Source organism: Falco peregrinus, chromosome 5 (assembly GCF_023634155.1).
Source record: "Falco peregrinus isolate bFalPer1 chromosome 5, bFalPer1.pri, whole genome shotgun sequence".
Classification (NCBI taxonomy): domain Eukaryota; kingdom Metazoa; phylum Chordata; class Aves; order Falconiformes; family Falconidae; genus Falco; species Falco peregrinus.
The window spans coordinates 19,656,234-19,800,412 of NC_073725.1; the positions used below are offsets into that span (position 1 = coordinate 19,656,234).

Below are 144,179 nucleotides of genomic sequence, written 5' to 3' on the forward strand. Positions count from 1 at the left end.
AGTGCAAAAATAGTGAGGTTGGCCTGCAAGGTGGGGTGAATCTCTAATTTGTCACTGGGGGGGCAAGACTTTAGCATAAGCAATCCCCAAGGTACAGGACTAGATTTGCACTTGGAATCGCAGGCCAGAACGGTGCTGGCAGTTGGCTACAAGCCTAAGGAAAAGCTGTACAAGTTTTGATGCTGTCTGGAAATGGCGATTCACTTCTTTCCAAGCATGATGCACCACAGTCCACTGTAGTTGTGGAGGATTTCCTGAGAGTGCCCTTGATCACAGATTTCCTTTATAGACTCAACTCATCTACTGCTCATGCATCATCACATAGGTATGGCGCCATCCTTAAAATAAAAATTAACAGTGGCTCTTCAACTCCACATACAGAAGGAGAAGGTTTCAGTTTTATATTGAGGAACTGTGTTGTTTCCACAAAGTGATGGCATTAAGGAACAGTCTCCATCAAGCCACTAAAAAGTCCTGTGTGCAGCTGGGAGGAAGAGTGAGGACTGGGGAGGAAGTGTAGAAAATTGAATCAGAAGACTATAAGACCAGAACTGAGCACAGTTTATTCCCCTTTTTGATAATTTAAAGAGAGAATTCTGAAGTCCCTCTCTCTTTTCCCTTTCCCCCTTTCCCCTTAACAAGAATCAGTTCTTCTCACATGCTCTGCTAGAGACTTTGTTCTGTTTCTTTGTAGTTTCTGGCACATTCAAGATCCTTGCCTTCAGTTCTTACAGCTGGTACTAACAGCCATTTTTTCAGGAAACTTTCCATACAGACATCCTCACAGAAACGCTCTACTAAGTCTGCTGCTCAGGAGAGAATTATCAAGCAGCGAGAGGAGCACAGCAGGCAAGCATCTCAAAATGGAGTCAAAGTTGTAGTGAAACATTTGCCTCAAGCTAAAATAAGGCAGGTAGACTAGAACTAAAGTGACTGCGTGGTGCGGACACATGCTGAGTAGATGTAGCATTGCTATTTTATCACAAAATCTCCCATACTTCATTGTAGAATGTAAAGAGGCATCAGCTACTCAGCACTATCATTCTCTACTCTCTCATGGCAGATTAGCACCAGGTACTGGCCCAGGGCTCCCCAGTTATCACCCAGGTATATAAAGCTTCTCAGAGTGAACCCAATGCATGCTGGATTTATCAGACATACTATTCATAGGGATGTTGATTCTACAGTGAATACGTTCATGTTTCTGTCTTGGACTTTAATTTAGTCTATTAGATGTACATTTAGGTCATATACAGTTGTCTAGGGGAAAGTTTGTTCCACCCAGAGCATCTAGGCTCTGTACATGTGTGGTGTACCTGTGGCTGGTACCTGCAGAAGAGCTGTCTAGACCTCCAGATTTTGGGTAGTCCACTCAGACTTAGTGTTCCAAGTGGAAGTCTGCCTATGTTGAAATCCCAGGGGAGCAGCTAAATGCTTTGTCTCTTCCTGAAAAAATTGTATGAGGGACAAGAGGTCAAGCCAGGAAAATTCAGACTTATGGTAACATCCTGGAAGAAACAGGTTCATCTTTTATTATACCTACATTCTGTATATTCACTATCTTTCTCATTTCAGAAGGATTTAAAATGTAATATTTTATTAATTATTATTATTGTTATTACATTCTGCTGCCTTCTTTTTCTCCCCTATTTGTTTTTAACTAAAACTATTGCTGTAGGAATTTCAGCCAGAGCACCCAGCAGGGCAGCACGGGTGAAACATGCTGAGCTTTGGCTGAAATGACTAAAAGGGCTTTCCATAGCAGCAGGAATCCTGGCACACGTGTACAGCGCTGTTTAGGAGCCTGTGAACTGGATGGTGGCTTTTAAGCCAGAGCGCTGGTGTCTAGCTCCTTGCAGGCAGTGCAAGTGCAATCTTTTTCTCTCTATTAAAAGTGCTTTCCTTGTCCTGTGAGTGGACCTGTTGTGTGGGTGGTGGAAAGGGAAGAAAGCCCTGTCACTTCTCCAGACTTCCCTAAGCATCCTCCTTCCCCTCACGAGAGTAAGAGTGAAGGAATAGTTTCTGAATGACCTAAAATATGGGGATTGCTCTTGTTGGCTGACCCCCTCAACTGGCTGCTTGCAGGGAGGAATAGTCTGCAACTGAGAGAGGTCAGAAGGGTAGTTGAAGTGGTTTTTCAGTTTTTCGTTGGCAGTGTAGAAGCATAATAGCACTTGAGCATGTATCTTTCTGACGATCTTTAAAAACATCATCACCAGTTAGCCCCAGAGAGACACTTGCACTGTTTTACTGTAATGCATACATACATTCTTTATATTCGGCAGATGAAAACAACTGTTTGTTTTAATTGTGCAGCAAAGGAGGGAGAAGCATGTATACTTACTTTTACCACCTTGAATCCTCCTGATCATATATAAGGAGATGCTAGCATTTGAGAGCAATTGAACTTGTTCTAGTCATAGTCTAGATAGATGAGAGTAGTAGTTGTTTCTAAGATTTCCATTCTTAAATGTTACAACAGTACTTGAAATGACTCAAAGTTCAGTGTAAATGTTAAGTGCTGGCTGCTCTATGTTGATATTACTGTGACATATTTCCCAGTAGCAAAGTAAATAATTGGCACATGGGAAGAGGTTATTTTGTTAATAAAACAACATACAGTGCCAGTTCGTCCAATATAAACCTATTGTATATGTCTATCTAGACAGCACATATACTCCATAGGGCCATGGCCTCATAAATTCTAATAATCTGGCCAGGGTAAGGGTGGCTGCTAAGTGGCTGGAAACCTGGAACAATGCAGGAAGAGATGATTCAATAGTTGTGCTTCTTCCTCAAATTCACCAATGAACCAAAGTAGCTGTAGGGGATACCCTGCCTTTGGACATGCTGCCAGAATAATAATATTTAAAACAAAGACCCTGATGAACAGCAGGCATAACATAGTCTCATATGCCTTGCCATGAGAGTGGAGTTTCCTATCCATTGTAGTGAGGATAACTGTATTAATGCTTGTCTCAAGCTCTCCTTCCAGTCAAACTGAACACGGTGCAGTATAACTGCTGGTGGGACCTGTAGCAGACCTGCTCAGGTCACATGGGAAAGGGCAGCTGAATTCAGCAGAGGACACAGTGCAACACCCTTAGAAGAAGCTTCCTAGTGAACTCTGTAGTACAGGTGGATTTGGCTGAACAGTTGGTCTCTAATCCTCCTCCGACCTCCTTGAGAAGAGGTGAGGATCTGGCTTTTCATATAGGTGTCCACAGAGAGGAGGAGCTGGAGACTGAAGCCCATCTGCCTGATGGGCCACCAGGCAAGTTCACTCTGTGGGCGCTACGAGGGAGACCTGATTATCAAGGGAAGGGTGATGAGCCTTTTAAAATCAATTCACAGTGATCCAGTCAACATTTACAGAGATGTTTCAGTCCCTGAACTTCTTGCTACTTAATGAGGAAAGGAACAAAAGCACCAGCAAATTTGGAAAGCATCCAGAGCCCACAGAGACACACGTTTTGAGTTGGCATTTGCCCAAATCTGAGACAAGAGGAAGGAGGGAGGGTGTAATGGGATAGCAGTGAGGTTCAAAAGAAATATGTAAATTATCCCTAATAGCACCAATGGGGATGCTTGTTTCCCTTTTCTTGAAGACACAACTTCCTAAAATCTGTGACTCTGTCTTAGGCTGTGGCTTCTTAGGGCTCTTTCTTTTTTCCTTCCATCTGTCATGCAGTCATCAGATGAAAGTGTAGTTGCCACATACTTAAAAGCAAAGCTTCCTTTACTTTAAAAGTACTATTTCTCACTCCCCTTTGTCACGTTTTGAATCACTGTGACAAGTAAAACTGCTAACCTTAGCTCTCCTCCTTCTAATTAGGCAGCAGCATTAAAACTCTTTATTAATGCCACCCCTCCCAGGTGGTTGCAGATATATATACTTTCACAGAGTAATTGCTTTCTGGCCCTCATTTTAATTGGAGTCAGTGGGGGGCCTGTGGAATTCCACTGCCTTCATCTCCCACCGGCTCATTGTGCCTGTGACACAAATTCAGGAACAGGGAACTACTTTCCAGATCTGCAGCTGAAAGAATGTGTAAGTGAGGGAGGAAAAACCCCAACATCACTGAGGTGTAAGAGGAATTAGACTGGGAGAAAACAAAGTCTTCACTTGGGTTCTTCCTTCACGAGGAGGAAAAAAATAAAAAGGAAAAAATTGGCGAAAAAGCTTTCCAACGGTTGTTTTCTGGCTTTTGTCTAGTGTGGTACAGCTTGTAACTAGGTTAACCGGATCTTGAAGGAACTTAAAGACCGTTTGAGGCTAAGCTTAAATCTTAGTTAAGGTTATACCTATTCTGTAGAAATGACCCTCAGTTTTCTGGGTCCTTGGAGTCTCAGACAAAGTGAGAGAGAACACACAGCACAAGGGAAACGTAATACACAATGTTACACACCTGAATATGAAAGGAACTGCTTCTCCCAATTCACGTTTTGTCAACTTTAGCTTCAGAAAAATGTTTTAGCATTATTGAACATTCATATTTCATTGTAAAATGACCCTTTCTGAGGAGCAGAAAGAAACCATTTGCCAGAAGGCGGCATTTCTGTTGGAGAAACTCCAACAAACCAAGAGGTTGAAAGGAAAATATCTTTTCATGCTTGATTATACAAAATACAGTCAAGGCTTTTTTTTATACTTAAGAGAAAATACAAGTTTTTGAGATATGTGCTGTAGCTAGATTTTTCAAATGAAATGAATAGTAGTGAAATGGTAACAGTGTTGTTAATACCAGTTTTCAGAGTTAATATTCGCTGAGGTGGATGAAGTAATTCATATCCATCCAAGCTTTTGTTTCAGAGAGTGATTGCAGGCACTTCCACTCTGTATAGCGTTCCAATTAATGTTTTCTAAATTATAGTCATAATCATAAGGACTAGAAACTATAATTTTTCAAAAAAGTGTGCAGATACGACAGCATGAGGAGAAATTCTGTCTCTTATTTTAACAATTTTAAATAAGAAGTTTGTTACTTTTTTTATATTTATTAAAGCAGAAATAACTTCACAAAACTTCAGGAGTATAATTGCCTCTTTTGGAGCTTTTTTTTTTTTTCCCCAGCATCTCAGTTTTGACAGTTTTCCATTAATTCAGCTAGAACTTACATCTATCCTTCATTCTTTTTCTCCTTTCTCCGTAAGCCTAGTTACTGGAGCAGTTTCATGACAACCTAAAAATTCCCCAGTTCCGGGCACAGATACACAAGGCTCTGCACCCAAGTATCATTCCATGGTAATTGTGGTACTAATGTTTTGCTTCTTGTCTCTGATAGAAGACTGATTACTCTTGCCAGCCCTACACACAGTTGGGCGTTTCTAGAGAGGACAGTAACTCCTCATCACATCTGTCTAATTAGGCTGATTGGTTCATAGCTGTGAGCCAACCTGATTGAGAGGTGTGCTTGGCTCATTGTCTTTATTTCTAACTGCTTTTGCCTTGCATGAAATGAACCTTCACTGAGGCTCTTTTTGAGCTGCTTTTCCATTTAGAAGCAAAGTGCATGACCAGTGTAATGCTGAAGAAGTAAAACCTGTCCTGCTGACATGATGTGGGTAAGCCACGCCACTAACACGCTGGGGTCTGAGTTCTAAGTTGTAGCTTGCGTTGAGAGAAAAAATGGTTGGGGGTTTCACAGATTAAGAATTTGAAAGGACCTTCACATAACGGTGATCTGTACATAGGGATTAGTGCACATTGATTAATCTGATTTTCCATTTAGTTTGGCCATCCCAGATTACCTTCTACAGTGCAGACTTAAAGCATAAACAAAAGACCTGAGAGGACTGTGCTTGTTTCAGAGGCTGTGAGGCTACAGCAATGTGGTTCTGGGTCCCAGATCTTGCAGCCCTTTTATAATTCAGTGATCCCATTCAATTCTCCTCTGGAACTGAGACATTTGCTTAGCACTGTTGACCTCAGAAATGCAGCTTCCAGTGTTGCATAAGACAGATTTTGTACGAGCAGCAGCATGAAGACACGTGAGGAGGGTGCACTGGATAAGTTACATTGGAGCAACAAGAAGGGTTGTTGGAATGAGCTGTCTGACTCCTGGACTGTGAAATCAAGAGGGAACTAGGGAAAAGGAGGAGGCTGCATGGTGTAAAGCAAAATTCAGATGTTGGTTTGTCTTTCAAATCCCAAACTTTGAGATGTTTAGATTAACAAGATTTATTCACTCCATAGTGGTGGTCCAGGAGCTAATTCTCTGCTAGCTATAATTCTTGTAATCAAAACAATTAGTACAACACATCATGCCCAGAAAAGCATTTGCAGCATTCACATATATATCTATATAAATGGATTTTGAACTCTGCTGGACATATGATTACTCTACTCACAAAGAAAATTTAGCTCTTACATTACAGCCTTAAAATTATCCATTGACTTTGATAAGCAGTCAGAGGAATGCTGTGATAACATTGAATTTAATGTGGGAAAATTGTTTTTTTCATTGATCCTTGTAAGGAAAATGGCTCTAAGTTTCTGGAAGCATAAAGCTATCAAGTGCTCTACTGAATTCAAGTTGTTCCGGTTAAGGCGCAGTTAATGTAAAGCCCATCAAAATTTGCAGAAATCCTGTTCCTCTAAAAGAGGTGAACCACCTGACAGATTTACATCAAAATCACAGGCATCCATTTTGTGGGTTTCATTTGATTGCATGTGAGAGTGTTTCATAATTCGACACTCTGCTGTGCAAATTTAGAGTGCTGCATTAGCTTTGAAAGCACTGCAGTGAATTCCACCATCCATGTATCTGACCCAGCAAAACCAAACCCCAAGCCACGTTCCTTGTCAAGATCTGAGTTCTTAATATTCTGCTCTTTTACCTTTATTTATTCTTAAGGGACAAAAAAATAAAAATATCAAATTGTTCCATTTTGGAAGACAAGGAAGCTGTTACAGCTGCAGCACTGTGCAACATTTGATCCATTTCCCATTTCAAATATGCATCGGAATGTACAGCTGACTTCCAAGAAGAATTTTACATTCAGAATTAAAAGCTCATTTGAACACAGTATGACCAGTACATTCCCTCCTTTTGTAGAAAGACCGTTGCTGATGAGCTGTTGCCTGGTAAAAGGCTTACTTCAGACACACAACAGGTAAGAAAGCAGAGCATTTCCACAAGCACAGTCCTTCCTCCTTTCATGAGCTTGCATGGCTTGATCAAGCTCTGATGATTCACAGATTTGAAAGGCTTTGTCCATGTCATAACTGGTAAACACTGGAGAGATCTGTCTGAAGAAACAAGTTAAATTATGCACAACTATTCCAATCAAAGGCCACAGTAGAGTGTGGGTGGGAGAGAGCAGTTTGCACTGGTCTACGAGTGAGGGAATGTAGAGATACGCTTGGTGGTTCAGTGAGTAGATAACCTTCGGAGTGTATTACCTAGCATCTTCATGCCAGCACGATTAAGGCATTACAGCTGCAAAGCTGGGCTTAGGAAAGGTTCAACAGTCATAGACAGGATATTTTACATTGATTTAGAATTTCAAAGAGAAAAAACACACCTATTCTTCTTCAGGTTGAACGACAGAGCTTCACTCTAGCATCAAGCCCAAATGGCCGAGGAGTCTGTGGTGGATAGGGATTCATTTCTAATAAGTAGGAAGCAGTTATTCCTCTCGCGGCCACCTAAGGCAGCAGCTAACCAGTCACCAAACCCTAGCTTTCTCCTAAACATGTTCTGAAACCTGCCTGCAGTCCATTCCTGACTCCACGTGGTGTGAACACAGTCACACAGGTTGTGTGTAGACAAATCACGCTATAACTCCGTGCTCTTTCCTTCCCCACCTGGGGAAGAAGCAAAGATTTTCTGGCCACAGCTCAAAGCGGCATGCTCATACACCCTCAGAGCCTGTCACCCCAGAAGCTTTACTGTTGGTGGCTCTACCAGGTGTGTGACGAGTCTTTACTAAAGGCCAAGACACCGGCAGTGCTCTCACTGAGCAGCAATTTGCATCCTCCACCTTGGGAAAACCTATCCAGCTGGTTACAATGCTTCCTCACCTTACAGCCATGTTTCTCTGTGTCTACCAGTAAATCCCAATAGAGGTTATAGCGTAGTGGAGTAGAAAATAGTAGGTTAAATTTGTTGGAGAGCCCTGACAAACTGTTTGTTAGATAAGATCCCCAGCACCAAAGCTAGCCTTATGGGGAATATATAAATCACTTACATGTCAAGGACTGATAGTGGAATATGAGCTGGTAACTAAGGTGGCTAATTAAAGTAGAAAATCCTTGTTTCCTGAACTAACATTTAATGTTTGAAGGGAATTAATTGGAATCCCTGAGGCTGAAATAAGGACATGGCTTTTAAACTGTGCTGAAATGCATTGGAATAGTTACACTTCTTTGTGAGACAGACTCTACAGAACAATACAGAAAATAGGAATGTGTGCGCTAAAAACAGGGATTGTCCTTTCTGACTAGGAATGTCTGACAGCTAAGACAAATTGGTTCAGCTTCATAGTTTAAAATGGTGACTGATATTTTGTCAAGTTGCTGCCTCATGGGTAGACTCTTGCAAAATGAGAGCAATGATTCCATTAATTTGTGTCTCTTCTGTGGTCCCAGGTGATATACTTAATATAGTTTCTGTAATTTCACGTTAATACTTATTCCTCCTTTTGGTGCATTCTATAAATTTGCCCTCAGCTCATATTATACCCTCTGGTAGTAAAGAAGTTGCAAGCTGACAATGGAGACTTTAGGCTTGATCTAAAAAAAACTATAAGAGCTACAGAAATGAAACTTCAACAAGGATCTTCAGGTGCAACTTAGTTTCTGACTTACCTGCTTTCCAGTGCTGCTTTGTGCTTCTAAATCCATTTGTGTAAATTAACACAGCTCCATAAAGTCAGTTGAGCTATGGCTGCTGAACCCAGCTGAATGTCAACCCAGCACCTGGACGTTTCAAAGAATTTTCCCTCTTCTTCCATTCACATTTGTCTCTGCTTACTTGACTTTTTTTTTTTTTTTTTTTAAAGTACTAGATTTTTAAAGGAAAAAGGTATGAAGCGCAGAGCCCCATGGCATCTTGACCTGTGAGAATGACAAGGTATTCCAGCAAGAAATCTGCTCTTGGCTTGGATAATGCTTCCCAAGAAGCCTGCAGAAAGGTTGGTCCGGTCCTCAGGCTGGGCAACCTCTAGGTGAAAGGTGGAAAGGAGCCTAGTAACACTGTTCATGAGAAGATTTCCTAACTCAGCCGTTTCATTGCTTGAATTAGGTGAAACAAGCCAAACACCTATGTGGCGAAAACTTAAGTTTTCAGGAAGGAATTTCACCTAAACTCTAATTTCTGGGTTATATAACAATCACAATTGATGAGCTTAAATAGTTAACAGAGCAGTTACCGACATTCTTCATGTCTCTACAGCTGTGTGAGCGGTCTTCTCAGAGGTGAAATGAATACTGGTGTAAAACTATTTCACAAAGTAATTTTATGTGTTTACAGGCATGCTACTGTCACAGTGAGCAGAAAAGAATGAAAGAAATATCAAAGAAAAAAGTGAACAGGGTAATTTGGTACAGTCAGGTGGTACAAGAGATGTAGGAAAGAGGTAAGCCTTTGAAAGTAATATACCCCAGGAAAAAAAAAAAGCCCACGGTTAAGACCTAGTCAAAGTTGATGCTGATCTCTCAAGTTAATGTTGTCAGGAGTGAAAACTTTGGGGAAGATTGGCTGTATTCCATTTTTTCAGTTCTGTGCTCTTTTAGGAATGTTAATTTTTTTTCTTGGATAATTAGATGTCTGATATTTGATGCATATAAGTAACAGGGGAAATGGTTTGCATGCTGACAGTAATAACACTGTCTGATCTGTTTGCCAGATAACTGTTCTGGCCTGTTTTTTCAGAATCATTTTATTCCCACAAACAACAGCAGGCACACCTGACAACAACCACCTGGATTTCTCTGCAGGGGTGAAATCCTGGGACCTTTTACTGATTTCAGCGGTCCCAGGATTTTGGATGCATCCTCAAAATTTCCCTTTAAGATAATCCTCTTCCAAAATATTTTTTTCTTTTGATAGCTGATTGGGAATGACGCCCCCTTGCCAATAGAATAATAGAACTGAAACTTCATGTGCAAAGCTGTGTTGCTCAGGGAAGTCGCTTTTCAGAATTGGCACAGAAGCTGTTACTGTAATTTTCAAAATGTGCCTCTCTAGGTGGGAGGGAGGTGTGTTCTCCTTAGACTAAAAATCAGGTTTATCTGTCTTCTGTTAACCAAAGTTCAGGACTCTGGTGTCATTCATGTCTTTTAGAAAATTGTTCCTGTCTTTTTTGATAGTCTGTTTACCAGCTGCTCAGCAAACAACACCTAACAACAAAGGACTGGGGGAAAACTGGTGGCAGCTGCTTGTTATCATGTACCTTATGCTACTTACAACTTATTTTTTTGCATTGAGATCAGATAAAGTTCTGGTTCAATAGAATAAAGTTTTCAGTCCTGGCTTTTTAAGGAGTAAAAATATGGACGTGAGGTGAGTGAAGCCAGCATCAGATTACTTTTGGTTTTGTTTCTGAGCACAGGATCCAGGAGTAATTTTTAGATGCCTAATAATAACAAGGAAAATAGACCTAAACTGTTTGGGACCAAAGTGGTATTAGGATTTTCAGCTAAGTGCTCAATTATGATACAACATTTCTGTTCAGGTCAAAGGGAGGCAGCTTTCACATCTGTGGAAGAAGAGAAAGGTCCCTGAAATATTTTTGAAAAATCCGATGATGATCTGAGCACAGTGCATTTCAGTTCATGAAGAAATGGGTTTTAACATACACTACAAGCATCCTTATAACTAACTCTATGGGGTGCAATGGGATTAAAAAAAAATATCCCAAAGAAGTCAAAACCTTTACCAACTGTCTGCAGGTACGGAACATCATTCATAGCCCTGCACATTCTTTTCTTTTGAATGTGGAAGATAAAAATAGATTTCCTACACAAAGTTCTCATTAGGGGGTCACACAAATACACAGCAGACATTTTGTTCTGAATCAGAGCATTCTCTACACTACTTCTTTTGATGTATGGAATCCTTACTGCAGGGATCTTTCCTTTTACTGCCTATTATTGTCTATTATTCAACATGGCAACAATATATGAAGCTATTACTGAGCTAAGCATGCAGCATATTAACATATCTGTATATATTTATAAAACTACTGTTTAGCTTTTTTCTTTTTTTTTATTTCAGTGTCATTTTTTAAGCTTTCAGTCTTGAAATTATCATGGTGGATGTTTTTTTTAATTTTTAAAAATATTTTTATACGTCTTCCTCTAGTTTCTAATGATCAATGCAGAAAAACAGAACTTTTTTTTTTTATCATAACAGAGTGGGGAGTGGGGGGCAGAGTGGAAAACAAAGAGAAAATTTTGATGATAATATCTTTGAATACAGCTAAAAAACCCACAAGTTAGGTTTACAGTGTCATTGGGATTGAGGCAGGCACATATCCACTTCTAAAAATGATTGCTTGTTTCACTGTGATACCTAAAACAGAAAGCAAAACTAGCTGCTAGATGATGTATAAACTCAAACTAGGACAATACCAAGCCTGAAGAGCTCACAGTTTAGATATAAACTTGCTGTGCTTGCAAGTGTGTGTATGTGAGGGCTGGTCACATCCCCTTGGAAAGACAATCTAATCCATTGCATTCCAGCTTGATTATTAGGACCTTCTTTTCCATATTTTTTTATGTATAAGAATTTTTTTTCTGACTGATTCTCTCAAATGTTCTGATCATGTGGACTGCCAAATCTGCTGGATTTCCTTGTATGTGGGATCCCAGAAGAATGTCCCTGTTTGAAACAAACCCTGACATTATGAGATGATTACTATCCCTTCTGCCATAAACTGTTACTTTCTTTAATTGTTGGTCCACTGGATTTACACGCTTAGTTCTGTTAGTTTTGCTTTTGGCTAAATTAAAGCATCCCAGATCTTAGTCCTCCCTACGAATATGTAGTGACTTGCTTTCCTCCCTATTTTCAGCCATCCTGGTGCTCATTGCTCAGCAGTCCTGTCTTTCCTCAGGGTCCGGTAAAAGAGACTAATATGACACAGAAATATTATTGACTACAAAAAGAAAACAGAATTTTAAAATCGTATAGAGTTCTATTAACCGAAATCATCATTCATATAACTTCAAGTGTCTCGGTTATCTCATCAAAATCTATTTGAACAATTATATGGAAAAATCTACAACATACTTCAGCACCCTGCTTACTCAGAGTCTGAAACCATAGAGTTCAATTGTTAGGCATCTGAATTTGAGATCACCCATTCCATCGAAGGTGCAGGAGAGGTCCAGTTCTTATTCTGTCCAGTGTGCAGTCCCTTTCTGCCTGAACACTTCAGGCACTCTGAGGCACCAGAAAGAAATTATAGAGTAGTATTATTGCAGGTGGTATGACTAAGTGATTTTTAATATTTTTTTTCTTAAATCTAATGGAGAATAGAAATACTTACGAACGTAGAAGGTAAAAGCATTCATACTATGGACAATTTTCCCCTAGTTTTTCTTTTATTTTTCTTCTTTTCTGAAATGTACTTCTAAAAATCTTGACTATCTTTGCTAGTGAAATTGTTTCCTCTTACAGCTGAGCTTGACCCTGTTGAATAAGAGGCAGTGATATGCAGTTACCGAAAGAAGCAGTGACTCCAGAATGCTCTGCGCTGAGATTTCAAATGGAAGTAAGCAATCATATTCTTTGCCATCGCTTTAAGCAACAAAATATAACAACTGCATGCACTTGAGCACTTTAAAAAATGGATGTTATTTCTATGCAGTACTCTGGTTGGAAAGGTTCTCAACTACAATGCTTAGTGGTTTTATCGCTGCTTGTAGATGTAATAGTGAGATCTGGGGTTTTTTCTATGTACATTGACCTGAATCCTTTTTAAAAAGTATTGATTATATTTGATAGGTGCATAGGATAGTGATAGTCTTGTCTTTACCAAGAAGATAAACTTATCTTCCTATTATCATTCTGCACTGGACTCTAAGACTTTTTATTTCTTTAAATAAAATAATACAACTCATTATAGTTAACCTCCTGCAGTGTTTTTAAGGTTTACCTTTCTTTTTTGCTCTGTGAAATTTTACTTCCCATTTTGAACTAGTAACTATGTAGAGAGATAACAACCCAGCTACCATCAATTTCTTTCAAATTTTGCACCTTATTCAAGGAACAAAACCAGTATATTTGCGCTGTAAGATATTCACTTTCCCATCAGATTTATAAAAGGCTGAACATTTATTTTCTTTATTCTTGTTTGAGAGCTGTAATAGATCATTATAATAAGTTACGTAATTTTGGGCAACCCTCATCAGACACACTTCTATTCCAGTTGACACATGCACTAATCTGACAGAGTGGAATGTTAATCTTGATAATGATAATTTCTGATATTTCTGCAAAGCTTTTCATCCTATAGAGTTTGAAGGCATTTGAAAGATCTGCTGCGCATAACTGAGTTCTACCACACCCTGTAGAAAAGCCCCTCTTTACTGACGAAGGTCATTGGCATACTGAGAAATCTTTTTTTCTTCCAAAGCAAAATACAATAGCACAACTGTTGCAGGTCTGTAGTTGACAGTGAGGCTCATTCTGCATTCAGCATGTATGTTTGTACCTAAATACTACAGTGACAGGCAGGCTGTAACTACCTAAGACAGGAAATACTGTGCATGCACAGCCTGTTAAAAATTGGTGCATAGCCATAAGATAAGTGTATGGGAAAAAAAAAAAAAAAATGCATATACATATCCTTGTGTTCACCACCAGTTACACTGGGAATGTGTGCCAGGTCTTATTTTGGATTCTATTTACAGTCTAAGCAAAACTCTGCTCTCGATGCATTTTCATTGACATTAGTTAAGAACAGGCTCATGATGACAGTATTCAATGCCAGAGTGAATGGAGAAGATTGGAATGCGAGACAAATCCAGTAAAGCCCTGTGAGCTGTAATATGTAGCTCACTCGTCAAAAGGCTATCAACCAAAAAAAGGAATTTAAGGGGTAATTTGGGTCAAGGAAGGTCTAGCAAAGAAAGAGATGACTGAAAGCTCCCTCTTATCAAAAGCTTTTCAGAAAAAAAAGCCCAAGATCTAGTGTGGTGACCCTGTGTGGGACTCTTCCCACCCTGCTCTGGAAAAGGCTGAGGAAAAGAGGTAGGTAGAGCTGGCTGAGATGGTGTGGTTGTATGAGACTTCTGAGTGGTACTGAGAGTCATCAGGAGGAGTCTTAATGACTATCCAGGGAAACAGAAGTGAGGTTAAAGCAGAGTCCAGAAAGCAGAGGAGATGATGTTATTTATCATATTCTTGTTATCTCTTTAAATATTTGGAGTATGGATGCCCTGAAAGGGTTTAGTACATGGCTAAATCACCACTGTGGCAACCCATTGAACAGGTTCAGGGCATTCCTGTTACAGTCATGTTGGACCATGACAGTAAATGGTTATTAAATGGCAGGAATTTATAGGAGCATCTGTGAGTTGCAGGAAATTATGCTCCTGATTCCACAAGCCCCTTCTTTTTATATCGCATTTCTATAAAAAGTGAGAAGGAATCACATTGCCAGCAGAGATGTAAAATCAGGTCAGGACTGTCGCTGGTTATTTAAAGGTATTGCAATGCTTTTGTAAGACTGAACATCATATTACATGCTGTATCTTGGCTAAATTCCATCTTTTATAATTGCATCCCCTTCTCCCCTTATCAAACATTTCTTGCTGTAGCAAGAGGATGCAGCATTCTTCTTTCTCCTAGTCTAGATGTCTGAGTAGTGGTGTTTCAATCTCATCATGATCTCTCTGAAAGACAGATCCAAGGTGCAGTATGATCTTTGCATCACTCCCTGTGGCATTGTTGTGTATGGAGAGAAAAAGAGGGTTTTGAAATTAATGCTCAGGCACAGGTTCCATTTTTCTCCCCACTTAAGAGCAAGTACAAATCTGTTAGTTTGGCTTCCTCCACTGTTACTCTTTTGCTACAGTATAATCACTCCCTGGAGCAGTGGGAGGCTTAACACTTTAAAAACTACTTTGAGATCATTTTAGTCAAAATGCAAACCACCAGTATCCCATTAGTACTGGGAGTACCTTCAGTGCATTGACTTGCTTGTGATTCCAGCTTGATGAGCTCGTGATTTTAGCCCTTAGATGGCATCTTGATAAGCAGAATCCAGGGGGGGTTCATTACTATGTTAGCTGCTCAATGAACTGCCAGATTGGACTGAAAACAAGCAAGGGGTGGGTGACTATAGACAAAAAAACTCCGCCACCTGATACTATTTTAATATAGTTTTCTCTGTGGGTACAGTGTTCGCTGGCGAGAAGTGCCCACAAGCTCGTCCCTTGGAAACACAGGCAGATACTCCACTAAAGCAACGGTCTGGTCTTTGCTGCCTGATAGCCAGCTGTGGGCAATAGTGCGTATTTGATAGGAGAGCCTAGTGAAGATGTCCACCAGTACAGCTGGCCAAATCCACCATGCCAAAAGTAAAATTCCCATCATAAAAGGTACTAGAGGGGTATCCTGTCGCCTGTTTCCACAAAGACAAAATTGGACTGACTAACAAATGAAGCTCTTTCTCACCTGTAACACTCACAAGTTGTACTGAGGGACCTGGGGGAGGCTGATCAAGTTGCACTGCAAGTGCCAGCACTACAACTTTTTTTTCTGTGTCTAATAGTTTTCAGTGGCCCTCAGTCTGCACTCTCTCGGAAATTGGGCTGTCAATGGACTTAACTCCTCTTTCCTTTGAGAGCTCTGTTTTAGTGGCAACCAGCCAGATTCCTCATAGCTTTGTACATTTCTAGAGAGAGGTAGCTGTGGTTTAAACCAGTGCTGTTTATCAGTAGTATCATCTCTATATGCACCCTTAATATCCTTTTTACTCAGGACTCTGGGATGATTTATACACCAGGTAGTGAATAATGATACCTATAGCTCCCTCTTTCCTTTTCACTCCTTATTTTTCTCTAGTAAATACATGGGAGTCTAAACAGGAATAACGCCTTTTGATAAGCATTGATTTCATATCTTTCCTTTGGCGAAGTCCAGCTCTACTCATATACCTCTTTTGCAGAAAGGTGCTCAAATATTGCAGAGGAACGTCTGTACCAGGAAAAGAAGGCAAAAGTGTTGCATGGGCCAAAAGCCCTACAGCATCTTGCCACTGGGGAGCTCTACAGCAGGTAGGACTTGGCAGTACAGCAATGTGTATATAGTGCTGGTGTCAGGAACCTCTGGGATGCTCTTATCATGCTGGCTGCAGCCAGAGCTTAGGAAAACCTGCTGGAGCCCCGAAGCAGAGGAATGCTCTGCATCACACCCTGGTCACCTTTGTGTGTGGGGCTAGAGGGCGGGAGAGAGGGCGGACGGACAAAGTGTACCACCCATGCAGTCAGCCTTGGACCACCCAGCAGGAGAATGCTTGGCAGCGACTCCAGGCAATATTCAAGTGCCTTTATATGATGCAACAACTTCAGCTGGGGGCTGAGAATCAGCTCTCATGTTTTATTCATCCAAATTGCCTTTCCCCACTCCAGAAATCTACACTCATCTCTTCACTAGAGAATGTGTTCAATTTCCTCTTGTTTAGCACTGCGCTGCAGTGCTCGGGTTTCCGCCGAGCGCCTTCACTTAGAGACTGAGTGGCGCTAGTCACAAGTCCAACTTCTCAGGAGCGAAGTGTGGGAAAGAGAGGGAGAAGTGGGTTCGTCTAATTCGATGTGTTTGTTTTGTTAAACTGAATATTTGATTTTCAGTAGCCAGCTCCTGTGGAAGGAAAGAAAAAAAATAAGAAATGCAGCTTCTTTTCCTTTTTGCTTTTTTTGGTAAGATTTTAGGTTTGACTCATCTTTCCCAGGCTAATTGTCAAGAAACTGACAAATCAGTCATGGTTGACAAGTGAGTAATTGGGAGAAGAGAGGGAGTGCAGCAGGTGTCGGTACTAATTTGGTAAAACAACAACAACAACAAGAAAAAAAGTGTAGAGAGTGGTATGATAGTCACTTACACAGTCATGACGTTACAAGCTCTCCATACAGAATGTGTGCAGGATTTTACAGCGCTCAGAGCATTAACTATTAACTGGCCGCTCTGGGTCCATTTCAAAGGTCACCTACAAGTTCACCGGAAGAGAACGTTTTTGAGCCTCTTAGCAGGGAAGACCAGTTCACAATGCTGCTGGGGAACTGGACAAAAAATAGTTTCCTGATTCTCACCTGTCACATTGCTGGGCACACAGAACAGTCCTTGCAGGGGTACACCCCATGCCCTGGCCCTGACTTTCCTGTGCTAGGCTGGACTGTCAGGGACAGGTACCTCTGCCAGAGCTGGAGCATTCAGTCGCTGTCACCCTGCCAAGATCTCTGTTGCCCACAGCTGCCCAAACTGTGACTCTGCCCAGTCCCTGCTCATTGCTAAGAGGCTGATTTTACAGTAAAGCCCAAATCTCACTTGCTGAGTAGCAGAAATAAGCTTTGCACCTGGAAAATTCCTCAGGCACTGAAGAGAACAGTCTAAGATGCTGCTGTATTTTAGAAATCAAAGCCTTGGAAATAAATTCTTTACTTACTAGCCCAATCTGCCCCTCTGACCTCTATATTTCCTTACTTCAATCTCAGTTGTTCACTGACGCTGCCTCAACAGCAACCAGTGTTCCCATTTTGATCTCTGTAACGGTGCTAGTGACTGCAGGCCAAATAATAGGTTCTACTGGCAAACTCCTAAGGTGCACTTTTGCTCTGAAGTAGCTGTGCAAATAGCATTACAGCATTGCATGTTTATTGTCTGCTAAAGATTTCAGTATCTTATATACTCTATTTCAAAGAAATAAAGCTTCCCCCCCCCCACCCCCAATCTAACTGCCAGTCCTGAAAATTCACCAGGGACTCAAGAAAAGTGGATTTTTTTTTCCTGGCTTCTGCATGGTTACTAAGAATACAGAGGCTGCAGGGCAATTTCTGCTCTGGCTTTCATCTGTATAACCCCTACTATTTTGAAAACTTGCCTTCACTTTCACAAATGAATTATTTGAGGTATAGGGGACCTGCAAGGCAGGTCCAGGTGGTGGTACCCACTCCCAGAGCTACAAGGTACTGAAGCTCCTCTCTGACTCAGAGGTCTGCAAATCATCTCCGAACACCTGTATCTCCAGTATAGATCAACTAAGAGACAATTCTTTTCTTCTCACTTTCCAGGATGTAAGTATTGCTCATTGGAAACATGTTTGGGTTGCTTTTCTCTGTTTTCTTTAAATGAAAGAGGCATCTCCACCAGCCATATGGAATGGCTCCTGCTCTGCAAAGCGTGTATCTGGTGGGGAGTGCATCCATTCAACCTTTCACAATACAGATCTTAATTCAGCAGGGAAGTGAGCTGACAGGTGCCTTTGCAGCAGATTTAAATCGGAGGCAAAAACTGGAGCAATATAAAGCAGTCTGAGCCAGCCAGCCAAGTCGTGCTGACCTTCTGCCAGTACTACCGCAGCCCCAAGCGTGACTTTGGGTGCCACATCCTCAGGAATGATGGCGCTGGGAGAAGCCAGCAGGTCCTTCCCAACAGCTGCCTCCGCTCTGTTGCTGTCCATTGGAGTGTTATCACTATGACAACCTACAGGTATAATGATGTGTGTGCTAGCAGGAGCTCCAGCTGACCCTGATTGCATGTGCATGGCTCAGAGCTGGGCTTCCCTGCCTGGGAGGGGAGCAAAGAACACGTGGATCCACAGATGACTCTCCCCTGACTCTGTCCTGCCACTTGCTAGCATGTTTGGGATGTAAGGCAAGGTGGGAGCTTTAGAGACACTGGGTAGCTAGGATTCTAAATAACCTTCTCTAGGACAAGGGAAGGGAAGGCTTGGTTTTCTCCTCTGTTTCTAGATTCCTCCAGGAAAAGGCTTGTAAGAATACAAAGCTGCCTTTCAAACTCTGCCTTCTCTACGCCTGTTAAAAGGTAAAATGCTTCCAAACCTCATGTACACTGCCTGCCTCCCTGTGTGCTATGAGCGTGCGTGCATGCGCGCGTTACTTTCTCTCACTACTATGACAGCACATGCTCCTCCAAGGCTATTCACAGCATTAGAAATACAACTCCTCCCTCCAGTGCCCCGTGTGTGCGTGTGTGTGTGGCTCAGGCTTTCTGCTTCGGCTCACTCCCCTCTGATCGCGGGACTGACGGTCACGACTCTGCTCCACACCTCCGAGCTTCACGCGGAGGGGAGGAAGGTCAGGGGAAACACAGAAGCAGGCGCACAACTGACCTACAGAGCCATCAATAACTTACTTCTCTCGCAGCAGAATTGCACAGGGGAGGGGAGGAAGGAAAGAGGGAGAGGAGAAAGGGGGAGGAGGAGGGGAAGAAAAAAAGAAAATCCAGAGAATTCTAGTCTTACAAATGTAGTGAAACCAAGTGGTTGGAGTTCATTTGCTATAGAAGAGCAGAGAAGAAAGAGGACATTAAATGAAAAAAAGCAAGACGGGTCTGTAGCTTTTTTTCCTGATAGCAGCATTTTAGAGGTAAAATGATTCCTCCGAGCAGCACGACTGAAGTCAGCGTGGATAGTGTGGAGAAAGAGAATGAAGTGGAGAGCACAGAGCAGCCCCCTTCTCCAGCATCAACTACCAGCCAGGAATCAAAGGTACTCAGAGAATGAGATTTTTATTATTACTTTTTTTTACTCTTTGTTTTGAAAAGAGATGTATTGCTTTGATTTTTATTTGGAGACCTGTGCCAGGATCAGTGGTAGAGTGCTATGAGCCACCTCTGATTGCGGTGCCTGTTGTGACACTCCTGCTTCTGAATTCTCCCCATCACTTGGGCAGCTCAAGAGTCTGAACTGGGAAAATACCTGCCTTACCTGTCTGGGTTTGGGGATTTTTGCTTGTGTTTTGTCCTCCTTATTAAAGTAAAGGTCCTGGGGGAGTGGTGGGGCTCAGGGAGGGGATCAGTGCCAATAGATGGTGTTAGCTGTTTTCACACCAAGCATCAGATCACTTAAAAGATTTTGTTCATGGTTGGAAAGATTGATTTTTCTTGCAGGTTCAGAGAACAGAATATTGCCTGGGGGCTTGGGGTGTTTCACCTGCCTTGCCTTCTCTGGCAGACCCACCAGTGAACTTTCATTGCTTAATGAGCCAGCAGTTGAAACAAGATGTAAGTGACAGTTTTGGCACAGTAATCCTTATGTACACCACCCAGAAAAGGATTTTTTTTTCACAACCTTTTATTTATTTATTAATTTTAAAGCGTGGTTTAATTTACCTTACTGAAAACCAACTTCCAGTTAAAATGGCATGGCCTCTGACTTTTTAATTGACTCGCATATGAAAAGTTTTTCCGCCTGCCAGTATGTTACATGGAAGATAGAGAGATAAAGGGAGAAAAGTAGTAACCTTAGAGAGGTAAAGAGAGAAAAGTAGTAACCTTACATAATGAATATTCTTTGCAGCTTACCTCAATAATGTGCTTTTAGTGATTCCCTATTAATTTCATATGATTAATATCCTGATAGCACATGACAGATCTTCTCGTGAACTTCACAGTGATGCTATATGCTATGTAGAAATAGGGAGGTCCTTGTCGCTAGGAGCTTACAGCTGGCTAGAGCCTTAGGAGGTACCGTACGAGCAAAACAGCTACTTGACAGGGAAGGTTTGTGCTGGCCTGAGTTTAAAGGCAGTGGCTGCCTGGGTCTAACGTAGGGAAGACTGCTACGTTATTCCACAGTTATACCTAGGTTTCTGGAGAGTGAGTCAAAATTATCTGTCTGTGTGGGTAGAGTTCTGACGTGGGCTTTGGGATTTTTTTTTTCTTTTTTAATTAAATGTTATACTCCAAGGAGGAGAGCTAAGGTATTCCCTATGTAAAAGAGACTCTTTAAAGAAAAAAGAGCTCTCCCAGCAGCAATAGCATACACTATTCACTATACACATCCAGCCCTGCTGGGACACTGCTGCAGTCTTCCTGGTTAATGGCAAATAAAAAGTAAACAGGTTATTGGTTGAAGCCCGTGTTCTAAAAAGATCTGGTGAGCCAGCTGATGGGTACCTAAATTCCTCCCTCCCGAGACCACTTCTCTGGAATTGCTGAATTGTTATTTGGCCAGCGGGAAGCTCAGAGCCCCCAGAGAGGTCCCAAGAGCAACCGGAGCCTTCACTGCACTGCCAGCACCAGCTTCTCATGCATGCTAGCAGTGCACAGGGCCTGCTGGGCTGTGTGCTTGCTCCCTGTCCTCACCCAGCCCTGGGCAAGTGGTTACGGAGCTCAGGGTGCTGCTCACATGGTCAGTCACTTCATTACGATGGTGCTCGAGGGGCTTCCCCGCTGGGGCAGAGCGCGCTGTGCCCACAGCCAACTGAGCAGCATGAATCCAAACCTGAGAGGCAGTGAAGTGCTGCGTGTAGGGCTCCTTCTTGCTGTTTGTGCATCCGTGAACTTGCAAAGATGACAACAGGAATTAGGCACATCTGGCCAGAGAATAAATAGGCTACAAACTGGTTTATAATCAAATGTTATTATCATCAATTTTTTCCAGTCTTGTGAGCATTTGAAGTGATACTTTGGAATACACAAAAGCTATGACTGTGCAGTTGATGCCATTACTTGCATACAGATATTCTTAGCAAACATATAATCTCTCTGTTTGTATTTCAGAACTGCAAATATGATCAGAAAGCTTGTTGTATTGTCATTTCAGTAGATGGAGTCAAAAGAACCTTCTGATCACTGGAGTAATGAGATAAGCTTTCTTTTTGTGGTCCTAGTAAACAGCAGGATGGAAAAATTCTCAGTGATTTCATGAAGATGTTGATCGTGTTTGCATTTTTTTTCTGAGAGAACTGATGTACTTCAAAAGCTAAAGACTTTGACAAAGGTATAAGTCAATGCTGCCAAGGGCCTGTGTGCAAGCTTTTATCTTGCTGTGTCCCCTGCTGAGGGAGCTATCCTGTCATTCACGGAGTGCTAAGCTTTCTTCAGGTACTCTCTGTTGCTTAGGTTAACAAGTTCGTGTCTGCTGCTGCTACCGCAGAACAGTTTGTGCAGTATCTCATTACCCCACAATGACTTGTTTCTGTGGCAAAACACTATTATGACTCCAAATATAGGAACAGAAACAACATGGATAATAGCAACCTTCAAAATGCATTTGAAAACATTCAGCAGAAAAACAATTTTGAAAAACTAATGTAGAGAGCTTGCTTCCAGTCCTGTGTAACCATAAACTGTGACACATAGTCCCTTCTAGTACCAAAGTCCAGAAAAAGAATTTTATCTAGCACACTCCAGACTGCACTCACAAGATGACAGGGAGGAGGTATTGCAGTTCCTGACTAGCTGAGCTGGAGAGGCAGAAATTCACACTGCTATCAAGTAGCTGAAATTTGGAATAATGACTCTCATGTGTTAGTCATATAACCCTGACACAGAAAAGCAGCTCAAATAAATGCTAAAGCCTCCCACCACCTTTTCCGGTAGATTAGCAGCATATTTACAGGTGAGCACATGTGCATGCTGAAAGCTGGAAGACTAGACCCTCACGCGTGTCCTCCTCACCATGAGCACCTTCCCACCTGGACTTCAGTACAACAGCTCAGAGTAAGAAAATTCAAATACACTTTCAATTCACCACATTCTCTGCACCCTAAGAACAAACCCATTTACGAATTCTAAGTATATTTTTGACTTATGGCATGGTATATATATTGCTATATAATGTGGCTGTGTCTTTTGGGTTATGCGTCCTTGAGTACTTTACATACGGTACCTTTGGTTTACTGTCTCATTCATGTAACTTCAAATGGGTGTCTAAAGGGTAGCAAACATGCTGTAACTGAGCCATCCTGTAGCACTATATATGCTGCTACTGTGCTAAAAACCCTAGAGCTTGAATGGTTAAGAATGTTGCAAAACTAATGATTAATTTATTAGATTAATTTATTGGCTCTTGAAAAGTTACTTCACACATAAGTATGACTTTGAGTGGATACTTAAAGTTTACTAGGAGACTAACTTTATGAAGGTACCTTACAAATACATGTAATTGCTAATTTTATTACATTCGTATCTTTGTAATTATGGCTCCCACCTGTTTGGGTCCTTCACATCTGGCTTCCAAGAAGGCAAATTACCAGCTTGTCAAAAACTTTTGCAGATTTACAACTCAGCGAGGGAGGACGTTATTAGCTAATGAAACCTAAGGCAAATTTTCCTCCTGGTGGTGGCTATTAAAGACACACTGCACACTTGTACAATCACTAACTTAGCAAAATAAGCAGAAATCTAGTGACAGCAATAAGAGATCATATTTCTGATGCCTTTTATGTAAAAGTACCTTTGAATCTGGTAAACTAAAATTCAAAGGAACATGTGTCTAAAGAAAAGATTCCTACACCTGGTAATATTTATTTATGTTTTGACATACTTGGCACATAACTCTGTTAGCTTTATGCTTCTTATATTTAACTGACATTTCTTCTACATGAAATGGAAAAAGCCCATCTGCTGATTTCTTTAGGTGTGAGTCATTATCACTGTATTGTGAAAAATGGCTGGGGGTATTCATAGACCATAGGGTATATCTTAGAAAATTCCCTTACCATTTTTAAGTTCTAAGGGGGGCCTGAGCATCTACAATGTTTGAGCTAGTACCAGCAGAGAGATACCTGTGAAGACCCAGTGGCTTTTTTTGCAGCTTTGCCCATTTTCATCCACTTTTTATAAAGTCTAGCTACAAGTGTGATGTACTGCAGTCATGCATCTTTGGTGTGATAGCTTCAAAATCTTTCTGTGAACCACAAATTCATGTGCCTAACAAATTGCTTACACTCAAGTCAGTTAGGTAAGTTGAATAGCTGAAAAATAAAAGGGGGGGGGGGGGGGGGGGAGAGAAACTAGACCTCCAAATAAATACGGCATCTGGACTACATATGTTTTACAAAATAAATGAGTCTGTCTCAGTCTGACAGTTCTACACAGTTCTATCTAGTGGCCAGTATTCAGGCGAATGCAGACCATTACCTTAAAATTTAGTTATGGCAATTCAGGAGATGTAGCCTAACTTTTTGAACACTAGCTAACCTGATAATGTAGTAGATAAAATGGAAGTTTCTGAAGAGTAGCCAGCCAAGAAAAGGATTAAGCATTAAAGTTCAAGATGTAGACTCCATTTATGTATATCCCCACATGGGGCAAGAGGATTGAACTTATTTTTCCCTGCTGGTCCTGCTGGTCCAACCAAGAAATACTGCTTATGTGAGGTTTCAAAACTAGTTAATACTAGATACTGAACTACCATAAACAGCTTGAAACTCTTTGGATTTGGATAGGATTGCATGGGATTTAAATCATGTGGGATTTGTACTATACTGTTAAGCTGAGATCTTCCCCACTTAAAGAGTTAATACTTTATGAGGCTCCATATATGGTTACTCATCAATTAATATTTTAAAAGGGCAGGGAGTATGGTGTACAGTTAGTGTTTCACCCTCCACACCAGTGACAAACATCCAGTATGTAAACTGCTGCTGTAGTCTTCAAAGGAATAAGGGACAACTTTAAAAAAATCCTGTTGAAAAGGGAAGAAAAAAACGGTTCTCCTTACATTCCTCTGCGTAAAATGGTGAGTACATACTGTGAAGGTAAGACTAAGGGAACGAAACACGCTGAAGTATTTTTATGTGTTTTGATGAAGCATTAGAACAAATTATGTACAGGAATATTTTGTTAAGAGCAGGAAAGTAATACTCTACCCTGTCAATAATTTCTTGAGCAGACTTGTTCTTGTATTTAAATTCATTTTGACTCTCTTTCTTACTTTTTTTTTTCTGATGAAAACACTCTAGTATTGTTTTCGCTTTGATTTATATATCAGATCAGTTCCTAGGCACGTTGAAATATCTGAGGCAAAATAGAAATGTGATCAGTTCATTCCCTTCTATCCACACTTCTGACATTGCCAAAATGAAGAAAATGTCTATTACCATTCAGCAACTAAAGATGACTTGACTGAAATCTGGTGTGGTAAATGTATTTACTAAAAAATGCAAATTTTCAGTAAAACAAAACAAGTTGCTTTCAAAACTGGAAAACAGTTCAGTCCTAACATCTCAGTCTCTTATGCTGTATTCTTTTTCATAAAGTATTACTGTCAAATTAAGGTTTTACCACTCCTTTTACCAACACCTGGATGCTCTAATGGCTAAGGGATGCCCTCTGCCCCTCGCTCCCTTCCAATTCCAGTCTAAGTTTATTTCTGGCCAGTTTGTGTGGCATCGTAATTTTGATGATGTTGCTTTAGCTTAAACATCTCTTTTCCATTCTTGGTGCAGGTTTCCATCGTGTAAGAATAGACTTTTATATCCCTTCCCAGCCTTTCATTTTCTATACTAACCAAGCCAGGCTGACATAAACTCTCCATTCTTCATCTCATTCTAGTGGCAGATTCATATATCAGTTTTGAACAATCTTTCTTGAAAAAGGGTGACTGAATTTGTGCATGGTATTCTGCACGAGATCTACAGTATCACTAATGCTTCACTAGCTTTTCTAGAAACCTTGCGTCTGATGTTTGTGTCTCCTAGTCACCCCTTGGTCAGCAAGGTGTCACCATTCTATTTCTCTGTAATTTCCAGTGGATCCAGGATACCTTTTTCTGCATTCAACTAGAGTGCTTTGGATCATGTCTCAGGTGCACAAGCTTGCATTTCCACAACTGAACTTCATCACGTTTCCATGACTTCATCCTTCAAGCCCCAGTTTTGGCAATGCCTCCAGCCTCATGTCAGAGGGAAATGGCCTTATGACATGCCTACTCTTTGCATCAAAATCAATAATAAGAATACAGAGCAAGACTGACCCTGAAATTAGGCCAGTGTTCTTTGAAGAACTCCACCAATGACCTTCCTTCAGCCTAGTACTTCTTTCAGCAGTAGCCATCTCCCGTTGAATACAATTTCTTCGTTGAATACATTTCCTTACAATTTCTTCACTAATTCCCTTCTTTTCAATTTATGCTAATAGATTCCCTTTTGGCAGCATACTCATAATTTTCATGAAATCCAAATAGACAGAAGCTACCTTTGACTCAGAACATTTCTTTGTCTAGAAAGTTGTTCATCTTATCCAAGACAACTGGTCTAGGAGGATTTTTTTCTTTTCTTTTTTTTTTTCTTTTTTGTCAAGGAGAGTTGAGGTCAGATCTACAAATCTATATTTGGTGGGGTCACTTTTCCTGCTTCTTGAAACAGACTTCTGTTTTACTTTGTATCATTTCTGGCTTGATAAAGTTTGTGAAGAAAACTTGTTCTTAGACTTCCAAAGTAAAATTTCATGATGGAGGTTGAATGGTTTCTTTTCTCCCTTTCACTTCAGCAGACACATTGAACTGCTTTTTTAATGTCATACTATCAATTTCTGCAACCTCTATCTTATTATTTTGCCCCAGGATCATTGTTCTGGGCAGAAAGTAAGAAGAGTGTTTGCTGAAGTTCTGAGCCAGCCTTTTATCCTATCCTTACTGTACTACATCCTGTTTCGTCTTTTTCTTTCCCCAGCCTGAATCAATCCACTGACATTTCCTTAAACACCTTTTTCAAGGACTCACTCAGCTTTGCCTGACAATTAACATGCTTAGACCTAAGGAACTCTGCTTGAAAGCTCCAGTTATATTTGCACACCAGGGTTTTTTTCCCCCCTTCTCTTTCTCTTGTTCCCCTCCCCACCATTCTTCGTGGGCTCTGTTTATTCCAGACTTCCTTTCTGAGGTAACTATTTTCATGCAGTTTGTCAGGAGCACACGTTCACAGAATCATTATTTTTTTTCATTTCATATTCCAGCTAGTATTAAAAGATTTGCTTTGAATAAATTCTATGCCTTTTACACATCCAAGCACATCCAAGTTTCTGATGGTTGTGTTTATCAATGAAGCACATCTCTAACCTGATACCTGAAGGCTAGCAAAGGCCAAGGTTCTTCAACAACCTATGGTCATCTGGGTTCATCAGCACTCAGTACCTGCTGAGAGCCAGCATTCGTTAGCAGATGCAGTGACCTGCTCACCCAGCTGTGCTGCTTTCCAGACCACTGCTGAGACCTTCAGACAGGCACTTAGCTTGGGTCCTTCTGTGTCACACTCCAAAGTGTGATGTGGTCTCAAATATTTCACTAGGGAGACGAGAGTGCTGAAGGCTTGGAATTTTTTCAAGGGAACATAGCACATCAAAGACTTTCCTCTTGCAATCCAAAACATCACTGAGAGGTTATTTTTTCCCTTACACTTTATTTAATTTAAATGGAATTAAATCATAATCACCTGATAGAAAACTGTAATTCCTTGTATGACAAGCATTTCTCCTACTGGCTGCCTGAGCCACTGCTGTATAGTCTTGATAGGTAGAAGATTTCATATTTGATAAATTTGTTTGTCAAGCAGAGGACTAATCTTTCAGATATGAGCAGGAGTTGAAGATTCTTGGCAGTGTTCAGTCCCACAAAACTTCCAGCTGCACTGGCAAATGGTCATTTAATATTAAATGAGCACTGCCTTTTCCAGGCAAGTGAATGTATATTCTAGCTGAAGCATAAGCAAACTTTGCATGTTCATCATAGCAAAGAGGGACAGCTGTGAAAATGAGAAATGTATGTGTGAATGATGGAAATAACTTGACCTTCTTTTCCTTTTGATATATGCCTCTGCTTGAGGAAAATCCCTTGATTCGTTAGACCAACAGATATAATATATGCACGTTGTCAGGGAATTCAACTCGGGAACACTGTAAAATATATTTACGGTAGATGTCTAAAAAACAGACTTCTTGTGTCTTTGACACCAGCAGTTAAATACGACAAATGGCTTGCATATCTTATTTTAAAAAATGAGTCTCATATCTGTAGTCTTGTATAAACATGCTAGACACTCATAGAAGATTTCCCATTGACAAGTCAGCATTTCTTAGCTGACCTGCTTTTAACTGATGAGAGTAGTTTGTTTAGCACTGTCAAATGGACGTGATACAGGATAGGGGCTGCAGTGGTGGGACTTAAAAATACCATGGAATCATAGAATGAATAATTGTGACAGAAGTGTTTCCCAGCCACAGGAGGCTGCACATTCAATATGGAATTGAAGACAGAGTCCTTTAGGTGAGTAACAGTGACAACTTGAATGGTTTCCTTTCCTGTAGACATAATGTGTTCCATTTCTGAGTGCCATTTAAAAGCTTTATTAAAATGCCACACATGCACTGCTTCATTAATAAAGATAATTTTAGCAGTCTAGTGTTCTGAATAGAAAAGCGAAGTGTGGCTAACCTATAGTAACTAATGAATAGGTTTAATTCAGAAAGGAGTAAAATACTATAAAATAGTATTCACAAAGCTATTAAAATCAGCATTTAGAATTTTTTTATCTCAGTTTATTCATTAGAGTAAGACAAAGAAATGTACACTACAGAGGCACAGCTCAGGTGAGAAAGCCAAGTCAACTTGACAGTTTGTTATAGAAAATACCGTTGAATATGATCTTAGAGACAGACTTACAGCTCCATCACCTCAATATTTAACTTCATTTGCTTTTTACAAAAATTGTTCTTGCATACTGAAGGGAGGCATTAGCTTTTGTTGGCCAAGAGTCAGATTTCTAGCGTGATACACCTCCTCAAATATCACATGTATATGCGTACTCTTCATTATTGATTTGCCAACATTCTCCCTGCCGGTTTAAATGCTGTGGTAGCAATTCTAAAATCCAAAATGTCTTGGGATTGAACTGAGAGGCTAAAAACCTTGATTCAGTCTCACCTGCCTTTGTGTCTACACAGAAAGAAATTATCTTGAACTGGGTATCTCTGTCCTCGCAAGTAAACAAAATATACTAGGCAAAATTCAACATGGCAAACTTGGTAGAGTGCCACTGACTTTGTGCAGTTAAACTGAGGATCCAGTTGTTGAGATATTCAGGTCCATATGCATTTTTTAAAGGCAGCCACTGTGAGGTTATCAATGAGTATCAATCAGCTTAAGGATCCAGCATATACAATTTCTGTTATACCTTTTAGTGTACTTATTTATAAGTGTGCATAGCTTATTTCTCACTTATGTTCACACATCCTTTTTTAATTCAAATTATCTAATTAAGGAATTAAACAAATAAACATAAGGTGACTTGTGAGGAATTGCCAGACATTTCTGGTAAAGAACATTGCAGTGAAATGTATGTTTGCAGAGTGCTTTTTTTTTTGCTATTTTTTTTTCATTTTTAAATGTCAAAACATCTGGCTGTGAGGAAATGTTCAGTTCTCTTGATTGTACAAACTTTTGCCAGGAAGCTTTCTCTCTTTGCAGGTGAAATTTCTATTTAAAAGAGGAGAAAAATGCATCCTAGGTTAGATTGTACAGCCCCACCTGTAATTAGAGACCGACTTTTGGCAGTTAACTTAGTAGTTCAGTCTCCCTGTGTTATAAAAGGAACACTGACTGAAATTGTTTTATGAAAGGTGATTTAGAGGAAAGCCTGCCTTATGTGTTCTAGATTAGGCTCTCTGAGGGGAAATCTTTTCCCAGTGGCCGTAGTAGATAGCTACAGCAAAGTTAAAACCTTGAATTTTGGTAGGGTAAACCCCACTGTGAATCTGTCGGAGCAAGGTCTTGAACCTTGCCTACAAAAGCTGGCAGCTCATCTGTTCCCCTGGTTGGGTTGGTCTGTCTGACTTCTCCCCTCTCCTGCCCACAGCACTCTCAAAGGCATTTTGAAAGGCTGCATTTGTTTTTTTATGTCAACGTGGAACAAAATCATTCAAACTTTGAACATTTTTGCTAAGTGGAACTGCTGTTTTCCAGCCAGCCCTATAATGGAAAGTTATGCACCTATGACAAAAATTGAGAAAAATGTGAGCCTCTCCAGGCTGCAAAATGTGAAGTGCTGCTATTAGATTGTAGCCACGAGATGAATCATGTACCAGTTTCATGAAGTATGGGCACACAGCATTTGGCAGGTTTACAGCTGTTAGATCTATCTCCTGTAGTTAGTTGTAATGACAAATGGACTTCATTCTCCTGGCTGCTAAAGATCCAGGCAAACAATTAACTTTTTTTGCTAGCTCATCTGATCACTCTCTGCCTTTCAATGTTTCTCTCTTTCTATTCTTTCTGTTCCTATTCACTCAAATGTTTTAATCCAGGACCAGGTTCTGATACAGTGAGCCAGTGCAAGGTCTGTCTTTACAGGAAAAAACTTTCAGGTTTCCAAGCTTAGCCAAGATTCCTGTTAAGAAAATGGATGGTGGTTTTCCTGTTAGGGAGAGAGGCCTTATATAAACACCGTGTGGATGCTGGTGCTCATGCCATAAGTACATTTGGAAAAAAGCGAACCCTACAGTTTGCACTTTTCCCTTCACCTATACGAAGCTGTGCTGACTTTATTCACAAAGAAATGCCATAAGTTGTGTTTTAGTTTCCATATGTTGTCTAGTATTACGTGGTCTGTTCCTTGAGTGTGGGTGCCTATTTATCTCTTGATGTAACCTCATGTTTTCTTTATATGTATATGCAGGAAACTATACGTAAATTTAAAACGTAGGCAATGAGGTAATAGAAAACACACCTAATGCAGAGGGAATTAAGGCCTCTCCTTAGTCTCTCCCATCTTTTTAGTCTCCTTTCTGGGTAAGTAGTTGAAGAGCAATGCAACCCAGGAGACCCCTATTCAACTGCTCTGCCAGTGGAGGGCTTCTGAGCTCCTGCTCCTTCCCTGGGCTGTGATCCCTCCTTCCCTGGGCTGTGATCCTGTGCTTCGGCACCACTGGCCATTATAGCACTTCCTGCCTGATACCAAAGAGAAATGCTCTGGACAAATGATTCCTTAAAGATTATTAAAGCTAAAATGAATGCTAACAGCTGTGACAGACCTACTTGAATCCTGCTATGATGCAGATAAATTAAAAGCGTTTCACAAAGGTTCAAAAAATGACAGCCAGGCCTTCAAACAAAAATTTTAACAGCGTGATCTGCCTCTAAAGAGAGCTCAGCTGCAACTAGGTGCTGGCCATAAGAAGCAGCCACTCAGTCTGGTCAGAAAAACCCAGGCCTTTTTTAAAGAAGATGAGAAAGCTAACCTATTTTTTCTGGCACTGTAGGGAACATGCTGCAATAAATACAATATTCCTGGAGTAGCAATAGAGGTAATGTCATCTGGTCTTTACTACCAGCAGCTGAATTCCAGAAAAAAAATAAATCTCCTTTCCATGAATTATCATCCCTCCAGTACAGTCATACTCATGGCCACTACTGCATATAAAAAAAAAACCAACAACAAAAAAAAAAAAAACCCAAAAAAAAACCCCAACCAAAAACCAAGCCAAACCAACAACAAAAAACAAACACACCCAACAGACAGGAGAAAACTGATATAAATCTCCAAGGTTAGCACTGCACTTGCTCTTCAGTTCAGCAGTGGCCGGTAGCTCTGATTTCTGCTGTAATATGTCACGCTCCTTACAAGTCAGTGCTGCTCTGCTGATACCAAGAGTTGTACCTGCCCTGACAGTAGGCTAGACTAGACAAAGTGAGACACTTCATGTAAATTCCTTCTCTTATACAAGATTCGTGTCCTTTAAAACTCTCTCTGCCTTAACTTGACTTTCCTTTCCCCTTCCTTCTATTCCCTGCCCTCCTGCCTGCCTGCATCCCTCATGCAGCCCCATGCAATGTGCTCTTCCGGTTGAATTCACTGATACTATTTTTTTCAGACAAGGCTTTACAGTTTTTCTGGTTCAAGATCCCTCACTTTCCTACCAAATAAATAATTCCTATTAAATCTGTTGGTATGTTACATCAAGACCAACAGCTCATTTTTTCTCTCAGCACCAAAAAGATGAAATTTGGATACGCTTAATTTATTGGGTGAGCACAAACTCATGACAGTGTTGAAAGCTTTTTGGTGTGGGCTTTTGGTGGTGTTTGGTTTTTTATTAGTTGTTTGTGTGCAGGCTGTCATTAGCAACAATTCAGAGGATGCTGAGAGACTTAAAAAACCCCTTCTTTTAACATTCAGAACAAAAATTGTAGTTATTCAGGAAGTTATAGTCTTAAATTCTCTACCTTTCTGTTCATCATATTCTGTATGTAACTATCTTTTTACATGAAGCCAGCTATCTCAGTATAAAAACACATTCTTGCAGTTCAGGCAGTCATTTAATCTTGAAACTTTGATAGAGGTAATTTGAGGGGGAAATTTTCACAGCTGGTGAGGATAAAAATAAAATGTTTTTGTTTTGTGGGGCTGATCTTGAAACAATAGCTGGCTGAAGACTTTCTGCAGCTTGGAGATTTAGGAAAAAATATGAAATAAATGGATTAGCCTGAGGGAAAAGGAGTCAAAGATGTATGATAAATATCGTACATAACAACTCTTGCCAGTTAACACCTCTAAATATATGTATTTACATTGTCAACTTTTTGAAGGAGTGTTTAGGCCTTCAAACATCTCCATAAAGTGCCAAGTAACTCTATGTCATATATGTGGCAATATTGTTGTAAAGTTCAACAGATTCTTCACACGGAGAGATGGCCTATTCTGTATGTAGGACGCCGAATGCAGTTTTTTCTGGGCAGGACAAACTCATAATAACAAGAAGACAAAAGACAGACTGAGATGGAAACTTTCTGTACTAGTAACAGGTTTCTTGGGAGCTGGGACTACAGGCATAATTTTTCCCAAAATGTTTTGGAAGTACATTTTCAAAATTAGAAAACGACTACAGTATAAGTGTTGAAAGGGATAAACGCATGCCGTAAGTCGCACTTTGAGAAGAGCTTTAATGAAAAATGTGCCAGATCTGGACTGGATCTGGAAATATACAGGTCTGTGCTGTGGTGGACAGTAAGATAACTGGATGCAGAACAAATAACAAGGAAGATGTTATCGAGGTATGAAAAAAATTTTGATTGACACAGCATTTGTTATGCATCTGGTAGCTGCTGTAAGACTAGAACTGGAAATAGGAGATGAAGGAAACTTGGTGGGTACCCAGATGAAGCCCAGAGGAATTAACCAGCTTTGCTCAACCTGTACTGTCAGCTTTTCCCCAGATGCAGGGCTTCAGACCCGAGTGGTACTAGGGCAGCAATAAGGCTCTGCACCAGAACCATGTGGGTCCTGTTGGATTTGCGGTGTCAGAGCAGGCAGTGCCAGGGTGGCTGCTCGCCCCGGCCTCCAGGGTGGCTGGCAAGAGGCAGCCTTCACAGGATGGGACAGTGTCAGTCTTAGGGAGGGGTAAAAAGAAGGTAGAGGGCAGCAAATTGCTACCAAATTGCAAAAATATGCACAAGAAGAGGAAGGGAAGCATGAACAAGAAAACTTGGAAGTGAACAAACACTGCTAATATTCTGTAAGGCGCAAGTTCCTACACCGTCTCCCACTGAGAAGGGTTTGAAATGGAAAGATGGAAGCAAGCTGTAATATTTGGATCTGAATCTGTGCTTGTGAACAGGCAGCAAAGAAGGGAGTGCAGAAACCTGTGGGATCAAATAAGCCATAGTATCTGTGTTTGGGGGCTTTATTTGAGCCAATAGGCCATAGAGCAGCCAAATTCCAGCACTGTGTTTCTGGTTATTTCTTTGATGGAAAAATGAGTTCTCAGAGTTAGAGCACAATGGCTAAGTGGGAAGTTTGGGCAGAATTAATTCACACAAAGCATGAATTTGAAGCAGGTGTCTGGGAAAGACAAAAGAAGCAAGCAGCCGAAACGTCCCCCTGGATCGATCTGTATTTGGTTGTGGAGGAGCAGAAATCGACAGAGATGATTTAAAATAAAGAAGAGGGAATTGAGAAGGGTTAAATAACATCAGCTAAATGACAGGATGCCAAACGTGGCCAGGTGTTTTTTTCACGCTGCATGCAGAAAGCCTTTGTTTTTAATGCATAGTGTAAAACAGTAAAAAAAAAAAAAATCTTTTCAAAACAAAGTACACAACAACCTAGCCAAGCCCCCAAGCCTTTACTAGGGAAACACGCTCACTGAAATCAGCAGGAGTTAGCAGTAAGCAAAGACCTTATGATCTGGCCCAGTTACAATAACTTTGTTGTAGAGCTAAGCACTTACATGTTTTCATTGCAAAGCAATTTTAACTGTAAGTTTGGAACCCCAGAAGTAGGAGTGGAAACACTGACAGAATATTAACTATAATAACTCCCAGTAGATCTCAGTCTTCCTTTTTGTTTTAAGATGGTACAAATGAGATTATACAGTATGTGGGATCTGGTGCTGATGTTAATTTGCCCTCAGTTAGTAACAGCCTCCCTGCCAGATGTATTTCCATATTCGCTGCAAGAGGCATACTACCATTTAAAGTATTATAAACCGGCTCTGGTTAAAAAAAAAAAAAAAAAAAAAAAGGAAAACATGGGTAACATAAATTAGTGGAAAATATTGCTATAGGTACACCAACACTTTTCAGCAGAACACTTGTTTTTTTAGAAAGTCCATAGGGATCACATTAAGCTTTAATTTTTCACAAGGTCAATAGTGGAAAATAACGATGCATGCTTCATAGATGGGCAGACAAGAGGTACAATCAAGGGCGGTTAATCTTACATTCGCAGTCACATTCACTGCAGATTATTCATGAGAAGGTAAAGAAGCAAAACTCAGGCCCTGTTATTATTATTGTTAATGAAAGCTCTCAGCAGGTAGATACCAGTGTAGCTTCTTTCACCTCCGCATGGCTGCCTGGGTTTACATTACTCTGAAATCCAGCCTTTTAATCTCCAAATTTCATTGTGCCACCTCCACCACAGCAAAGATTAGTAAATGACAAAATCAGGAGTTGCCGAAGGGAAACCACTGTTCGATTAAGAAGCTAAAACGGAAAAGAGATATCCAAACAGGGCAGCAAAATGCAGGATTCCCAGAAGGGACTGCAGAGATAACAGTCCAAATTCCTTCCATGTCAAGAGGCCTCATCCTAATGGGGACAAAGCATGGAGATGACTGGCTGTTTAGCAACCAGATGCCTGACATGAAACCTAAAGTACAGAACAAGATGTAGTAAACACATATCCGTCTTGAAACGGAAAGTACAGGGGGGTTAAAAAAAAAAATAATGGAAGGGCTATTCCTAACCATCTCTTGCTTTCTTTGTAAGCTTTCCTGTTGGTTTCAGGCAGAAAGAGTGGAGACGATTCAATTGCCAGACCATGAGAGAGAGGCAGGAGCCACACAGAGGTCTGCAGCTGGTTATTCCACCAGCCGGCTTTCATAACCTGAATTATAAAAGATCTCCTGCCACCCAAGTTGGAACAGGTATTGAGTAGCAGGGAGAATATAATCTTGGATATAAATACAGGATCTGCACTCTTTCTTTCTACCCCTAAGAGGAGCTGCTCTTCTTTTGCTAGGCAAGGTAGGAGAGGAGATCAAAGGGACAAAACATTTTCCAACCCCGATATAAAACAGGCAACAGGCTTTGGTTGTGGCTGAAGGTTGCATATCTGGATTTGTAACGTGTTTTGATTTACGCACATGTTCACAAAGAAGGAAGAATTGACAATCATTGAGCTCAACACAATGAACCCAGCAGAGCTTACTTTGGGACTGTTAAACTGGTTTTCATGAATTGGATGATAAACTTCTGAAAGCTACAGTAAAGATTCTCTGAAAGGTATTGTGAGTTGTTAGCTTGAAATGCTGCAAATCTGAGAAAGGTTCACTGTTCTTCCTCTCTCCTAGAAGCAGGCTGAACACAAAGCATGGTTAAGTAATATGATAATCATTTCCCCCAAACAAAACTTGAATCAAACCCATCAGGAATTTAGAAGAAATGCTAACAGACACTACATCTCTTAGAAAGAGAAATGTAATATGCATTCTTTTCTTTCTAGATTACTCTTTTTAATATAACTTGATTAAAAAGGAGGAATACACCAAAACAGGGCTGTTCAAAAACACAAAAATGCTGTTAGATATAAAATTTGAGAGTTTTGTCTAAATGTGTTGGGAGGGGGGGGGGGGATTTTACTTGCTTTGATAAAAAAGCCTTAAAATTGTCTTAAGTTGACATGCATACAAGTATTACCATATTTATTTTACGTTTCCTCCTTTTTACAAGCTGTTTTAAACCATTTAAATGACTGTGGGGTTTTTTTGAAGTTAATATGAAAATATATTTGGCAGGGAAGGTAGTACGAGCTCAGGGTAAGTCACAATTGCAGAATGTCTAGCGCAGAATTTACTCTTGTTATGCCTTAATACTAAGTAGACAGTTTTGAACATAATGGAGACATAAAAGGATTTCCCTGAAATTTGATGGCAGTTGTATAGTTAATGAATTGTTCGGGTTTTCTCAAATCTGTCATTCCCTGGAGTGCATTACTTTGCCCTGTCACACCTTATGCTGAATTTTTAAAATATATAAAGGAATCTGGAGCACAAGGGAGACTTTTATATGTTTTCAGGCCTTAAAACTTTCAGCACTTTATTCCACATTTGTCTCGTGTATTTGCTAATCCTGGTTCCTTGCAATATTGAAAGAAGGCATACCCAAAACTAGATGCAACAAACTTTTTTAAACCAAAGCAGAGAGAGTGTCGTACAGAATTAACAGGTCTGCTAAGCAAACACACTGTTTGGCTACACGTGCAGGCTGTATCTCTTGATAATTTAGAGGTCTGCTGATTAGAGATGCAAACGGACAGCTGCCAAGGATGTAGTACATCAGGAGAGGGCTGAGAACGTGTGATTCATAACAACATTTGTGGGAGCAGTGACAACTGAGCATCGCATCAGATTTTGTGCTTTCAAACCCTGAAGCTCTTTCAGGGAATTTTGCTGTTGTGCTCTGGCACGCCAATCAGAACATTTCATGGTTAGGACTCTGTGTGTGAAAGCAAATCACAGAAAGAGCCCTGCCTGAAAATATTTATATCCAAGTAGGCTTGGGGATCAATGAGTGGGCTTAAGAAGCAGTATAGGGCAAGGAGGAGACTCTGAGGATAATGATCAGAGCAGCAAGAGCCAACCAGACTAGTTGGAGGTACCCAATAAATCACTACCAATGTTATTGTTAGTTATTATGGAAGATGCCTCCTCTTTGACTAGTCCAATACAATATTTAAGCAGTTTGATTTATTTGGTTTTTTACAACAATAACAAACATATTTGTTCTAATGCCAGCTATGCAATCTGTTTGGGAAAATACACAAATATAATATGTAGCAGATTCTCCAATAAGGAACACTCCCCTTTTGTCTGTAGTGGATTAAAAGGGTACAGCTTCCAAGAAAGCTGGCTAGGGCAAACACAAATACATGATAGGGCCAGATTCGCAGACCGTATAAATCAGCTACAATTGAAGTCAGTTTTGCTAATTCAATTTGTACTAGTAGAGTATTTGTACTATTTATTATTTAGAAAGAAGGTGGTAGAAAAAGAATAAGCTTTGCTCACAAATTTTATCACGGATGCTTTGCCAATAAACAATACCAACCCCTTAAGTGGCTGACATATCCTTTTATCTTGTTAATGCTATAAGACATGGTACTGCTCTCATCAGCAGGCAAACACACATATTATTCATGAAATTGCATACTGGCTTTGGGCATGTCATAATCTCATTTTTGCTCATTAAAATGCCACGGCAGTGCATTTTCAAATCAAATCCAGAAAAAAAAAAATCCCTTTGCCTGTGCTCAAAAATAATTTACTTTTGTATGCCTCAGTTTCAAGAAGAAAATTATGAGCTTTCTGCTTACAAAAAGTAAGTACTTTTGAGCTGGTTCCTTGTTCACCCCCAAGCAGCACAGCTAGCTGAAGCCCAGCAATGCCAGCAGGCCAGCTTGTACCCTGGTAACATCCAGTCCTTTGACAAATCTAGTTAACATCTGAAGTATGTTCTGAGGGTTACTAATACGAATTGAATGTTCCCTGACCCAGAAAATGGGCTGTACTCAGTAGAATAGATGCCATTCATCAAGACTTTTGTTCTTTTTTTATTTGAAAGGCTTTTGGTCTGAGTCCCTTTTGCTAATATCCCGCATACCTGACATGGTCTCCAGTGAATCTACACATCATCTGGACCCTATGTGTTTAAGTCTTTCTTTTATAACAACATGAGAGTCAAATAATTTGGAAACTTGCTCTAAGAAGTTGAAAGGAAGAAGAAAAGGATCCTTACAGAAGGTGGATGTTTATCTCACAGCAGACTGCAATCTGCTGACAGAGCATTTTTAGTCTGCATAGCTAAACAAAAATAGCTACATTTTATAAGAATTGTAGGAATCAAACTGGCTTGATGGCTCATCCCAGCTCTGTTAATACCCTGTATTACTTGTAATCCATCTAATGATATTGTTAACACTAGTGTAAAGAAAGGGATAGGGAAGAGCAAGCAAAATCTTTTTTTTATTGCTGGCACAGTAGCAATACAGCAGACAGCTGATGTCTGAAAATGAGTGTCTGGTTATATGCCCTGTCAGTAAAGTATAGTTGATAAGCCTGGTTTGTCTGTCCATTTCTCCTGCAAGAGAGTTAAGTGTGGAAACATATAAAAATAATGTCCCTGTTAGCCCCACGCTCCACAGAGCCTCTGGTGCTGGCAAGGATGGTTAGCAGTGGCTGAGAAGGGAACCAGACCAAGTATATCAGGAAATAAGCTGATGTGGGCAGACCCCATAAGGGTTACTCTGAATGCCAAAGCTGATGGCCCAAGCAAACTGATACACTATGCTATGCAGTTTGTCCTCCTTGTAGCCACCATTCACTCTGAGATGACTAAGGACGGAGCTTCAGAAAGGGGAATGAAGCGTTTGTGTGTCAGATGTGGGGGAAGTGAGACTTTCCCTGAGCTTTGAATGTTGAGAAGGTGTGATGAAGAAGTGCTAGAGAAATGACAGTGACATAGGGGACACTTATCTCAGCATTTCAGTTTGATTTGGGAGTGGTTTCAAAGAAAATCTCCCAGTTGTTGCTATTCACGCCACTTTGGTCCTTGTTGTGGTGCATAGAGAACAGGCTGCATCACTTGAGGGTTTGCTTGGGCTCCAGGTGTGCACTTAACGTACACCAGGACTGATGGTCTGGGCTGACTCGGAGTACTCTGTGCCCTGAAGTGCGTATGGTGTGTATGCTGCGTCCTCAACAGCCCCAGTTTCATTCTCTAGATCCACTCCTGCTGAGCCATGCTGGCTGCTAATGTAGACAAGCTGTAGAGGCAAGGGAAGAAGAGTTTCTGGATATCAGGGAGCAGTTAGGAGCCTGAATAAATTACTCTGCAGGGTGGACAATTACCTTTTGTAATTGCAAAAGCTAGGGATTGTAAAACAGCTCAGATCACCGATATCTTCCCAACTTCCATGGCAAGCTCTTAAACCAAAATTGTAGGAGAGTTGTGTGCTTCCAACACAAGCCAAATAAAGTCTTAGTGAGGACAGGTGCAATTCCCATCTGCATCACAAGCAGTGGCACCTGGTTAACACAAGGAATGAATTTTAATAACTGTCCTTCTGCTCTCCTGTTTTCTGGTTATAGCAGCTGAAGAGTTGTAGTATATGGGAATTAGGAAGAGAGGAGATGCTGATAAGCTGTGGTTCCTCAGAGTTTCCTGATCCATTGAAGCTTGAACATTCAGTACCTCAGAGGAAGATGGAGATTGTGCTGGAAGATGCTGGGAAGAAAAACAGATTAGTCAAGCTCCAAGGTTGAGCTAATGCATTTATCTCTACCTTGCCCGTGGGGTTAGTATGTGCAGTCACTGAGAATCTATGTGACTGATAAAATGCTTTTAACTAGAGACAAACTTTTGATATCAAGGATTGATGTTTCTGAAGTGTCAATGTTGTGAAGTCTTGTGATGCTCCTAATGCTTCTAGGCTTGTGATGATCACGAGTCTAGAAAAACTTGTGCTTGTGGGATTTTATTTTTATTGAAATGAAAGCTAATTTGTAGCTTTCCTTACACAAGAGAAAATGTGAAAGGCTTAGGAGATTTATCTCAAATATGATTCTTAAAGCCTTTTTGTGCTTGGTTTAGTGTTTTTTTTCAATTCAAATACATGATTTTTTCACTGAAAAGTTGAAGTACTGAGTATGGAACAACCCTAATCACAGGTTTTGCAAAGTTTGGTGGTGTTTCTTCCTAAGATTTAACTTTGAACTCATTCACTCTGCAGAAAGAAATTATAAATAATAAAATTTAGATACTTTTGTCTCTGTTGAAAGAGAAGGTTTCTGTCTCAGACGAATGCTATAGCAGCTATTAGCAGCTGGTGGCATCACAGGTGCATTAAATGTTTGGGACAGATCGAAATCAAGCATCTATCACATGCCTGTATTTAATTACATTTGAAATTCTCCTATAAACAAACAGGGTTAGGCTATAGCAAACTTCAAAATGAGGAGATGGTGATATTTAAGGGAAGTGGTGCTCACTTGGCTGCAGCATAATAACCACTTAAGTTTTTATGGTTTTACAGTTTACACTATCTGTACAACAAGCTGCCCTTGCCTTGCTTGGGCCAACTTTTCCTGAGTAAACAATCACATACCAGTACCGTATTTCACATTCTCTTGTGGGCCTATTATGAAAAAGGAAAGTTGGATCATATTTAAAAACCTGATGCCAATCTTCCATTGCCCTACATACTCTCACTTATGCAAGGTGGGTGTAAAACACTTTAATCTGAGAGGTACTTTTCAGCAGTACCGACAAAAATGTACAATCAGCTGTGCAAAATGCTAAACATTGCTGATGTTCTGCATTTTTGCTTAGTCACTTCTGTACACATATAACCTGTTTTGTATATAATAGCTGCAGAATTTCATGGGCATTTTAGGTATGCAACGCAAGCCGAACATGTAGGTGTCTTCAGCCTGAATGCAAATAAGTGTGAAATCTGCATTTGGGTAATGACTACGTCACCCACCTTGTCTGGAAACTATTTAACAATATTAACACAGAACAGTTCTCAGGGAATCTCAGGGAGGACTATTAGCTTATGCAGAGATGCCTGACAAATCTGTGAATGTAACTTGGTCAACTCATTCCTGAATGTGTGTCCTGCTCTGAACATGGTGGTTGGAGATGCACAGAGTTTGCTTGGTTGCATGCTCATCTGTGTATCCGTGTGGTTGTGCATGTGTAGGCTGGACTACCTGGACTACCCTTCTCTGAAAAAACAGTTGACTTTTCTGCCTGGAGGAGGAAAGGCTGCTGGTACATCCCTTGACTGGGGAGGTACCCCTGTGCAAATGACTGCACAGGAGAAGGGGATAAGGATAGTAAATGCAGAGCTCCTTAAAATATACTGCATACTTTGTGGATATTAGCAGAGCAGTTGTTTCCTGATAAAACAAGTACTATATTGCACAGCTTAGTTGTCTTTCTGTGGCAGAAGCAGCATTTTGAAATTTAATTAACTTCCTGCAGTGCTGTAGAAATGGATGGCAAATCAATAACGAATGCCATTTCAGTCACCTTGTGGTGGTGTAATTCTCTGTGTTTTGCTACACTAATTAGGTCTGACTTCAGTGAGAAACATTTCAGGAGCAAAGGGGTGAATTATTGCTGAGTTCCTGGATGTCACTGGGGAGATGAAGTAATCTCAGTACTGAGTAACCTCAGTGGTTTCAGGAGCCAGTGACTTAACATCCAAGCAGGAGAAGGAATATTTCGCATTTTGCTGGTGCAGTTGTACAGGGGGTTTTGGGCTCAGATAATTCATGACTTAGACTTCAGCTGAAAGAGATTTAGAAACCAGAAACTGCCTTTGCCTGGTAGCTGGCATTCAATGACTTAAATTGTTTTTATTTACACATCCCCCCAGGGACCGGGAGTTTCTTGCAAACAGGTGAGTGTTGGCTTCATTTGGATCCAGGGCTCCTCCTGTGAACCCAGAGAGAGCCGTGGGTGAGAGCGGGCTGTGTGGGATGGGCCCCTGGCTCAGATCCCTCCCTGTTCCCAAAGTCACTGTGGAGAAACAGCTCAGGAAGTAGAATGAAGTTTTCATTCCACTCAGCAAACCCAAACACTGTTAACCAGAGGCAATGGCAGCTCTTTGCCTTTTTATTGGACTTGGGGAGTTTATTGTGAAATGTGAGGAGGAGAGCTGGATTGCCTTCCTTCCCCAAGAAAAAGCTGCTTGTGTCTGAAGGTGGGAGAAAGGTGTCCCCCCAGCCAGGATGACTTGAGGCTCCTCTCTGACAGCATGCTTTCAGCTGTATTATTATAAAGCAAACAGATGGATCAGGAATAGAATCCAGGGAGACCAAGCATTTTGAGGCCACTAAGTCAGTGTGACAGACCAGTGCCATGCTTTTTTGGGAAAGCATGTGAACTCTTTCCCTTTATATTAGTGTGAATTATGATTCCCAATCATCACTGCTTCTAACATAAACAGTTTCTAATATAAACCATTCCTGCTGGTTACCACAGACAGCCTGAGCGGCATGGAAAATTTCAGTTGTTACATCATGTTCGCCCAGGGAATTGCAGCAGTGATTGAAATGATTTTACAGTGGTTGGAATAACACAGAGTGAAAGGTGATATGGTAGCGTTACACTTCAGAGATGGCAAACGTGAAGTGGATGCAGAGCTGGCGTTCCTTTTACCTGGACTCTGCCTGTGGGCCATTGGAGTTGAGAAACCTGCAGGTTTCTGTAGCTGACATCCCGATAGTTTCTGTGCCTCAGGTAGTGCCCTCCTTAGCCTTAGATGGGGGAGGGGCGGGGAGGGTAAGAGGAGCTGTGTAAGGTACAAGACAGTTTACAGGTAAGGAGTTTGAGTTAACAAATTTAAGTTCATAATGCCTTATTCTGACGCTTAATAGTCTGACAATCAATACAATGTAAAAGAATATATGTGAATGTGTGTTAGCTAGTATTAATACATTAACTATCAATTGGCTAGTTGATTATACTGTTACTGCTCCTTAGCCTCCTTTACTTTAAAAAAAAAAATAAAACAAACCAAGAATTTCTCAGTCAAAACTACATATGATCTCTTTTTCTGCCAAATTCAAAAAATTTAAGTATATAAAATACATTTACTGAATTCACTCATCTTGTACTGCCATTGAACAGCTGTTCCTGAAATGGCTTTACAGGTTGCTTAAGGACCATGTGAAGATGAATAACACTTGAAGTTCTCTCATGCTTGAATACAAAGGATATACTCTCCAATGCATACAACTCTCTGCAGTACATCTTTGTTGTCATACCTGAAAGATAAAAACAATAAAAGCATTCATTAGGGCTATCAAGTTTATTGCCCATCAGAAAGCATATGTAGAGTACTTTATTTTCTGATTGGGATGTGTTTTCTTTGCTCTGAAATTGCTGCTTGCATTCTAAAGTGAATTTTGTCATCCAAGGTCTGCCAGTGGCTCCCAGGTTCACTTGCCAACAGCCCACCTCAAAACCAGGACCCTTGCCTTGCTGTTGAAGAGGAAAAGGCAGTAATTGTAACTGGCTTATTTGTTGCAGCTGCAGAAACTGAAACGATCACTCTCCTTCAAGACCAAGAGCTTGCGGAGTAAAAGTGCAGACAATTTCTTCCAGAGGACTAATAGCGATGTGAAACTGCAAGTAGACTTGATGCCTGAGGTGAGCACGAGCACCGGGCAGCTCCCCAGCTCAGAGAGCCAGGCGTCCTCCCCCACCAGAGCCCAGCAGCTGCCAGAAAACAACAAGGCTCACATCTTCCAGGAGCATATCTTCAAAAAACCCACCTTCTGCGATGTCTGCAACCACATGATTGTTGGTAAGATATTATTTTTTTACATCTATGTGAGTGTTTGTGCTAGAACTTGCAGGGTGGCCTTTCCGTAACAGGTGAGCCCAGATGTCTACTTGAGAATATTCATGCAGAAAGGATATGGCCTTATGTCACATCTGCTACAGGCTAATATAAGCTCGATGTTTGTTGACAGGTCTCTTGCCTTGTAGACACAAACTGTTACCACAAATCACAGGTGAGGGTTTCAGCTAGCATCAAATGTCTCTCTTGCTCAGGTTACACTGCGCACCAAGCACGAGCTCTGTTGTACGTTACATAAGAAGCAGCAGAAATCCACCCTGCAAATTTGTGTCTGCTATCCTTACTCTTTCCCACAGCAGTAACTCTCTTGCTCCTTGCCCCTGCCCCCACCCCTGCAGTATTCCAGTGCCCATTCTCCGTGGCAGTGATGCCTGCCTCCTCCAGCTGCCTCACATCTCTCCAAAGCGACAACTGGGCAAGGAGTAGCATTTTCTGGGTGGTAGGCTCCAAGCTACTTGTGTGTTGGCTACCTAGGATATGAGTTTGGGGAGACCAGGTCAGTGGGAAAAGTAACAGCTGAATTCACCCTGCACACTTTCTTGGGATTCTTCTACCTGGTCCCTGCTACTCAAAAAACCTCATGCAAAGTTTACACCTGTGAAAGACCACCATGTCTTCTCTCTAAAACTGTCCATGGGCGTGTAAGTTACTGCCAGGGATTGACTGACAGACATAGAGGACAGCACTAATAATTTATTAGTCTCTTCAGCATGCAGAGGACCGCTCCATACTAAGCCCTGCTTGTAAGGTAATTTTCAGTGCAGTGTGAATGCCTAAAAAGCCAGCCTTCACGCTGCAGATTATCTGTGAGGCTGGGCAGGGAGAGGTCAGGAAAGAAGTGGTGGTGGTCACCGCCATGGGAAGCTGCAGGAGTTGCTACTCAGAAGTCTGGTCCTAGAAATTTACATCATTGTGGCTTGCGTGTTATGCACAAGACTTGCTACTTATCACGTAATTGTCCCAGCAAGTAGATCAGGAGTAAATCCAGAGGTAGTGTACCAGTGTGAGAGTGAGTGACGCAGTTGCCAATTTTTTAGGCAGGACAAGGAGTAAAACTGATTTAGCTTCATGTAGAAGTAGCACAGCTCTCTTGAGTGCAAACCAATGTTTGTGATTTGTCTAGCTTACTGTAAGAAATTCACATCCTTTGGCATGGAAGTCACAGCCTTTCAGATAACAGTATGGTAAGTTCAGGAAAGATGCTGGTAGGATTGCCTAACCTTTTTCAGAGGATGGTACCTCCTTTTCCACATGAGGGTGCTCAGTGTCCCCGACTTCTGTGGGGAACTCACGTTCTTTGGAAAAGACAGCTGTCTTCAGAACATTAAATCTGATGCAAGATAATCTCGTTTCTATAAAATGAAGAATTAAACGCGAGGCCTGATTTCAATCTTTCTGCACCACAGCTCTACTGAATCCTGGGAAACAGAGGAGTTTTAATGCCAGATTTTTGGTGTTATTTACCAGTCTTTTAAGACGGGTGGGGGGCGTCTACTTTAAGTGGTAGAACAAGTCAAAGGTGGAAGGAGTAAGGCATCGGTATCAGGGAAGATCGTAGTCCAGGGATTGAAAGGAAGTCTGGAAGAAAGTTGGTTAGCTGAAGTAACTTTGTGTGTGGAAGCAGGCCCAGAACTTGTCTCCTGTAATGTGGATGGATGTTCTGTCAAAGCTTAGTTTCACAAATATATACAGCAAATATAAGTCCTTCGCATTTCTGGCAGCTTCTTGTGAAGTTGTATGGAGATTAGTATCACAAATCTGCACGACTCAGCAGTACTGTTTCAAAACACTTGCTCAAGACAGATTATTACTGGCAGCAAACTCTGCAGGGAGTAACTCCATTCCATGAACACCCATGCCCTTCTCCTTCACTGTGCAATCTGTGTCCAGCCTGGAATAGGAAATGCCTGAAACATAGCTCATAAGCTTCAAAGCATCACCTTTAACCTCACCTGCCTTCTGAACTTTCTCTTCTTTTCTACCCTCTGAAGGCTTCCCTTTCTGTTCTGTATCTTAGCCACTTTGTTACAGCAAGAAGCCTTCCATAAATGCTGAAGAAGCCAACACAACCTATTTTGTTTGGCAGCAGGCTGAATCAGGTGAATTGCTCTGACCTCCTCCAGCTCATGTTTGCTTGGAGGTATGGCAGAAAAGATGTTAAGAGTTTTACCTTATAAATGCCTCAGAGCCTTAGATGCCCTGATTTTCATAGACAAACATCTACTCTATTCCTGTAATCCTCCCTCTTTGATCCTCGCCACAGTCATGCTTGGTTCTGCTCTATTGTAGTTTAAGCAGCGTGGGAGATCTGGATGTTACTGTTTGCAGCTCAATTAATCCATATAAGTTGTGCAACTGTTGGTTATGGGGATGTTGAAGCAACACAGGCAGCTTTTCAGGAAATCGTGTCAAGCTTGCTCCCAAAGGCAAACTAAAAAAAGTCACTTCTGTGCAGGGACTCTGAATTTACACTTGCAACATGGAGCCTATTCGTGCTCTCTATTTGCATTTTTCACTGGCAGTGACATTTGAAAGTAACAAGTCTATGGCTTTAAATTCCTTATTGATGAGAATAAAGGCAAAGACAGATACGTGTTTTGAAGACTGGGGGAAAGAGTCCAGGAAAATCCCGGCTTGACTTTAGATGGTTTCAATTTTACCACCAAGAATGATTCCAGGTTCACCTTAAATGGCTCTCTGATCTATGAACTAAGCAGCTCTGTTTGGTGCAGGGCAGCAAGATGAACCTTGTATGCACTTCTGTCTCACTAGCATGGCAGAATCCGCCCGTAGCTCCAGAGTGAACAGGACACTCAGAGCAGAGGCAGAAGGCTCCCTGTGCTGCTCTTGCCACAGCAAATTTAAAGCAAAGGAAGGTATGACATTATCTTAATGAAAAAAAATATGGGTATCACCTCTTCTTGATTGTTAGGTGCTGTGAGGTAAATGCTGGCTTTGGGATGCAGCACGTGTGTCTGTCTGTTTATTTGACAGAAGTATAGTTGTAAGATAAAGGCCAAATGCATGTAATTGGTTTCAGCATTCAGAGGAAGGTGTTTACTAGGATCGGTATAATGCAGACTTTTTCATTCCAACGCTTTCCATACATCCCAGAGTGCAATTTAACATATTGAGAAGAAACTCTGTTCATTGATTTGACTTTAAAAACAAAACAAAACAAAACAAACCCAAACAAACAGTATTCATAGTGTGCTTTATACCTTACATTGAAGACAGGAGTTGAAGTGTTCCTATAACTGTACTAGACTGAGGTTGAAGTTCCACCTCGGCAAACAGAAGGGAAATTCGGTATAGAAGCAGTAGTTTTCTGCCAAATTAAATAAGGGACAAAATTCAGATTCAAGGGAGCTCTGAGGAGTGCAAGGAGGATCCATGTTACATTAATGGGGCCTTCTTGCAGCATCAAATACTCCAACACAATTGTCAGTTCTAATACTGGAGTCAACAATAATAATTCACGTAATTTCAGAGCAAATCAACAGCATGTTGGAGCAGACTCTGTAATCCTTTCTGCCATTCACTGTTCTGCTGCTGTGAGCTCCAAGCATTCATTAGTTTAGGACTGAGGTTTCAGCTCCGTGTGGGTTACATATTTTCCTGTAACCCATAAACATCCTCTCACAGTATGACTCTTAGAAACCCGCTCATTTGCCGTTCTTACCAGTAGTATTTATTACTATTTTAATAGCTAATGCAGACAAGGGAAAATTTTGAAAATCAAAGTGTCATGTGGAATGTATCACTAGATTGTTATTTAGAAGACACTGATTTGTTTATTTTGCATCACTGTGAAAAGAAAATCAAGTCAGAACACCTCTGAGTTTGCTTCAGGTTATCTACCATTTTCTGTGTTTAGCAAGAATGTGGTAAGCTTTGGCAGTGTCCAGTAAGGGGATGCAAAACTGCCTGGCACCAGAAAAGTTAGAAACTATTACATTAATTTTGAATCAGATCAGAGTCTTAAACTATGCTGATCAGAAGCAAGTACTTGCTCTTCTTCAGTCTCTGGTGTGTCATCAGTCATTCTCTGTGATACTTGACTCTTGAAGAAAACATGATGTCAGTACTCTACTCTTGAAAAACATTGTGTATTTAAAAAAACCCTCCATCTGTAGACTTCTCAACATTTTACTCATTTGCAGTTCATTTCCTGTGCTGACTCATATGGAAAAAATGTTATTTTCCACACATTCCAAGCATATTACATTCAATTAATATATTCCCATTTAAGTCAAATATAAGTAGGGTAGCAAAAAAGTAAGCCACTTTGCTCTTAAAAATAGCTGACTTTAAAGCTGTGTGTTAAAGAAATAGCTGCTAATTTATAATAACATTGCTGGATGTTTCTTTGTGTTTCAAGAGTGTATTTAGCAGCTTCATTCCAAGCTTAACCCTAAGGCCAACACAGAATTTTGACTAACCACATGTTTTATTGACACACTTGTTGGGGTATCTTTGCCTGGAAAGACATGCTAAAAAGGCCACAAACTTTCAGAAAGACAAAAATTGTGGGCTGCAATGTCCAATGATAGTCAAAACCAGGTCCTTCTGGATCAGGCCATTGCTGGTGTAGGTACCTGAAATAATAAGCATTTATACTTGGTCTCAGGGCAAACAAGTTTCATTTGGATGCACATTCTCCACCCTTTGCAGCTCTGGAGGTAAATAACTCAGCACCTGCCTTCCCAGGGAACTAACTAGCTTCCAGCTAGAGAAACCTGTAAAAAATAAGCAAGCAAGCAAAAAGCTAAAACGAGTAATAAACCCCTAGCACAGTTTACTTCTAGTCTACTAACCAACACCGCTTAAGCGATGAAATTGTGCTATCCCTTCAGTATTGACTGACACCCTGTTCTGGTGTAGCCGCTCATTCTGGGTTGCAACCAACCAACAGAGAGCTATGAATAATTCTGTTTGGCCTCATCTTTTAAAAGCAGCCTGTATTTCTTTATTTCACTATGCTGCTACAGCTACCAGAACTTTCAACCACTTTTATCCCCACAGATGTAATGCAACACCCTCCACAGAGCTAGGCTGAAAGTCGGTAAATTGGCCCAGCTTTTCAAATGCAAGAATGAAGGAAATAGAGATTTGGATTGGAGCTATGGCCCCCCATTTCTGTTAGCTGCTATATCTGAACCTCTTCTCTTAGACCAGGGGTCCTCAAACTACAGCCCACGGGCCGGATACGGCCCCCCAGGGTCCTCAATCTGGCCCCCGGTATATACAGAACCCCCCCGCCCCCCCCGAGGGTTGGGGGGGGGGGGGGAAACCAAGCAGCCACAGATGACTGCCTGCCACTTCATCCGCGTGCCGGCCCCCTGGTTAAAAAGTTTGAGGACCCTTGTCTTAGACTATCAGTAACTGCTACTAGTAAGTAATGGAAAAAGTCCATAGTTTGAGGAAGTGTTTATATAGCTGTAATTTATGTGGACGTATATTAAATATAGAATAATGTCACAGGAACTACGACAGAGTGTTTTCTGCTTTCAGTCTGATCAGTTCCCTTATAAAGAATATTCCTGACTTTTTAAGCTTGCTGCCTCACTCCCTTAAGTAGACTTTCTGGTTTCATCCAAGCCTGCCTTTATTCAGCATTATCCAGCCAGACCAGGATGTGGTAAACAGTCACAGGTTGATCACCACTGCTTGGCAGCTAGACAAAGTAGAAGTACTCCTAGGAAGCATGATTGTAACTAAAGCTGTGTTACCAAGGCTAAGGTAGTTTGGAGTACTCTTCCAGAGCTCTTTTTTTTTAAAAAAAAAAAGAGAAAAAAAAAAAAAAAAAGAGGCAGCATTTTTATTAACTGAGGCTTTTCTTGCAGGATAAAGGGAAAAATAATATTCATTCCATGTTCACCCTGCCCTCTACTTTTTCCAGTCTCTCTAGCATCTCCCAGCCCAGGTGACCTTGGGGGAAGAGGTCTGTGTTGCCACTGCATCAGTATGAGAGTTGTCCCCTGTAGAGAAGGGTAAAGAGCTGCCAGTGAGGAGGAGATGCCCCTGGAGCAGCTTGTGGAGGCAGCTTCATGTCCACCTCTCCAATGGGCTTTTGCAGTCACAGCAGAGCCTTCCCAGATCTATTTTCCAGGTGATAGACTATTACAGTATAAAACTGTGTGTGTGAAAGTAATTTATTATTAATACAAGGCAAAGAGTTTATCTATGGAAAGAGGGTATTGGAAGCCACTGAATCCAGCCTCCTTTGGCTTTTGATTGTGAGGAAACAGGGCAGTGGTATAACCTTGTCGGCGACTGGCACCAGCTGCCATCCCATATGTTATTAAATGGCCTGAAGTCCCTGTTTCTCCCTCCTCTTTCCCTCCAGTAAATCTGCTCTGGAATTTAGGAGACCTAAGTTCTTGTTCCAATTGATGCTGACTGGCTCTGGACACCTAGATCTCGTGGCACTTTTGAGAATTGGTGTGACTGAGAATTACTTCAGTCCTCTCTGACCTGCTGTGCTAGGGTTTAGGGTAAACAAATACATTGTATTTTTTAACACACATCTACAAAAGATTGATGCAAAATAATAATTTTAACATATCTATCAGCTTCAAATTGAACCTGGCTTCTCCTTCTTTCTTAAGTTAATAATTCTCCATAAGTGTAGACCTTCCCACTTTTGAGAGGAGCCCTATAAGAAGAGCTAAACAAAAGCCTTCTGGAAATGTGAAGTACTACATTAATCAAACCATACAGGATGCAGTCAACAGTTATAGACTGGTCAGATGTAGATAATGTCATCTGGACTCCGCAAAATCTCCAGAAAGTAGATAATGTCTCTATTAAAATACATATAGTGGGAAGGAGCAGATGGAAAGAGGTAGAAATACGTATGGTAGATGCAGTATAGGTGTGCTCCGTCAGTACATCCCCTATTTTTAATAAGCATGACAAAAAGTGTCCAATTCATATCCAGTTCACGCAGCCCCACATTTGTAAAGTAGCTACACAGGGCTACACATTATCTTTGGTAATGAAGAGTTAAACCTACATTAAAGCAAATATTTAGTCTGTTTATCCTCTGGGAGGGCTTCCACCTCTGAGATGAGGCAAGAACGTTATCAGTAAATTGGATAATCAAGAACTGCTTAGCTGAGAAAAGAGGGTGGAAATGTATTTTAAATTTTAATTTGTCCTTGAACAGCATCAAGCATGTTTCACATTTGTTACCAGATAATTTTCACACTCACTGTAACTTTGGGGAAATAGCTATTAATATAAAACTGCAGTTAATCCTCAGTGAAAAGAGATTTTAAAGATGTTGGCCAACATTTGCTGCCTAATTAATTAGATGGAAAACAATAAAAATTTTCCAGCAATCAGTATTTTAATGTGACGCTAGCTAAGATTATTTTTGACCAAAAACTACACTGAAAAACACCAGACACTCTACTCAGTAGTGGCCATTGCATCAGCTCTAGTGAAGAACGTAACAGTAAATTTAAGGTTTTTAAACAGCTAGGGAAGAAGCAGAATGTAAGATTCCTCTTTTTTTATGTCCTGCCATGTACTTTTCCTGAGCTCATATGGAACATCGGGTGTTTTCAGATAAGCAAATTAAATGCATCTTCTTTGAAGCTGACCTTCTAGTAAAAACATTATTTTTCTACTTAAGAGTCTTTGTCTACCAGAGTATCACTGTTATGTAGATAATTACACTGCCACATAGCTGACAAAAGCATCATCTAGAAGGGAAATTATTAGGAGCTTCACCTTACTATGAGCTGCAGAAGTCATAAAGCGAGGCAATTAGCAGAAATGTTTTTGCAAGAAATAGAGCGTTGCCATCATGTAGAGTAAAATGCCTACCCACAGTCTCTTGTTGCTGTCCTTAATATAGAAAGATGTCTTGGAGAGCAATGATCCTTGTGGCTTACATGGAGCATTGCATGCTTTTTTCTGTTTTGGTAATATGAACACAAGTACATGCAACTTTAGCAATTACCTTCTGTAAATGGCCTAAATTTTAGTTTTCCAGGTATACATATATATATATAATCTATAACATCTTCCTCTTTGACTTAAGTTTGTCTTGCACGCTGAAGGGTGCTGCACACACATGGATCCCTTCTCTCACTTCTAATTCTGAAGGCACTCTGCAGCTGAAAATTGTCACTGCATTGTAGTTTCCTTTATAACATGCAGGCAGTGATCTTGTAAATCTTGAAATATTTTGTGTTGACCATTAGATTATTTCCTACTTAGTAGAAGGGCTGGAAACAAGAAAAGAAAGAAAGAAAAGAAGGTGGCTACATCTTCCCCCTACTGCCTACCACAATTCCACTTTCCCAGCTAAGAGAGGAAATGGTATATGGCTGCTATAGTCCCTGAGCCAGTGTGAACTACAATGTTATAGTCAGTACGTTCCTGGCTGGCTTCCTCAGCCTTTAATGCACAGGAAGATCCCTCCAAATGAGGACTGGGTCTACTGATGCAGGAACTTGTATCTGCAGTGCTAATATTGCCTGGTTTTGTAGAGGCACCTCTCGGAAGTGTAGCAATCTTTCATATCCCAAGATCTGTGGCACATGAAACTCACCACATAGTGTTTGTGCTGCCCCAGATCTTTTTTTGTGAAGCACGGAGATGAATTTTTAACATTGCTGGTTGCTTCCAGAGCTCCATCATCAATGGGCTTAAATCATTTTGCTCCACCACTTTGCTTTTCTTTGCAAGCCCAGGCACAGCATATTTGTGTCATCAGGGGTTCATCTGCACATCTGTTTACAGATGCAAAGTGAGGAGATGTCCGTTTGTTACAGCTAGCAAGTATGGAGAGGCTACACCAAGGTGCTTGGTCTGTTTTGCTAGATCTAGTCCCTCAGCACAGCTGAGCATGGAAGTCTATTTTCCATTAGTAACCTCTGGATGAGCATCATGGTTTAATGTCACCCGGCAGCTAAGCACCATGCAGCCGCTCACTCACTCTCCCTGAAGTAGGATGCAGGAGAGAAGTGGAAGTATAAAAGTGAGAAAATTCACAGGTTGACATAAAAACAGTATAATAATTGAAATAAAATATAATTATAATAAATTGTAAGGCAAAGGAAAATTACAAAGAGGGAGAAATAAAACCCAAGAAAGACAAATTATGCAAATGAAAACAGTTGCTCACCAACCAACTCATGCACAGCCAGTCCCTGAGCAGCAGCCCTCCCACCAGCCTTCTTCCTAGTTTTATTGTTGAGCATGATGTTATATGGTGTGGAAAATCCCTTTGGTCAGTTGGGGCCAGCTGTCCCAGCTGTGTCCTCTCCCAGCTTCTTGTGCATCCCCAGCCTACCCACTGGTGGGGTGGTGCAAGGACCAGAAAAAGCCCTTGGCTCTGGGTAAGCGCTGCTCAGCTGTAGCTAAAAGCATCCTTGTGTTCTCAACACTGTTTTCAACACCAATCCAAAACATAGCCCCTTACCAGCTACTTATGAAGAAAATTAACCCTGTCCCAGCCAAATCCAGCACAATGGGATAAACGGCCACTGAGCATGATGGGTCCCAAATATCACCAGAAGGGAGGACACAGGATGGTTTCTCTTGGAGAGCAGCAGATGAGTAATAGCCTCTGATGAACAGTTGTTTTCCATAACAAGCTGATGACACACTTTGGAGACTGAACCACTTAGTGGTATCCTCCAAGGGCAATAAACTCTTTGTTAGCTGAAACAGAAAGATTTTCTGAAAAGCAACAGAAAATTCAGTACTTAAGACATTGATGGGGTTTGGGTACATCTCTCATGGATGCTCATTGAAAATGCCCCATCTGGAAATTTAGGCTGTTTCTTAAGCAGCCAATCAAAAATTATGCAAACCTCTTGTCAAGGGTGAGACAGCATAAATGCCAATATGCAGAGGAACTGGATACCAGGTTTTATTGAAGAATCGGTGACATTACAGCTTTTACCCTGTTTCTACTTTCTCATGCTCCCACCCACCAGCTTTTCATTCTCTAGCTCTCCCCTTCCCTGTAGTGAGGTCACTGCTGACTGGGGAGAAAGTTGTGTTGGTTTCTGCTGTGACGCTGCTTGCAGTTACCGGTCTCAGGCACTACCAACCACTGGGCATCCCCTGGCATTGATGTCCATGGCTTCTTCATCTCCAGAATCTTCCCCCATTTCCCAGACCAGTATCTTCACCTTCTTCTTTTGGGGCTGCCTTCTTTCCAAGACCACTTCTTCCTTTCAGTAACCCCTCTCCTGACACCACATCTTCTTTCTTAAGCTCCCAGTTCCTTCAGTCTAAAAAGCGTATGTGCATAAGAACAGCACGTGATCAGCCTCTAGCTAGTGGGTCAGTCTCCTGTCTCTTTATTCACTGAAGGATTTGTGATGCATCACTTTAGTTGAAATGTTGTCAAAATTTCCAAGCAGTCCATATTGGTTGGAGCTTGCAAGTAGTAGGCTTCTGTCTGAGAGTCCAGGAGTTCAGTTTTGGGCATTCACCCACGCACTTACACACTAGTTATCTGCTGCCTGTTTGTGTTCACAATTTCAGCTATTTTTTGATGATGACCGCTCCTAAATCTGAGTATGTGTATTGACCCAGCTCTGTTAGTAAGATCCAGCTATGCGTCAGTGCCATCAAACACACTGATCTGCTTTTCTTTTTTCCCCTCCAAATTATGTCTTCAGTGACTTTCCACTAACGGCTCCTGTGCTAAAAGGAAGGTTATCTGTTGAATTTTGCTAGTATTTTTTATAGGTTACATCACTGCACAGCCAGACAGTTGCAGCTACCAAGCCTATTGCTACCCCTATGGCTTTCCTTATCTCTGATAGTGGTAAGACAATTATGGTCAACATTAATTAAGATTTTTTTGGACAACAGGCCACGTATTCATGCTAGCACAAACCACACGTGTAGATGAGAGAAGCTACAGCTTGAGGTGGCTTAGCTTGTTCCTAGTTGAATCCAGGGTGAATTTAGATAATGCAAATATTTTCTAACTGTGGACAGTTTATGAGTGATGTACTGAATTATTTATGTTGGTAGACAACATGTTAGCAGATATTTGGTATTTTTGTTTTAATGATTTAAAAGTATAGAAACAAAGTAAAATTTGAGCTTAATGTCCATGTTTTTTGCTCCCCAGATTGACCCCTAGGCAAGTAATACTCCTTTTGCATTACTGGGCTGCAGAAACTTTTGTACAATTATTTGTCAGAAACTTAAACAATGATTGATGCCCCGTGGAAGTGTACTTGTAGGTGTGCTTTAGGCCAGCATTGATATGTGTCAAGTATTAAATTCTCTCAGGTTGTAACAGTGAAGGCTGAGATTGCCTCTTTGAGCAGATGACAGTAGTAAAAAAAAGTGTTTTTCTGCCCAACTTGTGTGATTTCACTGAAATCAGTAACTATTTGTGGAAAAAAAAAAATAAAAAATTACACTTGCATTGAAAAGTTTTGTTTCAATGTTTTTCCACATTTCCCATTTAATTATTTGTTTTCAAGGGTGCTGTGGATAAGAAACTGAAACTCTTTGTTATAAAATGTGATTGTAAAATTCTGTGAAGAAGCAACACATTGTGATTAACTGTAAAAATAACTTCCCTCAAAACTGATTCCACCAAACCGGTACAACTGCCCAGTCAGTTAATAACAGCAGTGCCCTGGATCATCTCTAGTCTGAGCAAATCATGCTGACACACCTGTAGCTTCTGATGAAGTCCTCAACTATGTGTGATCCAAGGGAAGAAACAGCTTCAGAGCAGAAGCCTGTGTGTGGCCAGATCCTGGCCATGCACTAGATTTTTAGGTGGAGTCACGTGTCATCATCTTCTGTTGCTCCACTCTCCAGCTCCATCACTAGCTACTGGGAAATGGGCGGAAGAGGGAGAGAGGGCACTGGTGGCCATGGTGAGTCACACACCAGCATTTCATATGCGAGGCCCACCACTGCCAGTCTGTGCTAACAAAGACCAGGAACAACGAGAGGTTGCACTGATGAGGGAACATTTTGCTGCAGGAGGAAAGAGTCAAAAACCTCAGCAAGTTTGCAACAGCAGAAGGCCAGAGAGTAAGTGACTATTTACATATCAGGCGTATTTTTGAACTAAAACTTTCAGTCTTAATTGATTGTTCTAACCTCCTGGCATGTAGCAGCCTCTCATTTCAAGCTCATTGGTGATGGAGCTCTGTAAGCAACAGGCAATGTTAAAAACCCATTAGCAGACCAGAGAGGATATTAAATCCCTTTGCTGAGGGCAGACTGTTCTTTTGTTTCATAACTCTTTTCCCATGCTTTCAGCAAGCCCAGAGCCCTGTTCTTCATTTCCCAGCATAGTTTTTGTTCAGATGTTGGTTTTCCATTTTTTAACTCCTCTATAATAGTACAAGGCCCTTGAAAGATCAAAATTTTGGCATATAAAAGTGGCCATACAAAATTCAACTTCTTTTTCAAAGCATCTCAAAACACAAAATAAAGGCTTTTCATTTCGACACATGTAAGAACATAGGTACAAATACCTAAGCCTGACAACAGGGAGATCTTGTTTGAAATCTGGCTTTCATTATCTTCATCTTAAGAAGAGTTACTGAACACACTGTGTTTACTAATTTTACTGAAACCAAGACCATCTGCTTATCCTCCTTTGGGACACCACACCAGGTTTAATTTCTTCATGTTTTTTTGTCCTGTTCAGCTCTGGTACCATCATCATCTCTGGAGCAGTTCAGCATCACCTCCCATAGGCAAGTCTATATCCACCTTCTTTGAGCTATTTTTCTTCTCAGCAAAGCAAGCCTGTGCAAAGATCTGAAATTACAGGCTCCGCAATCTAGGAAATTGTCTATAAAATTGTCTGGAAAAGCAGGTGTGGAGATAGCAGTGTCAGTTCATTTAAAGGACGTTAGATATGGTTTATCATGTTCGGGTTTTAGAGGACTTGGACTTTCTCTTTCAATAACAGTTAGTTGTTAGTTTATTTATCATGGCATTCCAGCATCTTAATTAACATTTAGATGATCAAAAACCTGAGATGATATTTTAAGAAGCACGGAGGTGGATATTTCCTTTCAGGGACAGACATTTATAGCAAAGCTGCTGAATATGTGAAAAGCGCATTGCAAAAAAACCCTCTTGTGGTCAAATTTTTCAGCACAGGGCAGTGAGTTTCATCATCTTCTGATCACCAGGCATCAAGAATGAGAATCCTTTTTGCACTTAAAGACAGGAAAGGCCTATTTGCATTTTAAGTAAGTCTCATTGTTCCTGAACGACAGAATAAAAGGTCTGGCAGCATTGGAAGTTCTTTGTCAAGGAGTTACAGAGTAGATTTGTAAGAGGGCTAAAGGCATTTCCTTTCCCTGATATGTATGTTTTAAAACCATGAAGTTAGAAAGGACTTTATTTTAGCAGGGATATTTTTCTTCTCTGTAACAGCCTTAAAGAAAAACCTGCCTATTACTGCCTCAGTTTTTTCTCAGCATGTCGTTTCTAAAGAAAACTATGTCGCTAGTTCTAATGTTATGCACTGTTTTGTAGCCTGCCTACATGCAAGGCAACTTTGCTATTTAAACATCGGATATTGTGATGGGGAAATTGGGTTGGGGTAGGCACTCAAACAGACCCACACCTCTCAGTAACATCTAACCTGAAATGTATTAATTTGGCGGGACAGGTACCATGGTTGGCCGTCAAGTCCTATTGTACAGAATGTAAATATATGACTCCTAACTTCTCCTCACACCCATTTGGTTTAGACAGACACAAGGTGGACTCAGGGTAACAGGTAACTCCAGCCAGTCCAGGTGTCAAGTCCAGACTTGGCAGCTTGGTCCCAAATGGAGGGTTCCTCTTCTAGCTCCCACATGTTGTTGAATGTCCCTGTACAGTGTACCCCCATCCCAAGCAGCTACTGACTTAGCCTGCCCACAACTCTGCACATTTTGAACTGGTAGATTTGACCATAAAAACAAACAACAAAAGAAAACAGCAACAAAAACACACAAAAAAACCAACACAACCTATCCACCCCCTATTAAAGACCTTTGAAGTCAATCCCATGCTGCCTAAACCAGATTTTTGCCTAGTTTTCTCTGTATGTTTTGAACTTTTTCATTGTATGCTCCTGTCGTTCATCCATAGAGTGCCTTTGCCACAATGTTCAAGTAAGTGTAGAATATTGAGTCAGGTCAAAAGAGAAAAGTATCTGTAAAGGGCTGTTTCATCTCCTTAAAAAAAGAACATTGATCCTTTTGAATCATCAAAAAGACAAAGCCAAGAGCTGCCATAATACATTTATCTGTGGGCCAGTTAGGAACAACATACAGCAGACCGCAAAATTATTATGTTCTCTTTTGATTACTTTTTTGAACAATCCATTCGGTCCTGTATTTGGCAGTGGGAAGTGCAATGGCAGAATTGCTAATAGTTCTGGTAATTTTATGTGAGGTGAATATTTATGTATCAGTCAACATACAAGGCAACTGTGCATCCATCAGCTTGTGTTATCAGTCAGGCACTGCATATGGCAATGGCTTCTAACGGCAAACCATCTAGGCTGGCTGGGGAAATCTGGGTTCGGGTTTAACTATAGCTCGCCTGATGACCAGGTGAGGACCTGTGCCTCTGTCATCTCCATGATGTCAGCTGGGGCAGGCAATGGGGTCCCAGCATCAGCTAAAAAAAAAGAAGCAGGAGGGTGCCAGGTATTAGGGCAGAGAAAGGGGGAAATTCCTGAGGTAGAGGGGGGCACCTGAGGAGGCCGAAGGACAAAGAAGGGCAAGCAAAGGGATGCCCAGCTCACCCCTGCAAACCTAATGATTTAGGGGAAATAGGCTCAAGATTTTTAAGTTGGGTGTGGACGTCCTCTGTGGCAAATGCCATTCACTGATCTACCAACTCTTGACTGAAGCAGAGCAGGGGAAGGAGGACGGTGAGCGCTTGTCCAGCAGCAGCCAGACATGGAGGCAGGCAGTAGCCGTAGAGGAATTTTTAAAGATACTCTCCCTTTCACCATCACAGTTTTTACACAAAAACAATTGATTAAAAATTAAGAAGGGGGCAGGAGAGAAGGTTGCTCAAATACATAGATATAACTGCAAGGGCACCAGTGCCATTTCAGGGACTTATCTCTCTCTTTCTAAGGTGATATCCTATACCCTTCGCTGCTTCAATGCTGGCCCAGCTTGCTTAAAATTCTCCATTTCCCATAAATTCCAGCATGGAGATAAATTTCTGGTCACAACTGTAAATGTGCTTGGGGAGGAAGGGGTAAGGCACTTATTATTTTTAACAGCTTCCCACAGCAGAAGTTGTTCTACGGAAAAATAAGTAATTTAAAATGTATTTATTTCTTAAAGTTTTAAATCAAAACAATTTCTGACTGGCATTATCCTTTCAGCTGGAATGATACAAAATAGTTGTTGGGTCATAGCTGGATTAGTTGGAGGTGACAGTCTCTATATGTCTTTTTCTTTCTTTCTTTTATAGACCTGAATCTTTTTATGCTATCCTTTTCTTTTCCCCCACTTTGGCACAAATGCCTAATATAGTTACCTTAATACAGTTAGCATAACATCATGTCATTACTAAAATCTGCGGTTTTCTTTCCAATTTCTCCAGGCTGTAGGGCTCGTTCTCCCTCTCTAGCTGTTAATCTTATGTTGAGCCTCAAAACAACAGGCAAAAAACACCAACTAATGGTGCTGCGGCTGTAGTGGTGCTGGCTAAGAGGGTGATAAACGTTCCCTTCTCATGTGTGTGACAAACAATTCCTTTGCATTCCTTAAGATAAATGTCACTTTCCTGAAATGCAGAGTAGTTACTAAATTATTTTTAGAGGAGAGACAGACATAAAGACTGGGAATCAGATTCTGCCCCATCTCTGTCCCTCGCTGCCTCCAAACCTTTCCATTCACCTATATTGAGGTGTTCTCTTTCCATTTAGACTTCCTCAAAAAAGGCTTAGATTTACAAAAGCGATGCAGTGTGGCGTTTTGGTAGTATTTAAGGTCAGATTATCAGAACAGTTTATGCCTCTATTTTCCATGGCTGTTCTGGAAAACCTAGCCGTTGGTTTAGACATTCAAATGGGAGCTGACCCAGTCGTAAAGTGTTTCTAGCAAGGCATTATTAAACATGACCTGCTTCTCAAAACAGCGCATCCTTCCAGTGCTGGGTGTCTGGATGCATTAGCTTGTGTCTGAAGAAAATGACTGTGGCAGAACCTCATTTGTAAGTTTATTTAAGAGCTACTCAGGTATATCTGACATCAAATTTCCTTATTTGCTTCCGGTGAAACACTTTTTCTTTTGTCAGTTTTGGCTTTTTCATTTGCAAAAAGAATACCAGCCTTTACAGACTGTGAAATAATAGATACATAAATACATAGGACACAGAGGACATATGTGCAAATGTAATTGTGAGTGGGGTTTTTTTATATGAATTTCACAACCACATTGACAATTATGTTTACAGGCATTACAGGGCAGTCAAACATTTCCAGTACTTTCCATTCTAAATGCCCGGTTTTAGAAGCTTGCAATTTTTACAACTTAAACTCCAGAATCTGGATCAAATAGTGCCATATCAGTGACACCTCTGACAGTTTTACCCATTAGTCTCTCAAATGTGAGCCATCCCATCCAAGTTCTGGCAAACATGCTCATATTGCAAGGCATAAAGAGACAAAGACAGTGAGCCCATAAGAAAGCCCATGAGGCTATTAATCACCTTCCATTTGGAATTAGGATAATATGGTACTCAAGAGATGATGCTTAAGGACACACATAAAAGGTGTATTGAATAGAGCTGCCCATTCATTGAACACTGTCCGCCCTGTTCAGTGAGCAAAGTGTGTCTTGAATAAAAATAGTTACAATCACATCCCTAGATTGCAATCAAAAAGCGGCTGAGCGAAACCTTTGTTCTGGCATGCTCAGCATTTAACAATTTGATTAAGTAACCTTAGTAAGGGTCTTAGGAGAAGAGAGTGGGAGGGATGATTACTTTTTGAAGGTAATAGCAAAGAGTCAATCGAAGCTGTTAGTCTACTCCCCCTTTGAATGAATACCAGAGCAAAAAGTAATTAGGGTACTCCAACTTCAGCTTGTTTGTTAAGCTTTTAGTGCCTCTATTTCTGATCCACCACAAATTCGAAATGATTCCAGTTGGACTAAGACATTTCAGTGAGTACTTTATACCAGTAGCTTCCAGCTGTGCTTTAAGGTTGGCATAGGGAAAATTTGCTAGTGGGAATAAATGGTAGGCTGCAATCAGGCTGTCAGCTATTTAGTGGGGCAGGAAGCAGACAAGACAGTGATGGTTGGGCTTGCAGGTCATCAGAATATATTCAGCAGAAATCCCTGCAGAGAATGTTTTAGTATCCCAGACTTTACTACTTCTGCAGTAACACTGCCCCTTCCAGACATTGCTGTGGCCATCCCAAATGTGAACTCGCTCCTTACTCTCCCCCTTCCCCATGCTTCTGTCTACAGAAAGATTAACCTAGAGGGAATAAGAACACCACAGAGAGGCTTTAAAATTCAAACAACCCCTGGTACCTTATGGCAGATAAGTGAAATTATGCAAATTCCCTTCAAATAATCTGCCGCATTATAGTGTTGCTATTATTACTATTATTGTTGTTGTTGTCATTGTCATAATTTTTTACTTTTAGTCATTAATACCACTTAAATTCTACTATTTAGTGTATGTTCAGACCAAATTGCTAGCTTTCTCACGCTCTCTGGGGGAATTTATTGGCAAATAATGTTTCAACACATTGCTATATCCTGTGCCACTACTATAGCCATAATCAAATATTCTCTTATACTAGAATAACTGTAGGCCTCTCAACGTACTTGCTCAGCTTTACATAGCTGGTTTGCAAGATCCATGTTCTACCTGCTTTTTCCCCATTTCAAATTACCAGGATGCCTTCCAAAACCAGCTCCTTTCAGGCAACTGTAAAGTCAACAAGCTTGCCTACATGGGAGGCCAAAACCTGATGCAACAGGTCAAACCCTGGTCCCATTTAAACCTATACCAAATGTTTTCCATATGTTTTCCATAATGTGAGCTGTTGCTCTGCCTCAGTTCTGAATCTCAGGAGCTGTTGGGTCAGATACATTGCCAATATCTAGTTGTCTAATTTCTGGTGTGCAGTTTTGAAATAGCTTAGTCATGATTCTCTGAGGAGGTTTGATTTAGTGTGATGGAGATCAGAAACTGAAGAAGAAAGCATTATCCTGGGGAAAAAAGAAAATGGGTCTTGCAGAAATGCCATTTACAGAGCTTGAGATATTGTAGTTAAATGTAAATACAGTATAAATGCTGCTTCTTTAAGCCCTTTAGTTATAACTCAGCAAGAGGCAGGGAGATACATGCAAATCATTTCCAAGCTGCCTAGTCCCACAGTAAACCATGTAGTTAGAAATGACAAGGAATTAAAAGACGAAAGCTTTTGGTAGTTAGAGGGAATTTCATTTCAATTTACAAAGACTTCTTGTAGACTCAAGTGTGTGATTGAAATACTTTTCCTCTCTTTGAAGCCACTACTTACCTACCCACAGGTAACAAATGGCATTCAGCAATAGAAATACAGTGTTGCTCATCTGTACTTTGTCTTACTCATTTTCACATGACCACAGATTTCTGTTCTGAAGAAGCTGGGTTTTGATTTTTGAAAATAACACAGACAATTTACATTCATTTTCCATGTCATTTGGATACGCAGTTATATTGGTAAATGTGTATCTTCTGTGATCACATGGCTATAACATGTAAAGCCCAATATCCACCTTGTAATGTTAATATTAAAATGTCTGGAAGAGCGTAACACAGCCAGCAGAAAGGACTGTGAGCCTGCCTGCCTTTTCAGCTGAATCTCTGAAGTAACTTGGTAAAGCAGGTGAGAGCTATGCCAGTGCAGAACAGTGTAAGAGGAGAATTAGATCTAGTGTAAGCACTGACACTAAATACGTGTTCTATAGGCAAAGCATGATGCTGTTTTCCTTTTTTACATTCCACCTTATAAATATAATACTAAAATGTGGAGAAAGCCCTGTTCTCTCACTGTGTCAGTTGTTGACCATCAGGAACGGTGATTCAGCATTTCAGCATCAGTAATAAAAGCACAAAGCCACAGACATCAATATTAGTTTGAGTATGTGTTATTGAAAAGAAACTATAACTGAAAAAAACCTCACAGCACAGTAATACAAGTGGAGCTGTGCATGGGGAAAAAATAAAACAAAACCAAGGATGTGTTCTTCTAGTAAATCCTGTGTGTACTAGGAAAAAAAGACCCCAGGAATGAGGCTAGATGTCTGCACGTACTGAGAGGGGGCTGAGAGGCGCCGAGCAGATGCTGACCCTGTTCCATGGGCATCCCTGGGGTGCACCACACATTCAGCCCCATTCAGTTCTTGTCTTTCCAACAGTCTCAGGAGGAAGGCAGGGAGGTTGTTGGTTCTCTGTCCTACAAGAAGCCCACAAGTGAAGCATCTGAGCCAGGCATGCTGCAGCCACCCCTAGCTGCTCCAGCCTGCCTTGATCTGGCTTGAAAGTGGCCACTTCAGGAACCTTTTTCCCTGAAAACAGTCCTGTTAAGGCTCAGGTTTTGTCACCGAATTGATGAGCCCTTCCCTGAAGTGCTTCTTTCAGACACAGCAATTACCTGAATGAAAGTCAACAGCATGTACATGGCGTTGACTACTCAAATAACCAAAAGCTACATGAGTACTTTCAGATGTAGGATCCTTCTGACTAATATTACTATCACGTGTGACTAATGAGGGCTAGTTAAAATGTCAAGAGTTTTGGGGGGTTTTTTTACTACCTTTTTTCTTACTCACTCTCGCAGTAGATGATAATGAACTGACATGTTGTTTACTCATTCCATTTAAACAGTCCTGTGGGGACAAAAGAGTTGCCATAGTCTAACTGCTTCTGCGTAGTTTAGGAAGTCTTATGAGTGTTCGAATAAGGGTGGTTTTGCCTGGAAGCAAACAGACTTGGTTCTCTCACTTAAGAGTAGGTTGACGTTGAAGATAATGCAGAGCTACTGTTCCCAAGTGGGAGAAGACTGCTTCTGTAAGGCAAAATTTCCCCTGGAGTTCCCCTACCTGATGCACTGAACTTTTTCACTGCCAGTGAAGGAAAGCAAGGTCAGACCCATGGCATTCTTACTGTCCCACCCAGGGATGTGCAAGGAGTCCCTCCTGCACCTTCCCAGCACTGGCCCAGGGAGGTGACAGCAGTAGTTCCCGGGTACGTGGGCAGGCGATGGTAAAGGGAGATGGCTTAGCCTTCTCACCCAGCCCAGGAGATACCTCTCATCTGCAAAACCTGGCCCTCCACTGATGGCCTGGCTCCCCAGGGCAGCTCCAGAGCCTGGCTGCTCCTTCAGTGGCTCACTCAGCCATGCACGGCTCTCAGGCCAAGTCCTTTCAAAACAGCAAAGGGATTTTGGTTGCTATTCATGAGGCAGAGACATCACTGATAAGACTACTATACAACAGAGCATAATCCAATATATATCTAAAGGCAGCAAGAGCCTAAGAAAGGGCCTGGGGCATAAATGCCTAAAATTGAGAGACGATAAGGAAAATGCATGCATAAATGTATATGAATAAAATCAGGCAAAGTGAAGAATGCTGTCAATATTTACTTTACTGCAGCTGACCTCCCCATCGGTTCTTTCAGGTCGTTCGTTAAACGCATGGAAACTATTGATTTTGTCTAATTAAATCATTGCCGTGCATTTCACAGGGACAAACACTAAGCACGGACTGCGCTGTAAGGCTTGTAAGATGAGCATCCACCACAAGTGCGCAGACAGTATTGGACAACAGCGTTGCATGGGCAAGCTGGTAAGTGAGCAGCTCAGGGCAGCAAGTGCAGTGGGAGGCAACAGTTTGTGCTGGAGCCACTTTGTGTGCCTGGCCCCCGGCTGGCATTCAGCTGGTGCGTTGGCAGAACTGATGCCAGGCCACTTCACTGAGGCTGGGAAAGGAAAGCCAGGTGGTGCCCTGTTACCAGTTTGGGCAATTGCTGCTACTCAAAAACCTGAACAAAAATGAAATGCAAAATCCGGTGGGCTTCGTGGATGTGAAAATAACTACATAATCCAGATTTAGCTAAATAACAGAATTAATTCACTTGATTTAAACTGTTCTTGGTGTAGCGTAAATCTCTCAAGAAATGCTATAAATTAGCCAAAATATTTTGATATAGTTTAACAAATGAAAAATCCTTCAAGTTATGTTTTATTGGCTTTTCCACTGCTAGGGCTCGAAGGAAAACTATAATTCATCTTAAAAAGAAAACCAAAGGATATTTCACAGTGAGATACTACAGAGTCTGAAGCAGTTTCTCAGTAGGAGAGGCTGGGAGGAGACCTGCCTCTGGATAGACGCAGCACCTTAGTGCTTGGGTCACATTTTGAGCAGCAAATTCTCATTATTGGTGAAGGCAGGCCACTGTGTTTGAGATGATTGTAACCCAGCTCAACAACTTTTAATGGGAATATGGTTCTTTTGGTTATTTTGGAAAAAGAACTTGGGAAAATGACCATTTGGAATATGAAAACTGTATACATATGTTCATGTTTCAGATGTTCTCGGATTTGTTGCAACCTGAAACAAATATGAGCTAAACCCAAAGAGTTTCACTGGGTTAAATGATGAAAAGATGCAAGCATTGACTTCAAAAGGGCCACAAAACCCATCTTTCATGGGAAAAATCTTTTCTCTCCAAGAGTATTCAGTGAAAGCTGTTGTTGTTTATACACCTGATGCAAATCTTTATGCCTTCAAACCATAATCGCTGTCCTCGTGTGAGGCATTCTGGTATAGGAAGTTGGTCTGTGAGGAGCTGAATGACCCCACTGCAAGCCCTGGACAAGCCAAGTACTGAATCATATGAGTTGTTTCAAGTATTTCTTGATTCCAGCCTCAGCTCTGGTGGTCAACAGTTTACCAAAGTGGAAAAGTAGCGGCCAGATTTACAGCAGAAAGTCATTCAGCAAAGTCACAGGTGTTTCATAAGCTGATGTTGTATCTGAATCAGTTTGGGAGCAAACTAAGGCTAGAGAATCTGGAATTATTCATCTAAGAAACCAAATTTATCAATCCCCTCATTCCTTCTAATCTATACTGCAGCTCATTAGCAAAAGAACTAGTTGTCTATTGGTTTTTTGATGTATACTGAACATAGGATATGGAAAATATGCACATCTCCACGAGGCTTTACTCACAGCGACTGGAAGTTCTTAAAGCCTGCAAAGATTAGAAAGCTGAGAGCCCATCTGTGAATCTCTGACACCTTGAAGGGCATTTCCAAAGATTTAGATGTTAGCACCTTCATTTGAGGTACTTAGCCTTTGCCTGACACATTTGCTAGCTAAGTGAGTAAATAGAGAGGCCGTAGGAAATGTCTAACCTTCTAAGAATGGTTTTTCGAGTGGTATGGGGCACCATTATTTGCCATATTGTGATATTCTTTAATGCTATAGCTTTAGCTTTTATACTGTGTTTCTCTACAAGTGGACATTGAGGAGACATCTGTTGACGAGTTAGGCAGTTTTTTGACCTTACAAGACAAAAAAGAAGAAAAAAGAAAAAAAAAATCAGTCAGCAGCAACCCTTGGAAAAACCTATAGAAAGGCTCTAGATTCCTTGGGTTTCATAAGTGCATGTATGGAAACAAGAGTATTTGGAGTTAGTGTGGGGAAGGATAGGCGCATGTTTTGCAAATACAAAACAATGCAAATTCACATTATATAAGAAAAAAGGGAGAGGGGAAACTTCCCAGAACCTCTAATGATTCAGCACTTCTCCTGCAATTAATTAGTGCTGCTTTTGTGTAAGACAAAGGGGAGCTGAATATGAGCCCCTCCTTCCACATAAGTACGGGAAATTGTGAGTTTTTTTCCAGGAGAAAAATCAAATAAACCCCTGATCTCTAAACCCCATACCGACTCAACAACAGGAGCAAATTTCTAGCCTTGTTACACTGTTACACCACTAGCCAAAGAGCTGAGGTTGTTTCTACTGTCAGTCATGACAGCAATGCACTTCACTTGCTTTTGCTTTCTCTCCCTCCAGCCAAAGGGATTTCGACGGTACTACAGCTCACCACTACTCATTCATGAACAGTTTGGCTGCATCAAAGAAGTGATGCCTATTGGTAGGTTGTGATTGCTTTTCTGTTCAGTCTTCCATTGGCAGTGCTCTGCAACAGCAGCGGCAGACTTCCAGCCATGGTATTTACCCTCAGCAGCCTTCCAGCTCCTTTCAGTGACTGGATGTCCTTCTGCCATCTCAGGAAAGGACCACTTCAAAGATACAAAGCTGGAAGAGGAGAGGGTGTGTTTATTGTGTGTTTTGCTCAAACCCCCGTTCACATAATCTCTTAAAAATTACCCTGTTTATAATAATAACTACCTGAGATCAAGGTAGGAAGTTAAAAGGGAAGAAACACTGGAACATTGAGGTGAAGGTCTGAGCTGGGAAGAACCAGGTAAATGACAGAGATCAAAACATCAGGAGGCATTCAAACCACTGGTCTGGCTTTGGAGGGGTGTTGCTTGATTCCTATCCTTTTTCACCCACACTTCTTACTTTCCTTGTATTTTTATTAACCATGCCTACACGTTGCCTGAGTGTGTATAGGCATTTAATAGACCAGATTCTGCTCTCTGTAACACCAAATTCCTGAAAAGAAACATTTTTGAAATGGAGAAGTTGAGTTCATTCTGGAAAATAATTTTCCCCACCAGTCCTCTGACCAGGTAAGCCTGGCAGTACAAAAAATGAAAGCCAAAATTAGGCAGTCAGTTTTAAATTACTTCTCTGAGGACATTTGCTTTGTTGGTTTTGGCAGCTTAAAAAAAAAAATAAATAGTATGTTACATGGATCTCATCTATGGTTCTATTTCTAAAAAAAACACCTTCCAGTTTTGTCAGAAGTAATAGAAACATTTTGAGCAAACTGGCTAAAAAATGTGGTGTGCTTTGCTCTCATCAAAATCCCGTGTATTTTGTCGGTACTTTGCCCAAAAATTCCCTCCTTCTAAGTAGTGCTACAAATGTACTGTATTCTCCACATCTACTGCCTTGTACTGTAAGGGAAGCCGAGGTCTAATAATGCAGTATGTAGAAGAGAGTTTGAACCGAATTTGCTCATGCCAGTTGAAGGAGACATCCATTTCTCTGCCATGGGAGATGACTTTTGGGGCCAACTATGAGGGGGAGTGGAAGCAAGACTTGAACAGACATTTGCCAGTGGGGATAGTGGCCTTTCTGTCTACACCTAGACTGAGCTGAGCAACTTCGAGCACATTCCAAGAGCAGGTCCCTACTCATGCCTACCTCCAAGCCATGTGTCCCTGCAGTAAGGCCATCAGTACCTTTCAAGGAAGATCCACATGAGCCAAGTAGGAACATTGTGAGGGTAGATGGATAAAGGAGATGGTTCACCCGTACCACAAGGACACTCAGGCACAATGCAAGGTTTTTCCCTTCAAGCATCTACTGTTGAGAGCAGTCCAAGAGGTCAGTGGTAGGAATAGGGAGCAAACATTGATTAAAGCCTCCCGGTACTTTGCCTTGCTTACCTCAGAGTAGGCAGCATCAGTGGTGATTAAAGAAGGAGGATGGCAGGTGGGGAGAGACAAAGCAATGGCTGGGACCCGCAGAGCCTGTATGAGGGGAGGACAATATTTATGGGAGTAGAGAGGCAGCAGAAAATGGATAGCAAAAGCCACTTTCACTATGTTAAACACTTTTTATCAGGATAGTCTCTCAACTTGTGCCTAAGCATATAGCCTAGCATGTTGGTAGAGGCAGGTGTTTCTCCAAGTGGAAGAGGAACATGACTGGTTTCAAGGGATTGATGCATGTTTTGCTCCTTCTGTTGCAGCCTGTGGAAATAAGGTTGATCCGGTATATGAAACCCTCCGCTTTGGGACATCCTTAGCCCAGAAAACCAAAAAAAGCAGTTCTGGAAGTGGGTCTGACTCTCCCAACAGGAACTCTGTAAGTACCCCACATCTTTTTCCCATTTCTTTCTGGAGGAGCAACAGATTTACTCATTCACAGGAGTTTGTATCAATGTTCATAAAACTTGTGTTTCAAACGGGGAGGGGGGTGGGGATCTCTCAGCTTCCAAAATCACAGAATGGTTTGGGTTGGAAGCGACCTTAAAGATCATCTAGTTTCAACCTCCCTGCCATGGGCAGAGACACCTTCCACTAGCCCAGGTTGCTCAAAGCCCATCCAGCCTGGCCTTGAACACTGCCAGGGATGGGGCATCCACAGCTGCTCTGGGCAGCCTGTGCCAGTGCCTCACCGCCCTCACAGTAAAGAACTTCTTCCTAATACCTAAACTGAATCTACCCTCTTGCAGTTTAAAGCCATTGCCCCTTGCCCTATCACTACATGCCCTTGTCAAAAGTCCCTCTCCAGCTTTCCTGTAGGCCCCCTTTAGGTACCAGAAGCTGCTATAAGGTCTCCCCAGAGCCTTCTTTTCTCCAGGCTGAACACCCCAAACCCTCAGCCTGTCTTCACAGGAGAGGTGTTCCAGCCCTCCCATCATCTTTGTGGCCCTCCTCTGGACTTGGTCCAACAGGTCCATGTCCTTCTTATGTTGCTGGCCCCAGAGCTGGACACAGTACTCCAGGTGGGGTCCCACAAGAGCAGAGTAGAGGGGGAGAATCACCTTCCTGAACCTGCTGACAAGAAAACGTGTTATTTTTGCAAACTCAGGTTTTAAATATCTTTTCGATGACTCTTGAGAAAAAGAGAAAAATACAAATTAAATTAATAATCTTCTTTTATCAGATTGGAAAAAAAAAATTATATTCTTTTGATTTTGCATATCTGTGTAAAAGTCGAACAGAGATATTTAACTGTTGTGCTGTACTAGATGCATACTGCCTGTTGTTGATGGTGGGCATTTACCCTTTATTCAAGCGATAGAGATGGGCTGGAGTCCTCAGAGCCTAGATTTAAAAGTACGAGTTCCACAGTACAAACCCAGAAAAAGTTAAGGCACTGGTCCTGCAACAAGGCGTGGGACTGACACCTTCACATTTGCCCGGTGTAGATTCAGGAAGGAGGCATCACCAATTTGAGTTTTCCTCTCAACACCCAGATACAGGCAGGGGACTCAGCCTGTTGGATCCACACAGGGAGATTTTCACTTTCATGTTAATCTTTGTCATTCACTCCCTCCTATCATAAAAGTCACTTTCTTCATGATCGTGGCAGAAGAGCTGGAGAAGGAGGACAAGTGAAACAATAGTTCTCTTAGCTCTGTCTTTTCTAAATCCATACCTAGTTCAACAGTAACAATTACTAATTTCTTCCTTATAGAACTGGGTTTTCCAAAATGGTTGGGCCCCATGAGATCAGAAGCTCATTCATAGTGTTGAAAGAACATGTCTTTCATGTTCTCATGAACATGTCTCTCACCTCTCATAAATGGGCACTTAAGCCTATGCTTGAGGGTCTCCTTTTTTCCCCAAGATCCTCCCCACTCCACTCCCCTGCCAGAAAGAAAAACCCAAAAAACCAATCCACACCTGAATACTCTGGAGGCTAAAGCTGATTGTCAGGTCTAAAAATCAGACTCACATTATCTGACAATCTCTCCTGCACTCGCCTCAGAATAAAAACCACCAGGCACAGAGACATAATGAGACTTGGTGTCCCAGCCTCATAGCAAATACTTATATGTTTAATTTAAAGTTGTGCTAATATCTGTATATGTTAGGTAAAACATCTGCCTGGCACTTGAATGTATGCTTACTCACGTGGCTCGACTGTAACCTCAGGTGTATAGGGGACCTCTAAACAGATGCCCGTTTGTGCCAGGTGGGAAACAAGGCAGACAAATTTAAATGAGAACAAAGTGAAATCTCCAAGGGAGTTATTAAAGGACATGTACTCTATCCATCCTTGTTTGTCCCTTAAAAGGAATTTGGTGGCTTCCATTCTTTTTTAAAACCCAAAATGACTTTAGAACTGCCACATGGCAATTACAGTTCTTTCTTTCAATTATTTAATTTACATTGAAACAGAAGTTCTACAAATGTAATTATTGCTTTCTAAATCAATAAAACAATCTGTTGAATTATAAATGACAACTCAAGCGTAGAAATCACGAATGCTGTGTCAGCTTGCCCTAGGGAGCTGATCATAACTAGGTGGGGTGTGGGTATAGAATGAGGAATGCAAGTTCATTATGGGAATTTCTTCAGGGTATTGAGGCTGAGAGAGAATTTAACGTGTCAGTGTGCAGAAAATAGAAGATATTAGAGACCTGAATAAACAGACATGTGAAAACATAACTTTTGCCAGTGCAAGCCTGTGGATTGAGATAAGGATAAAAAACAGGGGCAGGCACAACCCTGATCCAAGTGATGGGGCCATGGAGCTTTACAGCTGTGATGAGTGACCCAGGAGCAGGCACCGACCAGTGACCAGAGCAGGGAGGTGACACAGAGCATCTACAGCCCAGGTGAAAATGCACTAGAGAATGTGAGCTAGTAGTAGTGACCTTTCCCCAGTGGTCCTCACTTCCGTGCTGCTCTGCTCCTCTCCAAGCAGAAGCAGCAATGCAGCTGTGAGGCTCATAGCAGCACAGGGGCTTTGTGGCTGGGATATGCCCCAGCCCTGGGAGCTGGGGAGTGCTTCAAGGTTCTGCCATGTCACCAAACCAGGGACGTGACACCAGGGATCCTACCTCACCTCGCAGGTGTGTCCAAGCTGTCAAAGGGCTAGCTCTGGGTCAAAGCAGCATAGCTGCTGCTTCTGAAGGTACTTGAAAGCAAAAGCGACTAGCCTAGGAGCCATGCCTTCCTTCTACATCCATGCAAGCTTCCAGGACTGCAGTTCATGTTTCTGCACAGAGTAGAGATAACAGTCTTGCTCTGAACTAGTCGAGGTATTTTTAACATGACGGAGCAGTGTGGACGCACCCACTGTGATTTTTCAGCCCGGATTCTGCATTTCCCATAAAAGAAAGTGGCCATATGCTCCAGATTTACTACCTACTGCTTCCTTAAAAAATGTGCTTCTGCAACCCACATTTTTACAGAAAGTCACTTGAGGTGATATAAATGTAATTCCAGTTCTTGTTAGCTTTTCGTGGATCAGCTCCTCCCAAAAACAGCTTTGCACCTCTGTCATTTCTATTAGACCATTTGTTATCTAGCTGTTGACTGAAAAATCATTAAAAGTAACTGAGATACTTCAGGAGATTTTGGATGAGGTATAGACTGAGGAGGCAGTCACTGCACATCCTGTAAGCACTAGTACCCACCCAAATGTGAAACTAATCAGCAATTAGGAAGCTAGTCTATGAAGACTGAAGAACATGCTGCAGCAATGGGCCAACAAAGCCAGTCTTTCCCTTCCCCACCCAGCAACTAGAAATCCCTAGATATGCTCTACACTGACTCTGCGTTAGCACGGCTATGTCAGTGCCTTCTCACCCAGAGCTGACCCCTTTGTGCAAGATGCAATACAAGCATAACCTGCTGCAAAAGGCTGAGTCTAAAAACCAGGCATAAGAGAGCAGTAAAAGTAGAAGGTTCTTAAAATAGCAAAGGAAACAAGATAACCACCAGATACCTGTAGCACGAATCTACTTTTAACCTCTTTTTTCATTAGTATCTTTGGATGGAGAAGTAGCTAGGAAAGTACTAGACAGGGGCAATAAAATTTTTGAAGTACATTCTAAAAAAGTTTTGTTTTCAACACTAGTAGAAGGGAAAAAACTTATAAAAATGTATAAAGCAATTTGGATTTTGTGCTCCCTAAACAAAAGTAGCAAATGTTCCTAGTTTGGCTTTTCTCCCTGTAATGCAGGCAAAGGTCTGCAAAGCAATAAGCAGAGCTATGTGTACAGTACAATTATAAAGTGTGATGGAATAATGAAGTTAAATCCTTCCACATGTCTCAAAATCCTGTTAACAAGAAATAAATGAAACTTAGGAACATATAAAGGTTTACAGTTCTTCAGATTAGAGAGAGCACCTGACTCAAGTTCAATGTTTGGGGTTTTTATGGTTATCAAAAATGTCTTACCCAGAAGTCGTCACATGCAGAGAGTTCAGAAACTAAAGTTCTGTAAGGTCAGATTCGGACAGGGTTGTTTGGAGCAGCTCCTGGTTCCTGTCGGGCTATACACGGAGAAGCTGACTACCCGACCAAGGAATCTGGTGCCTTACGCAGAGTATACTTCTGAGGTTTGAGATTATGTCATCCCATGTTTTCCTACATTCGAGAACAATGGGTCCCTAATCATGATTGACATTAATATGCTACAAATAAGAGATCATAGTAATTCTAACAACATTTGAGTTTTGTTTTTCCCTAGCTATGCCAGCAGGATGAGTACGTAAAAAGCAAGTTAGGGCAGATAGTTAAAGACTGACTTCACCAGCTCCATCGCACTCCAGCTCCTTCTTTGCAGCATGTTAACAGAATTAAAATTACCCTTACATTACAGTTATTTTACTGACTAATGTATTTAGGGTTAATAAATTGATAGTCAATAGTTTCAAATAATATCCAGTCTCCTTGGTAGGTAGCTATTTGCTATACCTGCAGGATCTACAAATTCCCCCAAGACTCTTCTATTTTATGCAGAAACCCACACTGTTTAACATAATCCTTTGTTCCTTAACTTTCACTTCACTTTATACTGAAGAAATGTATCTGTACTGCAGCCCGTAAACTTGGTCTGGAGGTCTTTCTGGGCTTTCGCTGCTCCCTGTGAAGTATTGGTTGTGCATCACTGGACACAATGTTTTCTGCAATCCCATGAGGCTGACTTGCTCTGCTCTGATAGCACCCAAGTACTGCATTCTCCAAAGGCTCTTGTGTGCTCTTATTTCACTCTCTGCTCACTTTTTCTGGCTTATCCCATCTCATCTGCTCTTTCTGTCCCTGCAGACAGCTGACCTGGCAGAAGTTCCTGAGGAAGGTGATGGCTCTGCAGGCACCCTTGACATAAGCAGGAAACGCAGCAACAGCGGTGAGTGCTGCCAGGCCTGGATAGCATCTTCAGCTGTACAGGCCTGCCTACAACCACTTTCAGATGTTTTTCTATGGCATGTCCATGTTTTAACAGCATCCTGGTTTTCAAAGTGGGAGGTGAGTGGGGCATATAGTTGGTGCAACAATGTGGGGAATGTTTTTTGCCATTCAGGTGAAATGCAAGCCACCAGTTTTCTGAATTTGTTGTGTTCAGACCTGACACTGGACAAGGTTCAGGTCCATTCTCTGTCTCCTATGCTTCATGAACATGACTTTAGGCTAACCACTTAGTATGCGTCACTTCCACGTTGGCAAACTGGAACAAAACCAATACTTTCTTTTCCATGTGTTTGACTTGTCTATGTGTCTCTATATACCATAACCTCTTTGGGACATATGATACCCATATATCTGTAAAATATTCAACAGAACGAATGCTGATTATAGCTGCAGCTTCTCAATACAACTATAGTATGTGGCCAGTAATATTAATAGCCCAATTTCTTTGCTTTGCAGTACAAGTGTAATGTTTTTACAGCATTGGTATGATGGGATTTCAAGACCATCATACCAATCAAGAGCTTACTAATTAAATCTCAGCCACTAAAGGACATTGTTGGTGACCCTGTTCTTGCATTCAGCCATAGCGAGGGCAGCAATAAGCACAAAGGGGTTTGGAGCACTAAGTGAAACTTCAGGCACAAACCACCACAGCAACTTCTCTAACAGCACCTGAAGGCTGCTTTGCTGAGTCTCACTGGAGATATACACTATAAAACCAAATCACAGTGAGCGTAGCTTTCCTCTTCATAGCACCCCCCATGCTCCTCACATGCTGCTAGCAATTCATGTAGGTGAAACGTCAGCTTCAGCTGCCCATTCCCATTTTATGCCACCTCCTTATTTCTTCCCTCCCTTCCTCCTCCTATCACTTCTCACTGTTTTCAGTCATTTCTTCCCTCTCATTTTGTGAACATCCTATCTATGTTTTCTGCTTTCCCCTGACAATACTTTTTTGTCCTCTGTCTTGCAAGTGCAAGATGACCTAACCTGGTTAAAGATGAAGACTTCAGTCCGCTTCACATTGTTTAATCCTGCCCACCTGAGATTATTTGGCCTGGTTTGAGTTTTCAGATAACTTTTCATTTCATTGTCAATCAGTAGTTTCATTTCTGAAACCTAAAAAAACTTTTGCCTCTGAAATCTGTATTCACTGAATGCACTGAGGCATTCAAGGAACTTACTCAAAGAGATTAGTTCAAAAACTCAGCATGTGTCAAACCTCCAAATAACTTCCATGGCACATTAACGATTCCTTTGATCAGCACTGGCTTTTTTATAATCCATCCTTCAGAGGCTCAGGGTATAAATTATGCATCAGTCACTCCAAAAATTTCCCCTTGGTAGATTTTTAATAAAACGCTTGCACTGTTTGCACAAGCTATGGAAATGGTAAAATCCTTCTCAGAGTGTAAAAATCCCTGGATTTTAGTTTTGTTTTGTTTTTTCTTTTTTGCCTACTGCTGCTAGGGCAAACAAATAGGAAAGCAGATGGATTTCTGTTGCGTGGAGACATGAACTACATACCTCTATGGCCTTCAGATTCAAGTGCCTCCAGAGACCATGAGTTAAAGAGAGATTAAGATTTTAATGAAGTAAATTCAAAATGTTGTTACAGGGTGATTCACTACTCTTTTTCCTCAGTTGACCACTGCCTCTTTATCAGGCAGTTCCACATTAATACCTTGATGATAAATCAGATCCATTCCAGTTCTTGCTTTTTTTTTTTTTTTTCCCCCATTAAAAAGACCTCTTCTGCAAATAAGATTTTAGGAAAATGTACATTTGAGACTCTTTGCTTAAAGGGAAATGGCAGAAAAGACACAGCCTGCAGAAGGGTGAAGGGACCTAGCGTATGTGTGGCTGTGTAACCAATCCTATAGCTACAACAACTTCAAGGAAAGATTCTTTTATTCAGGCTCCGGCATACATAATATGAAGCAAAGCTTCCTAGTTTAAAACTGTAAAACAGCATACCTAATTTCCAGCCCTTCAGCCTCCTCTAAGCCAGTCATACGCCTTCGCTACTGTGAATTGCCACCTGTAATAGAAGTTCCGCAAGTCAAAACGCACCTTAAGGGACATGTATGAGCCTGTTATCAACAGGAATTTAAGCACTTTCCCCTTGAGTCAAATATGGGATGTCCCTGCAAGCACAGGTTTGGTGAGCACTTCTGGGCAAACACAAGATTAAGTCCAGCTCTCTCCCCACCGGCTGGGTCGGCCCTACAGCTCACGAGGCTGTACATTAGTAACTAGCCTTTATTTTCTGTCACAGAGCAGAAATTACTCCAAACATGATGCTGAAATACTTCCACTTTGTCTGGTGAATTACTTTTTGCAAGTCCAAAACGCTCCTAATAACCCAACTTATTACTCATGAGAACTTTTCCTATTCGTCTCCCTAACTCCTTTTCCTCTGGACACAAAAAACAAAGCATAGGAAGTAGGACTTAAACACTGCCAGACTGTAGCAGCAGCACTTTACACCCCTTTATACAGATGTCAGATATACGTGTACCCCTATAGAAGACACAGGAAAGTAATTTAATGTTTAAGGGTGTCCCTCTGGTGCCTGTGACAGTTTGCAGGGTCAGAGTCCCTCTGTGACGGGACTTAGTGAGGAGCCCAGTGGGGCCCCCAGGTCAGCTCCAGTCAGGCCACCTGGGCAGAATTTGGGGCATTTTCAGTTGAAATGCTGCAGGTATCAGCTCACATGCTGTCTTCCCATTCACACATTGAAACTTATTATGCTATTTATGATGCACAATATTGTCTTACATTTTATCAGAGAACCTGTGTTTGTGTGTGCTGGTCAATGGATGTTGCTTTGTACAAAATCTTCTCCACACATGCTGTGGCTGCTGTTTTAGCTGCCTTTCCTCTGTTAGAAGAACACTATGGGTTTTTTTCAATGTCTAAGTACAAGTGTCTACTATTAAGGAACCTTACTATTTCACTCGTAAAACTTCTTCAAAGGCTCTTTGTTTGGTTTTCAATTACAGTGTAAAATAGCCACAGAAATACATGTTAATGGAAGAAAGGGTGAGCAAATGAAAGAGCAGAGCAGGAAAGAAATTCAGCAGTTTGGTATTCCCTGGCACCTTCTTCCCCCCCAACACATCTAACTGTAGCACAGAGAAAAAGAAAATGTTCTCAATCAGCCTGCTACTTATTACCATTTTTAAGATTTCCAGATTTTTAGAGGCTACAAAATCCAGCTTCTGCTCAAAACACCTGCAGAGGTGGGAGAAGATGCTGATGGTTCTAGCTGCTCAAAGAGTCCAGCTGTTAAAATAATGTTCAGACTTTATCCAGAAGCAGGAAACACTGGGCAATTCTTAAAATGTGAAGGGGGAATTCAGTCGATGTAGGGAGATAACTGAGGTCAGCTCATGAAGCAGTTTCAACTGACTGGATACCGGGTACGTTAGGTGCTGTGACTGTTGTCTTATTCCGTGAGTTTCTGATTTGGTAACTTAGAAGCAAATTTTCATGCATACAGGCCTGTGTCTCAGATAACCCATCCTGATCTGAAAGCCATTCAGGTACCTCCTATAAAATCAGAGAGGGAAGCAGTGTATCCAGTGCTCCCCAGGCAGGGACTGCTGGAGAGAGATCAAAGGCGGCTATCAAACACGTAGAGGTAGAGGGTCAAAGGAATGGGGTTTGCATACAAACTTCCCGCAATATTGCTCATATATGGTTATCAGGTCTTGCAGTGCTTTTAAATGGAAATGCTGCTCATCCTAAACATGAAAACACAGCATTCACTGTGAGGAAAAGGCTGCTGGACTTTAAATAGCAATGTAATGAGGGGACCTAGGTTCTATTCCCAGTGCTGTACCTGTGTATATTCATCTGATCAAAATGGTTATTTGCTACTAATTTTAAATTCTTCAGGACAGAGATTGGTTTTTGCCATGTGTCAGTGGTCTATGTGGTTTTGTTGGGGGTGTAGAAGGGTTCAGAGGAGAGCACAAGGGATCAAGCAAAGTAAGGGGGGAAGGGAAGAGACTAACAAATTAAAGGTGATCCTGTTGAGGTGAAGAGTCTTAAACTACTCCTAAAATGTCATGTGATTGCTTTATTTCAGTGTTTACATACTCCGAAAACGGCACAGAACACTTTGGAGAAGAACCAAAAAATATACATACACTGGTAAGGTCATAAATTTTGTGAGAATGCAATGGGAATGGGAAGTCGTATAAAAGTCTTTATGTTTTTATGGACAGCTGTGGACCTTGAGTAGGTCTGCTGGGGAACTATTCTGGAGAAGCATCAATATCTGACTGTCTTGTTCTTATACCATTTCTGGACCACTGGTCACAGCTGGAAGCAATATACAGGACTAGATGGTTCTTTGGTTTAACCGTTATGGTCCCTTTGATGTTCTTCTGTTTATTACAAATTGATACTGTGAATGTGAAAGATCCAGTGTGAAGGCCAGGTCATTACAATAGAACTGCAGTAGCTTAAAAATCACAGATTTGATTGAGAGAAGTATTTGAAGTTTGTTTTAGGTGCTTTTTATTCTGCAGATTATCAGTGGAGAAAGCAAGGAGAGTATCCAGACTTCTCTGTGGGAAGCCCAGCACAAGCAACTTTCTCTTTAAGAAACTGATTTTCCCACCGTGGTTTTTTTGACCTGTGTACTGTATCGTTCTTGCTTTATCAATAATGGGGACTATATAATAGACACATTATATAATGGCTGTAATACACTACCGGGCTTATAAGAATGTACATTAATAGAGAGCAAAAGGCAGACTCCTTTTTAAGATCTCGCCCAAAAGACCAACCTGAGCAGATTTCTGCTTGTGTTCTTTGGAAGCTTTGAATTTGATCCTGGGGTTCAAAGAATTTTATTTCTAAATGAAGATAGTTGCTGCTTTAGTGGCTTGCAATGTGTCTGGGCCATAGTCCTCGAAGATGTGAAAGTGGTGAGATAATTCTGGGTCATTTCTCGGAAGCTTAGGCCCTGGTTCCTCAGTCTCTAACAAAGTGAATCAAATTCCTGTATAGGACAGACTTTTAAATTTTCTCTTTCTCTTTTTTTTTTTTTTAAGGGACCTTTTTATAAAAGCACGTTACAAATGAACACCTATGTTGCCTTGTACAAATTTGTACCACAAGAAAATGAAGACTTGGAGATGAGGTAAAGCCCAAAAATGTTTGTTAATTGATTTGACTAATGCAAACTGAGGGTCATGTGGCTGTGTATGACTATGGGGGAGGAAGGGTACATTCTGACATTTGTATTAAACATTTTTATAGAGGTATCCGCTTGTAGATACAAAGATGTTCTCATAGGTAAAAAGCTGGTGAGTAACTTTTTTGGCAAGGACACAGTAACTAAAAAGTTTCAAAAACACTTATGTCACTTCAAGAACAAGATGGCTTTCAGCTAGAAAATATTCAGTTTTCAGTTGCTTTGTTTTTTCAGCCAGAAGTTTTCAACTAGGAATTCCTCACCAGCTCTCATGCTGATCTTGAACATTTTACCAGTTCCGTTTTATTTTCTCTCACATTCAGGTTATGTCTGACAAAAGAGAACGATGTCCAGCTGCTGGATGGCAGTGTTTTCACATAAGAAAGATGCATTCTGGACTTTGCAAAATAACCTTGTTAATTCCAATTTTTAACATTTCCTTCCTTAGCTCTGCATCAGTTGCTGGCACTGCAAGGTCTAATCCAAGCCCACTGAAGTGAAAGGACATCTTTTAGTGCAATGTTTGACTCATGCTACTCACATTTTTCATGGTCTTGCTAGAGCTCTTGTTGTGAAATGTGTCACCTCTCTTTAAGTCATCTCCTATATCAAAATAACCATGCACATGGCACAGAATTTAGAGAATTGCCAGAGAAATGCCCCTCTCATCAGCATCTCCTTCACTGAAAGCCTTTTTCCCGTTCCCAGCTGTGCCTTCTCACTGCTGTGAAAACAAGGGGTGGGATGTAAGGCAGAAATTACAAACTTCCCTATCATTCTGCTTTGCCAGTTTTTCCTAATCATTGTTTCCTCAGAAAATAACCAGAGGGTATGGTGACCTTCAGTGCAACTTGCCAGCTATTCTGTTTGAGGGATTCCACTTTGCATCCTGCTCCTTTAGGGGTGTATTCCAGCTTGCACATTTGTTCCACAAACAGGAACACCACTCAGACAAGCCTGCACTGAACCACCATCTTCATCAAGACATAGCAATCCAGAAAACACATCACTTTCTGAAATTCTTCTGGCCCTCATATTAGGGGAGAAAGTAGCCTGCAGCCTGCATCCTGGACTGTCATAACTAACCAGCTCTTTGCAGAGCCACCCACCAGCCAGGTTTTAGACTAGTGTTACCCACCTACAGCAGCGTCTTTTGTCCTGTGGCCAGATAGTCAGTAATGCATGGGTTAACACTGTTTCATAAGGGATGCCAAATAGCTAGAAATGTTGTTTGGTCACTGCAGAGCCAGGCAGGATTCAGCTCAGCTGTGTGAACTTTCATTTAACATAGCTGAGTTGCTGTAGACGGGTTTAGCATGGCAATGTTGTCAAGATTGACAAGCACTGTCCTGGGAACCCAAGTCAGGGATCAACTGGACACCGATCAGCCCTAACACAATGAAGGCAAGTAGTGGGGGAGGGACTTGAGATGGGAAGAAGAGTTAGAGAAGATTTCTGGAGATCTCAGCTCACCTCTGAGGGGGTGCAATGAGTAACAGCAAGAGTAATGTAGGTCCAGCTAGGACTTCCACTTTGAATCCTTTTTGGGGATTAAAGACATCTGTGTTAGCCCTCTGCTAAAAAATATCAGAAAGCAAGATCTGCAGGTCTCGCATCTAAATATCTCAGTGCTCAGACTGTTGAGATGGAAAGACTTTAGGTTCAGTTGCCATCTTTATCTGACAACAAAAGAAGTTTATATTTTCTGTTACTTTTCTAATAACCATGCTGAAGGGTATTTAGAAGAGGGGGTTCTCTAAATCTTTCTTGTAGGTGTTCTACCTTGCAGTGTAAGGGCTCCAGTGGTGTTACAGCCTATTCACTTTGAAGTGGCAAGATTGGCTCCCTCAAAACCTCTATCAGTGTTGTATATTAAATATTAACTGGAATAAGGGACTCAGATGTCTTTTGCTATGGAAAAAAACACTTTTACCACTGGGATATGAAGTTGTCCTTTTTCACTAGCTTCTTTTCTCAGCTCAGCAACATTTAATTATTCCAAACACATTGGAACATCATCCTGAGGAAGACTTGAGAAAAATCCTACCTTGCTGCTCTATTGATAGCACCTTTCTGTGAAAGCTGGAAATTTCTGGTTCAAATTACACAGTGTTATAAGACTAAATGCCTGCTTCTCCGGTTGTCAGCAGCAATGATAACCACTTGGAAAGCGGACCAAAGAGGCCCACCACCTCCCCCATTTCTAGTTGCATCCTGGACAGGTCCACATCTTCTATGTGTGCTCTGAAAGAGCCTGTTACGTTGGACCTATTATCCACCACATGCTCCAGATGTATTTGCAAGCTCTTGTTCTGATACCTCACAATACAGTGAGCTTAACAGGGACTGGAAGGAAAGCTGAATAATTAGGGGTCAACCATTAATTTTATTAAGATCAAAGAAATGCCTGTTATCAAGCAGACAGAGCTTTTTGAGGTTAATCTGTTTGGAAATGGGCTGCCACTTATACAGTGCAGTGCTATTATAATTACATAATAACGTTGATGAAGTGCCACCAATGGGAGGAAGGAGGTCAAATAACTGTACAACTACCTGCACAAAATCCATTCAGCACATTTTGCTATTAGCATTTCCAGCCAAATTATTCTCCTAGCTCTGCTTTGGAACTAGTCAGCTGGATGCTGATACTTAGCAATTACAACCCTGCAACACACATTATAAAGGTAAATATGTCCCATTCAAATAAAAAAGACATTCTTGGGCAGAATTATATCCCTGCTGACTAATTGCCTTTGTCAGTTAAATAAAACTATTTGCCTGCTGCCTTCCTTCTTCAATCGCAGCTTGAAAACATAGATGATAAAGTGGTGTGTCCCAACAATGTGAAATATCTTGAAGTACCAAGATAATGCCTGTAACAAAGAGGCACTGTATTTTAAACAATTTCGTATTAAACAAGAAGCAAGAATTCCAGTCCACAGATGTGGCTGCAAAATAAAGATCTAGCACAAACATACAGAGACTCTCTTTTTACATTGTGATGTATGATTGAAGAGGACCTTGCTGCCTCATTGAGTCAACCTTCAGCAAATGCTCAAATAAAAGGCAAAGCAAGGACCACCTTCCTATTAGAAGGTAATTGTGGAAGCTGGTGCAGCATAACAATTAAGAGTCATCTCAACTACTATTCCTCTTCTAACTACAGGCCAGGGGATATGATCACTCTTCTGGAAGACTCCAATGAAGACTGGTGGAAGGTATGTGCTAATTATTTTATATCTGTTTTCTTTCTAAAGGGAAAAATATGTTATTTTCAATACTGAACTTGTATTAAAGCTACTAGCGTTAACGATCTTCTATCAATCTGTTTTCTCCACAGGGGAAAATCAATGACAGAACTGGATTTTTTCCTGCTAACTTTGTTCAGAGAGTGCAACACAATGAGAAGATTTACAGGTGTATCAGGACGTTCATCGGCTGCAAGGAACAGGGACAGATAACTCTGAAAGAGAACCAGGTAAGTTCCCTTGTGTTGGATCCCCACCATCCCCACCATCCAGCAGTCTGACTGGAGGGAAAGTTGTGCAAGATGAACACAGGCAGATGCTGTACCCTGCATTTTTACTTCAAGATCTATTATTTGCGCAGTAACAATGTCTAGTAGCCAGTTAAGAGCAGCGTTGGCCTTGTGCAAACACATGCTCCCTAACCTACCCTAAATTTTCAGTCTGATAGACAGTCATGAAGATATTTCACATATTACTCACTCTCCTACTGACTTCAGAGGGACAGCCTGAGGAACACACAGTCTTAGAGGCAGACCTTGTGTACCCCAAAAATGATCTGGTTTTCTTTTATTAGAGCTAATGTAATAAAAAAAACCATGTAAGTGCTAATAATCCTTGGGTATACACAGCATGGCACAGCAATACAGTAACCAGAATAGATTTGAACTGCTCCTGTGCACATAGTCCATTGGCAGCCCTGAAGTTGCTAGAAAGAGAGAAAGTGCTTAAACTATTTTTTAACCAACACCTCCTTTGATTGTTTATATATGTGCACACAGAAGGAATAAATATTACCAAAGCAAAATGAGAGATTTTGCTGCCTTTGTGCTCCACAATAAGCAATACACAAAGGGCAAAGCTTGGGAAAATGGTAGTGTGGGAATATGGCAGGCCAGCATGAAGGAATGGTCAAGGTCTGAGTGCCTTCCCATCAGCGGGCATACCAGACCCTTTCTGTTAGTGTAGCTGCTGCTGCAAACAGTGAAGGCTCAGCTTCTTGTCCCATTTCTCACAAAACCAGTTTCTAAATGGGCAGGTCTGGCAGCCTCATCTAAGGATGAGGTTTTCCTGTTGTCCCTGTTTCATAATAGGCTCACAAGAGAGCTCGTAGTCAGGGGCACGTCATCATCTCTGGTAGGGCAGGAGGCAAAGAAAGGGATGAATCTGTCCTGTCGGTCTATTGCTTCCTGGGTTTTTGCAAATTTATCAGCTCTGTCTCAAACCCACACAAATGCTAAGGCTGAACGTGAATGCTGTCAGGTCCTCAGTCCACGCGGGAGAGGCTTCACAGGAAGAAAGAAAGAAATATTTGCTGTAAAGCAAAGGGCAGAGATCAGGCAGAACACACAAATGCAGAGACATGAGAGGGAAGGAGTGGAGCCAACAGATCCCACCCCACCCTTGCACAAATTACACAAACAAGGGACATTCAAGTAGCTTCAAGGCTGATTTGAGTAATTTCCAGACAGGACATGGACACTCATCTGCTTCCCACTGTCCCTCTATACAGGGTTTGAGCCCTCCACCAAATAGAGAGCTTTGCAGGGGCTGTCTGTGCCTCAGTTTCCCTTTGCACTGAAACATGGTTTTGTGGTGGATTTGGCAGTGCTAGGTTAACAGTTGGACTTGATAATGTTAAAGGTCCTTTCCAACCTAAATGGTTCTGATTCTATGAACCTATAACAGCCCCCCGGTGAGAGCCTGCAGCGTGCACAAGGGCCAACGTGTCACAGCAGCATGGGGACAAGAGCACAGGGGCTCCCGAACATAGCCTGTGCAATGTGTGTCCACATCCCTGAACGGCTGCCTGAATGGCAACATTATTATTTTTTTTTTTAAACCAGAACAATATTCTTATTCTGGAAAACATTTTGTTACTGGGAATTTTTTACTTTAAAAAAATCATTTTATATTTCCAAAGTCAAACTTCCTTTCTTCTTTCTTCAGCCATTGCTGTCCTTATTTTCCGTCCTTTACTTCCCTGTTGTTTTCCACATGAAGCAGAGAGAGGGGTGCAATAGGGAAGGCATAAAAAAAAAAAAAAAAAAAGTGTCATCTGGATGGGACTTCTGGAAAAAGTTTGGCAGAATTCTTTTTTGTTGTTGTGCTATCTGGAGATTTCTGTGGGATGTAACCAGCCATTTCAGCTGTCTCTGAGCACAGTGTCCGGAGTGCTGCCAGTGCAATGTGTGTACTATCTGCAAAGCACTGGTTTGCTCCAGATTAGCAAGAAGGGGATTTTTATTTATTAGCAAGAAGGTAGCTTTATTCATTGCTATCAATTCCTGTCAAGGCCCATTTTAGCTAGAAAAACTCATTAGATGGTCTAATAAATTCTTGTGAGTATAGTATGGCAAATTGTTTCAATTTTATAATGTTCATTCACCCAGTCAGATTCTGTAGGATCTAACAAGAGTCCAGAAATAAAAAAAGGCAAGGATGATATACCAACAGAAAAACTTATCCAGTGACAGTAATATGAATTTTCATTATATTGCTTGATACCATCCATGGTTTATAGAGCAGGTCTCTATCCCCTTTGTGCCTTACATGAATGTTCCCAGGTAGAGAGTCTATTCTTGTAAGGCAAAAGGCAATGTATTCACATCAACAAATCCACATGTCTACCTTAAGAAAAGCCATTTCAGGAAGACAGACATTTTCGAAGTTTGAAGCACAGTGGGCGAGGCTTTCTCTGGAATCACTTGGCATTTTCATGCCCTGGGAAACATTCTGAGCTCCAGCTTCACGCAAACCTTTCTGGCAAAGCCAACTCTCAAGAAGAGGACCGAGGGGAAACCAACACAATGTGCTCACCCATCTCGAGCAATGTGCACCAGCTAGTCTTCACAAAGGATCCCTTGAAAATTTCATTATGAAACACAAAACCCAGCCTGAGGGGAGAAAAAGTGTACTGCCTTAGCGACATCAGCATCTTGGAGTTCAGGGTTCACTGACAGATTTGTGGGTCCTGAAAGATGACTGGGCACCACAGGGCTCAACCAGGAATCTGTGGGAGGGAGGCAGACATAGCCTCTGACATCAATAAAGCAAGATTATTAACAGGGAGACCAAAACCAGCCAAATTCTGTGGCTTTCCACTCTTTTAAGCTGACACACAACACTACCTGCATAATTTCCAACTCTGATTGATTGTCCTATAGCTTGGATATATATAATGTTTCCTTCAGCCTGTAACTTCTGCTCTAGCCTACCTGAATTCATTACCATACATTACACAAATTCTTTGCATGACTACAGGCTCTGATGTGACCTCTTTTCACAAAGAAAGAGTCACCATATCTAATATATAATCAATGTTTAGAAAAACATCTCTTAAAATGCCTCTAATGATTTTGGTCATCCTTATTTTTAAAAGAAGTCATAATACTGTATTGTTTGAATGTCTTTTTACTCTAACATCCTAGTTAAATGAAGGAAATAACCACTTAAAAAAAAAACAAAACACAAACTACTTTTCACATCCTTCGCTGGCTGCCTCTCACACTAATACAAACCACTTTAGAGTTGGGCTTTTTGTGATTAAATTACAAAATTGATTTTAAATTGCACAAGACATCTTGTGCAATAGCAATGACCCCAAACTGTGACATTTGTAACAAGACTGGCAATCAGAAACTCTGCCTCAGACAGATGTGGACCGTGAGTTTACTAAAAGGTCAGTGCAGCAGTTCCATTTCACGACGGATGCATTTCATAAATGTCACTGATGTAAACTAGCCCTGTTACCAAAACCACCTTCGAGCTTCTGCAGCGACTGCAAATAGGCCACTGCTGTTGTGATGGCTACAACCTCTGAACCAGAGCTGTCAGCCCTGCTGTCCCCTTGGCACCACAGCTCAGGGGACAACTCTCCTACCCCAACACCCAGCCACACAAATTTCAAGAGTGACTTTTAGGCATGTGTACATTAGCAGCTATGTGCAGATATGATCCAGCCACTCCAGGAGAGCCTGAGAATAGGCTTAAACATATCAACAAGGCTAGGCTCAATAAAGCAGGATTGCAGCCCAGATCTCCAGCCCCAGTGGATCCACCTGTCTCAGATCATCTTCTGATAAGTCTAGATGCTTTGTTTCTACTTGGCTTTTCACTTCACAGCCTAGGAATTACTTTATGTCCCCATATTTTTCGTCCTGGGATGCTCTAAAAGAAGCTGAACTTCTAAGAGCATGACTCAGCTACCTTTGAAAATCATTTCCATCACTGTGACTTACGCATTCAGACTCACTCACTTAAAACACAAACTATGCACAGAAAGTAATGTTGCAGTTTTTCATGTGCTCCCCAATTATAACTGCTGCGCTTCACAACTAGGCTTAAGGGGAAAAGGCTCTTATTCTAGCTGTCTCTGATTTTTATTGACATCAGTCTTGCTGGACAGGGATGGGTGTCCCCATTCATTCAGAGATACTGAGTGGCACACAAGTTTTCAAGAGTCCAAAACATGGGCACAGCTAGTTCAGTCCAGGTCATCTTTAAAACCCGAAAGAAGTGCCATAAGTAAAACTAGCTGGTGTTCTCGGTCCAAAAGCTAATGAAACAGCTGATATAAAACCTGTCATCATCATTTGCACTATGGCTGAATGGGTATGAAAACTGAACTACTTACCATTTCCATCCACAAAATTCATGTAGGCAAGAACTTCATGCACAGACAGCAGCAGATGTAAAAACTCAGTGTCCCTGTGCTGTCATTCTTACAAACAGAAGACCTGAGCTTTCAGACCTCTTGACCTGGAACTGTCTGCAGGCTTCAGGGCAGCTCTTGAAGCTGTACTGTCCTCATAATCAAATTCCTGCTTCATCAAAACTAGTCTGTGGCCGACAGATGGGTTAAATATATGGGAGGGAGAAGATAAGCAAAAGACAGCTGCAGAAAATTAGAGCAAGTTCAAAATTACTCCTGGACAAAGAGAATTTGCCACTTGAGCCCAAATTCAAAACACAGGACTTAGAAGAACAGGAGAATATTAATGACCGTGCAGCTTAAAGGATCATTTCCTAATTGCTCTTCTTCCCCATCTGCTCAGGGCTGAATGACAGAAAATCCTCAGGGCAGATGTTGACAAGTTCAGACAACAGTCATAATACGAGCGCTTGCTTGTTTCATTTTGGAGACTTTTTCTAAACAAAATTAAATGAAAGAATGGGGAAGGGACTTTATAATAGTAGATCCCACTTTCCACTAGTTCTGAAGATCAGTTGACTGAGAAATAGCCTGAGGTGTGGTTCCTTACCCTGTGGCTTACTCCACTACTAACCTCTTGAGCCAGGGCACAGGGAAAAAAAGCAACTGTTTGTCTCCATTTGTGTTGCTACCAATCATTGGAGTGGCTGCTTGGTGGCTCACTTACCTTGTCAGGCCAACCACCTTGCCCTGAAATCACGCCAGCATGAGTAGCTGCCATTTTAAGCAGTTTCCAATTGGATACAGAAAACTGTGATCGCCTGAAGGTAGCTGTGGCACCTTGTGCCTTCACAGTCACTGTGTCTCCTGTCTGCCACCAAGGCTAGTCCCCAGCAACAGCCGATTCATCAGATGAAGTCCAAAACTCTGGATACTACCATGCACTTCTCTGGGGTTACTCCGGATTTACACCGACCTAAGAAAGACAAGAGCCAAAATCTAAGGCTACAACTTGTGGCAGCACTCACCGAAGGGGATAAGGACAGGAGTGGCCAAAGATGGTGTTGTGTTCCCAGTTTTCTGAAACCACAAGGTCTGGAGCAGCTTCAGGGCTTTGCCAAGCTCCAGCAGCTGCCACAGCCCCAGGAGACCTCCCGAGTTGCACAGGATTAGGAAAATGTAGCATATTGTGGCTAGGCTTGCTCTGCCCCCAACGCAGAAAAAAAGGGAAGGAAAGGAGTGGGAGAAAACTCTGCCGTCTGGGAATGACACATGCAAAGCTTAGGGTATTAGCGTGAAAGAATCTCAGCTGGAATTTGGGTGAATTCAGATCCATCGAGTGAGAGTTCTTACAGAAAGGCCTCATACTCCTCATGCCCAGTGAACATCTAAAGTTACTGCTGTAGCGGAGCACTCCCACTGATATCAAGGAACACACAAACCAGCTGCAGAACAAAAAAAACCCAACCAAAAACTCGAAAAAAGACCAAATGAACCATCCTTTTTCACTCCAAAAAATAAAGAAAACCAGTATTCAGAATACCTAGTAGTTTTCTTTTGTCCACAAATCATTCTGCTGACAGTACAAGACATCAGGAAAAAGCACTCTATTCCCACAATATGTTCTGCGTGGCACCAGAGGTTAAGCAAGAAATTCAGCATGGCTAGTGAGCAGTGCAGAGCTGCTGTAGGTCCCTTCTGGAGATCTGACAGTTTGCGGGATTCTTTGGCCTATGCAAAAAGCTAAAGGTGTTGCAGACATCTTTATTTAGTAGGAAAATGCAGTGATGGAGTCAGGCATTAATTTTACCCAGCCAGCTCTAGTTATGGAGAAGCTGCTAATGCTCATTTTCCCCTCACAGCAGCAGAGATCAACTGAGAAGGGGCATCTCTCAACCAGGATGCTCTTTCCCACTCTTTGATACTGTGCCATGCTTAGCCATCCTCAGTCTCATGCTTCTTTGCAAGTTTTCTCTCTTATAATTGAAATTTTCATAGCCTTTCTTAGAGACACAGACCAACATCTAGCAGCAGTCAGAAATATCTTTCTGTGTACACATGCTTTAAACTTCTCTGTTTCCTATGCAGAGGGAGCAGCTGCTGTGCTAAGGATTCATGACACAAATGAGTTTGACTGTTTTGCAACAGAATCTAAACTAAATGGCATCAATTCCATGCCTCTTCCACACTTTCCATGTTATTTAGCCCAAACAACAATACATTAATTTTTTTAATTGCTTGTCAGCTCTGTTGGTGTGCTCAGTAATTCTGCCCCAGGGGTACAATCCAGTGTTAAGTAGGTAGCTAAAGTAATAAAATTAATGAGTCTGCTTTTAAAACTTTTGTTTGTAGGTACAGATGCACCTGACCATTGCCAAATACTGGAGGTGGCAAATATGAAGCAGCTTCACCGCTTTTTTATGACCTTTTATTTCTCTCTTGCAGCACCAGTGTTGCTAGTAAATTTTATGTATGTAGCAACAGGACAAGCTGGCCCAGAATTCAGAAGCAGTATTTAGGTGTCACCACGCCATTCATAACAGTCATGCTGAAATGGATTTAGCCAGGAACAGTTTAGAGCCATTTTTGTTCATTTCATACCTTCTGAATTATTGTAATTAAATGCTGTAAATGTCTATCAGACAGAGCCTTTGTGAGTGTTTAGTCCAGACAGAGAGCTTTAAAGACCTGGCACTGACATCGTGGGGAATCAGCGAGTTGGTCTCAATAGGACCATCAGTTTTCTGGCTATTTTTTAACCTTGTTTGATTAGTAGGAAATACATAGTTCTTTGGCACAGATGTATGAAAACAGTTCTTTATTTTCTGTGTCTCTGTACTCAAGTGCCCAGTCTAAAATACCTGTGCCACTAGGCTTTCAAACGGCTTGGTTACCAGCAGCATCCCAGGAAGGGCCCCAAAATGGAAATACCTGAGATCACAAAGGTCTTCAGGAAATGCAAACCTGTACCACAATGTAATATTTGTGCTATTCTGAAGACCATATGGTTTCACTGTGAGTGCCTCCATTTGGAGTGTTATGCAAACATGCTTGCAGAGCTGGATTCAGATCACACACTTTGGTACGCAAAACAGGTGCGAGGGCTGAGTAAATAACATAACTCACCGCTCACCTGAGAAGTGCATGGGCTCCTTAAACACACAGAAGAGAATACACCTGCGTTCATATCAGCTGCTATCAGTGACCCACCTTGGCATCATGATTGCTTTTCACCACCACCAGCTAGTTCATAATCTGAAATACCCGTTCCTCTCATACACAGACAATTAAATCACAGTCATTACAGTAGGTTGAGGTCACATTTCAAGTTTCAAAACCTTTGATCCACCACAAAGTTCTTAATGATTTTAACATCTCCCACATACCTGTGGCACTTCAGGGAGGCGGGGGAAAGGTAACTCTCTAAATATATAAGTTTAAGTTTCTTATCAAAGCAGTGAGAGTCTAAAAGGGATTGTTCTACTTAAAGAAGTAACTAGCAGGATGTTTAATCCATCTAATAAATAGCCTGGAATAATTTGTCGCTTTGATCATGGCAAAGAGTTTATTATTTCCATACCTTCTTTGCATTCAGATTTGTGTGACTTCTGAAAAGGAACACGATGGCTTTATCAAAGTATACAGCGGGAAGAAGAAAGGCTTTGTCCCCATAGACATCTTAGAAAACATCTGATTCCAACAGCCCGCTTGCTGCAGTAGGAGCCCTCTGTCGGCAATGCCCGCCTGCCTCATCTCACACTGTGTCAACCCAGACGGGCTGTCTTGCAGATGTTCAGGGAAATAGTGAGAAAACTGCAACTACAAGAAGAAAAAGACATTTAGACTGCCACAGCAACACTACGAAATAAGAAAAGCAGAATGTTTGAAAGACAATATAGTCAGAAACCACTAGGGAAATGAGAGGTCCTTGGATACTAAAAGGAATAAGGTAAGGAAAAAGAAAGAAGTCTGGGCTGATTTCTGGTGCAAGATGGGTGTTACAGCCCTGATGGAGACAGACAGCTTGTTCTGAAGGACTAAACTCACGTCCTGTTCTTGTGTCTTAGAAAACTGTTGGACTGCTTTCTTGTTTGAAGTGCGTATTTAGGGGGGAGGGGGGAAAAATACCATTCAAACTGTCCTCGTACTACAGTCCAATGCTTGTAGTAAAGTGTGGCTGTGGTTCTGCAGTTTAGTCCCCAGTATCAACCGATCAGTTTAAGCGTTTAGTCTCATAACAAAGCAGTTCGGAGACACCACGTGAACGTCAGTTCAAGAAATGCACTGTGCCCTGGAAATTGGCAGCTTTCTCTTTCTGTGCAATCTTCCCATAGGAAAGAGTAGCAAACCTGTGTGTCCTTTGTTTTCTCGGTATGCGAACAAAAGCTCTCAGCGTATGTTGGGTGTGATGGCTGCCCTCATAGCTCACAAAAATAGCTGGTCCTCTGATTCACAAGCCTGCCTGGAACTGTCCCTCTTTTTCCTGCACCTTTATCTGGTGATACAGAAAATGGGTGAAATGCTGGGAGAGAGCCACAGGCTTAAAGCGTTTTATATTTTTCTGTGTTTATTGCACTTAAAAGATTTTATATATTAATCCTATTTATAAAAAAAGTAAAATGGTTATCTAACCCCCAGAAGACAGAAAATGCTAGGAAAGGACAGACTGCACATAGAAGTGAAGTCTGTAATTATCAAAATCCAGAACTCGTGACAGAAAGGCACCGAGTGTCTTAGCATTGTGTTCACACACCAAAGGCGTCTTCGTCATTTGCTAGATAGAAGTGTTGCAGATTCAGCAGTGACTACATTGGCATGAATTCCTCCTTGGCATAAACCACCGTGAGCATCCCATAAACCTTCTCCATCCTAGTGAGACTGAGCAGACAGCTCTGGGTTGTCCATGTAAGCCTCCATCTTCAGACATGTTTTGGGCATATGAACCTTTTATCACCTGGAGAACAGTCTGTGGGACCCACGGATCTCGACCAAATCATACAAGTCAGCCAGAGCCAGTACTGTTGTAGAAGAGGGGCCTTAATGAAGTTTAAAGACTGGGAACCTAATTTCCAAGTATTTAATTGGATGTAATGGCACGAAATACACTTAAACATCTTAGTTTGTATTATGACATAGAGATTAAATCCTACCCCAAAGCTTCCTGCTGAGTTCATGCCTTATTTGACCAGCTTGAGACTGAATGCCAGTCTTTAACTGCGATTAACCCCAAATTAATTAATGTCCTGAATCCCGATGCTGCAGGAATAAATGCACATGCAGCAAGGCTAGCACAGGTCTTTGGAAAGCTGACATTAATTCTAAAAAGAAGCTACCGGTCCTGCTTCCATGTACTGAGGCAGATCTAATTTTTGTTGCACCGCCCAGTTCTCAATAGTTTCCTGATCTTACTCGAAGCCTTACGAAATCCAGTGCGACTTTCCACACGGCCAGAAGTTCCCAGAGCAGATCAGTCTTCAGCCACTTAGACCCATTTTACAGCTCTTACATATCACTTAATTGCAGGGGTGTCAACTGCTGAAACATGGTCCTTCGTAACATAAGAAGTCTATACCAACTATTAATATCCTCCTGGCTGATCAAAAGTATCCAATTTCATATCTTCTATGGGAATATCAGCAACTTATAATTATTTTTTTTTTCAGTTCAAACAATGAACATTTGCTCAGCTCATTTTCTTAGTAACCAATAAACTCAGTGAGAGGACAGACAATTCTGATAAGCCTTAAAGATCAAGAAGAAAAGCAGTAGAGATGTATTAATCCACTCTGATTTATAGGATTATTTTTTTAATATATATTCAGCTGTTCAAAAGAAAAACTCAAGTGTTTGTTAGAATCAAAATATTTGCTACTTTTGATCAGGCCTGTCAAGTGGACGAAGGAAATCTGTATTAATGTGCTATTGTTTACATGATTGTATCATACTGTGATTCCCTATTTCAGTCTTCTATAATTTCAATTTGTCCCTACAATGTGCATCATACTATTCAAAGAACTATATGAATATTACCTACAACTCACAATGGCCTTTAATTAATGTCAGTTTGATTCCTTTTGATACTGAGCAATAAAATAAAATGACTGAGTAAAAACAAGACAGACCTTATGTGGACTGTATTACATCTGAGAAAGCATTGCTTCTGAACCAAAGCTTTCATGGTTATCTTTTCTTTGTGGGTTTTTCTTGTGTTTTTACTGGGCTTTTGCTGCCATTTGATATGTAGATGTAACATGCCTAATTTAGCAAGAAGCACAATACGTGAGTCTTACTTTAAGCATGTGATTCGTTGGCTATTTGCATGCTTAAAGCTGAAGCACCTTGCTGAATTAAGGTCATTTTCCTTACATTTATTTTGGATGCCTTACTCTGAATCCAGATGAATATCCTGACATTTTTTTCCTAACATATGCAGATCGCAATAGATACTGCATTAGCAGGCAGTTAGAAGTCAGACAGAAGATGGAATGGACTTTATCCAACATATGCTCAGAAAAACTGAATTTTAGGAGATAAATACTGTTCAGATTTAATTTAATATTCTGCTTAATAAAGACTATGCGATGGATGGAAGGAGAATAGAAGCGTATGTTTCTTGGGTTCTTTGCATCAGACTACATCATTTTCAGTTATCCACCTACAAGAACATTCACTAAATCCATCAGCAACAGATGTTACTGAGCATTTTCATTTAAAATCTACAGCACTTGCATTTGCCACATTTAGCAAACCATTTCTAAAGTAGTAGTTCCGCAATATACGTAGCATGTATAGGTTCGGAGTGAAGTTTTGTGGTGGGGCCATCCTGAACATTTGTTTCTGGCAGATCAGAATGTATTTTAAGCCATTCAACATCCCATCACAGCGTAGAACTAGCTACAGAACCTTTTTGTAAGTGCTAAGTACAGTTAATCAACATGAGTTGAGGATGAGCTGCCTGAATCACGATCTCCTCCCATCTGTAAATAATACAGTATCTCGCTTTATTATCATCTTTCTCTACACTTGGCCGTTTTGGCTCAGTGACTTCCTTCAGAGACAGATCATGCAGTGCACGTTCAGCTGTGGGCTCACTGCCCCCAGGGAACTAAGACACTTATTCCTACGAACACTGTGTATCTTTAGTATTGCTTACAGGCCTTTTTTTTTTTTTTTTTTTTTTTATAATTATTTGTTGAGATTCAACTGACTAAATATAGCTGTGGCATCAGAGCAACCTGCACATTGGAGGTCTGTAAGAACCACGACCTTCTGAAGCAGACTCCAGAGACTATGTAGACTGTCTAAAATGGAACTAGACAGATGTTTCTGGAAAATGAACCCAGCTCACTTATTTTAAATCTGTGCAGACAAGTCTCAAATTATATCTTTCCTTCCCCAAAGGGCACTGAATAAAGGCAGCAAGCCGTATCAATCTTATCCCATTTACATCCACTGTAAGAAGAACCCTTGAATGACACAGAGACTGAAGTTCAGCTTTATCTTGGAAAAGGCTAGTCAACGTTATCGTTCTCCCAAATGATGTAATTTGTCTGATCTAACTGTAAATGTCTACAACTAACCTAGTAAATTGATTTGCTTTCACCCCTTCCCAGAAAACAGAGTAACATGGACTTCAGTACTATGGTTCATCTGACCGGCTGAAGACTTCTGCTTTTGCACAAGCTAGATTGTGCCCTGCAATCACCACTTTGTGCCTATCAGCAACCGAGGGAGCATTGGATAACCAGGTCAGGTGTAGAGCTCCACAGACATAATATCAGGGCAGAAGAATTCTTAGCCTTAACTTCTGGATGTGCAGCTGTAACATATATATCTCTGTCACAGATACGTTACACGTGTCTTGTACTTTTTACAGTGTCTCTGAAGTTACTAGTCATGGTTATTAGTAATGAGAAAAAAAAAGGTGCATTTTTCCACCTTTTCTTTCTATAGAATTTCCTTTACCATCTGGAGGATAAGGGTTATTAGAACATTTTACATTGAAATACAAACATAACTTTAATATCATATAGAACTTATCCTATTAAGGACATTTTAGTTTTAAGTACTGAACAGGAAGAATATTAGCATGGCCCTATCCCTGCCTGCAGAAATAACAACTGTCCTAAAGTTCCAGGAGCAACAGTAGCACGTGCTTATCACGTGCCTGGGGAGGTAGGTTTGTGTGTGGTTCATTTTCTACTAACATTTCACAGCGCTTCTGCTGGACAACACTCTGAGATGCTACGACCTGCCAGAGGGAGTAGTATTGACCCGTACAATCAGACCAGAGTGGTCTGGTTCTCATGGTCTCATTCATACATGACAAAAACCAAAATGCAGATATGTATTTTCTATTCACTGGTGACACACTTATCAAATACCTCTTACAGCAATGAAAATAAGCACAAAAAAGTGAACAAGTACCAAGAATGTCAGGTTCTGGAGGGAGGAGTGGGAATGAAAGTCCCAAGCATACTCCTTGTATACTTTGCTCTACTACAAATAGGTACAGAGCAACACAAGTGTTTTAGTTTCATATTTGAAATATTTCACAAAAAAATTTAGTCCCAAATCATCCAGCTTGTGCGCACTACATTTTGTAAAGCAAGGAGAATACGTATTTTCCCCTGTGGGAATAGACGTCATCACAACATTGAGTTTTCCATGGCTAAGAAGAACATCTGAATCTAAGAGGTACATGAGAGTTATTTTTAAACCCATTCTTTATATAGAAGGCTTTTATGTGCCTAGGGAATGAACACTTGGCAGGGTCTCCACAAAAAGGTCCCAGAAAAAACTATAGCAGGACTGCTTCAGGTCAGCACATTTGTCCACCTCCTAAGTGGCCCAAGGCTCTCTATATAACACCTACCTAAATTAATGTCCTTTGTTCAACCAAACAAGCTTAATGTAATTTCATTTATGTAAATACAGTCAACACATAAATACATATATATGTATATCATGCATTCATTAACATCAACCCAATGGCAAGAGCACATGCCCTTAAAAATCTGTCCTGACTAATTTTTTTTTTCCTTATCTTAATGTGCTCAGCATCTAGTTTGGATGGTACTTGGTGGCTGATAAGTACTGAGACAGACAGCTGTACAGCCAGGGAAATCTAGCCTTGACAAGCTTTATGTCTGACAGACAAAGCGTATAACACATGAACCCAGAGTTACGGGCAGTTGAACTGCAAATACATTGAGCACAGCCAGGATACTCAGCTGCTCCGAAATGCACGCCACTCATCCGGCGCAGTTCAGACTGCATGCCACACACGAATTGGTAGCCTGAAAACACTGTCAGAACAACATGTAAATCACACCGCTTTGACCTCGCTGCCTCACAATAACAAGATACTGAAAATAAATAGCTTCTCCTCAGGGGCCTGAGAGAGAGGAAACCAGCAGCCATTCCTGGGGGCTTAAATTTTTATTTTTTTCTTTAAAGTGCTGCTCAGTCCCACATACACACTATGAGGAGGGCACATATATTTACCTTCATTAGAATGAAGTAAATCAACATCTGAATAATTACTATGCTACCAGAAGTTCGCCAGTGGGTAAGGTCAGAGGCTGACAACACAAAACTGAAAGACTCTGAGTGTTGCTTCATCACAAACAGGAAAAAATGAGAGGCAGCTGTGGGTAAAACCCAGCTTTTAAAAGAAACAGTGCAGTAGTTGTACTGAGGCAAACACTTCAGTGTGTCTTTTCTATGTAGCCCCTGCTCTCGGCGGGGCCGGTCCTGGCAGGGTGGCCATGGCTGGGGCTCCCACCCCATGCCCGCAGCACTGGAAGCGTGGGGGCACAACTGCAGAGCAGACCTCGGGGCTGTTCCCGACGTGCCCAGCCCATGCCAGCCAGAGCCTCTTTCCAGCTGCTCTTCCTTCCAGGGATCATGCCAGTTCTGTTGCTGGCTGGTCACTAGCTTGCCCTTGTGTCTGGCAGGAGGAAAATAACCGAAGCTATGCCAAACAAAGCAGCCACGAGGCAGCAGTCTCCAAAACCACGGAGTCTGGCTTTCCTGCACACCCCTGCAGCATTGCCCATGCAGCACACCCCCGCTCTTAAATGTTTGCTGTCAGGCAAGTTGTCCCCAGAAAGGCAAGGCTGGCACTGGCCCTGGCTCAGCAGACTTCCCATATGGACACCTTCTATGAACTGGTTGGAAACTCTTATTCGGAGGGATACGGGGCTGCTGTAAACTACATCCCCTCCAGCACTGGGTATGGAGAGGGTCCACTGCCACCTGATCAAGGATGGAAGGGGAAAAACAGACACTACCTTCTTTGACCCTTTGGAAGAGGTTGGGGTCTCTAAGGCTCAAGTATTACATGAGTTGTAACAAACATGGGAGAGCAACTCCTGTTTACAGTCTGTTCACATTATTTATTACTTGGTGTCTCCACGTTTTGGCTCAAGAAACGCAAAGTGAATGCAAATCTGTCCTGCTCTCCCACTCATTCCACATCCTACTCAGCTACTGCCTTGTGTCTTCATGCTCAGTCTTGCAAAGGTCTCCCTCCCCTCCCTGGCTTTTCTCCCTGTGTCAAAGGCAACCAACGCTTCCTGTGGATATTATCCAGGGTACAGTGAGAAATTCCCCCCTGCAGGGTGACAGGGCCAGGCTTCTGTGTTGATAGTGTCCCCTGGTAAACAGCAGCTCCCTGCAGACACTCTCATTCATGCCATGGACACCAGCACCCAAGCAGAAGGAAGGGAAGGAGGGCAACGATCTTCGTTAGCGGTTTTGTGTTTTAGGCAGAGCCTGGAGTGACTTGAATATAAAATGCCTGATCTCCAGCTGGACAGCATCCAGCCCCAGTGATGTACCTGTACCACAGTCACGTCTGAAGTTGGCCAGAGCAGCAATCTGGTTTGCCATTCATTCCTGCTGCAAGGAAGTATAGGGTCATGTTTGTATTTTTAAAACCATAGTTGACCACTTAACCAGAAATCACTAGATCCCAGATGGGTACTGGGAAGGTGAATTATCTGATTAGTGGGACTGAGCGTGATCAGGCTCCTAATCACCCCCAGCAGACTTACGGGCAAGCCTAAAGTACATCATCCCACATTAGTAGGCACAGGGGAGACCAAGCTGACAGTACGTGTGGTATGTATTACCCAAGCACAGCTATCCACATTACTAAGTATTGGATGAATTGACTAAGCCTTTTGAAACTCAGAACTGCCAGGAATGAGGCATTAACTGCACAGGGAAGAAGTGAGTCCAGGCTATTATAGTGTAAAGAGAAGGTTACCCCATAAAAATAGTACCTGGATCCCATGTGTTCAGTCTCTTGCGTAACTACAGACAAGGTAATTCCTACAAAGGTACTGGAGCTAAGATGAGACTTAATACTGTAGTGGGAAGTCTAGAGAAGCACACTGGAGTAGGTATGGGGGGGGGGGGGGGGGGGTCAGTATTTATATAGTTCACAGCATTTTACCATGTAAATAAAATGGTAAATACACAAAAACAGCCCAAGACAAAATTATTAGTTGACTCCTACTCATCATCTTGTACATGCAGCTTTTAAACCATCTGCTGTAGTCTTTCTGTAACAACATGCAAGCCCTGTGGTCTCTAGAGGCTGCTGTAACATGAACCATCAGTACAAATGGCAGGCAAATTTGCTTTACTAACATCCTCAAACTCACTCACAGGTGCTTTATAGAAGGAACAGAAAATCAGTTTAATTCCTGTACATAAATCTTCATTGGACAGTAAGACATTTCCTAGAGTCTTCCTTAGAAGGCCAAAAGCTCTCGCATGCCCGGACAGGAGGAGACGATTTTTTTTCCTGAAGGCTGCAGCACCAAGACTATCACCACCCTCCACAGCACTTGCAAGGCTCTGCTTTTTAAAAACCTCAGAGACACAACAAAGGACATGTGCTGGCCTTCCATCTGAATACCAGGACTGCAACGCGACATGCAAGCCTACCCGCAACATTAACTGAGACGTTCTTTGTATCCTGCACACCTCTATGCATTTTGTACAAAAAACAATGGCACACTGGGCATATCTGTATCTACAACCTGCTCCATGCAGACATAGCGAAGCCTTGGTTCACCTTGGTAAACCTTGGTAACACCGCTGGTGTAGAGGGTGAATGCTAGCTGTGAAGAAAGCATCGCTTCCCAGTCTGTGCTTGGGCAGTGCCCATATTGTTTTCACAGGTCACAATGCTCTAGCTTGGTTTCTCCAAAATCCCAGTGACCTCTACACTGACTTGTGTGACATTATTAAGGATTGTAAAAATTGTAAAAATACAGTCTGCTTCTCTGCATAATGCACACCCACAAACCCAATGAATATAACACATTAGCTGAGAGATCAGATGCTGGCACAGACACACGGTTCTTCATCTGACAGCACTGTACTTACCCCTTAGATTTCAGCTGCACAAAATCTGCTAATTGAGAAGGAAGCTCCATGAGGTCTTGAGGTGTAAGAGCCCTTTAAGAAGCCTTCCTGCTTCAGTGCCCCAATTAACCCTCTTATAGATTGAGCACACTAATGCTATAATGAAACAATCTGCAGCGGACCAGAGGCATCAAAGAAGCCTCTTGCCTGCAGTGCCGTGCCTGTGAGCAAGCTCCTCTGCCTGCCAGATCAGTGCAGCCATGGGTGGTGGAGGTCATTTTGTTCTCATTTGTGTAGGGTGGTTCCACCTGTGAACTAAGCCAGGTCATCCTCAGCCCCAGAGAGTCATTTTTGCAGGCAGGCATCACCAGGCAGTGGTCTTTGCATGTTTTAGCTTAGAAACCAGGGAAATATCCCTTGGCCCCTCAGAGTCATACCACTTTCATAGCCAGCTTTCAAAGATGTTGCCCTCCTACATGTAAGATTTCACCCTCTTTTAAGCAGCACCACTGTGGCTTTGCTCTCAGACCATTCAGGGAGAGACCTGAGAAGTCGATGGAGCAACACCTAAGGTAATGTGGCCTCTGAGCCTCCACAAAGCAATCAGATTCAGCGCCTGCTAAGTGGAAATCCAAACACAGATGGGTTAGGTATCTTTCCCCCGCCACTGTCTTGGGAGCAAGACAAGGAAGAGCTGTCAGTGCTAATGAGATATAGAGCAGGTGATGTAATTATCATCTGAGAGCCTGAGTAGGATGAGACAGATGTTGCTTTCAGGGTCCGTTGCTTTATTAGCAACACCTGCTAACCAGCCTACCTGATACCCCCCTAGCCCCACCAGATCCAGCCTCATATAAAGTGATTTGTTTTGAGTAAAACTGAAGCACTTTGAGTGATATCAAAGCCATACTTGAGCCTGCCCTTAAACAGTGAGAATTCCAGCAGGAATTGAAAACAGGGTCATGAATTACTTTTAAATATAGCAAATATGATAGTAAATATGCCATTCCTGCTTCCTGAGAATCTATCTCCAAGCTTGTACGTCACCACAAGTCCCTTCTTCCCAAAACAGGATCATCAGCTTTGCACAGAGCTGTGGAGGAATGGTGACTCTCTACTCATCTGCAGGCTGCAAAATAAGATAGTTAACCATGGATTTGAGGTTATTTGAGGCAGGATGGCCCAGAAGACATCCACCTGATCTCATTCAAGTGGTGCTGAGGAATGGAGGCAGCTCCCACAGTGGTGGGAATGGCACAGGGAGACTTGGGGTATGTGGAAACCACAGTTGCACATCACATCACAGTCCAGCACTTGTAATAAAGTCTGACATGACAGATCATCACTCAAATAGGCAGGACATGTTTGGGAACTTGATTTTGCCCTAGGGAAAATGAAGGGAAACAGGAAAACCTTGTGAATCAGTTTAAAACCCTGCAGCCCCTAGTGCAATAGCATAATAACAACTGTATTTTGTGTGATGCTTGGATCCGTTCATCCATGCTAGTGAGGGCTGAAAACTAGTGGACAAAGGTGATAAAAATCCATTAGACATGAGACAAGGTGAGCTAAAACTGTAAAGCACTTTGAGACTCTTGTACCACTGGAGCCCAAAGTATTACCACAACAGAGATGTCTGGCAGCAACTGGTGCTCTGTAAATCCCTGCAGGCTGAATTAGGTTAACTCCAAGGGCCCATGTGGGTAGGTCTAAAACCACTCCCATGAAATGTGTTGCTCTTGTGCATAGGCTTGGTTGGATTCTGAGGAGCAACATGAGATTTTAAAAGGCGAGAACATTCACAGTGTCAGCAGGCACCGAAGAAATCCATTTTTGCCACAAGCCCAACTGGACAAGAGAAAAGGACTTTTTCTTTTCAAGTTGTGTTCATTCATTTAAATATTTTTCAGGCAATTAACACTGGGCACCACCAGAGCTGATGTTCCTCGAAGAACAGTGAAACATTACCCTTCTTGTCTTCCTTCCTGAAATGATTGAGGTGAAAGAAAGGTTCAAAGGACAGTACTTTCTGGGTTGTCTTATTTCTCTTTTGTCTTCCACATTGGTTCCAGGAATGGAAAGTCATTAATCACCTATCAAGATGGCAGATAAGAGTTGCCTTGGGGTTAGCAAGGATGGGAAAAGATCATTTAAGCATGGTAATTAATTGAAATGAGTAAGATGGAGACTGGCTCATTATTCAAAAGTAAGTAGCAGGTGATAGGCAACAGATCTGGACTAGCATTAAGAAAAATTGAGTGAGGAATCTTAGCTGACAAAGATGAGAAGTAGAAAATTATTTATAAGGTAAAAAGAAAAAGCAGTAAATGAATGGAAGAGGTTTTTGTAGTGTTAATCCCAGTTTATTTACTGTTTTAAATTACTCAGTTGGAAACTTCTGACTCTGTCTTTCCTCCTAATTATGTTAGACATGTCAGTACTACACAGACAAAGCAGTGGGAGCCAAATATCATCCACCTTTGAGACTCCAGAAGAAGAATGCTCCAGACAACAAATGCATTATGCATCTCTGTGACAGTCTTCTCTCCCCATTAGACTCTGGCAACACTGCAGATATATATCCTGGAATGCTGCAGCCGCTAAGTTACACAAGCTCTCATTATATCTTTTGCTGGTTCTATGCATCCTATGCTTTTGGTACAGTCACCATCAATTCCACCATCATCATCATCCTCACACAAGCCTTCCTCTATGCAAAGGACTCCCAGGAAAACCCCCTGGGAAGCTGACGACTCACCTCTCCCAGATTTGCTGCAGACTCAGAGCCTTGTTTTACAGGGGCAGACAATATCAGCAATACACCTCCTGCTTCTATCTCCTTTCCAAAGGAGGTGCCAAAAGCTGATGAAATAGCCTGCATTGAAGAGCCAACACAACACAATAAAACCTGCCCACAGCCTAAAAATACCTGAAAGATTCATGATCAGAACAACTGGGGATGAAATGCTTTTTGCCATGTTCAGCAATAAAAAGCCTGCATTCATAAAAGTCATAAAAGTCATAAAAGGTGACATGGTTTGACCAACATCCAATCTTTTAATGACAATCGGTTTCCACATGGGTTACTTCTACCTCTTTGTTAAGCTCAACACGTTCTCTACTAAAGAAATTTGTTGTCCCATGCCCACGCAAAATAATTTCCCAATGGCTTATTCAAAATTAAAATTTCATCAAGACAAGTAAAAATCTCAAACCACATGCTTCAGTTTCTACAAATTGCCATTTCTATAAGAAAAGAGCAATTTCTTTTCTTACCAATTTTTCCAACCAAAACCCCACAAATTAACATGGCAATGAGTGCTACTTCTTATATACTTAGATGTTGTAAAGGTGCAGTAGGGCTACAGGGCAGCGTCTGCCATGCCTCTCTGTGGAGCCTATTTGGATTTTCAGCCAAGGTCTGTTGCAATGCAATGCAAACACACCAGACAGTAGGCAAAATCCCAGTTTGCCATTATGGTAGCTACCAAAAAAAAAAAAAAAAAAAAAAAAAAAAAAAAGCTTTGATCTCAGAGGAAACCTGAGGAAGGGAAAGGTTTCCAGGAGAAAAACTTAATTAAACTCACTGATTTTATCAGCTGGCTACAAATTGTTGCTCTCTAGAAAGAAAGAGGAAACAGGACTGAAATTGCATTTCAGAGGCAGTGGTATGTTCAGACGTTAAAATTTCTTTGCTGACTGTTACTGAACAACTCATATCTTTAAACTGGGGCAGAGGCAACCAGGATGAAGTTTTCAGCTTCCCTGTGTCCAGAATGTCCATTTCCTACTGAATCCTGACATCCAGCCATCAAAGGTCAGAGACTCTTGGAAGCCATCCCTTGGAGCAAACTTCTGTCCTGGAGTGGTGGCTTCCAGATAAATTTGCAGCCTCTAGGTCATCACTGTCCCTTTCACCTTCATGAAAAATAAAAAAGTTTTTGAAAGGGTACCCTTTGCTCTGTGATAGCTGGCAAAATAAAAAAACATTCCCTTTCTGGAGCTGGCTACTGATCCCTGTGCCACATGTGTGAAGCATCCAGTTATGACTTTTTCATTCCTGCTGTATAAAAGGCCAATTTTAATAAATCTTTAATGCATGCTAATAAAGTTCAATATTTGGTGCAATAATTTTTTTGCATAAATATCCTGTCCAGCTGCTAGCTGGAGCATGCAGAGCCAGGTAGATCTGAAGCATCAATCTTGAGGAAATTGGAGACATTCATAATAAGCTCTCAGTTATATTTGCAGTGCAAGATTAACACCATTTCTGCATGACTTGGCTCAGTCTAAGTCCTTAAAGACCAATAACACCCAGACCAGCTGTGGCTGAAGTTCACACACTGGACTGTCATTTAGTGGACATTATACTAATTAGAGTCCTGCTGGCTTCAGAGAAGTATTGTTCTGCTGTCTTTTAAGATACCAAGCCTGTTGTAATCACATATATTGAAAATAAATCTCAAAAAGTTGAGAATAAATCTAAAAAAAAAAAAAAAAAAGTTCAGGTATCAACTGTATTAAAATTAGAAACTTGGAACTAGCTCTGCTGCAACAAGGCAGAATCCACTTCCCAAAAATGAAGTTTTCTTCAGATATGCTGCCTGGTACAATTCTCTTTGCATGCACTATTACCATTCAGTATATGAGGCATGGCTCGTGATACATCACAACACAGAGAGCTAGAGAAAATTGAGCTTCTGAAAACTGAGATTAAAGGGGAAAAGCCAAAGGCATAAATAATAAAATAGACACGCAGGGCTGGACCATACAAATGAGATGTCTCAGAACAAGGTTTGGCCTGTCATTTGGCCCCAGCAGTGGGCTGTGGACATGCTTTATCTCCCTAGCCATCCTAAGGGAAGTGTGAGATAATTGAAGCATGAGGACTTCTGCTACCAAATCGAGGTATGCTGGTACTTTTGAAGGTCAGAGACCAGCATCCCCTTGTCTTTAGCCCCCTGATAAACAGCCCTGGGCCACCAGCCAGCTCTGCCCACCTGCAGCCTGCAAGGACAGACACCTGCAGCAACCCCCCTGTGATTTTGGTCTCAGCAGAGCAACCCATTCCCACCCAGCAAACCTCCCACGGGGTTTCTGCAGCTCTGCCCTGGGACCAGTGGGTCCAAGCACAGCCCCACACCTTCCCTTGGAGGAAAACTGCAATTTGCTTTGCCCCCTTAGTAAAGACATTTGTGGTACAAGTGGAAGTACTGCATTCCTACCCTTTTTTTTATTATTTTTTTTTTTTTTTTTTAATTAAGAGTCTGCCTTGAAAATTTGTCTTGTAGTTCTTCATATGAAATTCATATCTTTCAGGTAATACCTTTTATGGTGTCATGAGATTTCAGGTGCTGCTTACAACTAATAAATCTCTTTGCAGACTTGACTTTGGTTTAAGGAAAAGCCGACATGCTCCTTCTGGTATTTCATACTCCTCCATACCTACAAATGCATGTGCAGAGCATAGTGCATGAGCTGAGCAGAGCACACTTTACTACCTCTGCTGCTTCCTTTTGGGAACAGAAGAGCTAGCAAATTTGCCAATTGGAAGGAAAACAAAGAGGGGACAGAGAGATATCAAAGAGCAAAGGAACAGTCCTCTCAAATCTCTTGCTGCTGCTCTGGCTCTGTAGATAACCACATGTACCTAAGTTAATTATCGGGCCTTTTCTTTCCCCCCCAAATGACCATCTCTCAGTAGTAAAATGCAGAGCCTGATGTTATAAGAGGGTGGATGTTTTTAAATCAAATTAAAAGAAGATAATAAATAATGGTTTTTCTAGAACATAAGCATCCTTCCAGCAAAAAGTAACTGATGTTACTGAAAGACCTGATAAGCTTTCATACCCAAATTGCCACAACATTGTAAACTAAATCCATGCAAGTCATGTACTGTTTGTTATTCTTAGCCTTACTAGTCTGGCACCGGGCATGCCACCTGCCCTTTTGTTCTGCCTTGCTTTCCACAGTCAGGGACGAGCTGCTGAAACACCTTAGAAACACTGGGATATATGTGCCCAGGAAAGTCATCTCGCGTTGGCCCACCCACACATCCTCCCACCTGACAGACGTCTTTTGTTGAATCAATACCACAGAAAAGCCAACAGAAAACATCATGTCTGTCTTTGTGCAAGTGCATATAGCACCTCAGCATTGCTCGCCCTTGGAACAACTGGGAGCAAAGTAAAACCAGCAACGCTTCTATTTTCCTGAAGAAAGGGGTAGAATCCCAGAAGAGTAAATAAAATATCTATGCTCCACCCTTGGTTTTAAATGATCCCCTTCATCCCCAGCGAGTCAAGCCCCAGCGGTGCTGGAGGGGTTTTGTGTGTGAAAAAAAACTGCCAAGAGCTCACAGCAGGATGGAGGTCAGACTAAACAGGCCCTAATGCTGCTTCCAGTGAAAAAGTCCCATGGAGAACATGATACGATCTCTCACTGCCCATGTTTTAGTGTTGAAAAGAATTAAGGAACAGGTTAAACAAGATGGATTAAGAGGTTGTTTTAAAAAAAAAATTATGGAAGAGAGAGGGAAAAAAGGGACAGAGACTGATGTATTTGGGAGCAAACCTAAAATTTCAAGACAAGTGATACATGAATGAAACATATTAATTAATAATTAGAAGCTTTAAGTTGAATGCCTGCACACATATTCCTTAAACAAAAACATACTAGATTCAATGGAAGTCATATACGCCCACCTAAAGACATGCTAAAGCCAGGGTAGCACAGGGTGTTGCTGTACAGACTGTCAGTAAAGGAGGGTGAGTTTCCAAGTCACTTCTGTGTGAGGTGATACATCCTGGACAAAAAGATACCAGCCCAAAGACAACATTAAATCCCTGTCTTTCTCTGTGGAGGAGCTTTAGTGCAACTATTTGAAAACAAGCCATTATTAAACACTCTCTCTGATTCTCTAATAAAGATGTAATTGCTGATATTAAAGACAATAAAAAAATAGAAACCAATAGAAATTGATATGGAACAAATTACAATGCATCAAAATTTATTCTAGATTTTTCCTTAGTGTCTTTTTATGCTCAACACATTAAAACTTGGAGTTTATGCTGAAGATACCAGGGGAAGATCTAGGACTGTCAGGAATAGGAAAGAGGAATTTTCAGAGTATGTTCAGTACTACAGAAGTTATATTAAGAACTGCCAGTGTTGGTGCTGAAGTTCCAGTTCAACACTAGACCAATAAAGCTCCCATCTTTTTGGAAAGTCATGACAAAATGTACTTACAAGGAGGTGAGCCATTTGTAAGCCAACCCATTCAAACATGCTGTGTGCTGGCACCCATAGATGCCAGAGCTCTCCCAGACGGATGAACAGGGGCACTTTTTCTCTAAGACAGAAACCACAGACCTTCAGATCAGGACAATCACATCCTGAAGCTCACTGAGAAGGATATAAATTCTACAGGTTTCCCAGCCATCACAAAAGAAGCTTCAGCAGGATTCTGTAGGGATTAAAAAAAAAAAAAAAAGATCCTAGAATACATTAAAAAAAGAAATATGTGGCCTACTGTAAGGAAGATTGTGTTACCTCTGCAGGCAACACAGATAAGGTGAACACCAGCTACAGAACTAGATGCAATTTAGGTGCCAAAAACCCTGGTGCTAGAGAAGGCATCAAAAATTACATCAGAACCATAAAAAATTGCTTCCAGCCAGGTAATTATTCAGAAGCTCATCAAAAGGATGGTTTCTGAGTAATTTGTTCACCTGGTGTTATTACTTTCAAAGAGCAAGGCCAAGGCCAGTGACAAGTTCTTTAATTCAAGAAAGGCACAAAGAAGCACCAAGGACTCACAGATTAATGAGAGAAATTCAGACCAGAAACAAAGTCTATGTTTTGAGAAGCAAGTGTAACTGACCAGCTGGGCAAGGCACAGGAAGAATTTCAGAGTTTCAGTCTGAGAAGGAGGTGATTTAGAAAATAATCTTCATCTTGGACTGAAGCGACTAGCCCCAAGACAGCAGTAGCCCTGCAAGACCGGGAATAACCCAGGAAATGTGGGAGATGGGCCACATCTGAACTTAACCTCTCTGAACTACTGCTGAAAATTATTGTTATTAACTTGAAATATAAAATGGGAGTGAATCATTGAAAGGCTTTAAAGTGGCATTTCATTCTAAGTATCCTTGCATTAAGTTATTGAGCGTACTTCAAAGAAACAAAAAGGAGCAATTGTGTTATCCAGGAACAAGGAGTGGAAATGGTTTTAAGCCTTAAAAATGCCACTTACCTTTTCAAGAAGTGTTGCCCAAGTGTTTACAGCCTTAGTCAGAGTTTTCAATTGTGTGGAAGGGAAGTACCAGAAACTAATCCAGTAGCCACTTGTGTTCTTCTGTACCCTGAGGCACTGGTTTTATGGAGGAAAAGATGGTGAGCTTAGGCAGGTTCCCATGGTGGCCAGCCCTGTGACCACAGCTGGAGGTGTAGCCACCATTCCAGAGACCCAGCTGCTGACCTGGGCAGATGTGGACCTGCAGCAGCAGGGAACAAGGGGAACAGCAGTCACCATGGATCAAGTGCATACACGTGCATCTGTCACTGCCGGTGTGTGTGTCCTGAATGACCCAAGCATGAGGGGGACTAGTGTCTAGATAGTAGCAGTGTATGAATTTTACAACCCCAAAATTTGGGGGTGCATTTTGCAACCCCAAATATCAGTGAACACACAGAAAAGCTGATCTATGCTAATGAGTTACCATTGACTTAATCTTTTATCTTAAGGAAACAGGCACAGAGAAGTATGATCCTAAATCTTCCAGACATAAATTTGCCATCTGGTAGGGGGAGTTGCAAAAAAAATAATTCTGAAGAACTTCACCATGAAGTCCCATCCTTTCCTTAAAGGTGGACAGAGCTGGCATGTAGTGATCAGCCATATGAGTTTATATGTCCCTGGCATGAGCAGAAGACATGCTGGTGTGTGTCTGTTGGAAATGACAGAGAACATTACTGATCAGTGCTTGGAAAGCAGCTTTTCCCCTCCTTTACATAACTATGTAATCTTTTAACATGATCCTGGGAATTATCCCTTTTCCAGTACCCCATTTGACTTTGCTGTTGATGTCATGGAAAAAAAGCAGTCAGTTGTTTACCAGAGAGCATTCGATTTCTTATCAGCAGATCTGGCTATGAATAATTATACCACATATTAATACCATAGTAAGCCAGCTAATGGGCCACAGACGCCTAACAAATAACAGGATGAGAGAAGAAAGGGCAGATTGGCAGGAGGTTGTTTGCCTTTGCGAGGGCTGAATTATAGAACTGGCTGGGCTTCAAAACTATGAATCATTAAGAACATGCACACAGCAGTTTTACATCAGTGAGCTCTATTGACTGTAGAGGAGCTAATATTGATCTACTAAACATATGGGAGTGGGGAAGCAGGTCCCACATAGTTAAAAACGTGGTTTAAAGCCTGTCCTTTGAATTGTGTTGGTTCCCCGAAACACCCACGCATTCCTGACATCATGACCAGACCTTTATCCAAAGCCTTTGAAATGACAGGTGCTTCCTCTGAGGTTCACAGTGACAGAAATCTTTGAAATACGACTGAAAAAAGATGATTGTGAGTTACCATGCTTATCATGTCTTCTGTCTCCTTTATCACGTTAACCCAGTTTGCAATACCTATACTGATGTCGATATTCATGGAGATGTTTCTAAACATCAAAAAAATACAGAATCAACTTGCCTTTCCTTAGGGATTTGTCTTCATTTGTGCAAATGGAGAAAAAAAATTGCCTGGCTGGTCTGCAGACATAAGCACTGTAAACCATGACATGAGCAGCAGGGAGCCACTGTATAGCACATTGTTCTTCACTCCTGCAAGGAAGGAAGGATGAACACTGCAGACCATGAAGCCACGCTGACCACAGGGAAGCAAAGTCAGACTATGATTGCTTTTCTAGCCATACACTTCATTATACATTATAGGAGATAGCACAAATTAGCCCACTGTCTATTAGAGGCTATTTCATGGGGCAACAACAAAAAAACTTATGCAGAAATTATACTTAAGCCTGTTTTATTTAGAGGACTTAGAGACCCTGGGCTAACATCCATCGGACCATGACCATATGGGCTTTCACCAGTGTGTTGTATCACATGTTTGCATACAAATGACAAATATTTTGCATGCTTGCATGTAGTAGGTAAACACTGAACTTAGGATCTAACTATAAATTATATATATACATATATATATGCATATATAATTTTTCTTCATGTGTTCAGTTCATGCCACTGGTCATACATGATCTTTATTAAATATTTGCATCTCTCATTTGAATCTTAACATTTTCTTGAATTTGTTCATAAGACCTTTCAGCAGCACGATCTCCCATCTCCAGTGACCTGTTGCTAACATGCTCTGACTTTATTCTTCCATACATTGCAGTCACATCCCTGTCACTGTGAGCCATAGCACAGGACTAAAAAAAAATGGAAGCTGAACACGGTCCTCTTCTTTCATTCTGACAAGCAGGCGAACATCCACAAACACTTAACTGTCTTGGCAGCCTCCAGTAACAATAATCAGACCTACAGCCTGTTGAAATACAGAGGTGAATCTCTGTGAAGGGTAGGGTTACATGAAATACAAGACATTCTCCAATTCAAATGCTGATTTGCCGTCTCTCCACTGTAAAATGGAGTGTGTGATAAGCATCTGTTTCAAAGAAAAGTCTGTTTGCAACATGACCTCCACACATTGTGGCCTGTGTACTGGTAAACAAACTGGGCATGATGGAAATCTGTCATTTCAGGTTTGGCTATTGAAAACCAAGAATATGTGTGATTTAATTTTCAGCTGTTTACAGAGGATGAACAAAGCACAGAGCTCTTTCTTTTCTCCTGTTAATCCAACCCGCCTCATGAAAAACCTGAGCTGTGGCACTTTGTGACCCTTTTCCTTCACTTTTATGTAAGAGAAAGAGAAGGGAGACAAGAGGAAATTAAAAAAGCAAGGGTGATAAAGTGATGTCTCAAATGACCAAGACATTGACAAAAATTCAAAACCAGCAACTCACCTTGAAGTTCCCAAGTCTCCAGTTTCCCAGACCCTTCCAGGGACACAAACTTCATAGCTTGCTGTGGGGCACAACATTATTGGCCTCTTTTCCTTCAGGGAAAGCACATGCGGTTTAAAACAATGAGGGACAAATAAATATTTGCTCTAAGATTAATCTTGATATACAAGATCTCAGGGAAGGACCAGTTTAGGGCTGAGTGGCTGTCTTCCTTGCATGAACATTCAGCAATTTAAAATTTGATCACTTTAAGTCGCTCAGCCCCAATCAAACTGTAGGTCAGATTGAGTCCTTGTTTTCCCCAAAATGCTTTTGGCAACAAATGAGATCACTAAAAATATAAATTAGTGCAGAATATATTAGATACTTATATATGTGCAGTTAATAAATTATTTTGTTGTAAAGAGAAGAGTGTAAGTTAAGGCAAACAGAACAGGGCATAGCAGAAGTTTTCATTCAGTATCAAGTGTACTTAATACAACTATTTTATTACACATTTCTGAATGAAACACAGTCTTCCCGACTGCAGTTGACCTGTACCTGCACAAACAAAACCTGGCTTATAGAACAAGGGATAAAAAATAAATAGAAACCCTTATTTCCCTGAAATAAGCTGTGAACACTTGAATCTTAAGGAAACTTGGCAGCTTCCAATAATTGAAAGTTATTTATGGTACTTATACAATGATCAGATTCACACCTTTTGCTTTATGATACCTTTTTCATCATTGTTATTTAAGACCAGTTTGATTAAAAAGCAATCTTTGGTATAGTGTGAAGTAATTACTTTTGCATGGGGCTTCTAATAATTCTAATTGTTATTGTAATAATCCTAATACCTATTAACTTGTCCTCCATTTCAAGTTCATATTCTTCAGCTCAGACAAAATCCTAGTAAATCTTTTGCACTGAGTCTTCTCAAGCGTTATGGCTGTTGGATTTAAACCACTGCACTGCATTGTACATCCTCAATTTAAGGGGTCTTGCACTTCTATAGAGGAAGCCAAGCAAGTCCAGTAGGAAAAGGAAGGTTGCTCTGCCTGAGCCTGTGAGTTATCTTCTGCCGCAGTGCAGTCACCTGGCTTCCTGGAAAGGAAGAACTGACCTTCAGGAATGGTGGGCCGAAACCAGAAGAGAGTAAATCTTCCCTGTTTTGCAGCACAAGGCAATGAAGTCCTTTATAACCATCTTAACCCCAGGGCTGGAGAGACTCATTTGAAAAGGGATACCAGAATTTCAGCTGAAAGAAGAACCGAGCAGTTGAGTGGTCACGAAGATGTGAAAGAAAAGGCAAGACACTTGTTCTGCCCCATCTGAGCTCTGGATACCACGAGGATGCCCTATTTTAAGTTTTGTATTTCTTGCCATCAGTCAATTTACTCAGTACTGCTTGAAGTAATACGATCCAGTGAAATAACATAGCCCCACCACTGCCTTTCACACTGATCCTGTGCTCTGCTTAGAGCTTAGATTTCAGAGTTTTATATTTGTTCCCTGCACAGAGAGTTAATTACCTTGGCTACATGTCAGACCACACTACTCGCAGAGTGACACTGGCGAGCCCAGAGAATTAACTGAGGATCACATAACTTCACAATCCCCATTTCAATGAGATGTTAAAGTGAAAACTCTTTTCAGAGCTGCCATTCTCTGGTTAATCTCCACATCCCAAAAGAATTTTGCCAAAGAAGGGGGCTGCAGAATGGAGATTGCTATCAATACAACCAAATTTGCAAGAGAAAGGGCTATACTGCTAGCTTCTTAATGGGAGGCTTTGGTTACCTACAGTGTTCATTTGGGGGTTTGAAATAGCAATAAATATGTGGAATTGGAACAGAGCTCTGATCATGGGAACTAAACTGAAAATATGAGCCTGTACAGTAAGTATTCATGTAGCACTACCCATAACAGAAGCAGAGATAACGCTGCTATTGAAATTAATGTCAAAGAAATCCTGAAACTGATTCCCCAAGGAAAAGGAGATACAATTCTCTCTCTCTCTGCCCTCATTTTAAGACTCAAATTGGTTCAAACCATTAATGGGATAAGTATTTAGCATTTTTCTTTCGTCTACCATCTACCTCTCCTATTTTTATCTTGGTAAGCTTCATTACCATAATACAGGACCATTATGTTGTGCATTGGACCCAATTTTCACTGCTTAGTAAGAAATCCTCCCTTGTCCACATACTGCTGCTGAACCCAATGGGACTGTGTGTGGAGTGATTATTTACATAACTAAGGGTTGTGCTACAAGATGTGGAGCTGACTTAGTAACGCGTACACGTAACTTCTATTAACGTATCTATTAACCAACTCAACCATGTTGAGGCATATCATAATCATTATTATTTCACTGTCTTACAAGAAAGGATGAAGGCAGAAGTGAAGGCAAGAGAACTCCACACCTACAATAACCACAAGGCAGGTCTCAGAAAAATGGAAAGAAGGAAAGGAAGGAATATACCAGATGAATGGGACACTAAGGAGAGTAAATATAAGGGAATACAAAAAAATCATATGAACGATGGAAGGGAGGCAACTATGATATATAACAGTCTTGCAAAACACCTAATACCACGTCACAAAATCTTACTGTTGAAATCAGTTCAAGTTGCTTTGGATGTGAACACTGTCACCTGGACAGAAACTTGATCAACAAGCTATGGATTCGGGGTAAAGACAGCAAGCAACAACACGAAGCCAAGATATGAAGTTTATGGCCAGATTCTGCCCGGATCTGAGTTTTTGGGAGCTTGGATACTGCAGCAAGGTACCACAGAAGTGAATTTAGAAAACTGGTTGAAAAAACTGAATGGCAATTGCTGATTTAGAAGAAGGGGTAAAAGATCAACAAGAAAACAGAGCAAATACTTCTTAACAGGAGCTATACACGCTGGTCAGGATGAAAGTGTGCAGGATTACAGTGGGCACAAGGTGGGAATGGCCACGCTGGGGCCTGACAAGCCAGTGAGCCCAGTAACCCATTTCCAGCATGGGTGAGGAGCCATGAGAGCAGCGCTTGGCAGCCAGTGCCTGGAGGAGGGCAGGAAGCCCAAGGCATGTAAAGAGTGGTCCTTGCCCCTACTTCAGCCACGCTGAGCCTCACCTCTGAGTCACCCCGGGGCAGAGCAGTCCCGCTGATGCGTTCCCAGGGAAGAGAGGGCTCACAGCATACCTCCACCCCACGCTGCAGAGAAGAGCTTGGGTACCACTTTCCAGGATGCAAGGGGGATAAATATCTCTGGTACCTCCTGGCCTCCCCCTGAGCAGAGCTACCCCCTGTGGCACTACCAAGAAGAAGGTATCTCTGATCCTCCTCAATTTGTCCCATTGCCCAGTTCAGGTCTTTGGAGAGGTTTTGGGTTTGCTCTCCCAGTTACCGTTGTGCTTCTGAGGACCTAGGCACCGATATTCACAGCACAGTTTGAACCTGAAGTGGCCCTGTTGAAATCCACTCAAGTATTCCTGTCTGCTGGTGGGCATCAGAGCAATCCCAGTCCACGGCAACCAGGCATTGAAACTGCACATCCAGCTCATACACATGCAAGCAGACCAGCTCTGGGGATCTGATCCACCCCCATTTGCTCCGTGGTAGCTCTAATTAGGCTGAAACCCGAGGAACAACAACAGCTGTCTCTCCTGAAAGTCACAGCTCCTGGGCACCGTATACACCATCCACAAACATCTGGTGCAGGATTTAGACCTGTTGGAGTCTGCTTACCAGCAGGTATTTTCGCTCAGCTAGTATGACAGCATTACATCTTATTTAGTTCCGTAATTGGAAAGATCAGGATTCGTGTGCAATATTTTGGTATATACTTTAGTAAAATAACCTCTGGAAAGGGTAAATGTTCTGACACTGGAAGTGGCAAGGTTTCTTAGCCAGGTTGTATAATTCCCTTTCCATAGACCCACAGGGAGCCACCCCAGACCTGAAAGCCACAAAGACATTCTGGTGGCAGGGGCTCATGTCTGCCTCCCACCCTGGGTTGGCACACACTGGGACACCTCTCAGCTTTCCAGGTCAGCCTCACACCTTTCTGCTAAGCCTCATGGACATGTTTCTTGCTGCTTCTACTGTGCCTTCTCTCTCCTTCACCGCAAGCCATCAGGATTGGGTCAGTGCGGGAAGGTTCTTCCTCCTCCTTGCCTCAGGAGATGCTGGCTGTGGGCTGGGGGGCAGGATGTCTTGACAGAGCAGGTGTACGGGCAGGTGATCCTTTTCCAGCTTCAGTGACTTCCCATCACACTAGAAAAAATACTCCTGACTGGCTCCTTCCACACCTCCCCACTAGAGAGGCAAGGAAAAGAAACAGAGAGCAGGCAGAAATTAATTCCAGCTTGACTTCAATGCACTTGTTAAGAGTGCTCCCTGCCTGCCAAATAAAAGCACCATGGTAACAGCAACAAGCAAATTAATGAATTAGGAAACACTGATCTTTGCAAATTGTAGCTGTAGCAACAAAGGCCCATACAAGGAAAAGCCATACAACTTCAGAGGCACGCGACACAGACCCAATACAACCGCACAGCTCCCTCGCCCAGCCAGAGAAGGGTGCCAAATCACAGCCATATGCAGGGGTCTGAAGGAATTATTTCAGATGAAAGACTGGTGTTTTGTCCACTCTGATTTTGGTTTTGTTGCCATTAGGCTCATGCCATGGAAGTCCTTTGGGGGAAGAATTAAATCTATTGTTATTCTAACAGTAGGTGAATTTATAGAGAAAATCATGAGACTGTTCCCCATTCCAGCTCACACTGCTTTTACAGTGTCGACTTCTTGCTCAAATAGCAATATATCAGATTTCAGAAAAAAACTGAATAATCTAAGCCTCAGCCTAGGAAAGCAAGCACAAGTAAAAAGACTTGATATTTTAGGTATTCATCAGGTGCTTGCTATTATTTTTCGCTGATTTTTTTTTTTTTTTTGCTTCCCAGCAAAAGAGGATTGTGGGTGGGGGGGATTCAACAAACGCCAAGAGATCACTTTTCCATATGCTTAAGGAGTATCTCCTAATGTGAAGAAACAAAGAACAAGCAGAAGCCTCAAAGTGTTTGGACAAATACAAGAAATGGGCAACCTACTGAACAGCAGAGCTGCCCGAAAAGAGGGAGAGATTGTTGATTAACAGCTAAAAGCTGTGATGAAGGATGAACAGCTGAGTTTTAGCTTTCTTGAACTGGAGCTGGGGATGACACATCAAGAGGAAATGCCAGACAGACCGGCTGAGATTTCATTTGGACACAAGCAGATGGGTTTGGAACAGAGAGATTGGTCTGAGGCTTGTCCATATAAAGATAGTAATTAACTTTGTACTTACAGATGAGTCAGGTACATGAGAAAAGAGAATGAAACCACAGGCAGACTGCTCTACCAGACTCCAAATGTGAGCTAATATTTTCCTCCTGTCTTTCTATGCCCATGTAATAATGTGTGCAGTTTCATGTCACTTGCTTCAGTGATTTCTTATTTTAACACAGCAATCAGATTTTCCACAGCCCTAAGCCTTCAGAGGTGTCTTGCAATACAGAAATGTGGTACTGACAACAGCACACATTTTCAGAAAAACAAGATGTACTTCAGTTTTGGGGAACCTGAAGGGTTACTGACATATGCACAGACAGTGCATTATGTATTAAATACTGCACGAGTGAGAAACATTTTATGTAACACTTTGAGAGGAGAAAAATGAAGTCTCACTGGTGTACCCTGCTGACAGACTGGGAGACTGAAGCTACCAATCTTCCTTTTTTCTGACCAGATCTGCAATATGACTTGAAAGTTTTCTCTAGAGCTTGCCAAGAGGGCATCAAGCTGATTTAGATGACAGAGAGTAATTTCTTTCAACATAGGACTTGTGCATGGGACAGGTTCTTTGTGAAGGTTCTTTGGCTCCTGCAGATGCTCAAGGAATTCTGTGTTCCATCACAAGAAGGGGCTGGACTGCTCCACGGTCAGGTCATCTTCAGAAAAACACACCTGTGTCAGTTTAGTTCCCAACAGGACATGAAAGATGTGGGATGACTCTTCATACTACCAGTAGGGAGTAGGACACCTTGACTGTTACTTGAGCCAAGGCCAACAACCTGTTCAGTGATGTTTCAACATCCCACACTTAACTCACTCGCTGGTCAAAATCAGTGCTGCAGAAGCCCTTCTTCAACAGCTTGGAGACAAAACCTGCCTTTAGGTCGGTGCTTGGAAATGCAGTCTAGTTACAGTGCCTCTAAAGATCAGCCCTTTGTCAGAAAGGGGCCCATCCATGCTGACTCCCATCATTTCATTGTAAGCTTCTGGCTGTTGCCTGGTTGTTTGGGGGTTTTTTTGCCTGAGCCCCAGTATCCACCAACAAGTAGCAACCCTCAGCTGACTTCAGCAGCTGCAGTCCTCGGTAGCCACCAGCTAGTCACCAACAGTGAATATTCTCATTGCTATTAACCTTCTGCCCACCTGCTTTGGTGCCTCTTCCATCTGCAACATCTTCAGGTACAGGTAAAGCTGGTGCATGGGTTCAGTGCCCTGACCCCTGTGCAGAGATGCACCGCGCACATGCACTTGCTGTTATCCAGGCAGTACCACAGCAGCCACGATGGCTGTACAACAGGTAAGGGTATAGGTGTACGGGTGCACCTGTATAGACAGCCTGAAAGGGAGATTCTGTTGCATGTGAATTTTTCAGTGCAGGGTTGTATCTTCTAAATCAGTTTGACCAGATCCAAATTAAGCATTTACTGCTAATTTAGTTTACCATCAAGCATATTTTTACAGTAATCTTTACTAGGATATGAAACGTTATTAGAACTCTGTTGGCTAAATGTAGCCATTTTCACTCAAGTACCAGAATTTTCTTCAGCTTCTTTGTCTCATCTTTTCTCTTCAGGTCATTTGATGATTGACAGCTCAATGTACTGCAAGAACACTGGAGGGTAAGAGATTACTGTGTGCTGCCGTCAGAAAGTCCATGCCGCATAAAAATGTATTCTCTCCATTATTACCTATTTGACAAAGATTTAAGAGGGTTTTGCAGCTGAGGGCCAATGTAAAAAGACTACAGATCATTTCCAAAAGACAAATTGCAAAAAGCCTGGGTAATTTGCAGTGAGATATACTCACCTACATTAAGAAGTTGATGAAAGCACATCTTCAGGGTACGCCATTGGTGCACACCACATCACAGGAAGGAAAATGGAAATAGCGGGCAGCAGCACAGCTGGTTGAAAATTCTCAGAATTGCATATTCTTCCACTGGAAAATGGGATTTTGTTGAATTGGGAAATAGTTAAATCTCCAAAGTTTGTTTGTTTCCTTGTTCATTTTACTACTAGCAAAAGGAAAGGCATACGTTGTATCTGCAGTTGTGTGAAAAGGAAAATCTGGTGCTTTTTAGCTGCTGCAGAGCACTGCCGGAGCCATAGTTTATTTCCCCATTGCTCTCACTTTCCCTGTGCGTCCTGGGCCCCATCTGGATCAGGCATCCCTAGAGTCATGTCAGCCTTCCCAGAGATGCCTCAGATATAACATCCACCGCATCATGTCTCTCCCCAGTGACATGAGGGAGAAAACATAGCATTGGAGGCACAGAGCATCTGTCACTGGTGCCAGGAGTGAAACACAACCTCCCGCCCTGCTCTCCTCCTCTGTCCTCACTTTCATACCCTGATGGTGGGCTTGAGCACATGTAATTCATGATCCTACACGGCACAGCCTGAGAACCAGCACTTGGCCAGAGCTGGGGAATGGCAGAGAGGAGGTCCAGGGAGCTGCAAGTCCCATGAGGGTAGTTCAGGCAGATGGAGAAACTAATGACAGCTCATAATGCGCAAAGCACTCAGAGAGAAAGCCAGCTTTACATTCTTGTGTGTTGATCCAGATTATGGGAACCCACATTAATCTCTTATTTAATGCTTGACTGCTCTGCAATACCAGCCATCAGGAGCCTCATATGCTCCCTGGTTCATCTGTATAATCCAAAGATGACAGTAGTGATCTCTGATGTCTTGAAAGGACAAGGAGATACTAACCTACAATGCAGTAAATCACCTTATATTTTACAAAAAAAAAGCAAAGTTAGCTAGTCAGTGAATGGCCAGATAAGAGAGGCAAGAAGGCATTATCAACAAGCTTTTGAATTCAAGTTGATCCCAGTGATACACACATTCTAGTCTGTGGGCTCCTTCGGAGGGCATTCCTGTGTTTCAATAACACACCAAACACAACTCTGCTCTATTAAACCAAACTTGCCTTTGCAGGGAGCTGTGCCACAGCTGCATTACTTTAGCCCATGCTGGCTTTGCTTTTAATGTTTGGTTTTGAACAGCATTGTAAATGCATCCTTCCTCTTTGTCACTTTGCAACATCAAAACAAAAATAACTGTTACAATCAATATTATAAATAAATGCAGAAGAAAATATGCAAGTAATTAGAAAATTCCCTCTCTTGCCTAAATGACAATGATTCCTCCCTAAAAGTAATTCCAATGAACAGGGTTTCCATCATCTCATTCCCTTAGTGGCTCTCTGATGTCTGTGTAGCACAAGCTTACTGCCTCTTCCCTGTGGATGCATTGTTCTCCTCCCCCCAGACACTCACTTTCATAAACCTTGTAGGAAATTTTGATCTTTCAGACAGATACAATCTGAAAGAGACCATCTGTCAGGTATGACTGATGTTGGCAAAGGGTTTGTAGGTAGGTGGGCACGTACTCTTACAGTGTGATCTCATTTCCATAGGGAACCAAACTGAAGAGGTCAAACCCTCGAGATGCGAGGCACTTGCAGCCAGACCACGATGCCACCCCATCAGGCTACATACTTGAAGAAGGTAAGCCACTTGGGGAACCTACAAAATACGTGATAAAGGGCCAGAAAAATGCTGAGAAGACAGAATGAGCAACAATTTGGTTGTTTGCTTTGGCACATGAAAGGAAATCCACAAACTCTCCTTGCTCACAACACTGCCAGTGCCTGCACCTACAGCAAATTTGCCTCCTAGACCTTAGCTAACCGATGTTCATCTCAAAGCAGAAAAAGGACAGGTACATTCACTGCCTGATCCCATAGCACAGCTTTCCCCACTGTCCTGAGTAGCCAGACCCTGTCCAGAAGAGGGACAGTGAAAAGCTGTCAGAGATGACAACACTCCTCTCCCTCCCTGCTTTGCCGTGCCAGTGATCTTCCCCAACCCCAGCTAACAAACTGGGAAGGGAACATCTGCCAGGGGACCAATGATGAGAGCGTGATGGGCGCAGCGCAGCTGCGAGGCTACAGACCAGCAGGGAGGACTGGTGTGACAAGCAAGACAAGCTGTCAGACAGCAGCTGGCACGGCCACCAGCTCCAGGGGCTGCACAGGAGGCTCGCGTGCAGGTACCGCCTTGCACATAGATTTGTGCAAGGAATTTGCTTGCCTGGGACCTGGCGCTGTGTTTCTGTTGATCTCTGATGGAAAAAAAGAAAGTACATGAAGAGAGAAAGAAGCGGGGAAAGAAAAACACCTCTAGTGCAAAGCAACCACTGAGTAACTTGGGTGTCCTTATCCTAAGACAGAAGACCCATTCAACTCCCTCCCAAGTCACAGAAAAGGCTCTCATGATCTGATCCCCTTCTCCCTGGCTTAGCAAGCTACAGCTCTACAGCTTTCCATTCTGCAGTTTCTAGAAACTTCTCTATCACCCGGAAGTCAAATCAGCAAGAAATGAGGTATTCAGACCTTCTAAAAGCATTACCCCACAACTCTATGGCCTTAGGACAGGCAAACATCTATAGGGTACACTAAGAAGGTACTTTAACTTTCTCACATTGCCTGTGTATTTATGCCTAAGAATGCAATCCTGTCCTGCCCTTTCCCCCTCCCAAAGAGGTGCAAGTAAACAAAAACACAGAGTGGTTGTTTCCTTGGCAGGAAAGCAAGCACATGTTTTCTGTGAACCACCAAACCAAACAAAGTTGTCTAAGAAAATCCCAACAAGTCTAAATTTAGTAAGTGTCAGAACATTGCTTATGTGGTGCTCGGCTGATGGATGGCATGCTGAAAGCAGACCAGACCTCAGTGCCACTCTGATTACCATCTGCTGAATAAACCACCCATGTCATCAGCATCACTAGGCAGCTGCTTTAATGACAGCACCTTGCCTCACTGAAATCAGGGCCAAGTTTTAGTCAAATAGACAGAAAGAGAGATTATGGCCTGCAGGTGCTACAGGTAGGAGCCAGAGCCCAACACAATAGCCTTACAACACAATGAAGCAGTGCGGAGGTAATACCTCCTTGCTTCATCCCAATGCATGCTCTAAATTCAAATTATATGGTCCTGAGCTAATCTTGACAGGACTGTTTCAGCCAGGCAAAGGGCCACACTAAGACAGCGATACTTGCTCCATTATTGGAGCATGCATATAAGTGCTATGTAGAAGCAACCTCATCTTAAACAGGCTTGAGTACTCCATCGCTGCAATCGAAGGAAATCTGGAGTTTTCTCTGCACCCACATTACTGTTTCTCCTTCCGTCTTAACCCAGAATTTGGTAATAAAATGTAGAAAGACATTGAGTTAGGTCCAGTTAAAAAAATATTGAGACTTACTAACTTTTTATTGTTCCTTCTCCACCATCTTTGCTGGATTTTGAGTTCCGTGGCATACTGTGGACTCATTGTCCTAATGGTTTCCTCTGGATAGGTCTCAGAATTTCCTTTTCCAGTGTCCAAATTAGTCTCCTGAGTCGGTGTCCCAAGGGTTTCAGATGCTTCACAAGAGAAAGGTAAGTCTGAATTTATGTCTCTGGTAGGAGTAAGTGAAACAGCAATGCTATGTAGGACCATGCAGACAGGCTGAAAGGGTGAAACAGAGGCTCAGACATTGTTAGTGCAACAACTGATGTCATGTCTGTGTTGTTGCATATTGTCACGTACTCTTCTGGTTCTACAGGCCAGTCACTCGAGTGGTTTCTGATATCATCACAAAAACAAAAGGGAATCTTGTAAAACTTAGAGCTTTGCCAGAGAATAGGAGTAAAATAAATGAGTATTACAGAAGAGTCCTACTGACAATCTCAACAGAGGGTGGAGAGTAGGAATTCAAGTCAGTCAAGCAGTGAATTAGGGTGGGCTGGTGGGAAAGCATAGGCAGCTCACTTTACTGCTGATGGTGCCAAAATTGTCAGAGCATGTGCTTGACCAAACATCTGTGCCTAGGGCTTTGCTGGACCACTCTGTTCACATATGGAAAAAAAGTGAAGAGCTGGAATAAGACCAGACAAGTACCAGAAGATTAACTTAGAAGAGAAATAAAGAGCACAAACATCACCACAGCAGTGCTCTCCATTGCCTAGAAAACAGAAAAGAGATTCTTAGCAAGAGAAGTGGAGAGTTTTAAAATTATGTCAGAGAGTGTGAATGTCACGTTCTGTTTGTTAGAAGCCTTCAAGTCTCATCAGGAAACAGTTCATTAGAAATTCCTCTGCAACTAGTACAAAATGTCTGCTCCAAATGACTTAAATATTCTTTAACTTTATTAATGATCTGCAATATAAGCATAGTGTGCCTAGAGTTGCAGTGGCAGACATTATAATAGTTATTACCGTGCAAGTATGTTCTGCTTTATGACAGGCATTGTAATATTAGTAATTAACCAGGGTGCTACTAGTGATATAATTCAGACAATGTGATAGTTTGGATTCTGCTGCTTCTAGAGAGCAATTCACCCTTTGATAGATAACTAGGATACCACCATCAAAACAATACACCAGCTAAAAACATCACTGTAAGTGAAATGGTAGTTGTTTTTAACCTTCTTTTTCTTGGTACCCAGTACCAGATTCTGCAGTCAGGATAATTCTCTCACTCAAGTCTCTGACAGTGCGAATGAGATCTTAACCTTCTTGCATCCAGAGGAAGGATGTGGACAGTAGCCAGTTAAGTAGTCCACATTCCCAGACACACAGGGGTCAGCCCCATACACCAGGAAGTCTGCTTTGCCAGCTCATCCTTTCATCTTCCGTCCATTCGGCTGTGAAGGACCCAAGACTCACTGCTTAACATCCTGGTACCTACCTCCACAGAGCAGCTTTATCCCCTTCTTTAACTCTGCTGGAATCTGCCAGATGCTTCTGCTGCATCACCAGTAGGAACCTCCAGGACTGCAGCTGGCCTAACTGTGGACTCATGCATCTTTGACCTTCCTAGATAGTGCAGAAAAACAGATCTCTATTTTTTATTTGATCTTGGGCAATGAAAGTAGTGGGGAGTAACCTTCATAGGATACCGTTGATTTAATGCTTCTCTAGATTAACTTCTGTCTTACCATATTTTGGGGTTTTTTTTTTCAGTAAAATGCAGCACAAGGACTCCCACACAGACATGTTCATGCATTAGAGCTCACAAAATCAGATCCTGTTGTCATTCTTTCTATCTTTTTTTTTTTTTTCCCAAAGGGAAAATACAAGCAACAACTTGCTATAGTTAAGGGGAGAATGGATTGCTATGCCTCGTAAAAAACAATTTTTACACTGCATTCAGACTTCTGTCTGCTGCAGTTTCATTAATAGCAAATATCCGTGTTATCAATGGAGGTTCATCTCATCAGCCACCAGAAAATTAAATGCATACTTACTGCTCAAAGATACAGGCCACAGAGTCAAACATCTCCTTTGCTCTAGGTAGTCATCACCTGACAATCAGAAGCCGTAGCATCAAATTTGAGGCTAACACTTTCCACACACTTGGAACACACAATGTTTATATCTCCTCCCTGTAGACAGACCACAGGGCAACAGCAACATCACAGCCTTAGCAGCCTTCACATCTTACCAGCCTCCATGCCCCAGGGTTCAATGAGCTCTGGAACAGGTTGGCACCTATGCAATGGGGCATCAGACGTCCCTTTTTTTTTTTATATATATATATATATTTTAAGTGTATTCATCCTCCATTTCAAATTATCTCTAAATACAAGCATTGCATATTTTACCATCATCACTCGTCACTATCCAATTAGATTAATAGAGCAGGGGTAAATCCACCATCGTTCCTGTAACCTCTATGGAGACTGCTGGCCAAGTTTTGCTCCCAGGTGCAAGAATTACCACACCCAACACTGGAAAATCCAGGAAATAGAATAAAACTCCTGTGAATGGCAGCTACATGACAACTATTTAGACCAAGACATGCAGAGGAAATTGGATACAGATGGAGCTCCGGGGGACGTTAAATATGGATGGGGTACCTTGAAAGAGAAAAAGACAAGATGATGTGTCACAGTCTTAAAAAATGCACTGGGTTGAAAGATTCACTGCCACAAAAGTCCTTTACAATCAGAGACCTGCTGCCATGCCTTGTGAAACCTAGCTTGACATCCTTTGACAGATTTCAGGCAAGACCTATTAGTTCTGAAAGGGTGAGGCCAAAAAACGGAGGGGAAAAAAAGCCACCCCAACCTGGAGAGCTTTTTTTAGTGCTTGCCATTTCAGAATGATGACAGCTAATTATAGCAACTGCTCTCATTATGGGTGACCTCTGCTCACAATGAGCAGTACCTTGTTACTGTAGCAAGTCAGGGAAATTAATTAAATCACTCAGTGTAAGTCCTCACCCCTTCAAAGCATGGCAGAATCTGGCCCTAGTCAGCTATACAGCCATCCTGCCCCCCAAAATTTCCACTAGAAAAGATTCACTGCACGTAAAACACTGCAGCGGCACATCTTTGTGTGGGCTATAAGTGACTTACCCGAGCCTAGAAAGCTACCAAAAAAAAAAAATCCTACCCAAAGAGAAGAGATAATCAACATATATCTACGGTCTTACTTCATGTTACTGTCAGGGATACACTCAAGGCTGGTTTTCTGCTAATGTGCTAATGCTTAAAGGAACATCTGTATTCCTGAATTGTTTTTGTCTCCATGAATAAATTCATGTCACGGGCGGCTTGGTTAGCTGGCTACTCACAGACATCAAAGGAAACATGAAACTTTGAAGGGGGGTGTGGGGAGACATCACTATGAAAGGTGGGCAAGAGACAGTTCTCTTGCATCTTTGCTAAATGGTCATGGGAATAAAATTAAAGCAAGTTATCTCTTTTCTGGACAGAGGAGGAGAGTTGTTCCTACCTTTCAGTGAGCTAAGGGATCCGAACCCTTCTATCACGATGCTGTTTGCACATTCAAACATTTCATAAGAAAAGAAAACAAAAAACCACCAAACTTTTAAACCCCAAAATATATTTTTTCTTAAAGAAATGTTTAAAAATTTATTTAGACAACGTGACATTTCTTTCTTGATTTTTTTTTCCCCATATAGAAATTTTTCATCTTGGCTGCAATTTTTCTACAGTCCATTTTGGCCTCCACTTTTTTCCCCATAAGAATCTCCATGGAGCTCAAGGCTTTACTTGCTTATTCTAAGTTAAATTAATTGAATCATATTGCAGACCTCTAACTCTTCTTCAATATGGCAAAAGAACTATGATCAAGCTAAAGCAATTTGAATCCCATCCTACTGTACACCAAATTACTTTGTTAGCAGAGAGAGGAGTTCAAAGGCTGTACAAATACGGACTTTGTTTTTTATTACAATTAATGAAATTCCTAAGAAGCTTTTTGCAATGTTCAATATCTGTATACAGTGATAAAATAGTCAAATATACTCAGACAGGAACTTCAAAAGTAGTTTCAAAGCTCAGGTGGAACTCTTCCCACTTAAAAGACTTTGTGTGCAAGGAATGCAAAGGGTTAAAAGCTCTACCACTTTGACCAAAAAGGGGAACAAGAACGCTTTTGTATTTATTGTGCTGTACGGCAGCACGTCTTCTTTTCTAGAAAGGCTGGGAGTAACACGTTCAGAAAATATTAGGAATGCTATCACCCCAAAAGGTTAAGAGAAGGATTTACTTATCTGTAATGATTTATGGAACTGACAAGACAGTGTACAAATGGGGCTAGGAAATGCACAGGCAGAAAATCTTAGAAGGAAATCATTGTGTCAGGGCACTGAGCAGATAGACCCTTTCAGTAATGAAACAAGGGTTCTGATTCATAAATCACACTTGTCAGGAATAAATAAAAACAGAATCAAAGTTGGTACCTTCTGTCTTTACCACACACTGAGCAACAAGGTTCTCTCCCTGGAGCATAACAGAGAAGGAAGCGTTATTTGTAGATCCACACCAACAAGGCATGTCTGAGTGATGTTTTCCACCCTTCGTGTGGTGTTTGTGCTGTATATTATCAGCATTAGCGGCTGATGCCAAGGTCTCAGTTGTCAGCAGGTGCTCTGCTGTGACTTGGGTTTTAAGCAGTAAATTGTCAATGTCCCTCCAAGAGATGGACACTGCAGTAAAACCTGTCATTTACTTTAATGGCCCAGATGTCAGAGAAAAGTTTTGTCATGGCAAATGAAGCTGGCTGTTAATCCTCCCCCTCCGCAGTGAGACCAACGGGATTGCCATGCTTACCCATCTAGCAAAGGTCCCCACATAAATTAGCCCAAGCAATTTCCCAAAGTGTAATAAATAAGCATTAACCTCTCACTGACGTTCACTGGATGGCATCCCAGATGAGAGGTACCCAAGGACATATTATTTTGGTTCAGCAAATTTCAACCTTGGGGTGAGAGCAATACTTGACACAATGCAAGAACTGACCAGAAGAACTTCCCAGATACACCCAGGATAACCATGAACTGAGTGGCATACTTTTTACTTATTGTAAGCTATATCATCAGTACAGCTTAGATCTTGGACCAGTACTAGAACTTCCCCTGACATTAAAAAAGAGGAGCTGATAAATGACACCACAAAAAGGTATTGTCTCTCCTAACTTTTATGATCTAAAATTTAGGCACCTATGTCAAGGCAGTTGTCTGGTCACCCTCCATAGCTGACAGAGTCATCTCCATATAGCAGTTCAGGTCACCTGTTTTAGATACTTACCCCAGAGGTGCCTCCCTTTTACCTTTAAGGAGGAAAAAATTCACCCATGGTGTATGGGAGGATTTAAAATAACAATGTAATTGTGCACTTGAGCAACAGACACATTTTGTTTCTCTGAGACTAGAAGTCTTCTTCAAACAAGTGCAAAACAACTGTGCTAAAGCTGTTAAAAGCAAAAGAACAAAGATACTGGGCCAGACCAAAAGTCTAGCTAACATAATATCCTGAATCTAACAGTGCCCCCAGGAGACAGTCAGGGAGATATATAAAAAAAGACAGGACTTGGTTTAATATTTCCCTGTTTTGTTCAGCCAACATCTAGCATCATTGTACCCTCAGTACAATCTTACCTCTCCATATATGCTTTGTGTCATCAGAATTAAACCAGTGAAGTTTTAATCAAAGCATATGCAAATATTCTGTACATCTAATTCAGCAATAATATAAATTTTTTGTCTGTACAGGCAGCCTGCACCAGACCCTCAGTTACACATTCAGCTAGGACTGAATGGTGTATAGAAGTTTCTAAAGGTCCTTGCTTATGGAATAGGATTTTATTCACCTCCATGTCGTGACACAAAGCAGAGGTTAAAAAGACCACCTATACACCAGCCCACAGGGCGTTATCATGATCTCCATACATTCAGCATAATCAGCAGCGTGAAAATGGAAAACCAGTCCTGATGGAAAACATCCAAAAATGCCGCTGTCCTGCAGTGTACCTTGTTTTGGAGCAAATGTAGAGTCAAAGGCGAAGACGTTCGCTGTTTGTCAGTGTCTCAGGTGGGCTTGCTTACTAGAGAGAACAAAAAAAAATATGTCATTCAAAGTGAATCTCAGATTCCAATTAGGAAAATGATTGCATATCATGTGAGCCGTAAGTAATGGTGGAAAGGCAGGTTTGTGTCATCAAGAATGACTCTTTTGTAAACTCTGTGCCTTTGTTGGAGCTGCTGTCCTTTAAAACCATAACTTTGCAGGCTTGGGCATCTATTTCATGCATTTCTGTGTGAGACAAGACTGAGAAAACAGAGGCAATGTTTCCCTTCATTAAAGGAATACTTCACATTGACTCCTATTAACTTTACGACAAGTCTGTCTGAGGAGTCACAGAAAATATGTGAGCACGTATGGATGTAGACCTAGCTTGAGCTGAAGGTGATGGTGCATCCCATCTTTGCTCAGGACAGGAATGTGCAGAAAAAGGGCACAGGTTTGTGGAATCACAGGGACAGCAACAAACGCCCGGAGCTGAACGACAAGACCTGCTAAGGATTGGCAATTTTACATGCAAGAGACAGTAGACAAAGGAGAAACCAGCTCCTCGTAGAGGTGGAGGTGTCCTTGGCCTAGACAGAGGAAAGGTTTGTAAATCAGGGCACCATCTGTGTGCTGTTTCAGTCTGCTTCTTCCAGCAGCAGTGACGCAGTTCACAGATTCCCTGATGAAGCTCCCATGGATGTTTTACGGAGCTGCTGGCAGAGAGTACCAACACGCATGCATTACACTTGTCAGTGCAGGACCAACAGAGCCATCACAGAGCCATAACTGTCATCCTTCTGCAAGGCACACAGCGTTCAGCATTTGCAGTGAGCAGGTGAGAGAAGTGAGGCTTTTATTCTTTTCCTTCTTATCCTCAGGAACTTTCAGTATTTAGCAAAGCCTGTGAAAACTCACCAGGGCTAATACTAGGAAGCGGAAATCCTTTTGGTTGACAGTGAGTGGGGATGCTCCGTATTAGTCCTGTCACTAAGGTGTCACTTCCAGTTTTTCCAGCTAAAAAATAATGAGCCAGAAAACTTTTAAACCATTCTAAAAACCTGCCCTTTCCCCAGGGCCCCCAATCACACATTAGCTCAGACCATAGATCACCATCTCTCACTGGTTACACTTTTCCAAAGAGCACAGGCCAGATGCAAGAATGACTCGGCCATTAAAAATTTGGCTCAGGCTTAAAGCTATTACAATACTATATGTTTCATAGGCATTTTAGAGCAAACTAATTTAATTGATGGGGGAAAAGAAAGATTTGTCTAAAGTATAATAGTGTCTCTCTTCTACATTTCTTACATTTCATACAATACGTAGTTGTCTAGAGAACTCAAACTGCTTTTTAGATGTTAATCAATGATCTTCATTAATCCTAAATAACATAACTTTCCTCATTTCACAAAGGCATGAAAACATCAAATAAGCTTGCCCGATTTCCACTTCTGAAAGAACAAACTTGGACTATTCCAGTTCTCAATCCCATCCTTGGGCCACATGGAAATATTTTTGAACCAGAGTACAATACATGGTTAACTACCCTATATTACATCAGATCAAAACAAATCCGTCCCTGCATGTGAGGAGTAGCCTGGAAGATTATTTTGTTCCTTCCTCTCTATCTCACATGAAAAGATAAAGGAAGGCTAGGAATTGCTTTGTCTAGCCTCAAGAAAATAGTGCCAGTTCCTCAGGCTCAAGCACATGCTGACAACAGTGGAGAGAAGAAACTCTCTAGGTGCTAGATTTTTATTTCCCTAATTTTGCTCCTATCCATGTACGTGTTACGTGTACAAGCAGAAAGGGGGGAAAAAGGGAATAAAACTGGTAAAATGAAAAAAAATAAAACCAAACTCAAACCTATTTTTAATATAAAGAATTGAAAGCTTTAGAATTCAATTCATAATTCTCAACTCACATTCGTTCTCAGTTTAGGCATGGTAATTCATCCATTTCTAATCCTGCCCTGTGGACTAGAAGTGGCAGAACTTGCTAGCTTTCCGTTTGTGGAAAGCAGGAATCAAAACAACAGCTGGCACTTTAAAACTTGTATGTGCTCTCCTTCCATTTTATACATGAACAATGGTACATATATCATTTTTATGCATGGTTCATCAGCAAAAATAATCATTTCTTTGTTTACCTGCTCCCAAACTAATTGAATAATTAGTTTTCCAATCACAAATCCAGTTCTGTCAGATACAAAAAAGTACAGACTGAAAAAATACTAAGATGTCTCCAAATCTCCCTCTTTGGCAGGTGAATAGGGACCCTTTTCCTTCTGTAGAGACTTTTGGAGTCTTCACTAGAGGAAAATTATATTGAATCAGGCTGGAAGATACTCATAGCTCATTTTTCCCTGATATCTTTGTCATCCTTTGGCAAACACAAAGTTCTAGATGTATATTTTTATGACTCAGTCAAGGTAGTGCTCTGCTAGTACCTCCATAGAGACCCCACTCATAGTGCTGGGATAAAACAACATACCCATTAACTACACCAAAAAAAAAAAAACCCCACACTACCACAAAACAAACAAAACATGACAAAAACAAAACCAAACACACACACAAAAAAAAAAAAAAGAAAGAGAGGCAAAATAAACACAAAACCAAACCAAAAAAAGCCCCTAAAAATGTAAACAGCAAATACATTTTACTATTTGCATCTCTTTGTGGACAGCTCTAAGAACACAATTCTGGTATTATTGCAAAATACTAAGGAAACTACCATTTCTGTCAGAAATTTGGTCACCCCACTTATGGCCAAATGCCTTGATGATTTTACATCTGATTTCACTTCCCAGCCTGCTGAGGACCAGTCACCAGTTGTCTCTGTCTATTGTTGAACTTAATAGCCAACAGTACAGATTTGCCTAATTAAAAAGGACAAAAGCACAAATGATGCACACACTTCAAAAGAACATCCTGTCAGTAAGTACCCTGAGAGCTGCTTTTACACATAAACTATGGATTAGTTGTCCTCAAAGACAAATCCTTGGAATGTTCTTCTAACTGAACACATTTCATACCCACCTCATCTCAGAGTTTGCTCTCTCCCTTTGGTACCCTCCACTGGAAAACCCACAAAAAGGAAAGAAGGTAAAGTAAGCAGCCAAACCAAACTTTCAAGACACGTTGTACTGATTGGCGATGCACATGTGTTGGCAAAAATATACCTGGAAGATAAATAACCTCTGTAAGGACTGGTAGCATGGGGGAGCTCAAGGCAGCAGCTACCTGGGACAACTTTTTGGGAAGCTCGAGCGACTGCCACAGCTCCATTGCACCTCCTTCTGAGAAATAAAGCCCAGCATGCAACAACCACCTACAGCCTCACAGTCCCAAAGAGGCTTGACTGCCAGCAAGGTGTGTATGTGATCCATACATGTGTTGATCTCTAAGCCAACACTGGGTGAGATGTCAGAGGTGATCAGCCACAGCATCAGCCTGTTGCTTCTGGATCCTCAATTTCCTAAAACCTTCTTGTGCACCAGCTTGTGCAGCACCTCCCCAGCAATCCTCACTTCCCTAGAGGGTGCACCCGTCTTCATTTCCACGAGTAAGGGAGGTTGGGATTTAACCCTTCACATCACCCATTGCAAGCTTAGCTCCTCACATCTGGCAATAACGTATCCTTGCTTATCAATATGACTGACTCCTACCTGCTTCCCACACAAGGAATCCCAGATCAGAGACTTGGAAAGTGCTGAGTTGTGCGGAAGGGGCAAGTTTCTACTATAAGAAAATGTTAAAAAAGTATTAATGTTAAGGTATGGCAGAAGGTGGAAGGAGGAGGTTGTGGGGTTTAGTTTTGTGGCTTTTAAATCACCAACTGAAATACCACACATTGCCTAGGAGTTGCACTTCAGATGCTTTGCATCCTTATTTTCTCCCAGAGCCTGTGCTGTCTGGATTAAGCTGCAGCTCCCGTGGCTCACTACAGTATCTCTTGCTGGTCTAGAGGGACCTGAGATCATAGCAATTATACAGCATCTTTGGGAACCAGAGAACTACCGTGGTGCTAGCAAGGATTTTGGAGGGATTGCAGCTCTAATGTAGCAGAAGAGTGACATTTCACAAATGCTTTGAGTTTAGGCTGAAGCATTTTGGTTTGGAAACAGAAAGTGCACATGCATGACTTTAAACTTTCAGTTGCTCCGTTTTCTGAGTAAATAAAAGGTATTGAATGATATACATGGAACATTTCAGTCCAGCAGACAGAAATATGGAAACAAATCAATATATTTTAATAATGCGCTTTCAGCAGCTGCTGTTCTGCAACAAAAACAAAAACAAAAAAAAAAAAAAAAAAAGAGAGGGCAGAGCAGGGCTGCCTTGCGGAACTCTTTCGTCAAGAGGATCATGCCCTTCCTCCTCCCTACTGCATTCCATTGCATCAGGAAACTACAACTGCTGTTGGCTTTAGAGCATCACAGCCATCACACTGAAGAAGGCAAAAGAGGGAGATACTTTCCTGAGCCTGATCCCTTCAGAGCTACTGCTGTGTCTGAGCAAACACCGGATTCTCCCACAGCTAATCCCTGGGAAGGCTAATCCTGCCGGTGAAGTTTTACCCAGGAAGGCTGTCAGTCAGTGGCGGTGCCCTCCCGTGCGGCTGCATGGGCAGCGCCATCCTGCTCTGCCCTCCGCACAGCCCACGGGGACCACCGGCTTTATTTCAGGAGCACGGCTCACCACAGTTTGAGAGGCACATGCTGCGAACCATAATCATTGATGATACATGAGCACAACTACCTCATTCGGTGTTTACACAACAGATCAGGGGTAAACCTGGGATTAAAACCCTGGAGTCCTGATACCCATTTCCCAGGCACCTGCAGTAACGCTGCTCGTCCCCAATGCCAAGCACACCCATAAAATGAGACAGTACAATTCCCCATAGTTTTCATGACTCATGCAGTAAGATTACATTTAACAGCGAGTTTTCATTCATAAATTGTTGAAATCACGTACAGATCTTCTAAAGAGATGTTGCATCAGCCATGTATGTATCTGTTATTACTGCACAGTTATAAGGCAAGTTTACAAGCAGCCCAGAGTGTTACTAACTTCTGTGCCAACTGACAAACTCCTGTTAAACTATCACTTACTGACACTTTAGCAATAGGGCTTTCTATGAAGTGATGAAAAATGACCTGTGGGACACACGGTTTATCTGGGAGAATTCTGGAAAATTCAGTTGCACAAAATGAACAATAACAGTTTAGAAATATTGATAAAATAATTCTGGTTTGGGGAAAGTTATGTTGCCATCCCGAGGCTTCAGTACTTAATATTTTCAAGGAATATTTCATTGAAATTGGGGGTTTTTTTAGGCAATCTAATGGCCCTTCTGGCCTCCTAATCCATGAATCAGAACTGATAGTTAGAAACTCATTGGAAAGCAAGAGGAAACATTTCAAATTAACAAAATTGTGCAGCAGATTAGAAAGCACTAGTCTCAATTAAGGTTTTGAATGGTGATGTTGTCATCTCACATTTTTCCAACTGGCTGGGATGCTAACATTTCAAAACATTTCTAACCATTAATGCACACAGTAAAATTAAAACTGAACTGTCAGGAAATATCCAGGACACCAGAGGGAACGCTGTGTTTGAAGCAAGTGGCTGTGGTCCTCCTGCGATTCCTGTGAAGGCACAGAAGCCATCAGACAAAACAAAGACTAAAAATAAAGGGGCCCAGCTCAGATTCAACAGAGCAGAGATGATTCTCTTGCCGAGCTCAGATATTACAAGCACAGCAAACTATCCTCTTTTAGAGGGTCATGCTGCTTGTGGGCCATGGGTAGCGTCACTGGACCGATCTCGCCCCTTAAGACCTTTGGATGCCCCGTGTTGCACCAAGAGTAGTGGAAGGGGACTGAAGCACACTCACTTGTGAGAACTACTTTACTCTTCTTGCTCGAGCCATTTTTCACCCCTTCTCTCCTCTTTTATGCATGGTCAGACCCTTTTCACTTCCCCTCCCACAGGGCTGTGCCAGCCACTTCCAACTCAAGGCATCCAGGATAACACACCATTACTGCCTTCCATGGGGCAAACTTTGATGGTCACACGTTGGAGCAACCCTGGGACCTGCCCCAGTGGTCTGACTGTGTCGGTGTGTTCAGATTTCTGCCTAGCAGAGCCAGGAGCAGCCAAGGAAAACCCAGGGCTGAAGAAACGCCAGCAAGGAAGCAATGATTGGAAATTTTTTCTAAACTTCAACAGAAATGCATCAGCTTCTTAAGCATTTAGGGAGACTTTGTTGCTCTGCAGCCCATGAGGTAAATACAATTTTGCTGTTTAATGCACATGTAGATAACTTGCTGAGAACAGCACCTCTTCTGCTAGGCATGAATTAGGTTCTTCCAGAGTTTTTCTTTGCAATGTTTTGTGTTCGTTCAAATAATGGAAAAGGTTATAGCCTTCATAATAATTATCTCAAACAGAGACATTAATGAATCATTCATCAAATGAAAGGGAACAAGTGTTATATAAAATGCTTTAGAACACTTGCCTTTGTTCCAGTAATTTAGCAGCTGGCAGCTGCCTCATCTTCACGCACACACACACACAGGGACTAAAACAACAGAAGAATTGGGCTTAAAGCTACCATGGCCAAAGGCTAGAGGGTAACATTTTCAAAAGATCCTGTGTGATTTATGCACTTGCATCCCACTGGAGCACAAGTTTTGAATTTCCATGACACTGTCACAAAAGGAGTGGTAGGTCAGGTCGCTTAGAGTTACCACAAAAGAGTTTAAGTGAAATAGGTTAAATGTAAATATTTGCAAATGTGACTACACAAGATTCGATGGCAGGATTCACTCTGTTACTTATTATGTGGAGGAAATGCACAGAGGTAAATCACACTGAAATCAAATCAAAATACAGGTAGAAGCAGTTTATAAAGGGCAAAGGTATTAAAGGGTAAAGATCTTCCTGCTGAGTTGCAAGGTTTAGAGTAGACCCCCTTGCTTTCTAAACTCACACAGCTCTAGGTGCAGATGGATCTATCCCTAGTCTCAGACTCGGACCTACCACTCCTTTTGTGACACACTTCTCTTGCAAAACCATTATGCAGAAATCCAATTCCCCTGTTGGCACTGCAGTCCCAAGGCACAAAGGGACATCCCCATCCCCAACCAGACTATACTGGTACATAGAAGTGCTCCGCAGAAGACTGGGCTCTTCTCAGAGGCTGGTCCCTGGAGAGGTAAACCAGTGCAACCAGAACAAAAGCACTAACACCCCATGCTCACTACTGCTTCGGCAGGCTGAGTACATGAGCTCTCTTTTACACATCCCAAACCAATCCTGCAGCTGAAGCGCTCCTTCTGCCAAGGGGTCAAACCTGCCCACTTGGACAGGCATATCTGCTCGCTTCATGCACGTGCTTTATCATCCTTAGCTGCTCAAACAGAAGGCAGACTGCCTTTGGGCAGGTTTGGGGATTTTTCCATTTCTCTCCTTAGTGTGATGGGTAGCAGATTATTGAATAAACAGACAAGCCAGATCCTGGGAAAGGTCAGGATTCATTATGAGTAAGAGGAAACAACTTATCCCCCACATGCATATAATTGGGCCTGACTTCCATTAACACAAGGCAAACAGGCAGCTTCTGACCGGGTGCCTCGAGGGACTGTTATAAAAATAGCTGTAGGCTCAACCCAGTTTAGCCAGACCGGAGCTAACAGGGAACTGCAGAGAGGTTTAGAAAGAGGCACAAATGAAGCTGCAGGTGACTGCTTGAGCCCCAGACAAGTATTTTGTTCCATACATTGTGAAGCCCCCCAGCTTAATCTGGAAGGGAAAAACAAGGAATCTTTCCAAGTACTTTCATCACGTCTTTTGTGACAATCTGACACTAAAGCAATACTGCTTCTTCTGGCTAGTAGTCACACATTTTTGACATTATTCTTCCCCTGCTGTTAGTTTACAGATTCTAACCCAGTAGTCATTATCTCGGGAAGATCAGCTGGTCGGATACCTGTTGGTTTTAGGAAGGTGGGAGTGTCAGCACAGTTGATGTTACAGCCAACCTTCCACCCTGGTCAGATGAGGCAATTGCAACCCGCATCTCCAAAAAGTTAGCTGAACTCTTGTGACAACCCTGGAGAAGACAGGCAAGAGCAGTGTTTGACCAGCATATATCTGCTTTGAACTGAGACAAAAGACAGAGAAACTCAGGCACGACCTGCCACAGAGACCCTGCGTTGACGTGCCCAAGTCCAGCTCCAATCAGGCTAATCACACTGTTGTAACCCCCAGGATAAAGAGCTGCACCTGCTTCAGCTGGTTTAATTTAAGTTTGGTCAGCAGATGTTTCCGAGCAAGCACTTGGTGTAGCTAGCACAGCCTGGCTTTATACTAACACATCAGAATGGTTCTTGCTCAGAGGAGGTAGACTCGGTACATCAGGCAGTGCAACCTGCCAGCCTTACCTTGCTGCTCCGGGAGCCACCACCAAACGCTTGAAAACCAGACCCCAGCCACCTCCTGCATGCAGCCACACCAGGCAGCCCAGGTGCCTTCACCTCCCTGCAGCCACAGCGAAGGGGCCACTCAGTTAAGCATCTGTCACCTCTCTGCACTTATGGGGTGGAGCTATCTTTCACCTTAAATTGTTCCAAGGTGTAGCTATCTTCAGTTTGTACAACCACATTGTTGAAAAGTAGATCACACATTCCAGTGGAAGCACACACCTGGATTTACTCACACACCTTGCGTAGTTTTTCACCCCTGTGCAATGTAGATGCTCTATCACAGAAGCTAGAGTTCTTAAGGGAAAAAAAAAAAAAAATAAAAAAAAAACCACAAAGCAAAACTAAAACATATGTAGTTTCACAAAATTCAGTTTAAAAAAAAAGTGAAAGACACGCTTAATGAAAAACGTCTAAACTCATTTCCGATGAGATCATTAAATAGAAATCAGTACTGAATGAAAAAAAAAACCCAGTGGTGTTCTAGAACAAGGAGTGGAAGCTCATCCTATAGCTGAATAGGGCACAGTGCAATTTCCAAATACATAGAGGTTGCATCCATCATCCAAACCTCACAAGTTATGAGACCCTCCTATCTTGCAAAATTAATGTCATAATCCTCAACATCTTTACTATTAAGGACTGTGAATGAAAACATAAGAGTTTGGGAATATAGGTATATGACAATACACAGTACTTCTCAGCCTAATTATGCCAAATTTGAAGTGAGACAACTGCAGGGTTAAAGCCCAGTAGATTCACTTACTCTTTTCTTTTTTTTCTCACATACTATTTTTTTTTTTTTTTTTGCCACCCCAGGTGGCAAATACTTTCACTTTTTAGAACTTGAGCTGATGAATTTGCAAATAACTGTCCCAGGTTTTTGCAATCAACATGTAATTGGATGAATAGCAAAGCAAAGCAATATAGCTGCTGTGAGCCACCTGTGTTGGACAGTGAAGAATCTCCCCAAAAAAGTGAAAAACTGCACTAGTCTCTCTTTTTGCTGACAGCAAGAATTTTTCAGATGAAAAATGTTTCCTTTTTTGCTAATCCATGCCCCTGACATTATCAAAGCCTATTAATATAAAAGCAGAAAATGGCACCATTCAGGAATGCATGTTTGCTATATAAGGTCCATAAACACACCATTACATTTAGACTGTGCTTAAGCCTCATCACTTTCAGAATAGATTTGGGTGCTGTTCTGAATGGACACCTAAATACACAGGAACTTTTGAAGAACACCTGCATCCTCAGAGGTGGTCCGAGCTGGCTGGAAAAATGCAGCCTTCATGCAGAGGGGTGGCTGCTTCCTCACTCAGCCTGCACACACTCTGGAGACGCTGCAGAGCTGACCCGAGGGTCCACCTGAGCTGGCAGGGTCCATTAGGTACTAAACCACAGGCATCTGAGTGAGCTTGGCTCGTAGAGCTGTGACACCAGGAAAGAGCACGGCAGGCCAGATATCACTGTGGTTAGCGAGGATGGCGCGCAGGTGCTCTCTGCCAGTGGAAAGGGCTGGAAATGATAGCAACGTGTGACAGGGGAAGTTACGAACTGCCTTTGATAGATGATCATTAACTAGCACCTCCACGCAAGGTGCTAGCATTTCACCTCCCTCCCAGGAATGTTACAAAGACATTTAGAAGCGCTACTGGTGCCCTGTGCTCCCAGGCACCTCTGTCATTTATGGGAGGCCGGGGAAACTAGGTATCAAAGGCCTGGGGGCTGTCGCTGGCCATCCTCCAGGGCACATCTGCCTCTCCATTGACTTAATTCTGACGAGGACAAACGCAGAAGGCTGGCTGACCACACTGCATGTGGGTCAGAGGGCTGCAGCTATCACGGTGTGACACTGTGGGAATTGCAGGTACTCAGAGTTTACCCACTTCCCTGGGCATAGGTGTGACACCAAGGGAAAGCAGAGGCACTAATTAAATAGGCAGGACTGGTTTGATAAAATGGGTGATAAAATGATGGGACTGAAGAACGTCACCAGCAGTACAAAAACTTGCAACTGAGGTGAGCAAGGTTGTCCCCAGTGATGATGGGTATGACTAGTTTGCTTTGGACAGAGAAGAAACATTTGCTCCTGCTAATTTAGCAGAGAAAGGAATTAAAAGGCTTTTTCTATCTTTTCCATAGTTCCTTGTGAACAATGTTGCTAATGCTTTCAAATGAACAGAGACATCCCTGAAATGCAGTAAAATCCCTGACTATCAGCTGATCAGGGAAGATGCTCAACATTGAGAAACCTAGGTGAGTTTCCTGCAGGTCTTTCACCGACAACAAAATTGGTAGGGAAAAAATTATGTATATTATATAGAGATATATACATATCTCTTACAAACATACCATAAGAAATGCAGCACAGTATTTTGCCAATGACAATTGGTTGGAGACATTGTTCTGCCCTCCAAAACACTTCAGCAACTTTCCCAAAAGATATGTGATTTTTTTTTTCAAATCTTTAATGTCTCTCAAGTCACGCAACAGGCAGTTCACATAATTCATTAAGCTACGTTGCTGCCTTCCCTGCCAGCAGCAAGCAGAAAAACACAGACTTGCCCTTGCACCATTTCTGTGCCTATCGATTATATCATTAGGTAAGCAAATTGGTTACCTCACTTCAGACTCAGTGCTAAATTACAGGCACTGAGGTTTGTCATCACCTTAATAGGGTATCGACTGCCATGAAAAGAATACATTGAAAATCCCTGTATCCCAGGAGAAGTGATCATGAAGGAGCATTCCCAGCACAGATATACTCTCAAGCATGACACACATTGTAATAAATTGTAATTATATCAAGGTCAAAATTCAAGCCGTCATATGTGCTGCAAGCACTCATTTTAACAGATCAGATAGGCTACCCATCAAGTACAGATCTCCCTAATAGTTTAAGTGCTCTGTCAATGGACAGCAAACTGGCGTCCCTGCACACAGAAACCCTCATGGTGTGTTAGTGATGGCTGAACTTCCTAGGGTACAGAGATGGGGAGATTTACAGGAGCTTCCCATGGCAGGGATGCTTGTCTGGTCCTGCAGGTCCAACTCCTGGGTTTTATCTCTGGCTCTGCCACTCTCTTTACTGAGGGCTTTGGGCTCTGCTCACCTCTGTCTTGGTGAGAAAAGGGGATTGTACTGTTTTCACCCACCTGCAAAACAGTCTCAACGAGGAGAAATATTGGTCAAAGTGACTAAACCTCACCAGATACAGGAGTAGCCTAACAGCGTGTCTGACACTCCGTACTCACAGAGTACATGCTTTGAACAGGAACTACAGCCAGCAAATAATCTACTCCAGCCTTCCTTCAGACCTGCTTTTCACCTTAAAGCACAGATATAGTAAGAGTGTTTTCTTTCAAGGCAGGTCAGCTTAAAGCCTCCTCAGAGCCTCAGAAGGATATAAGGAGTCAGGGCTGACAGCACATCCCAACTTCAGCCGCAGAGAAAGTGCATTATCACCACTCTGCAAGGTGCCCCAGCCTGCATTACAGGGGAAAAGTCACAGGATAAGATTGTTAAAGTCCTGACATCAGAAAGGTGAGCAGAGTTGCCTCTTGTCATGGTCAGGGAAGATACCAGGCATCCCAGAGATAAGGTGTCCATCCCACAGCAGCCCATGCAAACACACACCCTGTTTCATCTGGGCTGCCAACGAGCAAAAAAGTAGATACAGTCTTCTGGAAGGACCTCTCTGTTAGCCACAAAAATGTTCATCAATTTCCATTGACTTTTAGATTAGGCTCTTAGCTACTGTTAAATTAGGCTGGGGGTTGTAAAGCAACTTAGCAGCAAAAAGGCTGGCACATACCTGAACTGCTCAGTCACCGCCAAACACCATGTCCAGGCTTAGGTCTGGAGTAGACATACAGCTTCTCACCTACTTAATGTAGGGAAAGCAGATTGTCCTGATTTTGGCTTTATTCTGTATCTCACACACATCAGTTTTTCTTCTCCACGTCCATGCGCACATTTCATGGGGTTTTGCTAGAAAAGAGAGTTACCCAGCAAGTCCTGCACATTTCCCAAGAAGGATCATTAAGAGTACACAGCACCTCTGGCTGCAGCCGTGTGGTGAAGACACACCCCAGGAGGCTGCACAAGTGGGTCACGCCATGCAAACCCCACAGAGGAAGGGCAGCGAGGCACAGGGGGTGGAGGAGCAAACGGAGAAGGGCTCCACACAGCTGCAGAGCTACAGCTGGAGGGAAACAGCCCCTTTGCCCTTCACTAGGATCTTAGTGGTTGTTTCACCTAAGGAAGGAGTGGAGCTGTGCACTTCCCTCTGCATTGGAAAAAGTAGGTGGAGGAAAAAGCAGGTGGAGGAAAAAGCACAAGGAGCTCCCGCCATGGGAGAGGCCACAGGTCCAAGGCAGGACAAAGAAACACTGACACTGGGGAGGCTTCTCATCCCCTGCAGCTTCCCTGCGGTCTCCTTATCACACCTACATAATCCCCAAGTAGTGCCAGAACAGTTCATTGCAGGATAAATATAGCCTTGGAATACATCTCTCTGGACCCCAGTAGCTGGATGATTTTAGTTAGGTTTCTTTGTAAAGATATTAAGGAAGCTTATCATCATCTTGGGCATTGAATTCAATGAAAGATTCACTCAAGGACATGCAAAAATATAAGCAGCTCCAAGGAAAACAGATAACTTAGAAGGCCTGACCAGTACCACAGGAATTAATGAGTTTGAGGCTTATTTATTCATGGAATATATGCTCCCTTAAGAACAGCCATATGTCTATTGAACTGGTGTCTAAATAGCTTTATCAATACTGGGTCTATTTAACTGGTATCTTCTGTGATTTCTCTAGAGCAGAAATATTAGACCTCCGTCCGAGGACCCATGGATACGCTTAGAAAACAATTCCATGTGGCAGGCTGACACAGATCAGATGTACTCATTCCCTGTCATTTGAATTTCGAAAGGAAATTCAGTTTTTCTGCTCCTCAGTTTGTTTGCTTCCATATTCCCAAGAAGTTGAAAAGCTCAGTTCATTCTCTGGCAGGGCTTCCTCACCCCAGAGCAGGAAAGAACCTCCTGCACTCTGTTTAAAAATGAAAATGCAAACAAGCACACCTGCACAGACAGTCTGTAAATACCAATGTCTCCCTCGAAAATATACCAGGAGAGAGGAATAGTAAGGAGAACAGCGTTACTGCCTGGGGACCTGATTGTTTCACAGGATCAGTAACACCTGCATGCCTGAGCACGTGATTTTGTGAGGAAGCCATCTAACACACAGGTCCTTGCTGCACTGGAGCTGATGCAAGGGAATTGATCCCTGCTGGAACATGGGCAAAGGCTCCCTGTGTCAATGAGCAGTTGTTCTGCTCGCCAAAATGTGAAGGGTTTCCATGGGTCATTGCCTGCAGCCAGGCAGCCTTTTCCTTGGCTCCAGCCATAGGGATGCACAGGGATGCTGCATCGCTCTGCTAACCCCATGCCAGCAGCAGCAGGGGCAGCTCCCTGGCCAGGCTGAGCTCTTTGTCTGCCAAGGGGAATGTGCCTCTTACACCCTGCTGCAGGATGCCCTAGGATGGATGGATGGTCCTCCAGCTGAGACTGCAAAACCTGAGACTGCATACTCTGCCTGTACACTGAAGAGCTCACAGCATCTTCGCTGCAAGAGTCCTTAGAAAAATCACAGTGCAACAGCACCTTGGGAACCTGAGCCCCAGTTTCACAAAGTGATGTGATTTGGTGTGTCTAAGCCACTCAGGTGCTTTAAATTATTTTTTTTTTTTTTTACTTTCAGTTCCAGGAGGAAGCAGAAATTATGGCAACATGGGGCTACCTGCACCTGGATAACAAGGGGTGATGTGAACAGGATGCAGGATTCAACAGTGCTTGCAAATGAAGACCTGAGACATCTGTGCTGAGAGGGTGCCTGTCCCAATATTCACCTTGCCAGAAGGAAATTAACAATTTCAAAGTTTGCCTAAGACAAGTCAGATGGACTAAATAGAAACAGGTGGGGAATTCCCCAGAGACTTGAGGAAAGGCATCAGCGTGAAAACAAGTGTGAAATACACATGAAAATTTGCAGCAGTGGGGAGAAAAGTGGTAATAGCAGCAGGCAAACATCAGCCCAGCACTCCCAGAAAGTTAGGGGGGTTAGTGGTAAGAAGGAATTTAGGTATTTATAGGCATTAAGTAATACCTTGTAAGTGCCTAGCCCCATGGTTTATCTGTTGCATCACTAATGCTGATGCTGAATCTGCAGTTCACCAATTGCCAGTTTAGTAGATGCCCATAATGAATCAACAAAGTGCTTTGATCCTGATTTGATTTGAACCATGCCAGTCAAGCACTTTTTCCCTGTAACGCACCAGAAATTTTCCTGACTGCAGAGGAGAACATAAGAGGAGGATCAGGCTTACAGGTCCAAATCCCAAATCCTCCACTCATCTCTGAAAACATGACTCACCCAGCAGTAATGGTCTCCATCATCTGGAAGCTTAGAGCACCATTTCAGTGCCTCATAGAGTGCTTTGAGATAAAAGATGCCATATAAAAATATTTTATGTTTAACACTTTGGCAGGTGCAACATTCCATCTCATAAAGGATAATCAGAGATATATACGGAACAACATGTTTCAACTTTATCTCAGAATGAAGCCAGCAGAGCTTAAGTGCTTATCCAGCAAATGAGACAGAGCAAAACCAGAAAACACCCAGAGGATTTTTTTTTTCCTAAATGTTATATTTGATTCCCTTTCAAACTCATTCTGTTATTTTTTTAAGAGCTGAAAGAAGTCAGATTAGGTATTTAAACTCAGGTGTCTTTTCAAATGGGAACAGATAAACTCAGAGTTCACCATGTAAAGCCTACCTAAACCTTAGGGGTTTCTGCAGCTTCAAGCAGAACTGTATTGCCATTTATGCTCCATTGAAGGCAAGACAGAGCAGTCCCAAACCCAAATATGCCTGGATAATAAAGACTGCTATAAGCCAGGCTTTTTCTGAACTTGTACAATCAGCTCAGAAACTGCTCGGCAGACTTTTTTTTTCCCCCCACAACAGCTTTATACATACAGATTAAAGGACCCAGTCCTGAAGATTTTATTCTTGTGAACTTGGGAGTACGGCTGATCTCAATCTTCATAATTATGTGTTGAGATTTTTTTTTTCCTTCAGCAAGTTTCTTATTCCCACTGTTGGTTTTTTTTTCCCAGGGGACTGGTAAAGCTAACATTAAAAAAAAAAAAAAAAAAAAAAAAAAGCCCAGAAGGAGAGAAATTTGTACACATAGGCCAGTGTATCAGCTAAGTATCACCCAAGATTTGAAATATGATGGGAATCAGTAAGAATTGGGGTTTTTTTTTCTATGTAGGAAACAAACTATAGGATAAACCCAGCTCAAAGCAGTGCCTGTAGCAACAGGGGCAGGGAGGGAGGTTTAGGAAGTAGAGGAGTATCTCATTTGTCTTCTGAAGCTTTTCTGTGCTCTCCAAGGATATAGCCAAGCTCCAGGTAATGGACCACAGCAAAATCTGTTTATTCCCAAGGTTCTTTATTAGGCTAAGAAAAACTGTATAATCCCCAAAGCTCCTCGGTCTTGGATGCACTCGCATAAAAAAATTGTCTCTGCAAAAGGATTCCCTCTAAAATGCATTCCTTGTAAGCAACTCGAGGCTGTGCATGGTCTGTAAAGCAAGCTATCTAATCCACCTCCTAGCGGTCCACAAAAGGAGCAGACCACCTACCTGCTCACAGATGATGTATGCACACAGATGCTCAGCAAATTCCCATGTTTTTATTATACAAAACCAAAACCCTGCCCCTTGTCACCACAACCCCAGCCCTGACACAGGGATGTACCTGAAACCTGGCAGCTACTAATGAACTTTGAGGTGCTGCAGTGACCTACTTACAAATAAAATCTGCCCAGCAGGTCTAAGAAATTCACTCTCATCATTCTCTTAGCCTTGACATCCAGACCAGGTAGCAACTGCCTGTAGCACAAATACAGATACTTTCTTCATGGTTTCATAGAGTTCTGGCCACTTTTGCCTCAAGGTGTGCAAAGCAAATTTTATTTCATATGTAGCTTTTTTTTCATTAAGCTATGCAAGTGAACTACTCCCATAACTCTTTCAAGAGCATCAGCAGAACATTTCTCATTAACAGTATGTTCTAGACAGGAAATTTCTTTTAAAGCAAACTACTTACCAACAATTCAGATCAGTCCATTTAGTTTCCAGGCCACCAAATCAGTGCAATTGCGATTCTTTTCAGTACTAAAATGTCCTTTTATTTATGCCAGTACCACACTGAGGTATTCCTCACCTGGGCACACGTAGGCTCCTGCCTCCAGAGACAGCCCAAAGCAGGATTTCTTAGCCAAGCCCCTGTTTAGAAACCCCAAGACCTAAATCTTGTGCCTTTTACTGAGAAACAGCCAACAGTGCCAATGAGACAGACAAGATGCTGTAGGACTCACACCAGGGAAAGGAAAGCAGTGACAGTGTGAGCAAACCCCACTGTCATTTTGGTAGTTGAAGTTT

At 41.8% G+C, this 144,179-nt stretch overlaps 1 protein-coding gene and 1 long non-coding RNA gene across 3 annotated transcripts; both read left to right on the forward strand.

Annotated features, from left to right (window-relative positions):
* Positions 1-8,977: 8,977 nt before the first annotated feature.
* On the forward strand, positions 8,978-18,541 carry LOC114013528 (uncharacterized). Its single transcript, XR_003556565.2, has 3 exons — positions 8,978-9,582; positions 12,630-12,723; positions 16,126-18,541. It is a non-coding gene; the product is annotated as an uncharacterized LOC114013528 (long non-coding RNA).
* A 246-nt stretch (positions 18,542-18,787) lies between these two features.
* Positions 18,788-93,620, forward strand: STAC (SH3 and cysteine rich domain). 2 transcript variants are annotated; one of them, XM_005242204.3, is made up of 11 exons: positions 18,788-19,683; positions 43,516-43,792; positions 64,589-64,689; positions 66,925-67,006; positions 68,741-68,856; positions 73,783-73,864; positions 78,023-78,087; positions 78,996-79,084; positions 82,305-82,356; positions 82,479-82,616; positions 90,633-93,620. In XM_005242204.3, exons 1-11 carry the CDS (start codon positions 19,567-19,569, stop codon positions 90,729-90,731), a joined length of 1,218 nt encoding a protein of 405 aa, XP_005242261.1. In that variant the 5' UTR covers positions 18,788-19,566; the 3' UTR covers positions 90,732-93,620. The 2 variants fall into 2 exon arrangements, with proteins under 2 accessions (XP_005242261.1, XP_027649480.1); XM_027793679.2 differs by lacking the exon at positions 18,788-19,683 and adding an exon at positions 20,101-20,198.
* The last annotated feature ends 50,559 nt before the right edge of the window (positions 93,621-144,179 follow it).

Excerpts from the sequence above, each read along its gene's own strand:
- STAC (XM_005242204.3), top strand. The coding sequence starts at position 19,567 with ATGATTCCTCCGAGCAGCACGACTGAAGTCAGCGTGGATAGTGTGGAG. Across the intron at positions 78,088-78,995 it reads CAAAAAATATACATACACTG|GGACCTTTTTATAAAAGCAC; the intron begins GTAAGGTCATAA and ends TTTTTTTTTAAG. Across the intron at positions 82,617-90,632 it reads TAACTCTGAAAGAGAACCAG|ATTTGTGTGACTTCTGAAAA; the intron begins GTAAGTTCCCTT and ends CTTTGCATTCAG.